This window comes from Thamnophis elegans, chromosome 1, assembly GCF_009769535.1.
Source record: "Thamnophis elegans isolate rThaEle1 chromosome 1, rThaEle1.pri, whole genome shotgun sequence".
NCBI classification, from domain to species: Eukaryota; Metazoa; Chordata; class Lepidosauria; order Squamata; family Colubridae; genus Thamnophis; species Thamnophis elegans.
In genome coordinates, this window is record NC_045541.1 from 166069815 (window position 1) to 166189354 (window position 119540).

Genomic DNA, 119540 nt, shown 5'->3' on the forward strand with positions numbered 1-119540 from the left:
CAGATTTTGGCCCAAAGGCTCATCTTCCGTCTTGATCACACTGCTAGCACTCCAAGTTTCTAGTCCTGACCAAGACAGAGGTGGGGAGAAATCGGGGAGACTCTTCTCCTTTTCTTCCTCCCTTTCTGTGTCACTCCCTAGCTCTGATGCATCCAGACTGAACCTGATGGGGAATAAAATTGAATCACAGCAGAAGAAACATTTCAAGGACACAACAGTCTTAACTCTCAACCAGGCCTAAGACACTTTTATTTAGCATCTTAGTATGATTTATGTTGATTGCTTATTTAGTATCCTATAATTATCACTAAATGTTGCATTTTATGATTTATGATGAATGTTTTTTATGACGACTGTGATCATGATTTATCACTTACAGCTTTTAGGTACACTGAGAGCTTATGCACAAATTCCTTGTGTGTCCAATCACACTTGGCCAATAAAGAATTCTGTTCTGTTCTGTTCTGTTCTATTCTATTGACACTTTTAAGGGGTTTTCTCATTTTTTGTACTGATGCCCTAAAATGCAGAGTTGAGCATTCTAGGAACCCGTTTTAAAACAAGTGGGGAAAATAGATTCTATGTTGCTATGTTTTGATTGGTTCCACCACAAATCCGCGGTAGACTAAAGCGCACTCGACGAAAGCGCGTACGTGACGTCATCACAGCGCGACGAAAACGGCACGCTGTGAGCTGTAAATTTAAAATTAACGCGAAAACCTTACCCTAACCCCCCCAAACCTAACCCTAAACTTAACCCTAAGCCTAACCCTTAACCTAACCCTAAACCTAACCCTTAACCTAACGCTAAACCTAACGCTAACCCTTAACCTAACCCTAAACCTAACCCTAAACCTAACCCTTAACCTAACGCTAAACCTAACGCTAACCTTTAACCTAACCCTAAACCTAACCCTAACGCTTAACGTAACCCTAAACCTAACCCTAACCCTTAACCTTAACCTAACCCTAACCCTAACCCTAACCCTAACCCTTACCTTTATGTGAATCGGCTTGCTTTAATTTTATTTTAATTTTAATTTAATTTATTTTTAATTTTATTTGTCGTGCTGCTGATGACGTCACGTACGCGCTTTGATCGGGTGCGCTTTAGTGGACCGCGGTTTTGACGGGTCACGGTTTTGATTAAGTGCGATTTCTTTGATTTTTTTCCTGCTGTATTTCTTCAATTATTATAGTAATAGTATTCTTATAATAATATCCTGAAGAACTTTGAAAATTCATTAGCTATAAAAAGGAAAGAGAAGAAAACTTTAAAACCTCATGGATATTGCCTGAGAGTTCTGGTGGGTAAGTTAAGTTAAGCAAGCATGCTGTGAATTAGGTGACAGAAAACTATTTTTTAGCTTATTATATTTTTGTTTACAATCTTGACATTTAATGCATTTGCCTCACCCAATATGGCTTAACATACCCATTAAAGTATTCATTCTCAATCATGCATGTCATGATTGTCCCAAAGGTGCATTTCAAAAGGCAACTGGGGGGGGAGGAGGGGGGGTTGGGGGTCGGGGGTTGGGAAGGAGGGATATATATTAGGCTAGACATGATGTGTTAGATCTCAATGCAATGTGACTTCACATGTATACTGTTTTTCTCTAATTTTTCTTTAAAAATAGGATAAGCCAAGTACATTAACATATAGTGGAAATACACCAAGGGGAGGAGGAGTAGGAAAGAAGAAAGATGGGTAGAGAGGGATGGGAGAGAGGGTGGGGGGGAAGGCGAAAAGGAAGGGGGGAGTGGATCTGGAGAGAGGAGTGGCAGAGGGCGAGGGGAAGTAGGGTAGAGGGGGATGATGGAGGGAAGATAGAAAGTTGGAGGGTGGTGGAAGAAAGAGGTGTATGGAGAATGGAAGAGGTATATTGGGCTTTTATTTTCTGGGGCATTGTCGACAAGAGGAATTGATGCAATTATTGTTTAATACTGTATGGTGTATACATGTGAGTGTATGAAAATGAAAATAAAATATAGTAAAACACAAAAGGCAACTGGACATTTGAAGAAGCTTCATGAATGAGAAGCAAACTATTTTGAAGAAGAAAACCAAGAAAGTCCAGTTGCCTTTTGAAAATCACTCTTGGGATATTAATCCTTAGCTGACCCTTCTTGCTTGCAAGTAAAACTCTTGCATGCAGAATTAGTATATAACTGTACATTTCTTCTCGGCTTAAGCTGAGTAAAGATGCCAGGTTCCCTGTTAAATTTATTTAGATTGCTTTTATAGCATATTCACAAGAATAACTCGGGGTCTGTTGGGGCACTGATTGAGAATTGATGTTTTTGGCATGTTCTTCTAACAAGTAATTTAAGATCATGTAGTTTATTTCTATTTGTTTTATTAAAGAACATCTTTTAAGAGTTGATGGAGGAGCTCAAGAGAAAGGGAGTCACAGAGCACAAGCTGCTCTTGATCACAGAAGTGATCTCTGAATCTCTGACGATCCATTGTGAGACTTAGTGGGGAGGTACAACTCCCAAACTTGATCAGCCTCCCCCACTCCCACCCCCATTTTTTATACCTGGCATAAGGTCTGCCTAGCCACAGGAGAAGTCCAGAAAGCCTAAGACAGAAAGCTTTGCCAAGATCCCAAGAGCAGATAATTCCTCAGGAACCTTATAAGGAGGAGCGAGTTTAAAATAGCCCCTCTTCTGGTGCTATAAAATCAATATTGCTTGTTCAGAGTTGGCAGTAAAATAGGGAGACATCCACTCACGAGATTGTTACAGCTGAGTCCTTAAAAAGGAATGCCCAGGGTTAGTTGCACTCCCGAAATTAAACAAATATTCTAATTCAGGGGTGTCGAACTCGATTTCATTGAGGGCCGCATAAGCATTGTGTTTGACCTCAGGAAGCGGGGTGGGGGTGGCCAGCTATACATCACTCATGTCAGGGGTTCCTGTGGTGGCCCAGGAGCTCTGCCAGCGAAAATGGACTGTTTCCAGAGTGGCCCTGTGGGTCAGATCTAAGCACCCCTGGGGCCTTGAGTTTGACACCCCTGTTCTAATTCAACACCTGATAGCTTTTCCTCATTATAAGCATTGATAGCAATTCTTATTTTTAAGACAGTCCCTTTTCCCGTGACCCGTCAAAACCGCGATCCACAAAAGCGCGATCGACAAAAGCGCGCATTTGACGTCATCACAGCGCGACGAAAAAAATTAAAAATTGAAATAAAAATTAAATTAAAGCAAGCCGATTCACATAAAGGTAAGGGTTAGGGTTAGGGTTAGGTTAAAGGTTAGGTTTAGGTTTAGAGCGTTAGGGTTACGTTTAGCGTTAGGTTAAGGGTTAGCGTTAGGTTTAGTGTTACGTTAACGGTTAGGTTTAGGGTTAGATTTAGGGTTAGGTTAAGGGTTAGGTTTAGGGTTAGGTTTAGGGTTAGGTTTGGGGGGGTTAGGGTAAGGTTTTCGCTTTATTTTTACATTTTTCGATCACAGCGCGATGTTTTCGTCGCGCTGTGATGACATCAAATGCGCGCTTTCGTCGACCGCGATTTTGTCATCTGCGGTTTTGTGGTGGAACCCCTTTTCCTTTTGAAATGCATGTTGCAAATATCTGTTAGTGGCATTTTAGCTGATACTAGCCAGAATTTGGGTATTTAGAAAATCAGAATGTAGTTTTGCAAAACCTGAATGGGTGCAAATAAAATGAAACACTTTACAAATTAACTTCATAGGCTAGGTAAATCAAAAGGTAAATTCTTTTGAGATACGAGTTCTTGGGTTAAAAGGAGAATCTTCTGTGAATTCTGTGTGTTTATTAAAGTAAGCTCCGCAAACCCACAGTGTTCATTTCCTCACTAACAACTTACAACATCCTCATAGCCTCATTTAGCTGTTATTGAAGTGATATAAAGCCTGTCCATTGCACTGTTATTTTGGCACTACAGTTGGATAACTTTAAAAAAGATGTTATAAATCGCTTATGCAGAAATTAAGTTGATTTGTGACCACAGAACACATTTGTATCCTTTGTTCGCATCCAACACTCTTGGTTGCATCAACTCTTGGTTGATCCAGGGGAAAAAAGTGAACCCTGCACTTAGGGGAAAACGCTAGGAAGAAAAAAAATGTATTATTTATTATTTTATTATTTTTATATTCTAGGATTAAATTAACAGAAGGGATGGAGTAACTGGATCCCTTGGACTGCATGGCAATCAAACCGGTCAGTCCTAGAGGAGATCAACCCTGACTGCTCTTTAGAAGGCCAGATCCTGAAGATGAAACTCAAATACTCTGGCCACCTAATGAGAAGGAAGGACTCACTGCAGAAGAGCCTAATGCTGGGAAAGATTGAGGACAGAAGAAGAAGAGGACGACAGAGAATGAGGTGGCTGGATGGAGTCACCGAAGCAGTCGGCTTGGGCTTAAATGGACTCCAGGGGATGGTAGAGAAAGGAAGGCCTGGAGGAACGTTGTCCATGGGGTCGCAATGGGTCAGACATGATTTCGCAACTAACAACAACAACAACAAATTGACACAATTATCACCCAATGAGCTACATGACTAGGGGAATGTGAAACCCAGCTTCTCATGTTTATTGTATTCAAAACCAATATTTGCAAGTTATTTGCTCCACATAGGCAACTAAATTCAGATCTCTGTTCAGCAACTGAAGTAAGAGTTATGTAAGACCATATCATTCCAGCAATATAATACATATCACACTTAATATAATCCAGCAGCTTCCAGCAGGAACATGATCATGAAAGCACATTTGGAAAGCACTAGTTGCAGAAACTTGCCATTCTTTAAAATGAACAAGATTTTGTGGTGATTTAAGAACAAGCAGACAATGGGTTCCACAAGATCTTCTTGGGGATTTATTCCAATAGATATAAACTGTGTCTAGTACTAAGCACTCAACCCACTAAAGCACATCCAACCCAGGCTATGAAAAGGATAATACTGCCATATATCAACAATATCTCAGAAACAACCAACAGATTATTACAACCACATGATATCACCAAAGCATACACAAAAACAAAGGTATCATGTACAACGTCCAATGTAAGAATGTAGCAGCTGCTATGTAGAGTAGATAGGCAGAAGACTAACATAGCACATCCATTAACACCAATTAACAGTCAAAAGACACAATGAAAACCCCTTAATCTCATAACATGGACAGATTCAATCATTGGGAAAGTTTTAGCATGCTAGATCAAGCATGCTAGATCCAAAAATGCTAGAGAATTCCTGGAAGCTTAGCACTCAGGCAAATCAGCCATCAATAGAGATATACCACATTCAAACGGGACAGTACAAAAGCTAAGAAGGAAACTGTTGTGGCCCAGCAGGAGCCGTTGGAGCTGTCACCAGACTCCAACAGCGAGGGGCCCTATGAGTCGGCCCTGGAGGATGTGGAGGACCCTGGACAGGGTTCCGACTCCAAGCAGGGCGCAGAGAGACTGGTTGGCCACTAGGTGGCGCCTGAGCCTTGAATCAGTGGGGAGGAGACAAGGGAGAGTGATCCAGAAACCAACTGTGAGTTGTTCCGGGATGCACGCCATCGAAGGGCAACTCGGCGTCAAGAACAACTACGTAATTACAGGAGGTAATTACGCTCAACTGATGGTCATTAGGCTCCTCTCCAGACTATAAAAGAGACTGCTTGTGCCACACGCTTCTTGCAGAAGTCAACGCTTTGACTAAAGAGAAACAAACTTGGCAGGCTGGATTGCTGCCAGAGTTTGTCTGAATTGCTGCCAAAGTTTGTCGGCCTTGCTACCAAGGTCCTTATCTGTTTGTTTACTTGGCTTTCAGCCACCGAGAGTCTGAGCTTGTTATTAAAGGACATTCTCATTTAAGCTTGTCTCGGCATTTGTTACTGGACGGAGGAGGGGGTCGGAACAGAAACAGACTGAAAACAGCCTCTCCAGCAGCCAACACCCAGATATGCAGGGATTAACACCAGACAAAAAAAAATCAAGCAGAAAACAATATCCCAATCAAAGAACTACAAAGGAAATGACACCCACATAAAGACACCCAAACAATGTATAAACAGGGAGCAAACTCCACACTTACTACCATGTTTCCCTGAAAATAAGACCGGGTCTTATTTTCTTTTGACCCCCGAAATAAACATTTGGCCTTATTTTCGGGGAGGTCTTATTATTTTTGAGGTGCAGGAGGCGGTGAGCATGGTCACCTCATAGCTGCTGCTGTGTTGCAATATTTTCGGAGAGGGCTTATTTTCAGGAGAAGGCTTATTCTAGCGCATGCGCTCAAAAGCCCGATTGGGCTTATTATCTGGAGAGGTCTTATTTTCAGGGAAACAGAGTAGCATTGATAATGTTACCTAGTTGGGTAATGAAAAATCTTTAGACAGCCAAGTTCAGAGAGCATCAAGGATAGCACAGAATAAGATAATTTCAGAAAATATATTGCTTTATCACTATGTCCTTAAAAGGATAGTTGGAATATGAAAGCCCTTATTCCAGTCTGAAAAGAGGTTAGAAATACAGCTGGCAGGGAATTCATACAGTACGTACATACATACCAGGGGTGGGTTTCAACCGGTTCGCAGTGGTCCCTGCGAACCGGTTGGTCGCCGAACCCGGAAGTAAGTAACTTCCGGGAACGGCGAAGGGCGCGCCCGCCTGCCCGCGGTCCTTACCCGGTTTTGACGAGTTCTGTGCTTCCACGCATGCGCAGGACGCATACAGCGCCTGCGCGATCATCCAGGAGCAGCTGGAACGTCGCGCAGACACTAGTACGCATGTGTGCACCACGCGCGTGCACGAGGACGCCGCTGGCCCCGTTCCAACCGAACCGGTTGGAACGGGGCGAGAAACCCACCCCGATACATACATACATACATACATACATACATACATACATACATACCAGAGGTGATATTCTACCGGTGTGGATTGGGTCTCCCAAACCATCAGCAGAAGTCACAGGTGGCTCTACCCACCCACCTGTGTGCGGCTCTATGGCATCTCATTTAGACCATTTTTTCACCAAAAGCGTATGTGCACACTCAAATTTGCGAACCGGTAAGGAAGGTAAGTGTATAACACCACTGATACATATATACATGCATACATACATACATACATATATACATACATATTCATTGAAAGTATTTTCTATAATCCATAGAGCCTAAATTGGCTATCTGAAACTCTATTTTACCTGAAAAGTAATAGCATCTTAAGAGGAGCGCAGAAGAAAAATAAGCTTTCCCTAAACAAAGAAACTGCAGAAAATCTTGCTCATTAGAGCAGAGCTCGGGCATCAGTATGAAAATTTTAGTATAAAGCATATTCCTCATACCTGAGTAATTGCCTAAATTGCAGTAGTAGCCACTTTGGTTGAGTGGTTAAAAGATACCAAGCTGTAGCCTGGGGGTCTGTGAGTTCTAGTCCTGCCTTAGGCATGGAAGCCAGCTGGGTGACTTTGGCCCACTCATTCTCTCTCAGTGCAGGTCACCTCCACAGGGTGCTTGTGGTGGGAAAAATAGGAGGAGGAAGGAGTAATAGGTAGGTTGCAACCTTGAACTCTATAAAAATGAAAGAGGGGTATAAACGCCTACATTTGTAGCTGTTGCCTTTTTTAAGTAGTTCGTTCACATTCTTTTGCTTAAATTAGGTATATCGTCTCATTACTGCATGTATTGCAAACAAAGAGAAGTTCAAAGAAAGATGCAATTTAAACGATGGAATGTTTAGTTTTACTCAAGCAACTCCAATATCAATCTTTTCAACTTTCCCATTCCTAGGATAGACTCACCTACGCTGGGCATCTGTTGGCGACTGAAGACCTTCCCAGCTGTGCCGCCGGGAGGTAGACATAGACCTGGTCAAAACTGGAAAGCCTTCCTCGGTGTACAGTGTCCCTTCCTGCTCACCTTTGACAAAACGCCCCTGGTTCTTAGAACTGCATGGACAAGCACAGACCTCCTCCAAGTAGTGATGTGCCATCTCAAAACTGGCTGGGGTATCCAAATTCTGAGTACTGGCAAGTGCCTCCTCACAACCTGTGGAATGTTTTGCTGATGAGCAAAAACCAGGAGTTTCCTGTGATGTCCAATCAAGCTGCAAGAGCATGTTGCTATTCGTCTCTGTAGGCCCAGCAAATCCCAGATCCTTATAATACTCTGATCCCTGGAGAGCAGAGTCTATAGAGAGTAGATCTTCTGTGCTGCTGTCAATAATACATGGAAGTGTGTTCTGCTCTGGAGAAGAAGCGTCTTCCTGCCGATGGGAGGGAGGGAACAAACAAATAGTTAAATATGCCAAGGGAGGCCAGGCATGGATGGAGACATAGATAGACATACAGAGAGTTTAGTAGTTAAGGTGGGCTAGAAATTGGGAGAATGTGAGTTCTAGTTCTCCCTTAGGCATAAACGCTGGCTGGGTGACTTAGGGCCAATCACCAGGAGGCTGTGAGTTCTAGTCCCACCTTAGCCATGAGAGCAGGGTGGGTGATTTGGGGGCAGTCACTCTCTCTCAGCTCAACACACTTCCCTAGCTGTGGTTGTGAGGGGGGGGGCAGACGCATTACCTTGAATTTCACAAAGAAGATTTAATAATAAGCAAGAGTTGTATAAAAGATGAGGTAATTCTTTCTTCTAATGGCATTTTCCCCCCTATTCTGTAATACCTGGCGCAATATAAGTTGTGCTTCAGCCTTTCTGGATCCTATTTGAATATAGCTTATGTTATCATAGGTTGAATTCGGTCGTCATGCTAACCCATAAAGTGATTTGTACACATTTGGTTTACTAAAATCAGACCCTATAGCCGTGATGACAACCCTATGAGACGCCTGCCACAGGTGGCACACGGAGCCATATCTGCCGGCATGTGAGCTGTCAGTTCCAGCATGCATGCGCGCACCAGCCAGCTGAGTTTTGGCCTTCCAGAGGGCCAGAGGAGGCCGTTGTCACCCTTCCCAGGCTTCAGGAAAGCCTCCGGAGCCAGGGGAGAGAGCAAACGGCTTCCCCGGAAGCTGGAAACGGATCGTTTCTGAACTTCCGTTTGGCCCATTGGGTGCCTTTTTTGTCCTCCCCAGACTCCAGAGGTTTTCCTGGAGGATGGCGAGGATGAAAATGGTCTGGAGTTTGGAGTTTGGAGTTTATTCAATTTGTAGGCCACCCTATTCCCCGAAGGGACTCAGGGCGGCTGAACAAAGCCAAGAGAGGGGAAATTACAAAAAGTAAGACAAAGACAATCAGACAATACGAACAATTTAAAAGCACCACAGCAAATTCGAGTAGGGGGGGAACTCAACCCCAGGCTTGCTGGGACAGCCAGGTCTTCACGGCCGTCCGGAAGGCCTGAAGGGTGGAGAGGGTCCGAATCTCCACGGGGAGCTCGTTCCAAAAGGCCGGGGCAGCCACAGAGAAGGCCCTCCTCCGAGTAGTCTGCCCCTGCCCCCTGGAGAAAATTCCAAGCTCAGTTTAGAGGCGAGCAGTGCGGTGTGCGTGGGGGGAGGGTGGGGTGTGTGCGTGCATATGCGCATGTGGGGGGCGCACTTTGTATTATGGGTGCCCACACGCGCGGGCACATTCCCTTGCATTTTTGGCACCCAACCACAAAAAGGTTAGCCACCATCGTCCTATAGTTTTGATTTGGAGGATTTCAGATAAAATTCTTGCCTCATTTGTGAAAATGTCTCCAAACGGAGGTTCTCCAGACCTATTTAGGAAGGTATTTGGACTGATTGAAAGTTGAGTAATTGAGATAAAGGATTCAAGGATGGTTGTGTCAATTTTTTTTAAGAAAGCACATCTGCATAACCTCTGGCAAGTTTTTGGTCTATCTTTTAAATCTCAGCCCTGTTATCTGGGATGAATGCTTGAATCTTCTAATCTCCTTGTTGCATAGTTACATATTAAAAGGTTCCCCAAATACATATAAATGGAAATATCCTTAGGTTGCCTTCCTAAGTACCTACCATAGTTTATAGTCTGGTCAGAGATCAAGGCACATTTAGGTTACTTTCTTCCACCAAACACACAGTTAGGTTGTCCTCTCAGTTAGTAGACTGCAATTAATGTACTCACCCTCTCCTCTGCCATGCTGCCAAAGAAGACCTCATCCTCAGCAATCAAAGATGGAGACAAAGTGTTTGGGCTGTTATACCCTGAGGTGGGAACAGTGCGACTGCTGGGGAAATCTGGTGTGCTTCGCTTGCAGTCTGACCCTGAGTGAAAGAAGCAGAAGGACCCAGTTACGAGGCAGAAAGCTATATGGGCTAAAGGAAGAACCAGCCACTTATCTCTTCACCAGCTGAAGGATACAGAAATAGCTGCAATGGTGTAGGAAAAACACAGCATTTGCCTTCACTCTTCCTATAGTATCCTTCTGATGCCACATTTCATTGTTGAAATGAAACACAGAATCTGCTATTATTATTGTTTTTGTTAGTTGCGAAGTCGTGTCAGACCCATCACGACCCCATGGACAACAGTCCTCCAGGCCTCCCTGTCCTCTACCATCCTCTGGAGTCCATTTAAGCTCACGCCTACTGCTTCAGTGACTCCATCCAGCCACCTCATTCTCTGTAGTCCCTCTTCTTCTTTTGCCCTCCAGCATTAGGCTCTTCTGCAGTGAGAATTATTAGTATTAGCTCTTAGTTGATGATCTAATATTGAGATTAATATTGATTTTATTGGTATGAGGTCTTTTGTTTAGCATACTGTACTAAAGAACTACATACTGTTTCTGAAGTGCCAATTCCTTATCTAGACAGTGGTGGGTTTCAAAAAATTTTGGAACCTACTCCGTGGGTGTGGCCTCCATTGTGGGAGTGGCTTGCCCGCCGTGTGACCTTGTGGGAGTGGCTTGCCGGCCATGTGTTTTGTTTGTTTGTTTGCTTGTTTGTTTCTTTCTCTCTCTCTCTCTCTCTCTTTTCCCTTCCTTTTGTCTCTCTGTCCCTTTTTTCTTTTTTTCTTTCATCTCTCGCTCACTCTTTTTCTTTCTTTTTTCTTTCTTTCTTTCTTTCTTTCTTTCTTTCTTTCTTTCTTCCTTCCTTTCTCTTTCTCTCTCTCTGTGTGTCAGTCTGTGTGTTTGTGTGTGTGTGTGTGTGTGTGTGTGTGTGTGTGGCAGTGGTGGGTTTCAAAAAATTTTGGAACCTCTTCTGTAGGTGTGGCCTGCTTTCCGGGTCCACTGGTGGAACCTCTTCTAACCGGTTCAGTAGATTTGACGAACCGGTTCTACCGAATAGGTGCGAACTGGTAGGAACCCACCTCTGCTAGACACATAGTAGAAATGTAGTTGCTATGTTTTCTTTTGGAATTAACTTCCTTCCCATAGCAAATCTTATTCCAAGTCTGTCCCATTGCTTTGCCACCATGTACATTGGGAACATAGAACAACTCATCTGATACTTGTTGATGTACTCCTACTAAAAACCAGGCCACACTTCCAAACCCATTTTTAAAATCAAGCATTCATTCTGGTGAATATCTGGAATGTACGCTAAAAGATTTATATTATTCTTTACTTTATATATTTAAATCTTTGCAATTTTACAAGTTCAGCCCTATGTACATTCTGCTTTTTTTAAATTAACCTGCCAAGCAACTCGAAAGAGTCACTTTGAATCTTTAGGTCTTGGAAAGCTTCACTGCTTTGCCAGTCTATTTACTTCAAACAGCTATTGACTAAAATTGTTGTGGTCCGCCAGATTCAGACCGCAGGGAGGTTGGGGAGGAACATGGGCCAGTCCTGGAGTCTGGGGAAGGCTCTGATGAGGGCTCTGTGTCGGAGGCAGAGAGGGGGCCACAGCCGTATGCCAGTTATCAACTGCCTTCAGAGTCAGACATCAGTGAGGCAGATGAACTGCTGGAGCCTGTTCCCAGTGTGCGCATGCGCAGAGTTACCAGAGGAAGGGAACAGCTAAGGAACAAGAGTCGACTTGGGAGTAAGGTGACAGGTGGACAATGAATGGCCCCTCCCAGAGGAAATAAAAGAGGAGTGAAATGAGAGGGGAGTTTGCAGGAGACAATTAGTTCGCTTAATTGGTTCGTGATTCTCCAAGATTCCTTGCCAAGTTCTGCAGATATCGACCTGGCAGCTCTCCAATCCAGATAGGGTCTGTGACTGTAAATCCTCCCTTGAAAGATTTTGCTGGATGTGAATGAGCAGAATTCACAGTAAATTAGTAAAAGGGTTTTTTGTCGAGTTTTCTTGATGCTCTTGGGAAGCCTCGATCAGAACAAAAATGCAGTGCACAGTTTTCTCACTTTGTTCCTTTGCACAGGGAACCCTGCTCTTAAATCTGGACAAATGAGTGAAGCCTGCACACACACACACACATTCTAGAAGTCAGGTGGGAACAGCTTAAATTAGATTCAGATCAGGGCTGCTGCTGCTGCTCCAGGCTTCCTCCCTTCCTTGCAAAAGACAAAACCAGCTCACAGTTTCTTGTCATCACTAGTCATGTTTGAAGTGACACTCCAATCTGGGAACAGATCCAGTGGCGTTGTTGCCCAGAGCGTCGTAGGCCCACCCAGAGTTCTCAACGGTTATCCTCGAATCTGACCTTCCTTCCCTCAAACAATTCAGCCTCGATACACGATAAATCAGTCCCCGTAAACTCTGGAACATGTTGTGCACAGAAGAGGTGGCTATGTGAGGGGAGAGCACTGAGGGCCGCGGGGAGACCATTTTAGGCAATATGCAGGCCTGTAGCAATGGGGATGCCAAGCTCTTTCCCCCCAGCCTGTTCCCCTTTGGCTGTCTGGCCCTACTTCAGAGGGGTTGAGTGATTTCCAGGTGGTACCATGGAGAGAGACAAACTCTGCCAAAACACTGCAGAGGGGCAGGGGGAACAGACATCCTCCTGCTTTATTTATGGTGATGAGAAGATAGGAGAGCACGCTCAAAAGGCAAGAGGGTAGAATGGAGCGTTTCACTGTGCTTTGAAAATACTGGTATCTGTATGCTATACAGAGCCACCACATAGATGCAGGAAACAAGGCAAGTTGTCTAATAAGGGTTCTTTTAAAAAGGAGTGAAGAAGATATATACGTGTATGTGTGTGTGTGTGTGTGTGTGTGTGTGTGTGTGTGTGTGTGTGTGTATGTGTGTGTGTGTATATATATATATATATATATATGTTATATTTGTGCTGACAAATAAATAAAGGGAGACTAGTATAGATCTATTTCAAGCTATTTAGCTCTCATCAGCTAGCCATACCCTTACTGGGAATCGAGCCTGTTTATCAGCACAAATATAACAAATGTAACAAAAAGGCAACAGTAAAAAAAAATATTGGGTTCTGTCTGGATGGTCTCTTGTGACGAGCCGAAGGACAGAGAATGGAAGTAGTGATCTTCCTCCCATATTTGGGCATACCGTAAAATCTATCTATCTATCTATCTATCTATCTATCTATCTATCTATCTATCTATCTATCTAACCCACTCTAGTCAGATTCTTTCCCAAGGCAACTGACATGTTGATGGCTGTTTAACCCCTGACGAATTAGATTATCTCATACATGTCCCAAAAGGGCTTTTTTTTCCCCAAGAGGCAATTGGACTTTCTGGTTTTTCTTTGAAGATATTTTGCTTCTCATCCAAGAAGCTTCTTCAGCTCTGACCCCCACCATCAGGGGTGGGTTCCAGCTGCTGCTACTGCCGGTTTGCTCAGAGACGCACTGTGCGCACACTTGATGTGCATTTTGCGCACATGCGCAGTACTTAAAAAATGCTTCTGCGCATGTGTAGAAGCAAAAAACAAGACGACAACGCCGAGAGGACTGGTTTGGGGGCATGGCAGGCTGAGTTACTTCCTACTCGGCCGAACTGGGCCAAACGGGTAGGAACCCACCTGTGCCCACCATCCAGTCAGAGCTGAAGAAGCTTCCTGGATGAGAACCGAAATGTCTTCAAAAAAAAAAAGAGCAAGAAAGTCCAGTTGCCTCTTGAAAAAAGCACCTTCGGGACAACCACAACCTGGATGACTGAGAATCTCCATAGACATTTATCTCATACATGTTTAGTCTATCCTGGGAGCTTCATGTGCCAATCTTAGACATTTGTTTAGATACCTGCAGGCACTTACAGGCTCATTGACGCAAGCAGGACAATATATACGTTTTGGTTTTCTCTAAATACTGGCAGTCCTTGACTTTCAACCATATCTGAGTCTACCTATTATGGTCATTATATATATATACTTTATTTACGGTCACAGACCAAAACACGAGTACTACAAAAGAGACATAGGAGAATTGATCATAGCATCATAGCAATCAGTCACCAAATAAAGCTTAACTAAGGGAAGTTACAGCGTTCTCCTCTAATGGTTACAGCTCTTAAGAAAAATTTGGAAACCTGAGAGGTGATGTATGAGGAGCCATCTCCAAGGTCAGAGGTGGGTTCCTACCAGTTCGCATTTATTCGGTAGAACCAGTTCGTCAAATCTACCGAACCGGTTAGAAGAGGTTCCACCAGTGGGCCCGGAAAGCAGGCCACACCTACAGAAGAGGTTCCAAAATTTTTTGAAACCCAGCACTGGTCCTTGGATATGATTATTCTACACTATCATGCTCATATTTATAAAACTCAGTGCCTCTGTGAAAGGTAAGGATGACTACTGCGTTTGTGGTGCAATCAGAACATTGCGTGTGTTGAAGTTGTTTTAATGCAAACCAAAGATGCCTTTTAAAAAACAAGTTTACATCATATTCTTATGCATGCCAGTGCTGCGTGTGAGGTAATTTAAGGTGGTTCTGACAAGTGTCGTCGGCATCTTCATATCCGGTCACATGGGCGGCAAGCCACTCCCATCCGGTCACATGGGCGGCAAGCCACTCCCACAAAGGAGGCCACACCCACAGAGTAGGTTCAAACAATTTTTGAAACCCACCACTGTCTAAGGTATTATTAGTCATTAAGTCATGGTTGTAAAGCAGGTCACTTACATGACAAACCCAATTTTATGATCTTTTTGGGGGCAATTATCTAATGAACGCCGCAGTCATTAAGCAGACCCCAATGTTCATTATGGGTGGATTTTGCTGAAAGTTGGAAGTAAAGACCAGATTTCAGCAAAAAATTCGTAAATTGCATGTGAGCTCAGGACGCTTCACACAATTGTGAATGTGGGCCAGTAGCCAAGCACCAGAAATGCCACATGTTTGCGGAAGTGGAGGGGCATAGGAACTTCAGAAATGGATCATAAATATATATTTTTGGAGGGGGGTAAGCAAGCTAAGCAACCAGTTGTTTGTCGAGGGCTACCTGTACACACCACATCAGGGGTGTGAACTCGGTTTCATTGAGGGCTGCATCCAATGTTCCCTCTAATTTTTTATCAGTGTGGGCGGAAAAGTATAGTGTTTGAGTGGCACATTTTCATGCCTGAGCACCTGAATCTTTTTCACAGATGTCACCCAAGGCAAAAAAATCAGTGTTATTTAAAACTCAAAAGTTATGTTTATTCTATGAATGTATTATATGCAATTTGCTTTTTTAAATGAGTAAAATGATTAAAATCCCTATGCATAAAGTCTCATTCACATCTAACAGTTTTCTTCTATCTTTAATTTGTAAACTCAAGGATGTATTTGCCTGTATGCTCAACAATGCTTGCTGATTGTTTAAAAATTTGGGGCAATTTGTTCCTCTCTATACAGGAGGTTTCAATAACCTACTACTACTGAACTCTGGGAGGCAATTCTGCATATAACTAATGATAGTAACTAGTGACCCAAAATTGCAAAACATTAAATTTTATTATCCATTTGTAATATGAAAAAATAATTTGACTCATAAAATCTTATTTTTTTTCATGAATGCTCACCCAGAAGTTGCTTGCTATTGGAAAAAGTACATTCTAATAATGAATAGCTAAACAGAATAGGAAATTGCATTATCCAAAACTCTAAAAAAGTGAACAATATTTTAGCCACATTTTTTTCAAATCTTACTCCTCCTACAACCCAGTGAACTGCGTGGGTGACTTTTAAGTACTTATATTGTAGTTAAGGTTTTAATTCTAAAAAATTTCTAAACTCCATACTACTTGCAAATATAAATAGATTGTTAAAATGGCTCTACCATAACAAATAAGAGGGGGAAAAAACACCTTTCTGTAGTTTATAAAATAGTGATTTTAGTTTGCTCTAAATGATTTAACTATGGAAGTCACTAATTTAAACTGACAGATAGGAAGTTTAATTAGATTAAAAGCAAAAATATTCCCAATGAGTTATCAAATATAGGTACTCCTTCATTACAACAATGTGGGGACTGGAATTTTTATCACTCAGCAATGTGGTCACAAAGCGTGATGTCACATGACCGGCTGGAGACTCAAAGGTAGCTGAGATTGCAGCCGGGAGAGGTAGAACAAGAGAGAGATGCACGAGGAAACAGACCCCGCTTCCTGCATTTGGATTCTGTGATGCGCGCACGCTCTAGGTGGGAGATTAGGATCGCTGCCGCGCCACCCTGGATTTGCCAATGCGAGCCTCAGGTGGGTAGCCTCGAGAGAAACAACAGCAGTGAGCCTCCTGCCTTCGCTTTCTACCTCTCCACAACCCACGCTTGGCTTAGTTGGCTCGTTCTTGGTTTGCGACAACCCCCCACCCCCCACCCCTTGTGGGCTTCTATGTGTTAAGCGAGGCACAGATGCTGGAGAGGAAGGGAAGCCGGCTGCATTCATTCACACAATACGTTTATCTTTCTTTCAATAAGTTTCGGCCAACCACTCTCTCCCCGCCCCCACCCAATGAGGCAAATTTAGCCCTCTTAAACTTGTGTGAAGACAGCTGTGGGCAATGTTCCATCTAAGCTGCGCCAAACACCCAGAAAGTCCCAATAACATGGTGTAAAATAGTTGCTCCAGGAAGCCCGAGCCACCTCAACCCAGTTACTTTGCTGCCCTGCACCTCAAGACTCCTGTTTAGATGGAGTGGGTTTTGATCGCGATTCTGCGGCTGCTCTGCAGTCCGTGTCCAGCAAACGACACTGTGCGGCAGTTGGAAACTGCTGCGCGGCGTTTACTTACCACATGCGCGGCCGCGCAGCTGCACAGCTTAGAGGGAACATTGGCTGCATCAGGGTTGTGCTTGACCTTGGGGGCCAGGGTGGGCATGGCCAGGGTGGGTGTGGCCAGCTTGGCGTCACTTGTGTCAGGGGCGCCTGTGGTGACCCAAGCACCCCTGTGGCATGCGGTCTTCCTGTGCTCCATTTTCACTGACAGAGGCCAGCAGGAGGCCATTGCAGCTGAAAATGGAACTTGGGAGGGCTGTACACGGCCTTCCTGAACTCCATTTTCACTGGCAGAGGCATAGCGAGCCAATCCATTGTTGTTTCTAGGGTGGCCCCATGGGCCAGAGCTAAGCACCTCACAGGCCAAATTTGGCCCCCGGGCCTTGACTTTGACACCTCTGCGCTACATTAACGCAACACACTTCACCTGCTTGTTAAACTGACCAATTTTCTTTCTAATCAGAATTCGCTGAACCTACTGTATTTTTTTGGAGTGTAAGACACACCGGAGTATAAGACACACCAAGATATCGAAGAGGCAATTTTTTTAAAAAAAGTTTTTGCACTCTGTAGGCCTCCCCAAAACCGTTTTTTGCAGAAACGAGCCCATTTTTTGTCCAAAAAAAGGGCAGGCATAGCCTTTAGGAGGCTTCTAGAGTGCATCTGGGGGCTGGGGGGCAAAAATGAGCAAAAAGGGCCAATTGTTTGCTCATTTTTGTCCTCCCCAGCCCCCAGAAGCATTCTGAAAGCCTCCTAAAGGCTATGCACAGCCATTTTTGCAAAGGGGATGGGGTTTTGGGAGGCCAAAATGCTGTATTCAGTGTATAAGACACACCCAGATTTTCACCCTCTTTTTTGAGGGAAAAAGATGCATCTTATACTCTGAAAAATATGGTAATCAAATGGCTGCATTTATTCAATACATTAACCTGCCCAGAAGCCTTAAGTCTGCCATGTAGATTCATTTCAGTCTGCCAGAGCAAACTAGGATCAAACTGTCCATATTCAAAGCCTCCCTCAGTCATGGAAAATGTTAGGATAGTGTGTCTCTATCTTTTTCCCCCCTCCAACTGAACAAGGTTACAAGGGGGAGGGAGCGGGAATTAGAAGAAAATTCACAATATCTTGAAAATCAGGTGAGTTCTCATACCATGCTAGAACACATCTTTTACTTATCATAGATACCTTAGCCTTCACTGCAACACAAAATGCCCAGCCAACTAAGTTTAGTTGACAGCCATTTTGACCAATATCAAAGCCATCTTTACAATGACACTTTAAAAGTTTTATTAATTGTGATTGGGATAGAAACCCAATTTATCCCCATATCTGTGTCTGGGGAGGTGTGGAAGTAAGAAGAACACAAGAGATGTGACTGACCTATTATGAGGATATCCTAGCCTTCCATCTCTGTCCAGAGAATGAAAGAGACACTTAATCTCCAATTTTCATCTGGGTTTGATTGACACCAATCAGAATTGGCCTGTCAGCTAAAACCCCAAAGGGTAACCTTCCTCCACAGAGAACATCTATCATGGGAACTCAGCAGAGGTGGGTTCTTACCAGTTCGGACCGGTTCGGATGAGTAGGTAGTAACTCGGCCTGCCACACCCCCAAACCGGTTTTCTTGGCAGAGCTGTAGGCGGCACCCTCTTGTTTTTAAGTATTTTTAAAGTATTTTTAAAGTATTTTTAAAGTATTTTTAAAGTATTTTTAAAGTATTTTTAAAGTATTTTTAAAGTATTTTAAAAGTATTTTTAAAGTATTTTTAAAGTACTGTGCATGCATACATTTCATGCACGGGGCGCATCCCTGAGCAAACCGGCAGTAGCGGCAGCCGGAACCCACCCCTGGAACTCAGGCAGAAATATTATTATTCCTTGACACCCACAGTATATCATGCCAAATAATATAAGACTCGGCGCGCCTCTTGCTCATTGATCTGTGTACAGTTTGACAGGGGAAAAATACAGTCTTAAAAATTACAAAAGGCAGATTGTCCCCAAAGAATACCGTTTGCTCTAAGAGACATTAAACATATTTTGCAATTGCCTATCAGACATCCTGGTAGGAGCCATAAAAGGTTATTATGCTCTTGTACTAAACAAAAGGACAGCCTAGGGAAGAAGCTCCAGTGTGTGTGTGTGTGTGTGTGTGTGTGTGTGTGTGTGTGTGTGTGTGTGTAGGGGGAGAAATTAGAAAGCAGCACCACAGCTGTGGGAAAAATTATATCCTATGCTTGAAACCCATATATGTGGCCAATCCCAGATTCAAATGTCAGAGATACATAGGCATGCCTGACCTAGAGAAAAATAAAGTAAAAACAAGCAGATGGAATCATATTCTAGGTATATACCTGGAGGAGAATATCTCCTTCCCAGACACCCTCAACAGCTGCTGTTACTTTTTTTGGAAAATTTAATTTGGTTCTATCTATAAGTAATATACTTTTGTTCTGTTTATTAGCCAGGCTCTGTTGGAAGGCCACAATCTCCCTCTATGGATAAATCAACTCCAAAGAGCAGTTGATTTATATTATACATAGAGACACGCACATATAAAGGCAAAAGTCCCAAGAGCCATGGGCTGAACCAAACATATCCAAGGTGTAAATCACTTGGGAAGAAGAGCGCAGCCAAATATTTACCTTGGGCCCACTTTCCCCTCATGGCAACCGCTTCTCAGTGGTTGTGGAATCCATAGGCAAGTCAGCCTGTTCTGCCTCACTGCCCCTTAGGCAACAGCCGTCCCCAAAACATGGGCCCTTGCCACCTTACCTCGCTTGAAGGACCATCTCTTCATCCACCTCCTGGAGAAGGATGGCCAAGAATGATTGAGGAGAGAGTCCGCCATGGAGAAGCCCGTCTCCGTCTGGATCGCAGACAAAGGCAACTCCTCTGGAGCTCCGACCCAGAGGGAGTGGAGGAGGCAGCTAGCAAGCAAGGGCTTTGTCAAAGTCATCAGCTGAGAGAAGGCAGCAGGAGCCAAAGAGAGAATAAGCCAGACCTGCTCCAAGACCAATTGACAGCCGCAACAGCTGCCTGCTTTCTGTCCAAGCCAAGCAGTGCCTTTGACGAGGGGGACTGACATATAAAGGAGATCTACTTTACTTGCGGATGATTGTTGTTGCTGTATTTAAAAGCTAACCGTTTTGTTTGATTGGACGTCTTCGGGTATTTTAGAATGAATCAGACATAAGAAGTGGTTCTCTTTTGTGAGACGGTGGTTAATATAGAATAGAATAGCAGAGTTGGAAGGGACCTTGGAGGTCTTCCAGTCCAACCCCCTGCTTAGGCAGAAAACCTATACCATTTCAGACCAAATGGTTAGCCAATATCTTCTTAAAAACCTCCAATGTTGGAACTTTCACAACTTCTGGAGGCAAGCTGTTCCAATGATTAGTTGTTCTAACTGTCAGGAAATTTCTCCTTAGTTCTAAATTGCTTCTCTCCTTGATTAGCTTCCACGCATTGCTTCTTGCCCCGCCCTCAGGTGCTTTGGAGACTAGCAATAGCACTTAGACTTATATACCACTTTATAGTGCTTTACAGTCATCTCTAAAAGGTTTACAGAGTCAGCATATTGCCCCCAACAATCTGGGTCCTCATTTTACTCACCTCGGAAGGATGGAAGGCTGAGTCAACCTTGAGCCTGGTGAGATTTGAACTGCCAGATTGCAGGCAGCTGGCAGTCAGCAGAAGTAGCAGTACTGCACTCTAACCACTGCACCACCGTAGCTCATAGTTTGACTCCCTCATTTTTGTGGCAGCCTCTGAGATACTGGAACACTACTATCATACTCACAACATACTCAATATCGTGAGCTCGACAACCACATTTCAGCCTAGTGTGTGATTCAAATTCAATCTCTGTGGTTAACATATGGCCTACGGTGTTATGTGGACCGAAAGAGGAGAGTTTTGTGGTCAATCAAATGAATCAGGAGACTTTTATGTGTCTGTCTATGTGAGTATCATTCTGTGTTGACCTTGTCTTTCAAGGTAGAATTCCTAAAACAAAACCTAAATGATGACGATGTGAACTTTGAGAGGAAGAGATGTAAACCATTCACAGAATACTTGATTTTCAAGTCAAAAACTTCAGGGTCAATCTCTGCCATTTCCAGACACACAAAAAATGGAAAATATATTCAATATTTTTGAAATTAGAATCGGGGGACTAATGAACGTAAATCAAATATATTACAGTACTTAACGGTTATGTCCAACATGTCAGAGATAAGCAGCTGGAGAAGACGTGTCTTGAACAAGATGGGCCAACTGGTTATTTCCTGAATATCTGAGCACAAGTAAAAAAAAGAAAGAAAGAAAGAAAGAAAGAAAGAAAGAAAGAAAGAAAGAAAGAAAGATAAAGTCTCTTTACTGCGACAAACACTGTTCCAAACAATATGCCACAGGACTGGACTCTGCCTCTTCTAAAATAAATAAAAAGTTGTATTAATGAAGACCAGAGAAGATGGATTACAGGTTTGCTAGATTTACTACATTTCTCACTGAATTTTCAAGGCAAAGCAACTAGTCCTTGCGTTACAAGGACTCATTTAATGAGCATTCAAGGTTATGAAGCTGCTGAAAAAAGGGACAACTGGCTCTCATGCTTCGCAGTGTCCCCACAGTCACATGATCAAAACGCAGGCACTTGGCAACTGGCCTGTGTTTACAATTCCTCCTGGAATCAGACAACAGCCATCTGTGGCCTTTCCAGGGAGCTTCTGGCAAGCAATGCGGGGAGCCAAATTTACACGCCCCCAAATTGGTTCTCCTATATTGCTGCCATTTTGATTTTCGGTTCTGTGCATGCGCAGAATAATTTTCATTGCAAAAATTTAATCTCCCCCCCCTTTGTAGGAAACTTCACCCAGCCTTCTCCCAGAAAAATGAAATATCCTAGGAAATATTGAAAAGGCAGAATATTTATCTGAATGTGGAAAGAAAGAAACATGTTTTAAAAGACAGAATAGCTGCCTGTAGCTTCCTGCCCATCCCCACTTTATTAATGGGCCATTAAGAAGGCCAAGCTAGTCCACTTTACATAATAAAGACTTCTCCACTTCAGCTACAGGAAAGCATGATAATATTGGCCCCAACTGACCACATGGCATCTGAGAATTCAAACAACCCTGGATTCAAAACACAGCCCAGAGAGTTGCTCCTGCATGGCCCCATCGGAGTCTGACAACCAATCAGAATACATTTCTTACACAGGAACAGGAAACAGAAAGGTGGGACTGAACAGGTTATAAAAAGCCTAGCAAGCCCCTCCTTCAGCCCTTCCCTTCTCCTCCACCAACACTGAAGCATGTGATCACCTTTTCTGTTCAGGAGCTGAAGCCTGTCCCCCAATAAACCATCTTTCCAAGCAGCCTCTATGTCTCCAGTGTCTTTTTCCCCACTTGGAGCCAAACCCAGAAGGACATTTCTTTCAACACCTTTTTTTAAACGTTTTGTGCGTGTGCAGACCTTTTTAGGTGCAAAGGTCAGAGCGTGTGTTTGGCGTATGCGCGAGCGAAGCAAGCATCCACTTGCAAAAAATTTTGCGTGCCGAACCGGCAGTAATGCCGGCAGCAACCCACCCCTGGGGTGAACATGTAAAGAATGAGGGTGAGAAGTCAGAACTTAACTTTTATTTTGCACCTGTTTCCTCTCCAAGGCGAAAGGGAGCTCGAGCTGGTTATGATTATATTACTGGTGGAGTGAGGGGGTAAGAGGATTCAAAATAAATCAGGAGAGGGTTAGAGATAATTGAGCTAAGACAAACAAATTCAGCTTCTGGGACCAGATGGATTACATCACAGGGAACTAAAGGAAGTACGTAGCAGGGGTGATTTCAAAACCATTCTTGATCATCTTTGAGAACTGGAGAACTGGTAAGATCCCAGACAACTGGAGAGGGGATGGCCAAAGGTCTTCCCCATTTTCAGAAAGGGAAGGAGGAGGACTTGGGGAAACTACGGATCAATCAACTTGAGTCCTATACAGGGCAAAGTCTTCAAACAGCCAGACATGTTTATGAATAAGCAGGCTATGATTAATAGAAGTTAGATAGATTTACCAGAAAGATATCAGGTTAGACCGGTGTTTCTCAACCTTGGACACTTTAAGACGTGTGGGCTTCAGCTTCCAGAATTCCCCAGGCTTTGATTAATTAATTAATCAGAATAGAGCTGAAAGGGACCTTGGAGGTGTTCTGGTCCAACCCCCTACTTAAGCAAGAGACTTATACCATTCCAGATAGGTGGCTGTCCAGTTTTTTCTTAAAAATCTCCACTGATGAAGCACTTCAGCCACCCGGAGTCCTACGGGATTGGGCGGCATATAAATTTATTAAATTACAATTACAATTAATTACAATTACAATTCTTAGATGCTATCTTAGGATGCATTAACAGGAGTATAATAGAAAGTTGTTTTTCTATTCTGCTCGATCCTGATCTGGACTACGTCTGGTTCCAGGGGCCACAGTTATGCCATCTTCAAACTTGAAATCTCCGTAGATTTCATAAAATCTCCACAGTCAGTCAAACTTGAAAGTGTCCCGTAGTCCCTACTTTGAAATGACTGATAAAAATGTCACAAAGACAGTGACACATTCAGAACACAGCTACCAAAACGAGGAAGGGCCTTTAGATCAAGCCTTATGATGAACAGCTAAAGGATCTTTTTAGATAAGCTCCCCATTGGGAGAGCGAGTGCGTTAAGAGAAGCATTGTGAGAGTGGTGTTGGAGAACACACAAACCAGCATACAGAGACACTACAGTTTAAGTAGGTTTTTACTTTCGTGGAAATAGAGGTATCAGAGTCCATCAAACAGTCCAAGTCATACACAGATAAGACAGTCAGTCATCAACGTCTTTCAGTTAAGGGATAATCCAAATAACATAGTCCATAATCATACAAACAGTCTGGTACACAAAGTTTGCTAGCAGTTGCAAAACTTACAATAGCTCACGCTGATCACTATGCGGCACTTCTAACAACCAGCTTCCAAAACTCAGATCAGATCAGCATCTAACAGTGATTCTGGCTCCATCTTATGGCCGATTGAGGAAACAGCAACCAATCACATTTACAGCATGATTTAAAGAAACAGGTACAGCATTGTTATATGATTTATATATTGCCAACCCAACCGTTAGATTATATTCCTAACAGATCTGCATATGTTTATCCTAAGAAAAGTGGACTGATGTATCAAGTCAAATGTCCAGAGGGCAGCACCAATCATCACACCACTGCAGCGGCTATCTTGAATTTCCTAGCCACTTTAAATTAGCCATCCCAATCGTAAGCAATGGCAATTTGCCACATGAAGTGATGAGTCCTCTTTTCTTAATGATCTTCAAATCAAGGCTGCATGGTCATAGGTCAGCAATACTCTAGCACAGGCCTGTCAAACTGGTGGCCCATGGGCCGGATGCGTCTCGCACAGGCCACGCCCACCCTGGTTCTGCAAAGGCAAAAAACATCGCGGTATGTCACGATACATCACGATACGTCATGTGTTGCGTTTGAGTTTGACACCCATGCTCTAGCAGATCCTGCAATGAACAAGAGGATTGAGTAGAAGACCTCTAAGATCCTTCAAAGTATTTGTATGGATAGCTGAGACTCAACAAGCCACAGAAAGAGACCATCTCTAACTTCTGTTCCTTCAGTTCAACTTTCTATTTAGGAACAAAAGGTGCTGTTCTTATCTTGAAAGGCAAAGGGTATCAATACCTAAGTCAATGCCAAATGTTTATTTTTTTAAAATAATAATAATAACTTACCATTGAAGGCTGGTCTAGGACTATAATGAAAGCAAATTTGATTTGAACTCAAGCATTTTCCTGCTAAAGAAAATGACCGGTGCCTCCTCACAACCATCCATTATCATCCCATCAATAATTCTGGGGCCATTATTTAAATCTGCAACTATATCATGGTACTGTACTTTTGGTTTTGGCCCTGCTCGACTCCGAATGACTCTGGGCAGCTCACAATGTAGGATATGGTATTGACCAGGGGTCTCCATCCTTAGCAACTTTAAGACTTGTGGACTTCAACTCCCAGAGTTCCTCAGCCAGCTTAACTCAACCAGCTTAACATCTCCAACCTTAGCAACTTTAAGACTTGTGGACTTCAACTCCCAGAGTTCCTCAGCCAGCTTAACTCAACCAGCTTAAGGTCTCCATCTTTAGCAACTTTAAGACTTGTGGACTTCAACTCCCAGAGTTCCTCAGCCAGCTTAACTCAACCAGCTTAAGGTCTCCATCTTTAGCAACTTTAAGACTTGTGGACTTCAACTCCCAGAGTTCCTGGCGGAGTTGCTAATAAAGTAGGACGTAAAGTCAGATTTGGACATAAAGTGTGAAACCTACTGGGTCAGGCTGGACAGCCTCTCGGGGGCCCTTTACTTCTATATTAAAAAGCCACATAGGCAGAGTTGCATCTTGCAAAAGAACAGGAAGTAAGTGCCTAACCGCAGAGTTCAATAGTCTCACAAGACCACAAGGCAAGGGTCAGCTAAAGTTCGCTTAGAGACACTTACTCAGTACCTATGACAAAAGGAGAAGTAAGACCCCATCTCCTTATAAGGCTTTCTCCTCAAGGTAACCAATAAGAAATGAGTTAAGTGTTTCCGTGTTACGCTGCCTTTGAGAATGTATAAGAACGTGTGCTTTGGTGATGAAGGTGGTTCAGAATTTGCAATGTTAGCTATTTCGCTAGCTTTCTGAACCTGGCTGCCAAATAAACATTTCCTGTATCCTGAGAAGTCTAAAAGCCTGTCATTTTCTGCAACACTAAGGTTGGAGACCCGAGTAGAGACTCTCCTGTTTCCAAACTGGCATTTTCGGTTTACTTGTTCCTGGAAAATGGCTTAATATTCCAAGGGCCCAAATGGACCAGGCAGATGGCTATAGGCTTCCCCTCCCTTTTCCCTTTTAATTCTGTTTGATTTTGGATGCTATACTGCCACCCAATGGATAGTTTCTGTCTCTCTACACTATCTTTAGCCCAAGCATAAAATACACAAGTGCCATATGTTAAAAAATACATTTACAATGCTTATCACGGGGATTCCCTTGAGGGAAGCAGATCTCCAATTTCTGCCTTCAAGTTTTCAGCTGTCAGTGAAGTTCTGTAATCATTTTTTTTTTCTTAAATGAGCAGGGCTGCCTTAGTCTATTGTGGGAAAAAATTCAGGAACCCCATAGCACTTTTTTGACTACTATGTTTTATTAAAATTCACCAGATTTCATGGACTGCAGCCGCAAACTCATGAAAGCTGGTGCCTTTTAATAACATGTATTAGTTGAAAAGGTGCTACAAATACCTTTGTTCACATTAAAAAAAAGTCCCAGGATTGGGTTCAAATTAAAATAATAGCAAAGCAAGTTGCAGGCTCTTACATACTGCATTAGCAGGTTTGGAACACGGGTTTAGGGAAGTGGTGGCTCAGTGGCTAAGACACTGAGCTTGTTGATCAGAAAGGTCGGCAGTTCAGCAGTTCGGATTCCTAGCACCGTGTAGCGGAGTAAGTTCCCGTTACTTGTCCCAGCTTCTGTCAACATAGTATAACCTAGTCTTCTAGTATAACCCCACGCTTAAGTAGGAGACCCTATGCCATTCCAGATAAGTAGCTGTCCAGTCTTTTCTTAAAAATCTCCACTGATGAAGCACCCACAACATCTGAAGGCAAGCTGTTCCACTGGTTAATTGTTCTACTGTTAGAAAGTTCTTCCTTAATTCCAGACTGCTTCTCTCATTGATTAGTTTCCATCCATTGTTTCTTGCCTTGCCTACTGGTGCTCTGGAAAATAAGTTGATCCCCTCCTCTTTGTGGCAGCCTCTCAAATCCTGGAGTACTGCTATCATGTCCCCCCTAGTCCTTCTTTTCTCTAGACTGGCCAAACCCAAATCTTGCAACTGTTCTTCATATGTTTTAGCCTCCAGGCCTTTAATCATCTTTGTTGCTCTTCTTTGCAACATCTCAACATCTTTTTTGTAGTATGGTGACCAAAACTGGATGCAGTATTCCAGGTGTGGCCTTACTACTTTATACTTCATTAAGTGAACCCCTTGTTCGCTGCGGGCTGCTTTTGCCAGTAACTGGAGTCAAATGCCAGTTTACAGCAAAACCTTCACAATCCAGTCACGTGACTGCTGGCCACTACAAATGGCCATTAACGTGAAGTGCCCAAATTCTGGTCATGGGGCGAGGGGTGTGCGTGACATCGGAACTTTGAAACTGGGTCATAAGTAGCTTTTGGATAATCCATTGTAATTTTGTATGTTCACTAAATGGCCGGTTGTAAGTTGAGGATTTAAGGGATGCAGTGGCTCAGTGGCTGAGCTTGTCGATCAGAAAGGTTGGCGGTTCGAATCCCTAGCGCCGTGTAATGGAATGAGCTCCTGTGACTTGTCCCAGCTTCTGCCAACCTAGCAGTTCGAAAGCACGTAAAAATGCAAATAGAAAAATAGGAACCACCTTTGGTGGAAAACTAACAGCGTTCCGTGGACGTTCGGCATTTAGTCATGCCGGCCACATGACCACAGAGATGTCTTCAGACAGCGCTGTCTCTTTGGCTTTGAAACGAAGATGAGCACCGCCCCCTAGAGTCAGGAACAACTAGCACAAATGTGCGAGGGGAACCTTTACCTTTAAGTTGAGGATTACCTATATTAGATTTATGTTGTGCCTTTTCTCCAGATCAAAGTGGTGTACATCCTCCAGTTTTTCTCTACAACAACCACCTTGTGAAATAGGTTGGGCTGAGACAGAGAATGACAAAGTCGATGGGGTGGATTTGAATCTGGGCCCCTTTGGTCTTAGGCCAATACTTTAATTCAGTGTTTCTCAACCTTGGTGACTTTAAGTCCTATGGACTTCAACTCCCAGAATCCCCCAGCCAGCATAGCTGGCTGGGGAATTCTGGGAGTTGAAGTCCACAGGACTTAAAGTCACCAAGGTTGAGAAACACTGCATTAATTGCTATACCATATTGGCCTACTTAGCAGGTCTCTGCTGCAACAGACCAAGTTAATTAACTTCCATAGGGAGAGCAATTTAAGTAATTTTAAGCAGACTCTTTTTATGTTCCGCCTCTTATGCAACCATTGTAACTCCAAATGCAACATGTTTGGTGAGCATCTCGCATTTACAACTATTAACGCATTTACAACTATAAAGCAAAGAAGAGGCAAGATGAATGGCCTCAGGGTCTCCTCTTCCTGGAAGCCGATCTTTGAAACAGTTCATCAGCCAAGGTATATAATTAATGTAATTTACATTTTAAAAATGCAGATAGCAGTGCCAGTTCATTAGAAATGTAATCAGAACGGCCAGCCCTGTAATGCCTTCATTAGAATGTAGCACAGCGAAGTGAAGAAGCTTCCAAATTTCCAGAATTATTTAAGCAGAAAGAAAGAAAAAAAACACAAGTGCTTGAAGGATGTTATTGCAGAAAAAGCCCTAGATTCAAGTTCTGTTCAAAAGAACAACATTGCTGTTGTTTTGCACTAGCAAAAAATGCCACCATCTCATCTATGGCCCAAGACATGTTTTTGTCTCTTACTTCCTTTTTTTCTTTGCTTAATCTTCCTTTAAGAACAGTTCTGGACTTCAACGTTTGTTTTCTAACAAGTTATGAAATAAAGTTCAAAATCACGTTTATGTGGCACTTACCCAGAATATCTGCCCCATGGCTTCTCCGCCTTGAAAGTCTCCCTGTGCCACTTATTTCTCCTCAGGCATTCCAAATAAACTTGGTGGCAAAAGCCAGTCCACACACTCACTGCAGAACAATAGCTTTAAACACAACACTTCCTTTTTCCTTGGGCAACATCTGAAGTCTTACTCTCCTCCCAAGGTTGATTCATTCACTTCTGACGAGTCATATTTCGCACTAATTTTGTGGCTGGAAGCTATGATGAGTTTGGACACCAGCATTAGTGTAAGTATGGCATCTTAGCCACCTTTATCTTATGCGACACCCATCTAAGGGCAAGGAAGGAAATCACCAACAAAGAAATTGGCATGACATTGAAATGAAAAGCATGGTGTTTTCTTGATCTAAATCAGGGGTAGTCAACCTTTTTTTTAATCTACCGCCCACTTTCTCTATTAATTAGTAGTAAAATTTTCTAACTGCCCACCGGTTCCCCACTAATAGTGATTTATAAACTAGGGAAGTAACTTTATAAAATTTATAAAGCAGAGTTACAGCAAACCCCTACCACCCACCATGAAAGCTGGAACGCCCACTAGTGGGCAGTAGGAACCAGGTTGACTACCAGTGATCTAAATTCACACTCCCCAGATCAGATTTCAAGGGTAAAACAATTGCCAAGGGGTCCCTTTTAACTAAACAAACCAATGTAGCCACATTTCCAGCTCTAGCCAAGAAAACCATGAAGATTGGGACACCAAAATCCTGTGGGAAGTTTTTTAAAATCAAATATAACTAGCCTCAACTTTGCCTCAAGCCATCTTTAAAGAAACACAAAGACAAGGAAATGGGATGAATGGGGGGAATGTGGAGAATGCTGGCCAGCCTTCAAATGAAACATCCTGAAAGCATATTCAAATGTAAAGGAACTTCTTTGAGAATGTCTTTAGGGTTAAAATGCTTTACATCTCCAGCTAGAAATTGCTGTAAATTCCACACAGCTTTTTCTACTCCTAAAGAACAGAAAGCATACTAAAAAGCAGAGACATCACCCTGCCAACAAAAGTGCGTATAGTCATGTCTATGGTTTTCCCAGTTGCATTGTATGGCTGTGAAAGTTAGACCATAAGAAAGGCTGAGCGTCTAAGAATTGAGGCCTTTGAACTATGGTGCTGGAGAAGATTCTTGCAAGTCCTTGGACTGTAAGGCATTCAAACCGGTCAGTCCTAGAGGAGATCAACCTTGACTGGTCTTTAGAAGGCCAGATCCTGAAGAGGAAACTCAAAATACTTTGGCTACCTAATGAGAAGGAAGGACTCACTGGAGAAGAACCTAATGCTGGGAAAGATTGAGGGCAAAAGAAGAAGGGGACGACAGAGAATGAGGTGGCTGGATGGAGTCACTGAAGCAGGTGGTGTGAGATTAAATGAACTCCAGAGGATGGTAGAGGACAGGAGGGCCTGGAGGAGTGTTGTCCATGGGGTCGCGATGGGTTGGACACGACTTTGCAACTAACAAAACAAAAATAATAGATGCCAGTGAACAAAAAGGACAAAAGGAGTCATCTGTTAGATATATCCTTGGATAATTTATTCAGAATTTATTTTTTTAATATAAACAGTTAATTGTTTAATATTTTACACACAGCAAATTTTCACTTTTATATTCAAAGATACTCTCTGTACATATCACTGCTCGGCTCTTATATGAAAGCACTGAAAAAATAAATCAAGTGAGTATATTCTCTATTTTTTTTTTCAAAACCATGGCACATGTTGATCCTTTATTTTAAAACAAGAGGCTTTTTTAATAGATAGATATATATATAAAAACCCAACAATCAAAAACTGTGTTCTGTGATCATATACACACATAAACTGGGAAGAAGTTGACTGGCTTCTAAGGCAACCTTTTTGCTATGCCTACAAGAAGAGCAGAAATCCTCTTGGGGGGGGGGGAGATGGTTGAATCTGCTCGTGGTCTCCTCCCTCAAAGACTCAAAACACTGGCATGGTTCATGTTCTCAATCACAGGGATGCTAGTTCAGACTCCTCCATGTAAGGATAATTCAGTGGGATGATATAAAAAATTTCTAGAAATGCTTGTTTTAGGGTTTTAAGACAACTCACTGTTTTTAATTTCTCATCTCCCCACCCCACCCCGGCCCCCAAAATCAATAAAGCAACTGTGTAGGTGAGACGATCACTCTCAAATGTCGGGAGAACATTGTTTTGCTTCCCCCCCCCCCAAAGAAATATCTAGAAGCACTTCAGGAGGAAAGAGGGAAGTGAAAAGGAGAAAATCCCTGGAGACCATCCTTGTTCTTTCATGCCAACTAATTGGGGAAACAGATGGGACTAAAATATAAGAAGAGCTACATACCATCTCCTCTAGATGATATGGATGCAGAACACTGACAAGTTCAAGAGTTTAAGGTCTTAACATAGATTGAAACCCAAACTCCTAAAATTTGCTTTTTTAAAAATATAATGATAACACATATCCTTTTGGTGTTTTAATTTTTTCATAAAAATTCACATTATAAGGAGGAAAAAAAATTAAAAGCTTATGTAAAACACAGGAAAACTAAAGATAAAGAAAGCTTCTGGTGAGGTCCTTTTACAGCAGACGAACGGATTCATCTTGCACTGAAGAGCACTTGAAATGTGAAGTTGGAACTTCAGAGATATAAATGATTAAGACAGAGCCCACATACTTATGGGGCAGACTGGGGGAAGGCCTGGGCAGGCAACAAAAAGGTTAAAGTGCACTGGAGATTGGGGAGACACCATCCGAAAACTAAATTCAGAAGCTTCTTCTGAACTTCATAACCTAGAGAGAAGTACTTACAAACACATAATCTATACTGGTGGGGACTGAAATACATAATCTTCACTGATGGAGAAACAAACGGAGATAGCATTGCCACACATGTAGAAAGAGTACATCCTTTCTAACCAGTAAACTTTACAAATATGCCATCCTCCTCTGCTTCCCTTTTTAAAATTCATTTTCTAGCAGTCTTTGAGCCTACAGGATTTTAAAAGTGGGCAAGATAAATTCTCAACGGACTACAGTACAGACTCTCCAAGCCCCATATATTCTCCGGAAGTAATTGTTGAGGATCTATTGTTTTGGGACCAACAAGGCTTCCTTTCCTTGGAGGTTACCAACTCGGGCATTGGTTGACTATTGATGGATAAACCTCAGAAAATCTACTTTCTTCCACACAGTTCTTCCGCAGAAGCTTGAGTGCAGATCTGAGGAAGGCGCCTGCGTTGCTTCTGTTCATTTTATGCAAAGGTGTGCAAGTAAATGGGGGACAGACAGTGTGCCACTGGATATTTACTCTCTGGCCCCATCATACACTGTGCTTACTAAGCAGAAACGGCAGGAAAAAGCCAAGGGGAAGAACGCAACCATTGACTCAAAAGGCTGAGTGTGGAGGTTCCAGAGCTCAATTTACATGATCACTTTGCGAGCAGAAGGAGCTGGTTCTGATTCCTTTTTTCCTCCCTTAGCTAGAGCATTTTCTAGTTGAGAGATTATGTAGCTTTTCTCTGGTCCGGCCACATACTGAAACGACCCCCACAAATTGGGAAGAGGAAGATTAACAGAGACCAGTAAAATGTAGGCAGGCTCCACGTAACTTTCAGAGCTAAGAGACCTCCGAGAGAGCTGCTAAGGCTTGATTTTCACCATTGGTGACCAACTGTTTCAGAATTCGTATAACGGTGGGTTTGTGAAATATTTTCAAAAAATTAATATGCACATGCCACTCTATTATTTGAATATTAAAGTACAGGTTTGTGCACTATATCTCCTAGCACTTAACTTGCCAGAATCAGCTTACACACTTAAGGCCCCTTAAAGACCAAACAAGCAAGCTCCTCCTCTTTTCCCCTTGACAGGGCAAAAGCTAAACAAACAAACAAACAAGACCGAGGAAGGTGTCAATAATTTATACGGTGGGTCACTATCTATGATTTAAATATGTCACAACAAACATATACACTTAATGCTAACCAGACAGAGCTCTAGAGTCATGAGGCAGGTTGGTAAGAGGCAGGGGAGAGAATTTGGCTTGGGTTGCCTTGTTTAGTCTTGTCATGTCTCACAAAATCCTAAACAGAATATTGGCTACCACTTTGGCTACCTCGTTTTGCTGAATGGCAGAGGAGATGCAATTCCCCCCACAAAGAGTTCTTCAGTATAAAAATAATGTATTTAAAATTCATTCGTGTCAAGAGGAATTTGGGCCAGGCAGGAAGGACAGGGACACCCTCTCACCTCTGTGGTTAGATAATAAAACTTATTATGTACAAAAGGACTTATCCATTTTCACCTCTACCTCCATACATACGCACACACATATACATTCAGGGCACACATACTAGTTAGTTCATCCATTAAGAAGAAAAGCAGCAGCTGTTGGTCAAATCAAAGGAAAAAAGACAGACCATATTCCACACACATCCTGAAGATCCTTCAGTCTTTTTTTTTTTGTTTTAAAAAAATGCTAAAATCCCAAAAGAGGCTCCCCAGAGAGGCTGGCAGAAGAGAAGAGCTCCAGGTTCTGCTTGGGAAAGATCCAGTCCAAGGCTCCCTTCCCTGCAGTAGTAGAGAGAACCCGCAGTTCCTCTGCTCAGAACAAAGGCAGACAGAAGTTCTCTTTTCTGACGCGTCGTCGTGTGAAATCACTTCCATTCTCAAAATCAAGAGTTGCACGAGGAGATCAGCAGCCACAGAATTGTCCATTTGTTTCACAGATAAAAGTCCGCGGACAGCAAGTGAATTGTTGCACCAAAAAAAAGAAGAGAACAGAACACACACAAGAAGACACCCTCCCCTATTCCCAAATGGTCATTCTGCTTTTTGATGATTAAAAATCTGAATAGAAAGTGAGTCGGTGTGTCTCAAATGCTGTACCAGCAATACTGCAAGTCCTGAGATTTGTTATCATGAGGGAAAGCCAAGGGGACTATTAGGATGGGCTTGAGTGAGGCATGGAGAGGATACGGCCATTCTTCTTGCCACCATTCATGTGAGTGTAAGGGATGTGCTCTTCATAGTTCCCTTTGAACCCTAGAGAGGGCCCATTGTCCCGCCCGAGGATCTCATCCCGCTGAGAGTAAGAGGACGGGTCAAGAGGGATGCTCTCCATGTTTTCAAAGTCCAGTTCATACTCTTCGGTCTCCGGTGGCTTATTCTCCTCACTGTAGAAAAATGAGACTTCTCGGAAAGTCAGGTGGAGATCCTCCTTCAGCATTTCAATGATCTCGATGAAGGAGGGGCGCATCTTGGGATTGTACTGCCAACACATCTGCATGAGGTTGTGGCTGGAATTGCAAACAAACTAGGTTAAGGTTTTGTCCAACAAATTCTTGCTTCCAGCCCCAATTAAAAGATAAAAGGTTTCCACACTGGAGTGGAGGTTTCCTTTTCTCTCTATTGAACATTCGTGATGCAGAGGAGGAATGTGCACATAACCTTTTCTCACTTGGATTGGAAAAATAATCTAAAAGTACATTTCTTCTTCCGTCCCCTTTACAGCTGAAGAAACTAGGGAGGGTTTCTTCTGAGCCACGGCCTTGCTCACATTCCTGCTGTGGGCTAAGTTACCTTTTATCTGTTGGGTTGAGTCCTGTCTCCCAAAATCATTCCTACACACCACTACACAGCCCCCAAAGCTTTCTGCAGCTACGCATTAGACTTGTATTTCCTTAAAACAGGTGGAATACGGTCCACTACGCGTAGTTCCTTAGCCTTTATATTTCTGCAAAAACAGACTTTGACTCCCGATACTTACAGTCTCTCTGCACAGTTTTCTGGCCATTCGAGGCAACCCCCATCCATGACAAACTTGAGGACCTGCTCATTGGAGAGTCCTTGGTAAGGCTGCTCTGCTAAACTGCTGATCTCCCAAAGGACAACGCCAAAAGACCTGCAGGAAATAAGAAGGAAGGAATGAAAGATGCTGAAGAGATTCTTCGTGCCACCCACAGAACAGCTGAAAGGAGGGCAAGTAAACAAGAAGAATGTAGTCCCCTTGTGTCAGCTTGATCACAGGCAGGTATCAATGCCTCTCTTGTTTTTTCTACTCTAGTTAAAGTCAAGCAGCTAGTCCAAAGAGAGAGGATAGCAACAGGATCAGGACTTGCTGACCGACTTGAAGCAACAGGTATCTTCTTACCACACATCTGAACAGGCTGTGAAGACACCATCCTTCAATGACTCTGGAGCCATCCAGCGCACAGGCAGCAAACCCTTTCCTCCTTTGCGGTAATAATCTGTCTCATAGATATCTCTGGTCATGCCAAAGTCTGAAGAAAAAAGAATGTTGCACTCAGATATTAATTTGGAAAACAGCTACAGCTTCAAGCAGTAACATGGGAAAGATGTCGAATTCCTATCAGGAATTTTATCGGAGCCATTAGCTGCAAGTTGCCCTGGAACTGTTATTAATTCACCGATTCACTAATCCTACCAAATCCAATTAACAACCACCCAAAATCGATCCCTTATTTCCATAAGAATCTGAGCATTCTGCAAGGTGACCATACCTCCGATTTTGACTGTGAAATCTTCAGCCACCATACAGTTTCGCGCTGCCAAATCTCTATGGACGAATTTCTTGGCATTCAGATAAGCCATGCCATCAGCAATCTCACCAGCCATTTGAATCATCTCTTGGAGAGTTGGAGGGGGACGGCCAGGGTTATTCTGAAAGTCAAGCCAAAACAATTATTAGCCATTGGGATACAAACACAATCTCCTTTTCATCTTTCCCATTTCCTCATTTCTGTCCACAAATCAGTCACGCCAAAATCTTACCTCTGCATCTGGCCGTAAAGACCTCAAATAGCTTTTCATGTCTCCATGTGCCATCAGCTCCATAACTACTAGTGTTGGTTGCCCTTTTGATACTACACCTAAGAGACGAACCTAATGAAAGAAGTAAGAAGAAAGGCCAATTTTAAGACACACTTAGTGAGTTGCATTAGATTCCAATGGGATTCTAGGACAATTCAATGTGCTGGTATTTACCTATAAATAATTTCATAGCACAGGTCATTTGTGGGACTGCCTATTTCCATTATTATTTCTGCTTATGGCACATTGTCTGACAGGGAGGCAGGCTTCAGATGTCTTGTTTTAAACCATGTCACCTAAAGGGATCCAGAAATGGCTCCTCTGTCATGGTGCCCACCCTATGAAACAGCCTATTTCCAGAAATTTAGGTGGCCCTTACTGGCCACTGATGGCCTTTTGCAACGTGATAAAGATCTGGTTCTTCATCCTGATGCTAGCCCAGGCTGCTAAATAAGCCTCTCTTAGTGCTGTGGCTACATCTATTTTTCTTAGTCACCCATAGGATAATAATTGTTTAGCTGGCCAGAGTCATGTTATGAGTGAGTCATAACAACAGAAGTATGAAGAAGAAGAGGAGGAGGAGGAGGAGATATAATGTTCCAAGAGTAAAAGAGAATCTTGTAATGTTTTTCAAAACCAAAGAGGACTTTTGTTATTGTTGAAGAAAATAAACCCATTGGTCCTTTCTATGTTGGCATTGTTGCAATTCTCCAAAGTTCAAAGCATTCTGGAGTGTTTCCTTCCTTGCTGTGGTTTTAAATAATTTCACCAAGAACCTTCTCAGCACAAAACATAAAGATTTCCCCACCTCAGTTATTTCCAAATCCAGGGGTGGTGCTCATCTTTGTTTCTTAGCTGAAGGAGCCAGCATTGTCTGAAAATATTTCTCTGGGGTTTTTTTTTTGGGGGGGGGGGGTGAGCTGACGTCGCAACGATATGACATGCAATCTTGGAGCTCCAAAATTGCAGTCGATATTTCTGCCACTGAACAGTCCTTTTGGACTTAAACTGTCCCGAAGAGACGGTGATAGAGAAGAGTATGTCCTGCTGATCTCAGGGACACCGCAAAGTCCCTGATTGATCCAGGAGAAGCTCTTTTTCCAATGACGAAACCCAGCCCTGAAGCTGCTGAAGTTGGGACAGCTCCCGAATGGAAAGAAAACGGAAGAGAAAGTGTGTCGGATTGGTGAGGAAATTTTATTATTAGAAAAGAGACTACCCAAAGAAAATTAAAACTAAATTACAATTGAAGACAAAAGAAAACAAGTGGCGAAATTAAGCTACATTAAACTTAGTGTGTTATCCTTTTTAAATTTCTCTTTTTACAAATGGAAGTTCTGCAAATGTTTCCATTTTTTAAATTGGAAGGCTGTTTTTCTTTTTCTACTTTTTATTCTTTATTTTTTCTATATATACTTGTGGATTAAAAATTTCTTTTTTTTACAAAGTTTGATTGGATTTTTTTTTAATTAAGAATTTTTCTCTGTAAGTCTGCTATTTAAAGAGGGCTGTAACAGCAGAGAGAGAAAAAGTAACACTGCCACTTTAAGCTGAAGGCTTGAAAACATTGTTTTTTCTCTCTTCTCTTTGATCATCTGAGTTATACTTCAAAGCCTTTCAGTTTGTTTATTGAGAGCAATAGTGGAAAGAGCATGGATTGTTTACACAGGTGCTCTTTTGGAGTTTCTATTAGTAGCTGGACTGCAGTGAAGACAAAGCCTTGACCTGAAAGACTATAATGAACTTGTTTGGAATACAATAAAAGCCTTAAATGCTATAGTGGCAACGTTTATAAGTTGGAAGGATGGTGCAACATGAAAAAGAAACATTAATATTGTAAATGATTATGTTTAAAATTCATAAAATATTAGTAATAACAGAGAAAATTGAGATGAGAATGGATGATGCAGAACAAAGAACAGCAAAATGGAAAAATTGAGGAAGAAAGGAACAAAGAGATAAGAAAGGGAAGATAGGTGGACTGGAACTCTACCTCAGACCTCAAAGTACGAAGAAGAAAAAAGAGAAAATTTGATGGAACTAAGGAGAAAAATCTTGACTGAAACATCAGTGATAACCAAAGATAAGTTGATGAAAGGAACAGATGGAGGGTTTCGAGTGCTCGTAAGATAGACAATGAGCAACAACGAAAAGAAGTCCATAAAAGACCTACTCAGGAAACAACCAGAATATTAATTCCACAAATGACACGAGATATAAAACTGCACTACTACTGGAAAGATACAGGTTGATGTAGTGAAAGTTTATAATAAAAATTAAGTCAAACTTAGTTAAATTTAGAGTATTATATATAGTCATATAAATGAGTAATAATGATAATAATACATATATACGTACTAGTTTGAGGATATGAAATTTTATATAAACTGCAAATGAGGACTATGAGAGGAGATTTAAAAGTATTTGTTATTAAATATAATCAATTTTTATTTAGAATATGTTAGAAAGATGAAATGTTATTGGATGATTTTAGGAGAATTTAATGGAATGCTATTATATAGTTTTACTTCAAACTTAGGATATTTCATACAAAAGGATGTTAAAGCAATTTATAGTCAAATGAATGTTTAATAATTATAATATTTTTATATAATATATTGGATTGATGATATGAGAATTTGTTTGAAATGAGTTGATAATTTGTGATCTTACATACATTTGAAAGTGAGGACTATGGAAGTGATGCACAAAAACTTTACAACCAAACGACATGCTGTACGTGATTGAAAAAGGTTCTATGTGTTATGTGTTGTTTGTCTTTGTCTGACCAAAAAAGAAAAATATTCTTTTTTTAAAAAACAAGAACTGATGTATAAAGATTTTTGGGTTTGCGGAAACACTATCCCAAGAAAATAGAAGTTAAGAACTGGAAGAGACACTTGCAGCAATAAAAAAAGAAAGGAAGAGAAGAAATGAGAGGTAAAGGAGGGAAGGAAGAGAGAAGGTGAGGAGAGGAAGATGGAAGGGAGAAGGTGAGAAGGAGAGAGGGTAAGAACAGGAAGAGGTAGAGTGGTAAGGGAAGAATGAAGGGAAAGGAGAGGAGAAAAGAAGAAAGGAGAGAAAGGAGAGAGGGAGAGAAAGGAAGAGAGGAGAGGAGATGAGAAGAAAAGGAGGGAAGGAAGATAGAGAGGAGGAGAGGAAGATGGAAGGGAGAAGGAGAGAGGAGAGGAAGGGGAAGAGGAAGAGAGGAGGAGGGGGGAGAGGTAAGGGAAGAAGGAAGGGAAAGGAGGAAGGAAGGAAGAGAAGGGTGGGAGGGAGAAAAAGAAAGAAGAAGAAGGTGGTGTCAAAATAAGCGAGGGATGGTAAACAAAACAATCCAAATGGAATATTACAATTCTATAAATGGAATGACAAATGTATAAGAACCATGAATGTAAAAAAAAAGAATTATGTGAATGTATATATAGAGAACAAAAAGTAAAAAACTTTATTTAAAAAAAGATATTTCTGTGGTTATGTGACCAGCATGACTGTACGCCAAGGCACATGGAAGGTAGTTACCTTCCCACCAAAGGGGAACATATTTATCTACTTGCATTTGCATGCTTTCAAACTTCTAGGCCAGCAGGAGCTGGGGCAGGAACAGGAGCTCACCCCCTTGCACACGAGTTGTCAGGCTCAGCGTGACATGCCCTCTCAACACAAAGTATATGCTTTATCCTATAACTACAGCAGTTCCAAAGACATTTCTTATTCTAACCAAAACCTCATTGCATCATCTATGTCTTCATAGTTCATATTGAGAAACCCCCCCCCCAAATTAAGAAGTTATGATAAAGATGCAAAGACTTATTCTCAATGCAAACTGAATAGGACAGGCCTCCCTCCCCCAAACCATAAACATGTGCCAGCAAGTAGCAGCAGCCTTCCCCTCTTACCACGTGGTGGCAGCTGAAACCTTTCATCACAGAAGCTTCGTTGAGGAACTCAATACGCTCACGCAGGCTGGCGGATTCGTTTACGGTCTTGACTGCTACTCGTGTCTCCCCCTCGCCTTTCACAATGTCTTTGGCAATTCCCTCATACACCATGCCAAAGGAGCCTTGTCCCAACTCTTGCAGGAGGGCAATTTTCTCCCGTGGGACCTCCCATTCATCAGGGATGTAAACTGTAGTTTACGAGTAGAGGGAGAAGCGGAGAAAGAATCAATATACACAAAACTGGCTGATCTCAAACCCAGATAACCCAGATAGGAATCCCACAATTGGGCTAGGCCCAAACCTCTTCCAAACTAAAACAAGTTTTCCCTTAGGGCAAGAATTTCCCATGATAAGTTACAATTATTTTTCTCACATTGCTGTATCCTAAAGAAGGTTGAACAACCAGAAACAACTATTATCGTCCTGTAAAACTGTCTCCATTACAACTAAGACTTCCAGACAGGTAAATTTTACAGGAACTGAAGGCTATTAATTTTTCCTTCCTTTCTCCTATATTTTAATTAGTTTTCATTTATATATCTATTTTGTTTTTATCCCTTTATTATTATTTTTGTTAAATAGCTCAAAGCAGCTAACATACCTAATATTCATTTTTCCTCCTTTCCCCCCCCCACAACAACAATCACCTTGAGAGGTGAGCTGGGCTGAGAGAATGACTTACTCAAAGTCACCCAACTGTTTTTCACATCTAAGTTGAGATTAGAATTCAAAAATTTCTTGGTTTCTGGTCACTTTTTCGGTACAAAAAAAGTAAAGATTTTCCTTTACACAGCAACTTCCATTTACTTAGAAGACTGTATGTGCTTCCTAGCCAAATTTCCTTCTGCGGTGACTTTATAAGCCCTTCTCTGACCCTTCAATCATTTTTTCACAAGGCAGAATCAAGAGTTGGAAAGGACTTGTAGGCTATCGAGTCCTTTCCAACCAATCAAGTCCCTCCCCCTTCACGTAAGCTTTTACCAAGCCAAGAATCCCCCAGTCTTACAATTGGGGATTAGATTTCTGTTTTCTAGATACAATAAAGAATTTTGCATGTGCCCCTCTTAATTTTCACTGTCACTTTTAGCACATTTCTTCAACCAATCCAGGGTTTTGGAATTTTGTTGCTGCTTGTACTGAAAAAAAATATATCCCAGTAGTTTTACTCCATATGTAAATTTTGATGAGAAATTTTCAGCTCTTCATCCAAACCATTAAGGAAATGTCAGAAACTACCAGTCTTAGGACCGAATCTGTGGGACTCCACGGGACGCCTCACTTTCTATTCTTTAAAGTAAATAGTGAAGAACATCAAGTGCTATCACAAATTATCTTAGGCTCCCACTTATAAGTAAATCTTTATTGTCATTGTACTTAAATACGAAATACAACTTATGGGGAACCACTTTTTCAAAATGTTGAAACATTTGGTCACAACCTCTGGGGGGAAAAAAGTCAACAGTCAAAACGAAGCTGCCTCTCACCATCACTGGCACTGAGATACTCTGGATTAGAAGATGCATAGAGTGGTCCCGTTGGTCCTTCTGTTTGCCTGAAAAGAGGAGGGAAGTAAGACCATTTAACATAAAACATTTGCTACTGGCAAAGCAGCTGTTCACAGTAATTTAGGGATTAGGAGAAAAAAACAACCAATAATTATATTTAAAACAGAAGGCTACCATGCCAGTCATAGGAAACATTCCAAAACCCATAGATTAATAATTTTTAGAATCCAGATGAAATTTAGCAGTTTGGAATCATAGGCCCAACACCAGAAGGGAGGTAGAGTTTTCTACATAATAACGAAGAATGTACAACCAATATGTTTAAAAAACAAGAAATCAAACATACCAACAAAATTATTACTGATGAGAGGGAAGAAGCTATCCACGCATGCATATTTTCCTGTCAGCAGCAACTAAGTACAGGTTAAATTTAACTAAGTCTGTTATGGATAGTCAGTTGATTTGTATCTCAATGCATTGTTAAAGGACAATATTTTTTCTGAAAAGACAGCCAAGACACACTTACCTTTTTTTAACAAAGGCGTAACCTCCTCCAATAAACATGATTAAAAAGACAGCGAAAATGATTGGAACAATGATGGCTACAAGATTGGTGGGAGCATTCACTAGAGTTAAAAAAGAAATAAAGTGTATAGTACAATGTAAGACAGGATCTTGGACTTTCCTCCCACTCCGTGTTTCATAACCTCCAGTACAACTATTTCTGAAGATTAGTCTGATGTCAGAGCTAATCTTTTCTGGTGGCCACGTTCTCTCATAGGATAGGAGACATGAGAAGGCACAACGCACTGGAGGCAGGGATGAGGCCCAGCCATTTCTTCATGCTCCTGCTATCTCCCCCCACCCAACCAGTAATTAGAAACTCAGCGCGCCAAGAAATCTTGATCTTACAATAATCAGAAATGTAAAAGTAGATGGGTTCTGTCCATGACCCATTTCCAGCCAAGGAAGTCGCTCGGATGCGCACACTGTAATTGCCAGGTTGCAGCCCTCGCAGCTTGAAGCCCTGGTCATTGGAAAACTGTCGACGAGACACACAAGAGCGTTGTTCCTAAAGGGTAGAAGAGAGATAATTGGGTGTTCTGTTGCCCAAGAGAGGTGCCACATGAACTAAAGAAGAGCTACATATGTAAAATGTATTCTGTGCATCCCAACAAAGAAACTGTGGACAGTCGTGTAATGCAGGATGAATAAGTAATGATGTGCACAGTACAACTCATCCCACAACAGAGTTCTAATTTCTCAGGGCTGGGGTCAGATACAGTTAGAACTAAGAGATAAGTATGCTCTTTCTCTCTTATACACATACACACAGAGAAAGAGAGCTGTTTCACGAGGAAAAGTCCATTAGACCTCAATCCCCCTTCTTCCTAAAATGTTATACAAAAGCATGAGGGGGTAGGGAAGCAGACAGCACCCAAGGAAAGAAGAGTAAAGGGTTGAAGGTTCACCTCTGAGTCTCCAAGGCGTCCGTAGCTTACTTCATAGAGGATGATCAGGCCATTTGGCTCCTTTGGCTCCTGCCACTTTAAGTGGACTATGTTTTTGTCTATTAACACATGAGTCACAGGTCCAACAATGTCATCCGCTTTCACTAATAGATAAAGAACAGAAGGAGAGGGGAAAAGCCAATCAGTGCAAATTAGCAAGCCTGCTCCGTGCTTTGTCTTGTAAACATGCTGATTAGATAGGACCCAGTTGGGAAATGCTTTCTCACCTTCTGGCATAGTCCTGGCACTGACGTAGGCTGCAACGCTGCATACTGATAGAGCTTCACGGTTACAGGCTTGGATCTCAATCCGGTACCCTGTGAAGTGTTGCAAGTTGGAGATGACTACTGACTCCTTGAAAACCGACATCTTCAAAGGCTTCGGTTCCTCTGGGACCTCCGGTGTTGTCGTGGACATGTTTAGCAAGCCCAGCGTGGTTGGAGCCACCATGGTGCTATTAGCAACTCTCCCAAGATCTCGTCGCCTCCTTGATCCTTCTGCAGGCCTACAGAATGTATGACATTTGAAAAGTTAACGGAAGTTCAATGATACAGGGCAGGATTTTTGTTCAGAAGATCCCAGGGTTAAATCTTAGTGTGTATTCTTGGAGCAGTGATGGAGACGGATATAAGGAAAGATGGCTTGGGTCAACTTCCCCAGTTATTATTCTTTGCAAAAAGTTGCATCTACATTCAATTCTTTAAAGAGCCATGGTGTCACAGTGGTCAAGAATGCAGTATTGCAGGCGAGCTCTGCTCACTGCCAGAGTTTGATTCTGATGGGCTCAAGGTTGACTCAGCCTTCCATCCTTCCGAGGTCAGTAAAATGAGGACCCAGATTGTTGGGGCAATAGGCTGGCTCTGTAAACTGTTTAGAGAGGCTGTAAAAGCACTATGAAGCGGTATATATGTCCAAGTGCAGAGGTGGGTATACAGCCAGTTCTGAAAGGTTCTGGAGAACAGGTAGCAAAAGTTTTGAGAGTGGGGTGGGAATAGGGATTTTGCAGTATCCTTCCCCCTCCTTGCACACAAAACCCCGCCCACAGAACTGGTGGTAATGTTTTTTGAATCCCAGCACTGTCTAAGTGCTATTTCTAGTGCTAGATGCATGTGTATCTTTTATGCTATTCGTTTTTGGGATAAACAATGTTATGCAAAGGAAGAAAGAGAGTCAGAAATAATAGTCATATAACCTAATGGCATGAAATAGGAAAACATACAGCTAAACCTAGTTTCTGTTAACATTATTCAGTGTATCTTTCCATACTATTCTATCTTGCAAGTTATCCTTGTTTCTACCATAGTCATACATTATTAAGTGAACCTGACTTCTCCTTTGACTTTGTCAGAAGGTCGCAAAAGGTCATCCAGTGACCCCAGGAAACTGCAACCATCATAAATATGAATCAGTTCCTAAGCGTCTGAATTTTAATCACGTCATCATGGGAATGCAGTAAGGGTCGTAAGTGTGAAAAATGGTCATAAGTCGCTTTTTCAATGCTGTTGTAACTTTGAATGGTCACTAAATGAACTGTTATGTCAAGGATTACCCATACACTGAAGCTGTTTTGATGTTTTTCTGACACAATTCTCACTTCCATATAACAAATAAGCAGAAAGCCACCTTTAGACACAGCCAGTTTTCAACATTCATGTTTCACAATGGACCACACATTATGCATTATTTTTTCTACCAGTATTTGCACATCTTCATAGCTTTTTTATCCAATTCCTCATCTTTAGCAAGTGTATCAAGGTATACAAAGTGATCTGTGTGCTCCAGTTTTGGGCCATTTATGCATAATGTGCAATTATTCAATGCATATTTCTCATCAAACGTAACTACCTTGATCTTTGATACATAACTTTTCAGAGCCATGCTTCTTATTGGATTGTACAATCTGTCTAATATTCAACATAAAGCATTTGAACTACAGAGCACTTCACCTGCATACAAAGTACACTACCATCGCTACATGCATTCCTTACACCTTATTATATTGAGCAATTCTCATCTTGTTCCCTGCTCAATGTTGAGCTTTGCATGGTGCATTCTGTTTCTTTCCATGCATGCTGGACTTCCAAGATACACCACTCTTATTATTCAGCAACCAACCTTCATATTGCACAAAGCATTTCTTAATTCAATCATATTTGTTTTGTCACACACTTCTCTAAAGCAACAAACTTACATTTTGCCTTGTGTTAAACCTTCAAACATTCCTGAATGATCTACTAACAAGCAAAGATCTGTGTTGTACTCCTCCTGCCTGGCATAAAGCCACACCACATTTTCCAAATGTTGTTCGTCATCACCTCTCATTCCCTTTCAGTCAGAAATCTGTCAAAATACTTTTCCACACAATAAATTAACTTTCCTTGTAGTTACTGTATTCATTCTTGCTAACCTTTTCCTTTGGGCAGGGGAACAGTATCAACTTTCTTCCAACTGTTAAGACACAAATGCAGGCCTCACACACACATTGGACAAATGAATAGTCAATCTATAAGCAAATCAAATTCATGTCTTCACATTTCTCCTATTACCACTGTTCTATATACTTGCAGATAAGCTAAGAATTTTGGGTACCAAAAGGCACCCCAAAATTGGGTTCAGCTTATCTGCATATGGGATAATCTGCAAGTATATACAATGGCACCTTGGTATTCAACTGCTTTGAAACTCAACAAATTTGGTACTCAACGCATTTTGACACAAACATATTTGTTCCGGTACTTGTTTGTTTGGTACTCAACAAACAAGCTAGAACTTGTTAGTGTCAGCTGCCTTGTGACTCACTACATTATTCCTTATGGGGAAAATGTGCTGCATTTCCATTTCATCTGAAATAATTTTATCGCTATTATTTTTTAATTTCATTGATTCTGCTGGAGGAAACTTGCTTAGCTTCTTTGTCTATTTCCAAAACAGCTTATTTCCATGAAAATTGCTCTGTGGTTTCTCTTCCTGTTTCATCCTTAACAATTCTCGCTTTGATTATGTTATTTGCAACTGTCTCTCTATGCACATGATGTGGTATTATTTCTTCCTTATTTTTGTAGCACATTCCTTATTTTATATGCACATTTTTCTCATTCACAGTCTCTTTCACTTCTTCATTTTGTTAATCATCCCTCGTGAAATACTAACAGTGAAGCAGTATGGTGTAATAACATTATATTTTAACTGTTAACTGTTCCAAGTAACTTCCATATCTTCTGTATGACCATTTTTAATTCATTGTAATAATTTAGAACAATGCACAACTTCTCCAAAAACTCATATCTAGTTTTTTAATTATCATTATTGAAACATAACATGCAACATCATTGACCTCTGGGCTCCTATTTTCATGTACACCCACAGCAACCTATATGATACCAAGCTATATATTCTAATAGCAATAGCAATAGCAGTTAGACTTATATATCGCTTCATAGGGCTTTCAGCTCTCTCTAAGCGGTTTACAGAGTCGGCATATTGCCCCCAACAACAATCCGGGTCCTCATTTTACCCACCTCGGAAGGATGGAAGGCTGAGTCAACCCTGAGCCGGTGAGATTTGAACAGCCGAACTGCAGTCAGCTGAAGTAGCCTGCAGTGCTGCATTTAACCACTGTGCCACCTCGGCTCTTTTAGCCCTTTCACTTTTAATTAAATCTATCCCTTCATTTCATGACATGCAATCTGGTCACCTTCTGGAAGCTTCCCAAAGAGAGCATTTGGAGCGTGATGTCTTTTGCGGTGTAGATTTGTCTATTTTATTCTATCAGTTTTATTTCATAAATTTTTCTTGGTTATTTTTCTTTCAAGTTGCAAGCTACTAAAAGTCTGTGTACACTTGTGTTGGGATCTAAATGAGACATATTCAATAAATAAACAATTAAATATTAATTAGCCACACTTGACAAGATTACACCAGTTTTTAATTAGACTGACTATAGTGTATTCTTAACCTTTCCATTAATATCGCAGACACATAACATTTATTTTTGTTTCTTTTATTTTTATTGTTAACTTATGCTTTTTACCCTTTATTCTCACATTGCAATTTGCAATCTTCCATATGCCTTGATCAACCCTAAATGGACCCAATTGCTACTGACTTCTAGTTTCTTCATGACTTAATAAAGATTTTTATATAATGGGTTTTAATAAGGTAGAGAAGATGCAGACCAAACTAATCAGCCTTAATGTACTCGTGCCACTGGTTAGATTTAGATTTAGATTTAGTTTATTTGTATGCCGCCCTTCTCCGGGAGGGACTCAGGGCGGCAAACAACTCAAAAGGGGAAAAGGGGATACAAACACAATACACGTAATTAAAATACACAAGAGTCATACAGCCATACAAGTCGAGAGGGGAGGGGAACTCATCAACCCCAGGCCTGCCGGCACAGCCAGGTTTTGACGGCTTTCCGGAAGGCCTGGAGAGAGGTGAGGGTCCGAATCTCCGTGGGGAGTTCATTCCAAAGGGCCGGAGCTGCTACAGAGAAGGCCCTCCCCTGGGTGGTAGCCAGATGGCATTGGCTGGTAGATGGAACCCGGAGGAGGCCGACCCTGTGCGATCTAACGGGTCTATGGGAGGTAATTGGCAGCAGGCGGTCTCTCAAGTAGTTTATGGCCAACATACTGTAAGCATAACCAAAAGCCTAGTTCATGCAATTCTAGATTCATCACTGGAGGCTTTCAAGAAGAGATTGAACTGCCATTTGTCAGAAATTGTGCAGGGTCTCCTGCTTGGGCAGGGGGTTGGACCGTATGACCTACATGGTCCCTTCCAACTTTGTTAATCTGTTAACATACATCCCAAGGCCTGCTGATTATCTCTAATCATTCATCTTCCTACTTTATATATAGATAAGGTTATGTTGAAAGTTGGTGTCTAATCCAGAAACCACTCTCAGGCACAAGCAACCAGAACCACTTGTGAATAGCCTTGGGCTGTAACTTTGTTTCCCTTTCTAGATTACAAGAATCTTACCAGATGGCTTGCCTTTCCCCTGGGAATAACCAGATACGGCTTCATAGATTTGGGGGGAGGTCATGATTATGCAGTTTGTAGCTGTGCAACAATTCCAAGCTAAACCCTTTCTTGACCTCTTTCCCCAGTCTAGCCGGCAATTCCCCAATGTGTACCTTGCAAATCAACACACTGTTGTCAACCTCTCTAATTCAGAGATGTATGCAAGGTAATTAATCCACTCATATGCCCCCATTAGCTTCAGGTGCATTAGATGAATATATAAACTCCTGTATATTTATATTCAGGATACTGTGATGATAAGTTTATTTTCAATCCTTTTCCTAATGACAAAAAAACAGGCCAAATTCTCTGTTCTGGCTCATGGAGATAAAATTATAGAGGATTTCAATTTATTAAAACAGATAATTTTCTTAGATCAAGCATTTCCCAAGACATACTTGTTGAATTCTCTTGAGTATATTTCCTTTTAGTCTACTGTATAGAATTCTAGACCATGGATATGTTATACGAATGATGCTGTGTTTATGAATCCTGTTATGTTCTTTCCTGACGAGCAAACGATGCAAAGAGATTGCTGCAAATCTTCCATATCAAATGGCTGCTCTGTTGAGAACATTCGACTCGCTTAATATGGTTACCAGTCAGCATCAGCAATACTGGACTGCACAGATCAAAGATTTGACTCATGATATGACATCTTTCTGTGCTGGGAGGTACAACTGTTCCCTGAGGATCTGGGATAATTTTTTTCCTGATAAAAGTGGTGAATGATGCTCTTTCTTTTCCTCTTGCTAGTCCTTCTCCCCCAACCCCTTTATTTCTTCTCTTGCCTCTGACTTTATCCCTGTCTTGGGAGGCTAAATCAGGCAGGGCTTCTTTTATCATACTCTTTTAACCCATTTTTCTGTCTTGTATCACATTCCAGGTGAACTGTTCATTAACTACTGGTAGTTTTCCATTCAACTGAGATGGCATTTTCTTGAATTTTGAACAACACTTTTCTGGCAAGGACCCAGCATCTTGCATCAATGTCTATTTTTTTGAATCTGATGGCAGCATCTGACACACTTGACCACCTGACACTGTTGTTTAAGTTACACAAGGTTACAGTCTTTGGCATTATTGGTGATGATTGCGTTGAACCTTTTCTGTCTCGTTTTGCAATGTTGCACTATAGATTTAAATCTTGGGAATTTCCCCTTACAGGGAATGCCTTTCAGGAATCAATCTTGAGTACTATTTTATCGTCTCCACTCATCCTTTGGGTGTCCTGATCTACAATTAGGGTTTCCGGTATCATTATTATGCTAATGTTCAATTTATTGGTCTTTTGTAGAACTTGATGACAATGCGTGTTCAACTGCAACAGGCCGTCATAAAGGCATTTCTCTCTTGGATGTCCATCTAGTACTTCAAGTAGAATATGGAAATTGTCGTGTTTCAATCTGATCATCCTTCCCTTTCTCTATTAAGTCTTCCCTCTTATTTGTCTCCTCTGTTCACTGTCTTCTGACTGCACTAATGTATTTATTCTACCAGCAGATTGCTAATGTTCACATGTTGTATATTTGTAGGATACAGTGAGCAATTTTAGAGCAGTATTATTGATATGTCTTTAGTTGTCCCACTTCCAGAGTATTGTAATAGATTCCTGGCAGTTGATCACAATTTCTCTTTATTGCCAGATCTTAGTTCAGAATAGTGCCATTTAGGTTGTTCCTTTTTTAAAAATTACTTATTCATATATATATTAAGGATTTTACATAAAGTAAAAAAGAAAATCTAAAGAAAAGGAAATGCAAGAAAAGAGAGAAAGGAAAAACTAGTTATGAAATGTAATAACTTCCAACCTTCTTTTCAACAGATATTAACAAACCTATAATCTCCCTTCCCTGTTCCAAAAATCCCTTCAACCTCTTATTTAATTCTCATCTGTTTCAATCTTTTAAACCCATAAATCATCATTTCATTCTTTTTTTTTCTTTTAGGAAGACGTCCATAAAAATTTTCCAATCTTTAAAAAAAGCACTTGTTGTTTTCTCCTTGATCAGATTTGCCATTTCCGCTAGTTCTGACATTTTTATGATCCATTTCTCCATTGTGGGAATTTCATCTTTGTGCATATAATAATGTTGCTGCCGTTATCATATACACAACTAATATTCCACTAGTCTTTTCCAGTTGACTATTCTTAACTCCCAATAAAAAGGTTATGGCTGTTTTTGTTTTGGCATATTAATCTTTAACATTCTTTGTATCATTGTATGTATTTGTATCAACAATTTCTTGGCTTTTTTACAAGTGGTAAATGAAATCTATCCCTCTGTGTTTTTCACATTTCCAACAGTGACTTAAAGTATCTTTGTACATTTTTGATAATTTCTTAGGTGTCCTACACCCATGATATATCATTTTATTTTTTAAAAAAATATCTTAAATTATAATACCATGGTCATTCAGGTTGGTCTACGTTTATACAGCAGCGGGGTGTTCACTGGCTATCTAACTGAGCCAGAGACCAGAGCTTTCAAATGACAAATTCCCCAATACCTGCCTGCCCTTATTTCTTCCAACAATTGTGTGTTTTTATAAGAAGGACTAGGGGAGACATGATAGCAGTGTTCCAATTTCTCAGGGGCTGCCACAAAGAAGGGGGAGTCAAGCTATTCTCCAAGGCACCTAAGTGTAGAACAAGAAGCAATGGGTGGAAACTAAGCAAGGAGAGAAGCAACTTTGAACTAAGGAGAAATTTTCTGACAGTTAGAACAATTAATCAGTGGAACAGCTTGTCTCCAGACGTTGTGAATGCTGCAACACTGGACGTCTTTAAGAAGATGTTGGATAGCCATTTGTCTGAAAAGGTATAGGGTTTCCTGCCTAGGCAGGGGGTTGGGCTAGAAGACCTCCAAGGTCCCTTCCAACTCTGCTATTATATTGTTTATGATCGCTTCAGCAGGGTCTTTTTTCAGGTTCTTATTCCACAATTGTAGTCCTGAGTCTTCCGGGAGTAGGGCAGCATACAAGCTAAATAAATTCAATTCAATTCAATTCCAGGTTTCAGACGTTGAAGGGCCCAATAATCTGTTCCTTTCCTTCTTTTGCTTCTGTGGAAATTTGACAGGCTTTAAGATTATAAGCTCTTTACTTGATTACTAGGTTAGTGAAGGATTTGACAGTTTGACTCTTATTTAGCCGGCCCTTCCAGATAAGCATCAGCTTGAGAAGATTGAAGCTGTATATACATCCGATACTATCTCAGAACACTGTTTTAAATACCAGTATACTGTTCTGTTGATAACATTTTTATTAGGCTCTGTGCAAATCTCATTGCATTGAATTGCAATTATTGTGAAAGTTTTTGATACTATTTCTTGGTACTATTACAATAGTAACACATATATAAAATAACAGCAACAATAACATCTCAACCTTTTCCATAAAAGTGAGCAATCCAGCTGTAAATGTGCTCTCTTTCTAAATCTAACCCACCCAAGCCTGACAGTAACTGGAGAGAGCACAATTTGAGAGTAGACTGACTTCTACATTAGGGCTTATCTAAAGGACTGTTTCCTTTTTCATATGAATCTGCATATCTCTTGTGTTTTATGGTCTTGCTCAGAAATAGGTCCTTTGCTAGAGCTATTGTTTGCTTCCTCATTGATTTCTGCACGTTGAAGTTCCAGGAAAGGCTTGTTTATTTCAATTTAGCTCTAATTTGCTCAGAACTGTTAAACCTATTGTGACATGATTATAACATTTTGCAACGATGCAATCTTTTGGTGTTGTTTCAATGTTTTTATGCATTTCATTTGTACTGTATTGCTTATGGTGTCCATTTAAAATGCCACCTCCTATAGATATGCAGTTCTATAATAAAATAAAATAAATATTGCAGGAAAAAATGCATGGACCAAAAAGTAGAATTATTATTGATCTCCTGTTCCATTTTCCAATGAGTCTTCTTTTGTTTTATCACTGACATTTCAGATTGGTATCCATTTATTCTTTTCCATACATATTGGCTAGTTTGTTCAGTGAAAATAAATTGGATATTGCTAACAAATGGTAGTACATGCAGTAATTTTCCTTGATGTTGTGGGTGACGCTCTCTATATCTGATGAAGTGGACCATGAATAAATATAATTAATTATGATTAATTATAATAAATTTCATAATCCTTAAGGTACCATAAAACTCAACTTTCTTAAAGCTACACATACCATGCGCTCTTTCCTTCTCCTCAGTACACATAAAGATCATTTCCACCTGCCTGTCATTTTTATAAAAAATAGGATGTGGTGACCACTTTAAGGATTAGTAATGTAGTAAAATGGGGTGGGAAATTCTAGTCTTCTTTAAGTGAAAATAATTTCTACATCTGCCACAAGAAGCAGACTGAAGTACTGCTTACTACCTAAGGTAATTAGTTCAGATTTTAATTTGCTGAAAAACATTTTAAAATGTAATTCAGCTGGATTTCAGGTATTGTAATACTGAATTACAAATACTGAAGTAGGTATTTGTAAAATGTCCATAAGACTTCACATATAGTTCCAAGCAGTGGTGGTTCCGGATCCTGTTGCAACTGGCGTGCTGTGCACAGGGCCGGGCATCGTAGTTGGGTACATGTGCTGCGCACGCATGCGCATGCCACCGCCCTGAGACACCCAGCTGCTCAGCGGAGGTCACAGATGTGCAGCACACTGTGCATGCATGCACAATTGGCCCGTTTGCTTCAAAAAACAGTAAGGAACGCAAGCGGGCTGGCCAAAGGAGCCACCGTTCCGGTAAGGTGGCCATTGCTCCCAGCTACTGCCGGTACAGCCATACCGGGCCGTACCTCCCAGAACCCACCACTGGTTCCAAGCATAAAAACAGTTCTTGTTTTTTCTGGAAGTCAGAGATTCTTACATTCTGGCTCCATTTCCATCCAATTTACTTATTAACCATGTAAAAGCAGTTATCTTGAACACACGCACTGTCCTAAGCTGTATCCCCAACACGATAGGCCAGAGTTCATAGATATATTATACCAGAGAGCAAACCTACATAAACATCTGTAATATAACAACTAATGATATTAAAAATGAGATCTACTTTGTTAGCTATTAAAGAACATTTCAAGAGGAAATGGGAGATTGTTATCTCAAACCAGAAGGCGTCCTGATTTGAATTATTATTTGCCCTAGTAATTATTGTCCATTGCTCAGCTTTAAATCTCACATTTGACTGAAAAGTCAGTGAGATATCCCAATCTCAGGAAAAAGAAGTAATTACTTTCCCAATAGAGTTTCCAAAGAAAATTAGATTGATGAAAATCTTTACTATTGCACCTAGTACTTAGTCACTGTTTTGGACTGTAATTCTTCCTTATTTGAGGTCTTTACCACTCTATAGTCATCAAACAAAGACTGTCTTCTTTCACGATGGTTAGATACAGGTGGTCCAAGACTTATAACAGTTTGTTTAGTGACCAAAGTTACAGTGACACTGAAAAAGTGACGCATGACCGTTTTTCAACCTTACGACCCCATCAGCATCCCCATCGTCACAGGATCAAAATTTGGACACTTGGCAACTGGTTCATATTTATGACAGTTGCAGCATCCTGGGATCATGTGACCATATTATGCAACCTTCTGACAAGCAAAGTCAATGCAGAAGCCACATTCACTTAACCGTGTTACTAATTTAACATCTGCGGTGATTCACAACTGTGGCAAGAAAGGTCATAAAATGGGGCAAAATGCACTTAACGACTGTCTCTCTTAACAACAAAAATTTTGGAATCAATTGTGGTTGAAAGTCAAGGACCACTTGTATGCAAACGTGACCCGACAAAAGGGCGAACGGCAAAAGCGCGCCAACTAAACCGCGTCGCTAAAACCACGATGTCATCAACGCGCCGACAACAGCGCGCCGACAACAGTGTGCCGACAGAAGCGCGATTTAAGTTAAGGTAAGGGTTAGGTTTAGGTTTAGGTTTAGGTTTAGGGTTACAGCGCGCTTCTGTCGGCGCGCTGTTGTCGGCGCGCTTCAGCGCTCATTCGTCGGCGTGCTTTAGAACTCGCGGTTTTGTCACCGCGGTTTAGTCAGGCGCGCTTTTGTCGTTCGCCCTTTTGTGGGTGAACCGTATGCAAAAATCCAATTCCAGCTTCTGCCCAAGAAATCTCAACAGGCAAGTAATGCAAGAACTTCCATAAACTTCATTATCTTTTGCAAGCGTCACTAAGGGTCTGACTTAGTTGAATCATTACGCTTGGAGATCCTTGATTCAGCTTGCTTGCTAGAAAGCTTGGACCAAAGTTCCCCTATCTCATAAAGGACCAGCAACTATGTTAGATAAAGCCTCAGAAACCATTGGAACAGCATGGCTAAAATTGCATCAATTATTTGAGACACTTTAGAATGGAACGAACGATTCCTTCTACAATGAATCAATGACACTATTATGCTAATATCAATCATGTTTCCAGGGCATTCTAGCCAGAACCTACCAAAAACAGAAGATATGGCACTACAAGCTGTTTACAGGCTGATATAGTCCTCAACTTATTGGGACCAGAGTCTCACTCGTGCAATGTGATCAGTAAGCAAGATATCATGTGACTGCTTTGCTCAATGACCATAATCCTGGCATTCCTGATTGAGGTTGTTACGCGATCTTGTGGGTCCTGAGCAGGAATGGTGTTGCAATGTTTTACAACAGCCAGAAATGCTTTCAAGCCATAAGGCACACTTTCCAAGGCTACTGCAACTTCAAATAATCATGAAATGGTTGGGGACCCAAAGACTACTCATAGTCCTCGACTTACAACTATAAATGGGACTGGCACTTCCCTCATGAAGCAATGCGGTTGTAAAGAGCAATGTCATGTGACCACTCATTTAGCAATAACAATTCCAGCACTCCTGTTGTCAACCCCTGTGACTCAGGGGTTTCTTGGCGCACTGTAAAAGCTCTCAAGGAAACAGCTGTGTTTTCCAACAGAAATAGCTTCAGTACTACAAACTAAGTACTCTTAACAAAGTGGTCCCAACCTTTTCAGCTCTGTGGACCGGCAGCGTCAGGGGAGGAGAGGTGTACTTATCTGCTGCTTGCACAGCCCAATTAGCAACAGACCACGAAACAGTACCGGACCGTGGACTGAGGGTTGGGAACCCCTGCTCTAATACTTCCACCTCTTGCTTGATAGCAAAGAAAGGAAGTCTGTCCTCACTAAAGCCAGAACAAAGTCATACTCAGGGACTTACCTCTGAACAAAGACTTCATTGTGGAGGTAATTCTCAAAAGTCTTCCTGAAGGCAGATTCCTCCAAGTCCCTCTGGATCTGAGAATCTGTTTTAGGGCAGTCACAACAATTGTCATCCCTTTTTTCACCCTCAGTCCCGTTGTGCTTGAAGTGGTCTTCTACTAGCGGGGGAGACCATGTCCAAGAGGGTAGCTTCAAGCCTGCAGGACAGATGGATAATAAAGCTTTTATGTCTCGCGATCCTAAAAGATTAATGGTCAGTAAGGGAATTACAGCCTCAAGGTCATCATGTTTTTTTTTTAAATATGTAATGCTAATTCCTACTGGAAAGAACTGCAATTCAAGCAAGATCCTCTCTAATTGAATACGTCTGAGGGTTGAATATAGTACCTGACTACAACTTGTTAAAGTCATCACTCCTCCTCCCTGGATCATATAGTTGTTCTCAAAAGATTGTTGTATAATCCCAGAAAAATATATACTTGGTTTAAGGATTTGCAGATAGATGTTATTTGTTTCTGCATGCTCCATGACACTTTTCTTAAGCCAAATCAAAGGGTTACATAGCCTATTGATCTTGTTGGTTAGGAGAGTATGGGAACATTGGCCCAGCATGTATAGAAGATGCCAGTTAGGTTCAGACATTTTAGCTAATTGCTGTTGGGTTAGTATAGGGTTGCTCAAATCAAGGAAGCTTAATTAAGGTTAAATCCATTGTGCTGCACAGCCAAAGTTACTATTGATTGTTGATTGTGTGTTTATAGAAATAGCTGTAAATGGGAAACCCCAGGTTTGAGATAGATGGCTTTGTGAAAACATAAAGAAAAGGTATGATATGTCTGAATACAATAAAAAAAATTGGACACTTTGGCAAATAATAGCTGGGTATTCACATGTTCTAAGCTGTGAAGTGGTTGGTTTGGTTTACTATATTAAATTGATGTAGCCAGAGTTAGCTTAATAGATTTTTACCCCATTGCAATTCATCAAACTCTTGGTGTTTATAGATACAATTAGTCAAATATTTAAGCATGACTAGACCCACAAATCACAATATCAACAAAGAGGTGTGGTAATCCAAATGCCTTTTGGTACAGCTCAGTTGTCAATATCTTCTGAAAGGTGGCCAACCGAATGTAATCTCAAGCAAGAGGCCAACTCAAAGGGCTGGTGCCACCCAAAAGTAACAATTTTTCTGAACATCAACTTCCTGACTTATCAAAAGTGGGGAACAATCTGCTGCTACTCCTGGCATAATCATAAGGTTGCACAGAATTCTGTAAGAAAATACAGACTTGTATCAATCCATAAAAGCTCTTTATAGGTTAACACCAGAACTTCAAACTACATCTGAAGTTTCACCAGGAACTAATGCAGGGATACAATACAGGTGTCACATGGTCCAAGTGATAACTGCAGGTAAATATCTGGGCTGCTACATCCTCTATCAATTAAAATCATTAAATGTTTTTTAAAGGCAATCCCATATGGAATAGAGAATTCTAATGGGCTAAACAGTGGACTAAATAGGTGCACCAACCCACTTGCTCTGAAAATATCAGAAGTTTAAATCTGGAAACAGGGGGACACAGCTAGCCTGCCTTACCCTTCAGGCAATAATCTAGTTCATAGAGTTCGTTGTCTTCACTTTGTTGTTCCCAGGATACCATATAATGTGTAATATTCCCATTGGGATGAGAAGGTGGCTTCCACTTCAGGATGATCTGTGATGAAGAGTTGGAAACAGAAATTGGATCCTGGGGGACACTTGGCACTGGAGAGAAGAGAAAAAATATCTATATATGACCATCAAAAAATAGGAACAAGGTGAACAAAAACCTTGCCAAGCCACACAGAGTGTCTCAATAGAAGAGAATATTTGTAGCTGAGAATTCACCTTGGTGCTCTCTGAACTTGGCTGTTTTCTTGTAGATGTTTCATTACAAGCCTGGTAACATTATCAGTGCTAGTAGGGAATGGGATTTGCTCTCATTTTATATACTAGTGGCTTGCCCTGTCATTGTTGGTGGGAGTGGTCTTCATGGTTCCTTGACTGGACTGTTGTTTATTGTTAGCTTCTCTGTCTGAGTTGGTAGTTGGGAATATTACTTGCTTACTACTTGATTGTTGGTTTAATATTAATCTTGATACTAATCTCTGTTCATCTGAATGCTGATGAGGAGTGTTTTGGTGTTTTTGCTTCCTTTTTGTCTGTTTGATTGTCTCTATTTTATTCTGGGCTAGTTTGATGGCTCTTTGAATGCTATTGCCACTTCCGAATAATGAACTTTAAATGGTAAATAGAGAAGCCAGAGAGATTCAGAAGAGAACTAACCAAGGTGATAAGGGGTCTGGAAACTAAGCTCTATAAGGAGAAGTTAATGGATCTGGGTATGTTTGGCTTGCATGAGAAAACTTAGGGGAGATATCACAATGGTCAATTATAAATTATTACAATCATAAATAGGTATTTATAAATATCTAAAAGGGTGCAACATAACAGTAGCGGACCTATTTTGCTAAAACTAAGAATGGGGCAAGGACCAATTAAATTGAATTAAAAAGGAAAGGAGACTCAGATGAATACTTTGAGGAATTTCCTGGTGTTAAGAATTGAAAAAGATTTTCAAGTGGGAGCTGGAGCCAGCTAGGGGAGATGGTTTGCTGGATTTCTGCTATGAAAAGAGATCACATTAGATGAACTACAAGCCTTTTCCAACAAACTCTGCAGCAATACATTAAAATAATTATGTAGTATATAATTATTAAGTCAGGGAATCAGTTACAACAATTCTTCCCCAAAAACTGTTTTGACAGGCAGTTCCTAAACATTGCAAGACAGTAGTACTGCTCACCAGAAGCATTAGTTCGAATGTATATGATCTCGCTCTTTGCCCCATAGATTTTCTGCTCATCTATATGAGTGACCAGCGTCTTCACAAAAATGGCATACTGAGTCCAGGCTTTCAGGTTCCGCATCAGATATCCTGGTTCTTTGCTTTTGGAATCAGCCGCCCGGGAAGGAGGTTCAATATCCACCACTGTCCAGCTGTTAGAGCCACAAACATCCTGGCCATCAAATTCCGTCACGTTCCGGAAAGGACTAGCCCAAAAAGGAAGGGAAAGGACACTAGCTGCTATTTCAGAAAAGCAATACATACATGTAGGAAGAAATGTGCTATTCGTTTTAAATGGGGCACAATGGATACAAGTTCAGAATTATGGAGAGGAGAAAGAACTCTTCTGTCTAACTAGGCTGGCCAATGATAGTGAGTGCTAGACGTGTAGAAAATCATGTCAGCCTAAAATGGCCAAATAACCCAAGCGAACAAAGAATGCCAATATTGGTATAGTACAATGGTAAAGCCAAGCACTCAAGAGCAAGTGCATGAATACATGAATACATTCCTCCAAACGACTTGATAGCCTTCACTGGGTTACAAATACAAGCAGAGGCCATAATGTTTTCTTGCCTACTGAACATAACTGACATTTTGACATTTCTTTTAATGTGAAGCATTTTCAAAGCTAAGTATAAGATTAGGAATTTTAAAATGGCTAAGGTCAATAGTTTTAATGTATTTCGAGTAACTACAAAGCTAATTTTGTTTTTCCTACTGGTTAATCAATTTATTTTATACTTAATATAGGATCAAATATATTGAATATCACCATATTTTTGTAATATTTACAAAGCCTCTTAGTTACACATTGCTTGGTTCTAATCCAAAAAGACCAGTACTTCTATCTACATTCAGTCTGCAAGAATATTCAATGAAAGAAATAAAGCTGGAGGCAACTCTGGTACTTTGTGGATCACTGACCATTAACTTTTCTCAGCCTTACTCTTCTGCACTGCACAATACAGACTCGATATCTGGGAACCAAACTTTAACGAGGATTGTTTACTCACGCTTCCTTATAGAACACCATGAAGCCCAAAAGGTCACGGAAGTCCAGTGGCCAGTATGGCTGCCATTTCAGTACGATTTTGTCACTGGACGTTTTTATCTTAACAAACTTCAGCACTTCATTCTCACCTGCAGAGAATGACATCACATTTGTATTACCAAGGATTTGTGGGTAGAAAAAACAATGGTATGATCATACCAAATTGAGCATTTCGTGTTGTATCCAGAAAAGTAAATCCCATACTCTGTGAAACCACAGATAGGATGTTAGTTCAACAGGAAAGTAATGGCGAATTAGAAGAGAGAGTCAAGAGCATGGAATTTCCCCCCATTTATTTATTTATTTATTTATTTAAATACCGCCCATCTCATTTTTTGAACCCAGCGATTTGCACCCGCCTATTTGGGTTGTTACTATCAAATGAAATATCATGGGAAACCAGGACTTGAAGTCAAGAGACCAAAGTAGGTGTTAATGAAAAAGCCATCATGGGGAATTGATGCCATAAGAGCCAAGGTGGCGCAGTGGTTAAATGCAGCACTGCAGGCTACTGCTAGATCAGCAGTTCAGCGGTTCAAATCTCACCGGCTCAGGGTTGACTCAGCCTTCCATCCTTCCGAGGTGGGTAAAATGAGGACCCAGATTGTTGGGGGCAATATGCTGACTCTCTGTAAACCGCTTAGAGAGGCCTGAAAGGCCTATGAAGCGGTATATAAGTCTACTGCTATTGCTATTGCTTGTTTGTTTATATCCTGCTTTTATTATTTTTATAAATAACGGCAAACATACTTATTATTCCTTTCTATTTCCCCCACAACAACAAACTTCAAGGTGAGTTGGGCTGAGAGAGAGAGAGAGAGAGAGAGAGTAACTGACCCAAAGTCTCACAGCAGCTCTTATGCCTAAGGCGGGAATAGAACTCACAATCTCCTAGCTTCTAGCCTGGTGCCTTAACCAGTAGACCAAACTAGCTTGATCAGAGGAACATGAAGAACACATTGGAGTATCAGAAATAAGGGAGTGAATCAACACAATGAAGGCAGCTGTGGCTATAGAAATCAAGCCCCTCTGTTCTATAGAGAGAAGGTAGAGAGCCTCTCGCACACATATGTGCTATTGCTAAGGGAGGCTGTGGGGACAAATTGTCCTGTCGCTGCCAGCCTGGCAGAAATTCATAAACGAGGGCTGGATTTGCTCTGCAACTCAGTCGGAAAATATATAGCATACATAAACAGGATGTTACTAATTTGGAAGCTACATCTTTGAATGCAGAAACATTTCCAGAAGGAAACAAAGCCAAAACACAACAAATGTATGTTCTGGACCAATGCCCACTTCCTCTCCTTGTTGCTTTGAGATTAAAATAAAGTTTCAACCACACTAGTGGGCAATTACTGACCCTGAAGTCAAAGTGAGAGTGGTAGCAGGATTCCTAAAGCTACTGAGAAAATACGCCTTTGCGCCTTTGCCTAATCCAAAAGTCTTAATGCAAAATAACAATTTTATAATTAACTGCAAACACTATATATATAGAGGCTGTGAAGTAATAATCAATAAACGTTACTTAAGATGTACATAGGTGCAGATACCCTAAAAGAGTGTCTATGTGCATCCTAACCAGTAAGACCATGTTCATCCTCCACTCATCCATAATTAAGAAAAGACATATCATCTCATTTTAGAATTATTCATTTCCTTGGATAGCAGCAACTCATCCTTACAAGAAGCTTGGTCGCCATTGGTCTTCAGAGCAATATCATTCTTCTCCTGGCGCCCTTTTGTTCCTGAGATCTCTTCCATCTTATGGATTTCTGCCAGGCACAATTTGGGGTTGTAATGGAAGAACAGCTTCCCTCGGGCAATAGTGAGATTGTGTTTGCTCCAGTCCCAAAGCTGGCGGAGATTCTGGTTGTCCAGGGCATAAAACGAATAATTTCTGGATAAGAAAGAAAAGGACATGAAGAAAACCAATGCAAAAGAAAAAAGAAAGAGGAGATTGTCAAGCTGCTTCTTTTGTAATCAGCTCTCGTTTCTAAATTCTCCCTCAAAACCTCCCTTGAGAGTAGGGACCAAGGAACAGGGGATCAAAACCTGCTAGTTTTCCTACCCCCTCTGCCTTTAATAGCAGACTGACTTGTTTGTGATGCTTTATAATAATGCAACAGTGGGGAAAGATATCATTGCTCTCAATAGTATTTCCAAGGGTTCAAGATAACCCTGAAGAACTGAACTCACCCTGCTTCCAGAGTCTGTCCTCTGATCAGGTGCAGCTTGCGGAAAAAAGAGAGGGAGACCAGGGCATAGGAGCGACGGATTTTCAAAAAACCTGAGATTTCTTCAACCAAACCAAGGTTGGCTTCCAACTCAGCAGCAATGTTAGCTAAAGGAAGATGAAACATCAGCCATTCAAGCCACAAAATTATGAACAAAGAGTAGATTGTCATTCATACTGGATCCTAACCAATGTGAAGACGCACCCAAAGTCACTATTACAACCACCAAAAATGATCGTCATCATTATCGTAGCTTCCATGGCCCAAAACAGAGATATATGATATGACCAAAGGCAACTATAGTCTTTCCTAGGCATTACTCCTTTGTGCTCTACCAGTATGCTTGCTTATCTTATTAAGCTTGGGTTGGACTATCCAGGACAGGAATACAGAACTTCCATTGATTCAAGTGCCAATCAAGCCTTTGAGAATGGCATTTGGGAAGTGAATAAGATCTGCAACAGGTTTTGGGGGAAGAGGGCATGTATTGGAAATGTTAAGAGATGAAACAGATTCCTTATGTTTTTGCAAGATTTAAATCTGCCAGTTTCCTCCTTAACTTTCCCTCAAAAAGAGATGTCAGCAGGCCACATTGGACCCTTAGGCTACACTTTTGCACCCCTGAGCTTTGTAAATTTGCATTATTGAAAATAGACTGGGAAAATTTTGACTTTCTGGTAAACTAAAATTTGAGAATATCCTCCAAGCCTAACTTGAGATACTCTATCATCTCTCCCCTAAAACTAAAACTCAAAAAAAAAAAAGTGCAAATTTCATGTGGATAAGGCATGGTCACTGAACAGGAAAAAAAATGTTTTACACTTTATCTTGATTGGCACAAAGTAAAACCGGATGCAGACACTCACTTCCTCCACGAATGCTGATAATCAAACTTCCATTTACAACGGTGCAGCCTCGGAGCGTCTGTGCAGCAGTAACCGAATCAATTACCTTTTCTTCACCTATATCACATGTTTTTGGACAAAGACCTGCACAGGGTGTGCAGCGTAAGCTGAAAAAGAAAATGCCAGAGGGGATCATTCAGGCTGTCCAATGCTTAATATAAGGGATAATGGTGCAATAAAACACTAACTTTTCTAATCTAGGAAAAGATTTTAGAATTCATAGCCAGTATTACAAGAACCTACAATCTGTAAACTGGTGATGCCTTAATAATTAGCTAATCTCTTCAGGCCCTTTTTTCTAGCCTCAACCAGGATGAAGGCTTTGACAACACAGCTACCATCTTGCGCCCATGGTTATGTTCCTGGTTCCTTAATAATTCACATTTCAAACATGACTTTTCCACAGGATTCAATCATCTGATAGAATTTTAAATCTCTCTCTCTCTCTCTCTCTCTCTCTCTCTCCTCTCTCTCTCTCTCTCTCTCTCTCTCCCTCCCTCCCTCCCTCCCTCCCTCCCTCCGTATGTGTGTGTGTGTGTGTGTGTGTGTGTGTGTATTAATGAAATAAGTAGGTAGGCAGGTATGTTGCCAGCAAAATGCTATCATGAGCCACGGTGGTGCAGCAGTTAGAGTGCAGTACTGCAGGCTACTTCTGCTGACTGCCCACTAACTGCAATTTGGCAGTTCAAATCTCACTAGGCTCAAGATTGACTCATCCTTCCAAGGTGGGTAAAATGAGGGCTCAGATTGTTGGGGGCAATAGGCTGATTATGTAATCCACTTAGAGGGGGCTGTAAAGCACTGTGAAGTGGTATATAAGTCTAAGTGCTATTGCTATACATTATTTTCAGAAGACCAAAGAAAACTGCCACCAGCGTAAAAACCCCATATTCGTTCAAAGTTCTTGGAATGAACTGAACTGAATATAATACAATTAATACTAATATTCAGAAAAAATATCTGTACTCTTAGTTTATTTTATAGGCTACACACTCTTCATAGGAGTCTGAGCAGTTTAAAACTAAGAAACAAAATAGAAATAAAATAGAAATAGAAACAAGCTTTCCTGTGATAAACAACTGAATATCAATTACAGTATCTTTTTTTTATATACCAAGAATGCCTCCAAATTGTCCATTTCCTCTCCCCTGTGGACATCTTGCTCTTCATTTTCCTCTCTTTACAACGTAAGAGGTACTAGCAAGGAATCAGAAAATCCAGTTGTCTTGTTGCAAAATTATGATCAGCTGGAAGGAGGCAAATTCCAAGTACTGAAAACCAAGGAATGTTTTCCAAGTATTTGGAAGGCAGCACAATATGTCTTTTTATATATATTTATCATTTCATCCAATTCCGTAAACTGCAGAAGTACTAAGTTGCTTTAAATAATATATGCATACCTTAAGTATATTTCCACTTAGTGTTGTCTAAATGTTTAAAATGATTGGCACAGTCTGCAGAATATATCTTAGAATATTATTTAGAAAGTAAGTATTCATGATTTAGATCTACTCGACTTGAATGTTACGAGGAGAAAACAAGCATTTCTACTCTTACTGAGAATTATGACAGCACTACAAATCCAAAAGCTTCTCAATATTTTAGATTGCAAGTTTCTTTATTATCACTTGGCACAAAATGCTATTCTCCCCCTTCTTCATTTCTCATTTGCAATGTATTTGCTACTAATCCTGATATACCTCTCAAAACCTACGCTCACAATAGAGACAATAAAAAAGGAAGAACTCACTTGGTAGAGTTTAAGGTGTAACCGGAAGGGCAATCAGGGATGCATTCGCCATTGTGGATCACATGGCATTCAGACTTGCGTGCCATCTTGCATTTATTGTGCAGCTCCTGACAGAAGTCGAAAGTCACACACCGCCAGCCTTTGTAGCGATAGTAATTAGGTGGGCATGTTTCTATACACCTGCCATCCAAAACGAAATTCCGGCAGGCCACACATTTCTCTGGATCGTTGGGCTCAAAGCAGTTGCCAAGGCACTCTGTATGGCAGCACTTGCCAGTTTTGGTACAGCCCTGAGACTTGCATGTGGCATGACACACTGGAGAAGAGAAATAAAGAGAGATGGTTACTAGGCAGTTTTAGAAGAAGGTGCTCCTCACCTCAAGGAAAACTTTATTGCTTCATCCAGGTATACTAGGCACACTAGAGTCCCACATATATGAGCGCTTTATGGCTATTTACCAGAATGTCAATTGCCACTCCCACAATCCAGCAGATTGATTTGATTACTTCTGCCCTTCTTACCTTTGCCCTTTTTCTAAATAGTAAAGTGCATTTCCAGTTGAACACAGTGAGGTGCATTACTTGCCATTTTTATTTTCTAAGAAATCTTAGGAATCCTATCTAAAACCAAGAGGCATTTTTTAAAATAATGATGATACAAAAGGCTGGTTCTTCATGGCAAGGTGGATTCCAGTTTTTTAAGTATAACATAATATTTAAAATATAAAAAGGTCAAATGGCCATGATATTGGGCAAACAGTAATTGATGCCATAGGCCACATGGTAGATCTCAAGTTCCCAAGTCTAAACATCTAGTTTTATTTAAAGTTTTGCAATGCAGCATCTTATCGTCACAAGACCAAATTCCATATGTTTCAATTCAGTCCAAATGCAAACATGAACTTTTAATTTTTGACCCCATACCCTTCACCATCCATTCTTAATTTATAATAGCTTCTATTTTGCTTCTCTCAAAAATTTACCTTCATTCCACCATCCTCTTCCCATAAACCCTCCTTCTTTGTGATACTTGTGATACTTTTATTGTGAGTCTACTCAACCATACTAATATCAGTTATGGAACTGCTTTTAAAATGCCTTTTAATATCTAGACTGGCAAGATCTTAATTTTGTTTACTCAACTTTAATTCTTTCAGCACGGAAAAACTGGTGATACAGGGATGGAGGGGATGGAATAATGGAAATGTACATAATGGTATGCCTCTCTTCTGTTTACCCATTATTTTATAATCAACATACTACCAAGGAGGATATGGTTAAAAATCAGAACAAAACAAGCAAAAATGTAGACATCAGAGGAAGGACAGAATCCCTTAATAGAAAAATTAGCATCTGCCTCTTTGCTAAATGGCTATGGAGCCACCACCACCTCATGCTAGAAAGGAATCACATGCTATCCTAACATCATTCACCACTTCAGTTCTCTATGCCAGTCCGAAGTGAGAAGGCTCTACTGTACAGAATATTACTAATAGCAAGTCCCACAGGAAAGGCTTGTATACAGTATACAGACAAAATAAGGAACTGAAACAGCTAAGTAATATCTAGCTCTGAAATGTCCTCAGTTGATAATCAGGAAGAAAGCTTTTTTTCCCCTTAAGTTGGTGGGGTATAACCATTAGGAAATATCAAAACTACTCCTTTTACCTTATAGTTGTTGCTCTCCAGAAGCTGAGGGCCACAAGAGACCTGCTTTAGAACAAAAACTACTGGGTATCTAAAGCCAATAGGCAGATTTTGGTCAAAATATGTATCTTAAAGCCACAAGCTTCTGGATCCACAGCCTCACATGGCTTAAAAATAGGCCTTCTGAAACCACGATGGGGCTTTTCAAGAATAGAAAAGCTTTTGAGAACAGGAAGGGCACTGAGTTTCTCACTTCTTCCATGATACTGTCAATTATAATGCAGAAGCAAATTAACATATGTATACTGATTAAAATGTTTGTTTTCTAGCACCTTCTGTTGTGGTTTTTTATTTTATTTTAATGTTGATAGGATCATATAGTCTGAAATGTATTTGTGGTAGTTCAAACCACTAACAGAGTTAACTAATAAATAGTGGAATACAGTTTTCATTCCAATATTCTGTTCTTACAGTCCCAAGAAAGACTCGTGAAAAGTTAGAGCAGATATGACTGCAAATGACTCAGCCTGGAAAGTGACAGTCGTCTATAAACAACAAGAGCTTAATTGATTATTTTCCAGCCCTGTGAGAGTAATAGGCAATTTCCTTGTACTTTCTTATTATGTTTGTTGCAACTGCTGGTCTGGAAGTAGAAGAGAGTGAGAGAGAAACCACATATAAGAATATTTCCAGAGCAATGCAAAATACCATCTTTGAGGTTTCAAGACGCACACCAATAGCATTCTTCTCTGGATATTCAAATAGAGCTATAAAGCTCAGTTGGATGTTTATGGTTAGAAGGGGCTAGCAGATACCCATATTCAGCAAAGGTACCAGATATACTTCCAAAATCTAGGCAAATGATACCTACTGAGAAAGATAGAATTTATCTAGAAGAAGTCTATCCTTGATTATTCATGGAGACAAATAGGAAATAGATGGTTCCTGCATGTCTTCCTTCTCTAAATTCTTTCAAAGAATACGAGCTGACTGCTATTAGTAATGCATGCAAGTTAATTGAACTTAATTTTTTTTAAGTTTTTTTTTAATTTTCAAAACACATAACACATAAACACATAAGATCTTCCTTTTTTACATACTGTTGAAAGTGTATCAGTTGGTTACAAAAGACTTTCGTGCATCTCTTCCACAGTCATCAAGCATAATTCACATTAACTCAAGTATTTTAACTCAGATTTTTATACATGTTACCGTCATCATACCTCCATTTTCATTTGACTAGTTAGTTTAAACGTCCTTCATCATAAAATATACCAAGATTTAATACATAACCACATACTGGCATTTCATTTAATATTTCTAAAATCCTCCAATGACACTAAATCCTTATGTCCTATTCTAGCTAAACATCCATAATATTTAATAACAAAGTTTTCTATACTTCTTTCCAAATCACTGTTTAAAATTTACATCTCATTTCCTTATATTGTACACACACACACACACACACACACAATGTTATTATCATTATCCCTCCTTTATTTGATTATATCCTGCATCATATCATTTTCCCCCTAGTAATCAAGACTTAACTGAATCTAACTTAATTCTTTTTTTAATTATTATTAACCTTATATATAATCCAAAGGGTTTCTAATCTTCCTTTCATGGATACCATTCAATATTCATATCTAATTATTACTTATCATAACACTACACATTGTGTACATTATTATCATTATCAATTATTTATTTAACTATATCTAGTATCACTAAATTTCGCTCAGTTTATCTAGTTTTAAATTATACTCTTCCATCTAGCAACCTGTACCTTTCCAGTAACAAAACAGTGTCATATCTTCTGCCATTTGTGGCATCAGTCCTCTAATCATCTCCTTAATCAGCTTTGTATGGACTCCTCTTAGCAATTCTTTGTTTATAAGCTCTCTCATGTAATTTCGATGCTCTTCTTCCATTTCCTTAATCAGCTTATCTTTGATTGTTGGTGGTGTTATCAAAACTATTGCTAATAAGATTTCTCGCTTTAAATCCATAAATTCTTTTATTTTTTCCTATTCTGTATCTTCCCATCTGGGGTAGGTTTTCCCTCCATTTAATTCCTCTTTCAGTATTCTACTCTTTCCGTTTTCAGAAACAAACCAATCACCATAAATATCAGCAATTTTAATTTCTTTATATTCATTTTCCTCTTTGATTTTTTGGATTTTAACCGCCACTTTTTCCATTTGATGAACATCTTCAACTTCTCCGTCATATTTTATTGTTAGATGCACTAAGTAATCCAACTTCTTCTCTATCCTCTCACTTGTATTTGATAATTTCTGTATTTCTGAGAATATCTTTTGCAGATTTAAAACTTCTTTCTGGTGTTGAAATTGTGCCATGTTTTCCAGCTGACAAACACTGCTACTCTAGCTTAGAAGGTTTTAGCAGAATTAAGCATCACAATAACATTTCACCCTTCTCTGGTTAAAAATCTACTTCAAAAGAACATCTATGTGCTTTTCTTCTTCTTCTTAGCACTCTCTTTAAACAAGCTGTGAGTCCTTGAAGTGCCAAGCCAGGATAATCAGTGAAAAAAGTATTTTGTTTCCAATACACAAACCTCTAGCCTCCGAGTAGCAGCGTTACAATGTTACCATTTCTTTGTATCTTTTTGTATTTCAAGTTTAAAAAAAGATCCTATTCTTAAATGAGTTAGAAAAACACCCACAGTAATGAAAGAGGAGAATTTTAGTCCATAGATTACAGACAATAGTCAAAGAAAAAAAAATAGAAGGAAACTTAAACTCCGTTTGTTTTAAAAGGCTTGCATAAATTCCATCCGTAAAAATAGCATTTAAAAAGTAAGATAACCCACTGTTCAAAACCAGTCCAAATTTAATTCCGCTGCTTATTTCTTCTGTTCTCCAATTTAAATTAATTTTAAGTTTTTTTTTATAGGCAGTCACTTTTAAAACAGTAAAAATTCCTCACCAGCTGAAAACACTTTCTCTTTCCATATCCTTCCGTTTTGAAGCTGCCCTGACTTCATCAGCCATTTGGCTGGATTTTTTTGTCACTGGCTTGAAGAGCTTCTCTTGGATCAATCAGAAACTTTGCGATGTCCCTGTAATCAGCGAGATGTATTCTTCCTGTTCACCATTTCTACGGGACGGTTTAGGTCCATTTGGACCACCCAGAGGCAAAAAGTGTCAACTGCGATCTCAGAGCATTGAGATCTCATGTTGTGTTGTCGCGACTTTGGATCCTCCCTTCGTTAATTGAACTTATTGACCCAGCACAAACGCCTTAATGTTCTTTATTCAGCAGCAAAGATTCAAAACAACAATTAAACAGCATATACCACTTTTCAACTTTTTAACACTTTTTATCTTGCTTTGAAACAGCCATCAAAATGTATTGTGCCCTTCCCAGAATTTCCAGCCAGTTCTCTGGCCATCTTAGTTGAGAATTGGGGAAGTTGCAATTCCAGCATATCCAAATAATCCCTGGACAGGCAAAAATTATTTAAGGTAATCCTGAGTCTTGGAAACTGGGCAGTACCTAACACTTAACATAAATAAATAAGAAGACAGAAAGTAAGAGTTTGTGCCAATAGTCAGAGAAAGAGATTATTTTTTAGTCATCCCTGTCTAGTCCACCAAACACAATTCAGTTTTAACTTTAACTTAAGTAGAGACGGCTTTAAAATGGAGGATATAGAGATTGCATGGTGCAGCAAAATGTAGTCAAATAACTTTGGGAAAGATTTAAGAAGGCAAGACATTAGCCATCCACCATCCCAAAGGTATGTAAAGACATTTACCGCACAGTCTTGGAAATCAAGTTTGCCAAGATATATAATAAAACCAAGAAGAGTTAAACACTAAAAAGGCCTTCTGTTTTACTTGTGCAACATGGAACATTTAATGAAGTCTGGTTTGCTATCTCCACTGCCTTGTGTGAAGAAGGGCAATGCTAGGCAAGCATCAATTTCTTAGTATTCCAGAACAGGAACACTGCAGACAAATTCATGGAATTGTAAACAGGTACAGTGCACCTGAAGGCTGTTCATGGAAACAATATAGTTCCAATGGCTAGAATTGGAATTAGAATTCACTGTTAGCTTTGATGTCCATTTTATAGAGATCCCACCCGCAAGTAAGGACAATTTTTCTGCAGTCTGCCTGAAATCAGAAGAGAGACTGGAACAGCCAGCTGAACAGGATTTTTTTATGCCTTTCAGTTAATGTGAAGAATTCTTCCAGCTACTACTAAAAAATATTTAAGTGATACTAGGAGAATACTCTATGGAAGCAAAAGCTGGAGTTTAAAGAAGCAGGATAGGGAGAATAGTGAAGCTTTGGACTTTGGTATCGGAGAAGACTTCTGAGAATTTCATGGCGAGCCAGGAAAACAAATGGATCCTAGAGCAAATCAATGCAGAGGTTTTTGTTTTCAAACACCAGGCTTAAACTATTTTATTTTGGATACATTATGCAAAGACCTGGGGGAAGGTACTAATGCAGGGAAGGGTTCAAGGAAAAAGAAGAAGATGACCAGCAACAAGGTAGTTGAACTCAGTTATCGTGGCAGTGGGGGCACCCATGGAAGATGTGAAAGACAGAAAAAAAAGTCAGAATTTGATGGCACATAATCAATCACTTGGAGAACATAGAACTGCCAAAATGAGTTCACAAATATTCAGTACACGAAAGCAACTCCAAGTGCTTGACAACACTCCCATATTCAGATGTGAGGACACATGGTCTCATTTTCTTGGAAGACAGTGTGTTATCTTCCATTGTACCCATATCAGTGGATAAAGTGTAGTTTTGGGGAAACTTACTTCAAATTCAAAATGCCAGATACCTAGAACCAGCGTCCTGAGGAGTGCCTGTGCAGTCCTACTTTAGAATCTGGATTTGCACAGAGACAAATCTCTCCTTGTTAAAGTACACAGAAATCACAAAGATGACCAGAGACCTATCAGCAGAACAATGCATTCCTCCATCCACACAGCTATATCTATCTATATGTCAGGTCTTTCACATATGCTTGAAACGATCATGCGTCTATGAAGGTAAAGTGAAGCTCTAATGATAAATCTATGGTTGCTCAAGCGACCACATCTTCCTCAAATTAGAGAGAAATATAGATCAAAGAGACAAAGTTTAAATAAGCATATGAAGGATTCCTAAGCTGCAAAGCATTTCCACATTTTAGAACTTTATACTGCAGTTTTCCCTAGCTCCACCCCATGCTGCTATAGAACATCTGACTGGAATGAAGACAAAATAAGAGAGCTCAGAAGCAATATCCCGATGCCCTGCAAAGTGCTACAGTAAGAACAATAATTTAGAAAGCGCCCGCGTGCAACATGGGAGCACTTAGCCAAAATCATTCAGCCCTTTACTCTCAGCAGCATTACTTTTTGGTAACCTCTAAACTAGGTTAATTTTGGCCCATGCTGATGGGACTTTATTTATTTAATGTTTCAAGCATTATGCCACTTGGTCAAAGATTCAAGGGTCCTGTTCAGGGGGGAAAAAGCCTTTCGGGAATTTTCTTAACAGTACAATTACTCAATTTAAGGCTATTTTTGTTTAATACCATGATTCCGAAAAAAGGAAAGAGAGAGTGACAAAGTCAGAGAAGCAGATAAACCATAACCAGCCTGGACAAGAGAGTAACTAGAGCGACTGGACTGCAAACAAGAAAACAGAACATTTTAAAGCTCCAGATCCTCAGAAATCCAGGTCAGGAAATGCTTCTGACAACAGAACCGCCCTCACCCTTAGCCAATACATTGGCTGCTTGGGGTAGGAAGCCATTCAACACATTTTTCTATCTTTGCACAAAGCAAACAGATACTTAACCCCTTCGGAACACAAGAGAAGGGGAAAGCAGCCCTGTCTGCAGGCTTTACACTAATACAAACTGGGGAAAAAGAGATTCTTACTTTAAATCTGAGTGCATGTGTGTGGAGAGGGGGAGAAATGTTAGTTAAAGCCACGTCGCATTGTGACAATAATACATAAGGTCTGACAGGGGTGGTAGAGCATAATGGCAAAAAAATAATAATATTGAAAGTTTGAAAGTTTTCAATTGAAACAGCTTGTTTTGGACAGAATCCACAGGCAGAAGGATGAATCTGTACGTACTGTTCTAATCAAGCACTGCTGTGGTAGGAACTCTCTGAAGACTTTATCTATAAGGGAGAAATTCCCTTTGTTCCCCCCCCCCTCTTGCTTTATTGTATATGGAAACAATGTCTGGGCCATCCTTCCTCAACCTCCCCCTTCTAGTTGCTGTGGAAACCTTTTCCTAAATTATCTAAGTTGTGGACATAATTTCTTGGCCTTTTAGCCCTGTGGGAAGTTATTATCCAGCCCTCTCCCAGAAAAATGAAATATCCTAGGAAATATTGAAAAGGCAGAATATTTCTCTGGATGTGAAAAGAAACATGTTTCAAAAGACAGAATAGTTGCCTATAGCTTTCTGCCCATCCCCAGCTAATGGGCCATTAAGATGGCCCGGCTAGCCCACTTTACATAATAAAGACTTCTCCTCACTGCAGCTGTAGGGGGAAGGGATATTACTCAACTGACCACAAGGCAACTGAGAACTCATCACAGGCCCTAGAGCAGTGATGGCGAACCTATGACACGCGTGTCAGTGCTGACACGCGTAGCCATTTGGGGTGACACGCACAGGATTTCATGCGATTCATCCTCGGCTCCTGCACGGCCGCCGAGGATGAAAGAATCTGTGCTGGAGGAACGGGGGGGGCGGGACGTGTGATCTCCCCCGCCCACACTCACTTACTGTATCGCCGCCGCCCCTTTCTGAGCGCAGGGGCTGCTGGTAAGGCGTGCGTGCCATGCGCACACACGTCATCAGCGCGGCGAGGGAGGACCTGCAGGAGAGGAGCGCGGGAACAGTGTGCGCCTCTCTCCAGTCAGGCCAGCACAGAGAGTCTACTCCTGGGACTGTCGGTTATGACCGCACCACAGCAGGGAACAGCGGAGTGCCAACGGGAACTGTGAGCGCCATTAGCAGCAACTATAAATTGTGCAAAATTATGTTTTTGTCGAAGTGACACACAACGCGAGTTATGCTCGATTTTTTGCCGATTTTTGACACACCACGCCAAAAAGGTTGCCCATCACTGCCCTAGAGAGTAGCCCCCTGCATGGCACCATGGGAGTCTGACAACCAGTCAGAATACATTTCTTACACAGGAACAGGAAACAGAGAGGTGGGACTGAACAGGGTATAAAAGCCTAGCAAGCCCCTTCCTCAGCCCTTCTCTCTTCTTCTCCATCAACATTGAAACATGTGATCACCTTTTCTGGTCAGGGCTCAAGCCATGTGGCCCTGTCCAACAATAAACCATCTTTCCAAGCAGCCTCCATGTCTCCAGTGTCTTCTTCCCCACTTGGAGCTGAACCCAGAAGGACATTTCTTTCAACAGCCCCATTCTGAGTCTCCATTCAATTATATATTTATAAAGATAAAAATACAGACAGCTTGTTTGGTTGGTTGGGTTTTGTATGAGAGGTGAAGAAGACCAAGGGAGATTTGCCTGGGATTCCTGGAAAGCAAGTAAAACCACACAAAAACATGTGTGGAGAGGAAGAAACAGGATTGGTACAATAGCTCCATTAAAGTGTTCAGCATAAGGAGAGAACTAATGCAGCTGGTTGTGTAATACTGATTGATATAAGGGTGGGGCAGTTCCAGATTATGCCATACTGACTCTTGGTATTGGAAAGTATGTTCAAGAACTATACTTATATCTTCCATAGAAGTTATTCATGGCTCTTAGACCTCTTTTTGAGCAACAACTCACAAATTCTGTTTACTGTGTCCAATATTTGATTCCTTAGCCACAACTAGAAGTTTCATATTTTCATGAAACTTAACGTCTACTTCATTTTCTTATGACTTAACTTTTAAATGCACCAACGGGCACATTTTCTAAAGTCAATAATTTTTCTGAAAAAAAATGCCGCAGAAGATGAACTAGGGATTCCTGTTATTCTCTAATATATACAGGTAGTCCTTGACTTACAACAGTTTGCTTAGTGACTGTTTATAGTGACAACAGCACTGAAAAAAAGTGAATTATGACTATTTTTCACACTTACAATCGTTGCAAGATTCCCACATGAATTACATTCAGATACTTGACAACTGACTTACATTTATGACAGCTGCAGTTTCCCAGGGATCATGTGATTACCTTTTGCAACCTTCTGACAAGCCACATCCATGGGGAAACCAGATTCACTTCACAACCATGTTACTAAATTAATAACTGAAGTGATTCACTTAACAAATAGTGCAAAACTCACTTAACAAATTTCTCACTTAACAACATAAATTGTGGTTGTTAGTCGAGTACTACCTGTATATGTGTACGTACATACACACACACACACACACACACACCAGCTTTGCAATTCAAATTCCCCTGGCAGGAAAGCTGAGCATATTTTTAAGAGAAAACTTAGTACGAGTCCACAGGCAATAAAACTAGCGTAATTGTGAATAAAAAGAAATGTTTTTTCAATATTATATAGCCTTCCCAAGCAAGGAGGTTTTTTCTGTTGTTACATACACAAAAGAGCTGTCCATAGATCTTAAAAGGCTGACCAATGCATTATTTCAGTTAATTTGTTGAACTGGCACTGGAGACATCAGATTCAAATCCACCCTCCACAATGGAAATTCAATGGATAACTTTGATAACATTCTCCCCCAGCACAACCTATCTCATAAGATTGCCATGACAAAGAGAAATGAAAGGAAGGAATTATATATATACCTGCTTGACCCAGTGAACAAAGCTTGGGATATAAATCTAATCTAAACTAAACGAATCACCTAATCTAAATAAATAAATATTATTGCAAAAATAAGTTATACAACTGATATCCCCATTTCTCAGAGACACAAAGTATGTACTCAGAAAGTCACACATACCAAAGAATGTAGTACATGAAGTTGCCTCCAATTCACAACATTTTCTGTTACAATAAATCTGGCCCTCTTGTGAGGTTTTTCTTGTTTATTAAACACTAGTCTTTTTGGATTACATATTGCTCTATTATTGGAAGAAAGTGAATCCACTGTTCTATAGTACAAAACTATTGAACTGCTATCATCCTATACTTTAAGATAAAGAGACTCTAATTTCCGATTTTAAAAAAGCCCTTTAAAAAAAAAAGCAGGTGATTTGTCCTCAATGTTTCTTAAGTGGGAACAACAGTGGAATGAATTGCCACATGTTTACAGTACACAGTGCTCCGAAAACATGAAATAGATCAAGATCTGGATTAGGCTGCATGTAGAGCAAGGAAGAGGCAATTCCTTGTACATGCCAGTTTATGAAAGTGCTGTTCGGGTTTGCTCTGAGTAACAATTTTCTGCATGTAGCTATATTGTTTAATCCAATTAAACTACCTAACATTTCCCTGCTCCAGCTGTTAAAAGTGGTGGATTCTGGGGTTTCAACATCCAAGCATAAACTTCACTTACTCACTTCTTTGATCCTTTTTGTTGGCTCCAATAAAAATATTACCGTACTGTGGTTATAACATTAATTTTCCTGTTCTGAAATGCTTGCAGCAACAGCAGGTGGCCAGAAGAAATGCATGCTTTGCCATGTTTGCCTCTAACAGACAGAGCCTGGAGACAAGCAGCCCTCATTCCTATCCTGGCTAGCAAATGACACCATCACAATGTTTTTAAAGGTTAATTGCTGCCGTGGAATATAAAAAAATATTTGGCTCTGGGTCAGCAAAAGCAGCATTTATATCTCTAGATGTGTTTTGAAAAAATAGCACCAAGTCAACAAGCACAACTCTTTCCATAAACTATTTGCTCTAATAAATTACTAAACTTCTGTCACTGCCTTGTTTCAAGAATGCAAGATATTACCCACAAGTCTAACAGATACATAGACCTGATAAGACACACACAAAAGACCCCACAAGACAGTGAGGTGAGATTATAAGAAATATTTCAAGTTTTTCAAGCAAGTACTTTTATTATCCATTACCATATAATAAAAATGAGCCAATCTTTCAATTCCCTAGAACTGTTTTGTCAGACTGAATGTGTGAGTTATAATGCTGTAGCCACAAAGTTTACTTTAGTCAGTTCTAAGATTAACACAAAGTCTCTCCTCATAATAGTTTGTTGGAGAATGATAAATACACATACACAAAAAGTTCAAAAGTTTTTTGAAGTCAAAATTTTATACAGAAGTGTAAGAAGTAACTCTTTAAAAGTAATCCTCCATAAATCTCATAGATTTCACTGCACAAGTGATATCTTCAAACACAACATTGATGTAGCGAAGAACAATGTGATTTACGAAATACATTTCTTTTATTTGTTAAAAAGACAGAACGGTTTTGACTATTGAAGAAGGATACTGACCTCATCTGTCCACGTGAAAGCTCTGGACCCATCATACCAAAAGCCATTTTTAGAGGATGGGTTTCCCCAATGGTTATAGCACTTTTGCTTGTAATCCAGAAAAAAATATACATGCTAGATGCCATTTTGACTGCCACTAGTCTTAAAAGTATTAGCAGGAGAATTAAGAGAGAGGAAACAGGGAAACCAAAATTTTGATGACAGATGATAGCTTTACTTTTGAGGGAAAGAAAGAAAGACACAGACAGACAGACAGACAGACAGACAGAGAGGGAGGGAGGGAGGGAGGGAAGGAAACTACGTGCTGCAGTTTTCAAAATATTGAATGGATTTTCAAAACAAAATGAAGCGAGAATACTGCCTTTATATATGTGGGTTATGTCTGGAATTTCTGGGGGTTTGTAAGGATTAAGAAGCAACCTAGAATATGAGGGAAGGTTTATAGACTTCAGAGAAATTTCAAATATATATCACAAGAAAACTAGTGTATACAACTGAAGAACTCAAGTTGGGGGGAAATGAGTTTGTAAGAAACCTAGATGGTTGCTATGAAGGATAGCAGTTGTGCTGTTGGGACCACAACCTGTTTCAGCTGAGCCAAAATTGGATCTATACTAACTTTACAAAAGAAACAAGCTGACAAATGGCGAGAAGGGAAAGAGGGATATTATGTGATTCAGAAATTCAGCTGTAAAACTAGAGAACCATCCAGTAAAACAAAGTTTCTTGAGCAAAAAACAAAGAATGGGATCCAGATTCATTAACCACAGCTTTCTGTCATGTTTGAGAGTTCACATAAAGATTACAACTGATTAAAAGGACTTTGAAACCAGAGTAATGCAAAAAATAGCTCAAACAAGCATCTCTCTGGATTTGTTAGGTATTCCTTAATGAAGCTGCATCATCCCTCTGTCCAGTTTCAGCTTTCCTACCTGCATGCTTACTTCAAAACTTTCTGCACATTTTCCAAAATGTCAAAATGCTCTGTAGACTTTAGTAAAACAAAAACACCCCTCAGTAACCTTTCTTTTAATTCTCAGCGAGTATTTTTTATTTAGAAATGTTAAGGACGCAACACTACAATCCTTTTGAATTATGTGCAAAAAAAAATTCATGTTTACTCAGGAAACAAGAAGATTAACCCAGCAGGTGTCTCTTTCCCAGACGTGACCACTTATAAGTGAAATAAACACCACCACCCTCCTCTCTAAGAGAAGAGTTTTGATCTTTGATTGCAGCTTTCAGTTCTCCAAGTGGTTTTGCTTACATTAGGGGTGTCAAACTCAGATGTGTCACATGCTGGCCCTGGCCCTGCCCGGTATAGCGAAGGGGGGGGGAGTCCAAATATGTCATGTGATGATGCGAATTTGACACTTGTGGCTTGCAATTGTAGCACCTACAGTACTGGCGAGCAATCTTGGGAATTGCTAGCTCCCCCTCTCCCCAAAAAACATACTGAGGAAAAAGAATGTAAAAAGAGGACCCCCAAAACTAGTTTCAGAAAACTGGGTATACTTTTGGTCAACTGGCTATTGGCAGAAAGCCCAAAAAGTGGGATAGAAAATTAAATTGTATGTTATGAAGAAAGCCACAGCTGGATAAAAAAGCACCTTATGCAGTGCATTGTAAACATATTTTGCAGTACTCCCTAGTTGTTTTCAATTGTTCTTAATCCAGCATCCCTACTGGACAGGACTGAGTTTTTTTTTTTTTTTAAAAACATCAAGATCCTGTTTCCAGGGTGTCGTATCATACATGCAATGGAAAAATATTTCTGCCAAAGAGTCTACAATCCAGAGGCCTGCTTTGTAACATTTGGAGTAGAGGAGTACAATTTACTAAATGTTCAGGTCACTCTACCCTACTTCCTGCCATTATTCTTTCCTTCAGTTTCTCTGGCAAGTTCATATGACTGTGTGGAACTCCAATGCTAGATCAAAATTTCCTTGGTAACTACTGAAAATGCCAACACTGAAAGAAAATAATCATAATAATGGCACTCCAAGCTTGATTTCCCAGTACTCTGATCCTTACTTAGAATTTTCCTTGAGGAAACAAGCAATCACCAACCATAGGGAAGAGTCTCAAAAATAAAGGAACACAAAAATAATTAAAATAGGATGGGACAGCCTGCTGCCTTAATTAGCCCAGTGTTGTATCTGCACCTCTTGCAAATTCTTGGGCTTTCCCCACTGCTGAGTTGCAGTACTTTCCACCCATCCTTGAGTCAGAAAAACAAAACAAAACTCTACTACACTATACCAGCATAACATTTTCTCCAAAGCCAATCCGTATTCTGACTGTATTGCCTTCCATTCACTGCACTCACTTGGTTTCCCTCCAAAGTGACACCACTACAGGACAATTTAAGGGCAACTTAAACCTGACTCATTCAATGGCTGGGGACAAGCCAAAGACTGTATCATGGGGACATGTAGAAAAAAATAAATTGCAAGGGCACATTTGTACCACGGTTAGGTGCAAATAGAAAACAGTTCCTCTGTGTCATTCTATCCTATGTAAGATACTACGGTATGTGTTCCCATTATGCAGCTGTTTTTCCATCGTGCCTATTCTGCTGACTCCTGAACTGCAGGAGAACTAAAATTCTTAAGTTTAAAAGACAGCTACCAATTAGATCCAGCTATTGCAGGTGATTTTGGAAATGAGAAATAATAAAAGACTGTGAAACAGCAAAAGCTAACCAATACTACCTATTGTTCCCATGTAAAAGCAGGTACTTTCTGATAGGTTCTAAATAGAGTAGCACATGATGGCTTTGTGTGTGTGTGTGTGTGTGTGTGTGTGTGTGTGTGTGTGTGTGTGTGTCATTCTTGAAGCAGCCTACTATATTCAGCATTCAGCCATCTACTGCCGGGCTGCTGCTGAGGTTTTATTCTGATCTCAACCTTTTTATTCCATTTATCACTGGAATATCCTCAGCATCTTGGCATGCATATTTGTGTGTCATTCTGCATTGTTATCTGCCTAAAAGTAGGCAACATAAAAAATTACCAAAATGTGGTAGAATTCATAAGATACTTGAGCAACATCTAACAAGGAACGCGTATCTTTCATGAAATATACCACAACAGTGGAGGCAAGAGAATACACAGATTGAGCATATTGGTCTCCTGGTTTAAGAGCAGAGGGGAAAGTTTCAGAGACACATTATTTATGCTAGCAGTGGAACACAATAAAACAGTGACTATATAAAGCTCTGGTCATTATTTTTTAATTTGAATATATGGTTTTAAATCACAATTACTTACTGAGAGCTTATACGCTGCTCAGAATCAGCAGTTTTTAATAGTTAGCTCTGCAAACAATCATAACAAAATATTATTTTTCTTTCTCCCTCATGATTCAGCCAGTGACGTTTTAAAATTCACAGAACAGCACACGTATCTGCAGTTCTTGGACTAATTGAGAGTTGGAAAGATATTGGCTCTGGAAGATCTAAGCAGGTGTGGGGAACTCATAGCTTCCGGATGTTGCTCAACTGCAGCTCCCAGCAGCTTCAGCACAGCAGTGTCAATTGCAAAGCATACTGTGCGGAAATTATCCTTTAGCAGTTTCTAAGGGCTTTATAATCCTCCAACACTGCCTTGTGGGTTTATGTGTGTCCGTGTCCATGAAGGTCTATGTATACATGTAGTTTTTGGGGGGGAAAGAGAGAAAGCCAGGCAGTCTTTCTTGATTTATTGAAAACTTTGTAAGTCAGGCTGTCAAATTTGCGTCATCACAGCAGAGTCATGTGACGGATTGTGATTTTTCCCCCCCTTCACTAAACCGGGCATGGGCGTGGCCAGAGCATGATGCATCCAGCCCGCGGGCCACAAGTTTGACAGCCCTGTTGTAAGTGAAATATTGTGGTGTTATTTAAAGTGCCCAGATTTATTTTTCTCATACTTTACATTCAGTTGAAATTTTATTGAGACAGTACATCAGGATTAATTTTATGTTTCAACTGCCATCAGAAAATTTCCTCTAACGTACTTCTTCTCTATGGCAATGAGGAAAAAAGACAATCCAGTAGGGTGGTCATTTTCCGCAAATTGATTTCTCAGAGCTTAAAATAATTTCTAAACAAAGAAGCAGCTAGCAATCATTCAGATGTAACTAGTTGGACGAATGTCCTTTGATGCTGCCTGATCCCTAATCTACTATTATTCAGTCTCTAGATACTAGCCTGAATGGAATTGATATACATCCTATGACCGAGATGGCGAACCTATGGCAAGCGTGCCACAAGTGTGCAAGTGCTGGCCAGCTGACTTTAGCCTTTTTTGAGGCCATTTTTGAGGCCCTACGAGCAAACCGGAAGTGACTTACGGTTTGCTCGTAGGATCGTTTTTCGTCCTCCGGAGCCTTCAGGGAAGCCTCTGGAAGGCCCCTGAAGGCTTGAGGGCTTAAACCAGTCCTACGAGCAAGCCGGAAGTCCATTCCTGAACTTCCAGTTTGCCTGTAGGGCTGTTTTTTGTGCTCCGAGCCTCCGGAGGGTCTCTGGGGTGGGGGAGGATGTTTTCACCCTCTCCAGGCCCCTATAAAACCTCTGGAGCCTGGGGAGGGCAAAAAAGCATGCAAAAAATGGGGGGGGGAGTGCCTGTTATGCGCACATGTGCGCTGAGGGTTGCACATTGCATTATGGGTGCAGCACGTCTGCCCACAACCCCCCTGCGCTCCCCCCACTTTCGGCACGTTCGCCATCGCTTACCTATGATCTACTTTTTAAAAAATGTACAAGGGGTAGACTCACATTTTAGATTAAGCTAAACATGCTAAATGACAAAATATACAAAAGACACTTTCGTTTTTATTAGATATATCCTACAATAAATTCCCACCCACGATTACATAACAATTTTGATTAGTGTAATTGTATTAAATTGTTCTTTGATCTGAATGACTGATCATAGGCTATCAAGTCAGTGTTAACTTTGCTGAGGACGAAGACAGATAATTCCAGAACCATATCAGGGTTCTTCAGGGTTTCCAAAGGGGCACTTATCGTGCTCTTGTTGAGTCCATCCACCTTTCTGCTGATCATACTCTTCTCTTTACTTTCATGTTTCCCCTTCCAGACTTCTCAAGAAAGCTAGGTCTTCGTGCAATACTTACTTATTATACTTCATATTACTTAATCATCTATCTCACTCAGAGAGGGGCTCTGGGTAGTGTGCAATATCAGCAATAAAATTAAACATTTAAATCAGAATAATTTAGGATTAAATGTTTTAAAATTATAAAAATAACATTTAAAATGATAAACACAATTTCAGAAAGCGAAGAATTCCAAGGTGGGAGATGTAAATACAGGCAGTGGGGAGGTTCTCATGGGGCCAGCCCACCCCGTGGGCCTCTGTGTCTTCCTTGCAAGCTACACAACCAAATTTTGATACAGCATTTGATAAAGTTGACCAGTCTCTTTGATCATGGGAATCTTGTGGGATGGGTGGTCCTGCTACGAGATGAATTTGCAGTTTATTTAAAACTAATGTGTGGTCAGTAATAGATCTATTATACCTGAAAATAGGTATGTAGTGCCTCGTAATTTGGTCCTGGGACCAATGCTGTTCAATATGTTTACAAATGATTCAGATGTTGACATTTCTACTGTATAGAATTCTAGTACACTCCTTCCACCATTATTTGATTTTCTTTGTTTGGTTATTATTGGTCCACTGATCGTTTAACATACAAATTCAAGGTTGGCACCTCCTTCTGAGTTCAGAGATCTTTTTGAAGATTTGCCTTGTTTTTCTGTATGTATTTCCTTTTCAGTACCTTCAACGAATGTCACTGTAATTTTGCTTCTTGTCTCTAACAATTCTCTGAAATTCTTTTTTGAGTTCCTTCCTCAGATCTTAAGTGTCTCTTGGCTTTGGCTTCTCTTCTTTTCTTGGCAATTTCCACCACCTGATATTCTGTGTGCTCCTTTTGAGGGTTGGGGGGGGTGTTGTCAGTCTATTTTCACTTTCATCTTTAATAATTATTTGATTTAATTCCACAGTTCTTCTGGTTCCCTAACAATGATGGTCAGGACTTCAAAGCAATTCCTTGTGCCCTTTTTGCATTTTAATTGCTTGAAGAATGTGTTAGCAATGAAGAAATCAATGCATCTGCAGAAACTAAATCATTCTTCTGCCTTGCTCTGGTTTCTGATTATGTTCCATGTATTTTATACTATATTTTCTTCTTCACTATTTCCAACTTTAGCATTCCAGACTGCAACCACTAGCAGTACTCTTGCCTGCATGTTGTCAATTTCTGATGGAACTTGATCATTAAACTCATATATCATTTATTCTGTATCACTGGTTGTAGCAAAAACCTGAATAATTATATTAAATGGCCTTATGCAAAATCATATATTCATTGACTGTATTGTACTCAAGTACTATCTTTATTACATCATTCCTGACAATGAAAGCAATTCCATTCTTGCTTTGTTTTTCATATCCAGAGTATGTTTCTTTTTACTGAAAGCGTCCAATTCCAGTCCACTTTAATTTGCTGATGCCTCATATGTCAATATGTAATTGATTCATTTCATCTTTCGCTGTATTAAGGTGCTCCATGTTGGTGCCTCTCGCATTCCATGTTTCCATTGTAATTCATGGTAATTCTGCCTCTGGTTCAGATTTTCTTCCCCTGCATGATAACATCAGCAAAGAGATGCCCCAAAGGCTTTAAACTAGCCACATAATAAATACCATTCTCTGAAAAAACCTCTTCCTCAATAGCACACTGAATGCCATCTGACTTGAGAGGCCCTTCATCCAGCTCTGTATTGTCAGTCACTTCATTTGCCTCTCTATGTGGTTTGCTTGATAAATTGTAAGATTAGTTTACCATTGTCTCTCACACACAATATTAAATGCCTTTGTTGTTGTTAAACAAGAGATTATCCACCTCCAGCATCTTTTAAATAAAAGTTTATTAAATTCCAGAAAAATTATTGCTGTGTTTGATATAGGTGCCTGCTTGCTTAACTGGACAGCCAGAATGACCTTCATGCTTAAATGACCCTGGAGGGAGTACAGAACATACTCTTGGTGTATATTCACAGTATTGTTTTCTGATCCTTCCCAGGAATACCTCCACCACCATGATGAGGCAGAATAGCAAGGCTTGAAGTGGGGGAGGGGTGTTATCTATCTATGAGCAGTGGTGGGTTCTACATTTTTTTACTACCGGTGCTGTGGGCATGGCTAGGTGGGGCACGTGACTGAGTGGGCGTGGCTAACTTGCCATTACTCACGCCCACTCAGTCACATGACCCCACCACCATACCAAGCCACGCCCACCAAAACAGCAAAACGGGACTACTACGGAAGGAAAGGAGGGGGTGAAGAGAGGGGAGAAAACTCCCCAAAATAGACCACCAAAAGATTTAGGGTATGGAAAAGCCATAGGTTTCTTAGAAGGAATCGAAGCATTCAATTTTGCAGCCCAGAGGCCATGCCTGTGTTTATAAATCTGGCAGGCGAGGGGGGGGGGGAAGAGAACAACGGAAAGGTAAGGATGGGAGATAGGAAAAAATGGAGGCGGAGGCGCTGGACTGTGCAAGCAGGGCAGGAGGGAGGTAGGAAAGTTCACCCGATCCTGGCTTGGGACAAGGGGAGGGGGAGGAAGAACCGGCTGCAACTCCACAAAACACCCCCAAGAGCGATGGGGGCCGTGGGAAATCACAGAGCCTGATTTGCACATGCGTGCTTGTGCCCTGAAGTCACACATGGAGCCCCCACCCCACCTCAGATTCCTTCTTTTGCATTCCATTTTCATGCCTTCGGATGGAGCAGAGGAGCCACTCGGCTTCATCAAATTCCTGCAATGGGTAAGTTGAGTGGTGGCGACCGGAGGCATCCAGCCAAGCAGGGCCCAGGTGGGCTGTGGAACGCAGAGACAGGATGCCGTGCAGGGCCTGCTTCGCTCCACCCAAAGGCACAAAAACGGAACACAAAAGGAGGAACCTGGGGTGGGGGCACCACACATGACTGCAGGGCTGTGCGATTTCCCATGGCCCCCTGGGGGTGTTTGGGGGGGGTTGCACCCGGTTCCTCCTCCCCAAACTTGTCCCGAGCTAGGATCAGGTGAACTTTCTTCCCTCCCTCTTGCTCTGCTTGCACACTCCAGCACCTCCACCTGCATTTTTTCCTATCTCCCACCCTTTCCTTCCCGTTGTTCTCTCCCCTCCCTACCCCACTCGCCCGCCTGATTTATAAACACAGGCGTGGCCTCCAGGCTGCAAAGTTGAATGCTTCGATTCCTTCTAGGAAACTTATGGCTTTTCCACATTCTAAATCCTCTGGCAGTGTTTTTGGGGGAGTTTTTCCCCTCTCTTCCCCCCCTTTCCTCCGTAGGCGTCCCAATTTGTTTTGCAGTTTCGGTGGGTGTGACTTGATGGGGGGGGGGGTATCATGTGACTGTGTGTGTGAGTGATGGCAAGTTGGCCACGCCCACTCAGTCACATGTCCCTACCTGGCTGGTTTCTCGCTCTGGGACTTGGGATGCTGCCCTCTCTTCCCACCACCGCCCTCTCCTCCTGCCACCACTGCCCTCTCCTGCTGCCGTCCCCTCCAGCATGCTGCCCCTATCCCCGCCACAGCTGCAACAGCAGTGGCTTCAGGAGATGTTGACTGGTGGGGAGGGGGGGATAGGTTAGCACAAACGCTTACCTGTGTGTAGGTAGGAGGAGGCAGTTCTGTGGATGCACGTGGTGAAGATAAGGCACGACAAGCATTGGAGTGGGCCGGTTCAGGAGCGTGGCCAGCAAGCCATCACTACCGGTTTGGTGACCCAGGCCCAATTACCACTACCAGTTCACCCGAACCGGGAGCAACCCACCTCTGCCTATGATCTATTAAAATTATTTGAAAATATGAATTCTACATATATTGGCAAAGCTGATAAACATCTAAGTATGCACATATAGACCCAAAAACATAATCATATTTGTCTGATGACCAGTTTGTCAAGAAGTGGAATAGTAAGGAGAAAATTCTAAACATTTCAAATCAAGCAATCAACATAACAAGATGCTCTGATGCAAATACTAACAACACCCATCGCAATTCTATAGCAATGTTATAGATTATAACAGTGTATACAACAATATTGCAGTGTAGCAGCAAAATATTAATCCAGGTCTCTACTAAGCCCTGGCAAGGAAGATAGAATGTTATTATTTTTCCATGGATTGAAAAAGACAGAGAAAGAAAATAGTCTGAAGCTTTTAAAAATGCAAAAGTAAACAACATGCAATGGGTTACAGCAGAATTAATTTTAGAAACCATAGCTTTTAAACCAAGCCATACTATTACACACTACAGTGTATTAAATTGCCCTTATTCTTAAAAGAATGTCTAAGTGAGATTTCTTTACAATTCTTCATGGCTACTGAGTTAGGAGAGAGAGAGCGAACAGTTGTCTACACCATACTGATGTTGAGAAAACAAAATACTAGAAATGATAAAGGTGAAATATTTTTCTTTTAAAATGAGTGTAATTTCAGTTTTATTTCTAATAAATCCCCTTTGGTATGTGGCAGCCTTTTTGGGTTTTTTTTTAACACACTTTTGTTCTTATCAATCCAATAAGTAATTGCAAACCCACTGCAAACTATATAGATTTATACAATCATAATAAGTGGGGAGAATTATATGTCTGTTTTCTCTTGCCTTTCTTTTTCTATTGTCTAAATCAGTGGTGGGTTCTTACCAGTTTGGACTGGTTTGGCCGAACCCGTAGCTTGGTGGCCTGGGTCGCTAAAACTGGCAGTGACCCAGGCCTGCAACTTCCCCAAACCAGTTCTCCTGGCAATGACATAGGTGCCGCCATCTTTTTTTTTGCTTCTGCACATGCGCAGAGCAATTTTCCTGTATTGCACGTGAGCGTGCAGCACAAATCAACCACACGTGCACAGCGCATCCCTGGGCGAACTGGCGGTTGCCGGAACCCACCACTGGTCTAAATGTAGACAATATTATTCCCTCAAAGCAATTGTGCAGGGAGAACACACATACCCTACAGCAAACAATAAAAGAGAATTGCAAAAACATGCACTCTTTGAAGAGCTGAATAAAAATGTTAAATTGACAAGATTGTTTGTAAAAAAACAAAAGACCCTGGAGGAAAACCCAATAGTTTTCTTCTCACATATGTCCATCACCCAGTCATCAAAAGAAGAGGTTTAATGTTAATGGAGCCTCTTCACAAGAATGTAATCTTGTATCAGGCAAAGGGAAAAAAAACATCTGCCTAATCTTCTGTCACGACCTAATTAAGCAATGTTTGAAGCCTGGCTTCTTTAGAGTTCCCCTGCTAAAAATAAAGGCAAGGAAAAGCCAGCACTGTGGAACTGATATTCAAAACAAACTGACCCACAGTAGCCGAGGTGGCCTTTGAACCTACTTGGCATCACTGTCCTCAACACATCTGACAGCCAAAGAAAATCCATAGTTAGGGTGTAACATTTATTTCTCAAGACAAGAATATAAGAATCAGCTGGTGGAGAATAAGATGACAGGATGTAAAGACATGGCATCCAATCTGACCATGTCAAAACATGAAATTGAGAATAAAAAAGAATCATACGGCTATTCAGCAGCATCTCTCTTATAATCAGATTCATAGGCAGTGGCTCCTTGTTCGCACTTGCTACTCACGTTCTAGGAAGCATCATAGGATGGGCTGAAGGCTAAAATGTACCTAGCAATTATAGCACTTAAAAGAAGTTAGAGGGTATCCTTAGAATATATAGAAGTTAAGCTGGTGAACTGAGCTCTGCTATTACTATCCACAAACCTTTTTGAATAGGTGACCACTTACTCAACTCATAAAGAAGTTCGTTGTAGTGGATAAAGACTGCAGATAGGACATCCCTGACAAACTGCCTTCAGTCAAATTGCTCAAAAGCATTCAATGAAGTAGAGGATTACAAAGTAAGCTGTACACTGTTCAATATTCATACTATTAAGAGGGTCTTCATAAAGTTAAGGTAAGCATTCCTTTTCTTCTAGTTTGAAGGCCATTGAGTCAAAACTTACCATATGAAGTAACAGAGGTAAATTTGTTCACTTAAGTTAAGTGAGCTTAAATAACTGAAGCAAGCTATCACATCACATTCTTTGCTGCCACCTTGGCCTTTCCTCGCTGAAGTTTTATTTACAGACCCTGAGTTCTTATACTGTGAAATACTGTGCAACTCCTTCCATGCACAGTCCAGCTGACGGATAGCCTTCTTAAATTGTGATGATCAGATCTGAGTACACAACTGTGGGTGAACTTTTCCTAAAACCTAGTTTCGTATTTGTTATTAAGTGGCTAATGGCTAAATCAATTCAGGAAACAGGAAAATTCTTGCCGCTTCTGACAGTAAAAAGTAACTACAGGTAGTCCTTGACTTACAACGTTTCATTTAGTGACTGTTCAAAGTTACAATGGCACTGAAAAAAGTGACATGACCATTTTTCACACTTATGATGATTGCGCATCCCCATGGTCACATGATTTACATTCAGATGTTTGGAAACTGACTCACATTTATGACCTTCTGACAAGCAAAGTCAATGGGGAAACCAGTTTGACTTAACAACAGTGTTACTAATTGAACAACTGCAGTGATTCACTTAACAAATGTGGCAAGAAAATGGGGCAAAACCCATTTAACAAATTTTTCACTTAGCAACGTAAATTTTAGGCTCAATTGTGGTTGTAAGTTGAGGACTACCTGTATTACAGAAAAACGAAACATAAAATCTCAATACATAAAAACAAATGAGTATTCCAATAACAATTAAAATATTCTAGGAAGTATTAAAAATGATCACATTTGAGCAAATTTTAAACTATAAAGAGAAGAGGGTTTAAATGGGACTTTGTTCTGAACATTTTCCAATAAAAATAGTGTTTTAAATAACTCTTCCATACTGTTTTGAAACTTCTTAAATTATAATCAAATAATGTAGTAAGGTTAGATTATGAAGTCTTAGGTTGAAATCTAGTCTTAGATACAGAAGTTCATTGACTGATTTAAGCTTCTCCATTATCCTAATGCTATTGCTGTTATGGGGGGAAACTAAAGACATAGATATTATATGTACAAATTTGAGTTCTTAAAGTTCTTAAAGGAATGGTAGAATATAATCCTAGAACATTATATAATATAATAACATACTGTGAACATTCTGTGCTTAGCATTATCCTGAAGCTTAATAGGCATATTGTTATTCCACAGTCTCAGCAAAGTTTTCTCACTTTTCAAGTGTAAGATACATAACTGACAATTCAAACTTCTATTAAAAGGCACTTAATTCAGAATTAAACCCCTAATTGTGATGAATAGGAAGCTGTAAAATGGCTTGAACACTTAAACAAATGTTTGTTTAAAATACACACAGTCCTTAAAGAGATTCACAGAATTTTGCCCATCTGTTCAGGACACAAAGACAATAATTGCATTTTAAGATTGAATTCTGTCACAAGACAAAGCTGAAAACAGGACAACACAGAGCACAGTGGAATGAAATAATTTAGCAATGTCATCTTCTTGATTGCTCAACAGACTAGGGACAGCAAAGCAGGAATAAACCTTGGATTTTAAAAAAATCTCTTCTCATTTCAAGAGAAGGAAAAAGCAAAAGTAGAATAGATGAACTTGTCTTGGCTCCAAAAGACAAAGAAGTAAATCAAGAATTTGCCAAAGACTCAGTTTCTATGCAACACTGGACTGCTTTAAGTGGTTTGATTATTAAAGGGCAAAATAATCTGCAACTCCCTGCCAGCAACTTTCCCAAACCTTTCATTATATCTCAAAAAGAGATGCCAATTCTTTAGACATGGTAGTTCCCCAAACTAATATGTTTATTCCACACAGGTGCGTTTGCTCCAGGACTGGGTCTGCTTAATGGCCATGCAGGATGCTTAGAACACTGTTTTTCGAAACACAAAATAAGAGGCTTTCTTCTATTTATGGATTGATGTTAAAGACTGAGGTGAACTGCATAAGGACAATTTACTGTGGCCTTCCTCAATCTGATATTTTCAGGTGCTTTGGAATTACAACTCTCTTAGCCAGCAGCCCAAAATATGAATAACTAAAAAGTCCCAAGCTGGGGAAGATTTGCATACTATGATCAACTATGTTCTATCAGTATTGTTGACTTTTACATGTCTCAAAGACACGGGTGCCAAACTCGCCGTTTCACGTTGCCATCATGTGAGTATTGTGACATTTTTCCCTTTAAGGAGTTGGGATGGGCGTGGCCTGCATGCAACACATCCAGCCTGCAGGCCGCCAGTTTGACACCCTTGTTCTTACACAAAATATGAGTTCTGCAGTCTGTATTGCCTTCAGTGAAGTGTTTAGACAGTACAGGTAGCCCTTGATTTATAACCATTCATTTAATGACTGTTCAAAGTTACAATACCACTAAAAAAAGTTATATATGGCTGATTCTATATGTTCCTCTTATTGTTCTGCACCAAGTGAAATTTCTATCCTTTTGAAAAAGAAATGGAGAAATTTCCTAATTGTATTCTTCCAGTTTGCACAAATTTTTCCTCAACTCATTCTGAAAAATTCATTAAGCAAAGTTTATCCTTAAAGAGCTGCATTTATATTTTGGATTTGACTGAGTTTAGAAAGTGTTCCAGAAAAACATCTGCTCTGTTCTGCTTGAACTGGACCTGTTGGAATCCTGCTGCCAAAAGAATCAACTGCACATAGAAGGAAGCAACAGAAAGCCACAAGAATCAGAAGCCAAAACTACTTCAGCATCCCCCTCAAGGATTTTATTAATGCAACTGAACAACTGACCTAAGGCCAAGCAGTCAGGGAACATATTTTCTAAAATTGGAGGCATTTTAGAATGAATTTCCTGGAAATCTTAATACTTTGGCTGAGAAGATCCATGTCTCAAGCAAGGGTGCATCAAAAAATTATAAGCATCAACAATTATTTTTATTAATCTCCACCAATAATCTACCATACATCGTATAACTAATTGAAAATACCTCTAGATCTACTAAATGCCAATCACACTTCTTTTCAATGACATTATTGGAAGCATTATCACTTGCTTACATTCTAGAGCTCAGGCGTCTAATTTTCTTCATTTAAGGAGGCCTCAGTGGCAGAATCCATGTTTTGCCTGCACAGAGCCTTCAGTTCAATACCAATATTTCCAGTTATGGCAAATTTGGATTGCAGGTGATGAAAAAGAGCTATCTGTGCCTGAAATCTTGGGAGAATGGTTACCACCAGTGGTTCAATGTTAGACACGTAGTAAGCTTACCTTGAAATTAATGGGTTCCTGGCAGTTAGTGCGAGATAGAAAGCAAAGTGTGTGATGAGTGGACTTTATACGTAGAAATGTGCTCAGATTGAGCCGACCTTGGTTTTAAAAAAATGTTTGTTACGTGCCTGCAAAACATGAAACAACCTAGGGTTCCTCTCTGACTATTATTGTTGTATATAAGACAAGAACAGTTCCAACTCATTTGTTTAAAATAACACTTCTGCCACTCTGAGAGCTTTCCTGCTCCCCCAACCAAATAATGGGGATGGCTACAATTATAATTTACATCCCAAGACTTAGCATTGGAGACGACTTTTAGAGCTCAATTCAGACACCTAAATCAAATTTGTCTGATTTGTTCTGGCTATATGTTAAGGAACTGGATGCCAAATCATTTCAGAACTTCCCCTTCACAGGTTTAAGAAGAAAAAGCCATAGTTTTTCTCATAGCTGACAATTACATAGCCTCACATTATGGCTGAGTGATTCCAGCATGACCACATGACCAAAATTCCACAAGAATTACAGAATAGCAGGCTGTAATACAAGCAAGAGCAATTTAGAGTGGTAAAATATATGTTCTGGGAAGTAGAAAAGTATGTGATGGGCACTATTCTGCAGAAGCTGCAAAGAAAACCAGAATAAAGAATGCTCCAAACCACCAGCAGAGAATTGCACATCACTCATAATATTAATCTCTCTATTGTTAATTTGCATTGTTGACCAGATACAGTACATAATACAGAATGAGGGAGGAAAGGAGCTGAAAGGCCTTACACAAACTACGGTACTTCTCTGAGAAATTACTTGGCTTCAGAGCCCAGTTTTTCAGGAACTGATGCTAGAGCTTATGTTACTGAGGTAAATGATTAATTAAATGGATAAAATGGTCCTTCAAGCCCTGGGTGGTTATCCCAAACATGAACCAAATTATCATAAATAAAAATATATGTACTTGAGGATTGCATAAAATTTGGTACATTATTAATAAATTTACCAAATTTTATGCAGATTCTGTAATTTATCATTACAGAATCCTCTCCTCCAATGTGAATATATATTCATCATACATATATTGCTTACCATTTTTATACTCCTCTCCAATATTTCTAAAAAAGTTCATAATAAGTTAAAATCAGTAGACAGTATATAAGTAGTGACAATACACCACAAATCAACAAATAATCCAAATAAACATACAACAAACATACAAGTATCCCTTTTCCACAAAAAGCATGATGATCAATAAGTTGATCCCAAAAAGATCAGACCAATGTGAACTTTGAAAATTAGGCAGACAGACACAAAGATGATTAATGACTTTTGGTACTACTTAAGGGAAGAAGGTGCTCATGTAGAAAGGACAATCTGTACATCCCGAGATCTTGACTAGATGGCCATTTATTAAAGGCCAGCCTCTTAAGATCTGCTCAAGAATTCATGACTAACATAACTAACCTGTCCTGTCACAGTTGATATCTGTGATATTAAGTGGTGCACATCTGACTTCCTGCATCATGATTAACACTCCACAGATGGAGAAACTAGAATTGAATCCTTTGTCATGGGCTGCTCACCATTTTAATTAAAGTACACTTAATGGCTCCATCCCACCTTTGTGCAGAGGATGATTTTGAGGTTCTATCTACTAGAAATTTGTTGGGGGATCTGTCCCCTGCAGCATCAAAAGTTTGGGTGGAGGCCTTGGTAGCAGATTTAAACCTCCAGCTCTCAGTCTAGACCGAAGACTATTTGGCTCCTAAGCAATTTATACCTTCCCACCAAACTGTAACTCTTCTTTGCTTGAGGAGTTATAGACTACTGTATGAAGCAGGCAGGCAGATGGCTACAGCAAAAGTGATAAAAATCCAAAGTAACTATGATCACATAGTTGGATTAGTTTACAATCTGGCATAGGGGGTGAAAAAAAGAGCTTCTTCTCATTTGTCACTGCATCTGCAGAAAATCACCAGATGAAGCTATTCTGGGTAGTTTGGATGCTGATAGAGACTATAAAAATTGTAGAATCCTTCTTGAGTCCTTGGAGGGTGATCTGTGAAGGTTCTGTAAAATGTTTTGCAGATAAAGCCAGCCATATCAACAATCAGATGGAAGATATCATTATGACAACATGGAGATAGTCAATATACTTGCTTGTCAATTTGTTTTCTGCCCTTGAGTATTTGGAAAAGATGCTTGGACAAGGTTGAGCTATTACTCAACTAAACTGAGTTCTGGGTAGTTCAGATTGGGAGGTATTCATTGAGGGAAGTGATATATTCTCTTATTAACACTTTCTTCTGTCAGGTGTTATACCATCTTCATTAAAGACAGCAGCATAGTGGACTCCACTGAAGAAAAAAATGTGTTTAGATCCTTCCCTATTTGTTAACTATAAAGAATGATGTTACTGAGCAACTCTTAATGTTCCTGATTATCTAGAACTCTCTCAATCTGCTTTTAAACCAGGGAGTGACATGGAAATACTTTTGGTCACTCTGATGGTCAGTATGTTGGGAGTGTATGGGCTTGTGTTCCTCAATCACTTGGCCTATGATACCACTAATAGTATTTTACAAAATTGCCTAAAGCATTTGAAAATCAAAGGCATGCCTTTCTTGTAGTTCCACTCCTACTTTGAAAGGTCTAGGTACAAATGGTAATTTTGGCTACCCTGCAGCCTTATCAGCTGCAAATTTCCATATTTCCATATTCATACTCATCAATATCCATATGAAGCAACTGGAGAATATCTATTTTATTTTATTCTTTTATTTATTACATTTATTAGCCATTCATCTTACCACAGGGTAACTCATCATCAGAGAATATGGAACTGAGTAGAATTTTTGATCTAGATAAAGCCAAGATCTTTTTTTAATTTTCATCATCCTCCAGTGTGCCAGTCTTCATAATAATGATCCTGCTTGGACTACGTAGCGGTCTGATGAGAGGCAACAAACTAAAACAATACCCATACAGCTTTGAGTGACTTCTTAAATCCAGCCTTTCTTCTATCAACCACCACCTTGTGAGGTGCGTTGGACTGAGAGAGACTGGCCCAAGGTCACCCAGCTGACTTTCATGCCTAAGGTGGGACAAGTACTCATGATTTCTAGCCATGCACCTTAACCGCTACATTGAGTAGAGCAGTCTCCCCAAAGATGGCATTCTTCAAATAAAGACTACACATCTTCAAAGTTCTCCTGCAAGATAGGATAGGATTGATTAGTAAGGTGATGGGTCATTGATGCTCTCTGAGTTTGGTTGTGGGTTTTTTTGCAGATATTTCATTACCCAAACTAGGTAACATGATGAAGTAACCTAATCTGCATAATGAAACATCTGCAAGAAAACAACGTAACTTCAAGAGCACAAAAGACCCCTCATTTCAACAAACATTCTCCTCCATTGATTAGTAAGCTGTTGGAGATGTTAGTGGCTTTTCAGCAGGAATGGGAAGTTTCAACCAAAGGCTTGATTATCTCCTGAAATATATATTTTAGTGGTATATGACATCTGTGGGAAAGGCATCCTTCTTTTATATATCCAAATTCAGGAGCATAAGTACACAGAGAAATGAGCTGCTTCCCATTTCTTTATACACAGAGGTGAATACCGAAGTACTGGTCTGGAAAAAGCCATTGAGACTTCTCTATCATCAAATCAGTGTTTGCTTGAGAACTCTTAGAAAGTATTTCATCTGACTTTGGTGATGAAAGTAAATGTGCTTTTTTCTCCTGTGATACCAGTAACAGGAAACATTTGCGTATGCTTCAAAGAGATTAATAAATATCACATCCACGAGAATGTGATATTTCTAGTGCTATCTAGTGCTATCATTAGGTTTGGTTTCTCATACTGTGAGTGGAGGGGGCTGGGTTGGAGAAGGAAGTACGTAGTATATGCAATAAAACTTGGCCTATGATTACAGAAATTCCCAGGACATTTAGAAAAAGAACAAGAAGTCATTGGAAACAGTTGCTAAGTAATATTTCTACCTAAGTAAACAATACAAAGCACTGTTTCTCACATACACACACCTCTGAACTTTGTTACTTTCTAAAGACAAGTCAGTAGAAAAAGCAGTTCCCCCCCTCCCAAAGTTATGAACCCACCAAAGAAGAACTTTCCAGAGTTATAAACTTACCAAAGAAAGCCTATTTAAGATCATATGGGCTAGAAGCTCTTTTTGTGCTAGAAGGCAAAAGCTTTCTCAACAGATGTAGACTTCAAAAATTCTATTCAGCTCCCTGAATAGAGTGAATATTCTCATTCACTTTATTGAGCTAGGGTTGTGTTTTTTTAGAACATTTCCTTTTCATGTTCCATGAATTCAGCATATGGCTATCTTTAAACTAGTGCAGGGGTCTCCAAACTTGGCAACTTTAAGACGTGTGGGCATCAACTCCCAGAATTGGCTGGCTGAGGAATTCTGGGAGTTGAAGTCCTTAAGTTTTAAAGTAGCCAAATTTGGAGACCCCTGCACTAGAGAAAATGAAACAAAATACATAGGATAATATCTCAAAAACATAGAGTAAACAAATGAGGCTGAATGTCCATTCTTTCAGAATAGACAGGGTTTCTCCCCCAGTGGATATATGCAGGGATAAAACTGGGGGAAAGGACACTGTGGCATGGTAACAAAAATGAAAAATACAAATTTGCTTGGGGAAAAAACATTTTCCTTGGCAAAATTCAATTTCAAAGCAAATAACAGGACTTTGATATTTTGTCCACTGAATTAAACAAAGGGGACTTGAATAGAATTTGGTGAACAATACATAGGGTCTAAAAACATAATGCTTGTACATTGTATGGAAACATATAGTCCAATCTATATCATCAGAGGTTTTTTCAGACTATGTCCTGAAAAAACATTTACCAAGCATACCACATACTAAGCTTCTGGCAAATAGGTACATACTGAGATAGACAAGGAAGCGACAGCTTTTCCAATAGGCTTCTACCACATGTCTAGAAGTCAAGGTAGAAGGAGCTATGGTACAACTACAACTACAACATCTGGGTAATCATTCTGAACAAAAACGTTCTATTAGGGCAATAAACTATTTGCAACAAATGCCTTTAAAAGTTGGCAAATATACCCAGAAAAAGTTCAGCAAATCATGATAGTTTGTCAAGTTAACATTTTTATAAGTTGTTTATCCACAAGTACTGCTATTCAAAATGTTTTGGCCTTGTAAAACAAATGAATAAATGGACAACAGAACCTGGAAGATAAGCTTGAGATTATAAATAATGAGTTTAGTACTCAATAAAAAACGGTTTTCATTTTTTCTTCCCTTCTAGTAAGCCCTAAACACTGACAAGTATTGTACTTTTTGGAGTACAAGATGCACTAATATTTTGAAGAGGCAAATTAAAAAAAAAAAGTTTTTGCACTCTGTAAACTTCCCAAAAACGGGGCCTTTTTGTCAAAAAAAGGAGCAGGCATAGCCTTTAGGAGGCTTGCAGAGTGTTCCTGGGGGCTGGGTAGGCAAAACCAAGAAACAAATGGCCTGCTTTTCACTCATTTTTGCCCTCCCCAGCCCCCAGGAGCACTCTGGAAGCCTCCTAAATGTTATGCAAGGTCATTTTTGCAAAGGGGCAGGTTTTCGGGAGGCCAAAAATGCTGTATTCAGTGTATAAGATGCACCCAGATTTTCACCCTCTTTTTTGAGGGAAAAAGGTGTGTCTTATACTCCAAAAAATACAGTAATTTCAAATAGGCATGATAAAGTTTTCAAGAAAGGCACATAGATGCAACCAATTAGTACAGTAAGCAGTTTTCTGCACTAAAACCAACATTTTAGAAAATCATCCAGCTGGCAAATTAAGCTGCCTTTGGACTCAACACTAGCTCAAGGTACACACACACACACACACACACACACACACAAACGAAAAGTAAATCCTCAAGCAAAACAATACAATCAGTCCACCGACGCACATGCGAAGAATTATCCTAACAGTTATTTTTATTTTGCACTTAGGAATATTAAGAAAATCTTACACCCAATCATAATATTTGTTCATCATCCCAAGCATTTAAGCTATTTAATTTATTACAACTCTTCAACAGCTCAGATGAGGGTGTTTCCAAGGGTTTGTTAGATGATCCTTCCAGCTAAAGATAGAAAACTACAGAATTTGCTTATTTATCCTGTATTACCTATGCAGGATACAATTATTTCTTCTTCAAAGTCAGATGAAGAACATGCATTTGCTGTAGGATGGAAAGGGTTCAGAGATTTACAGAGCAATAAATACGCAACCTACAGCATTCCAGAAATTGTTGGAATTATAACTTGCAGCAGCCTCCAGCTAGTATGGTCAATGATGAAGGGTAAGGGGAACTGTAGATGAGCAGCATCTGGTAGTAAGACACTTGATTAAACTAGAATTGTGCGAAAGAGAGCTGGAATGGGAGATCAATAAGAGAACATTTTACAAAAAAAGTTGTTTTCAGGACAAGCAAAGAAATTACATTTAGCAATAGCCTAAATTCATCAACTTACCTCTCTGGCAATGGGAATGACTCCAACAACGCTCAGTGAAATCACCATTGACCACAGTCTGAGGACAGTTGCTTTTCCCTTGCATTATTCCTGGGCATACATCTCCACACTCATTATTATCTTTGTTTTGAACAATATAATTATCTTCTACGGAGTCCAAAATCCGAGACCAATCAATGGTTGACAAAAAGCAGAGCTCAGGATTCTTCTCAATCCGCACGGACCCTCGGGTAATGTTCATCAGGCTGTAAAGGCCAATCTCTTTCAAGTGTACCATCTCAAAGATGACCAAAGCATAGTTGAAAAAGAGATGAGTCCCACGAATCACTGTCAGATTGGGGAAAAGCTTCCTGAAGCTCTCCACACCATAGACCCGGAATAGCAAGATGTATTCGGTTACCATCGTCAGCATAGGAAAGCTGAGATCTCGAAAATCCTCAGCCTTAGTTCTGAACAAAAGCAAGATCTGCAGATGTCCCTCAATCACAGTACAATTCTCAAGCATGCTGAAATTGGTCATGTTATTCCGGATGTCTATACTTGGACAAACTGGAAGAAAGAAAAGAAAAGTGTTATTTTCAAACTGATAAAACATTCCACTGATTTGTCTATTTTCAATGTTACAGTCATCTTTATAACTAACCACCCATCCAAACGTACTCATTTAAAGTCTTCTTTGTAAGACAAGGTACAGGTAGTCCTCATCTTATGACTACAATTGGGACCTGAATTTCAGTCGTAAGTCATGACAGTCGTAAGTTGAGGCACCTACATGATTGGATCCGATCTTACAATCATTTTTACGGTAGTTGCTAAGCAAATCATGTTATCGTAAGTCCGAATCCATTCTCCTGGATGGATATTTTTTACTGGAAATTGACAAAAAGATGGAAACCAGCGTAAAAAAACATTGCAAATTACACATAGGATAACAGGATGCTGCAACTAAGTAAAAATGTGAGCCAGTTTCCAAGTGCTTGAAATGCAATTATGTGACCACAGGGGTGGAGGAGGTGAACAGCACCTTATGACGCCTGGAAGTGCTTTACAAACCATAAATCATCCCCTCTGCAGTTGTTGTAACTACAGGTAGTCATTACATAAGCAGTCGTAAGTGAAAGACTATCTGTACTTCAAATACAATTTTTCTTGCAAAAACAGGTAATAAAACTAAGTTGTTACTAAATTCATTACACTCTGCTAACTCTGTGATAGACAACATCGAAAGTAATACAACAGCCAACATTTCAGGGAGTTAATGTTTCAATATAGTAACATGCCACTCCCAATATTGTAAATAAAACCAGCTAACTATAATCATGCAAAAATACATAATATTTGTTTTGTTTTATTTATGTTCAGTAGCTGTGCTATGATTCACTGTTTAAAAAGAAATGAACATTTTGGCTTCATTCTCATTGTAGAAGCTAGTCTACGGCAGCTTATATTTTTAAATTTCATATGGTGACTACACACAATAGAAAGTTCCCCTAAGAGAGTGAGCCACCCTACAAACTCTCTGAGGAAGACACCTTAGCACCATTTCCAGTTTATCACAATCTTCAGTTTCAAATCACTTGGATGATCTAATATAATAAATCCAACATACATTCAGATCCCCTACACCTTTTAAGATCTCTTGCCTTTAAAAAATTTTAAACACTGTTTTTACATTTTTAATATTTTATTGTACACTATCCAGAGTCCCTCTGTTGGGTGAGATGGGATAGATGGATGGATGGATGATCAGGATCCAGATTACAATGACAATAACTTTTTCCAATCTAAATGTACAATTTTTCAAATTTGACTGTTCAAATTTAAATATGGCTTTCACATAGGTTTGTATAGTGCGTCAGTCATATGAGTCCCTACATCAGGGGGCTCTGCTAACTGGCACTCATTCCCTTGTTGCCTCTCATTTGAATTTCTGTAATGCTGTGATTCTCCACCCTTTTACAATATAATACAATAGCAGAGTTGGAAGGGACCTTGGAGGTCTTCTAGTCCAACCCCCTGCCTAGGCAGGAAACCCTATACCGTTTCAGACAAATGGCTTTCCAGCATCTTCTTAAAGACTTCCAGTGTTGGGGCATTCACAACTTCTGGAGACAAGCTGTTCCGCTGATTGTTCTAACTGTCAGGAAATTTCTCCTCAGTTCTAAGTTGCTTCTCTCCTTGATTAGTTTCCACCCGATTATATTGATGTATTCTACTCACTTAGATATAAACGTTTTTGTGAATCTATGTTTATTTTTTTTTAATCTTCCAAGCTAGAGCAGCTGTGTTTGTTAGCTGGAGAGGGTGGCACAATTTCTTGAGCTTGCAAAAGATATTTTCAGAAATACAGAAATTATCAAATATATGAGAGAAGATAGAGAAGAAACTGGAAGACTTAGAGCACATAACAGCAAAATATGATGAAGAAGTTGAAGATGTTTATCAAATGCAAAATGTTTTGGTTAAAACTCAAAAAATCAAAGTGGAAATGAATATAAAGAGATTAAACTTGCTGATATTTATAGTGATTGGCTGGTGTCTGAAAATGGAAAGAGTGGAATACTGAAAGAGGAATTAAAGGGAGGGGAAATTTATCCCAGAGGGCAAGATACAGAAGAAGAAAAAAACAAAGAGTCTATGGATTTAAAGAGAGAAAATTTATTAGCAATAGTATGGATAACACTACTGACAATCAAAGATAAGCTGATTAAGGAAACAGAAGAAGGGCATCAAGATTACATGAGAGATCTTATAAGCAAGGAGTTGCTAAGAGGAGTCCATACAAAGTTGATCACGGAGATGATTAGAGGACTGACACCACAAATGGCAGAAGATATGAGACTGTTTTGCTATTGGAAAGATATAGGTTGATAGATGGAAGAATATAATTTAAAACTAATTAAACTTGGTGAAATTTATTGACAATAGATATAGCTTAAATAAATAATTAATAATGTTACTAATGTATATAATGTGTAGTGTTATGATGAATATAATTGGATATGAATATGGAATAGTACCCATCTAAGGAAGATTAGAAATCCCTTTGGATTATACATAAAGGTTAATTAAAAGGGGGGGGGACCAACTTAGATACAGTTAAAGTTTTGATTATTAGGGGGAAAATGTTATGATACAGGATATAGTCAAATAAAGGAGGGATAAGAATAACAACGTATATATAGATATGGGTATAATATAGAAACTGGGTGTAAATTTTAAACAGTGATTTAGAAAGGAGGATTAGAAAACTTTGTTATTAAATATTATGGATGTTTAGCTAGAATAGGACATAAGGATTTAGTGTTAGTGGAGGATTTTAGAAATAGTAATTGAAAGGCCAGTATATGGTTATGTATTAAACTTTGGTATATTTTATGATAAAGGACGCTTAAACAATTATAGTCAAATGAAAACGGAGATATGATGATGGTGACATGTTTAAATATTTGAGTTAAAATGCTTAAGCTAATATGAATTATGTTGTTGACTGTGGAAGTGATGCACGAAAATCTTTCTGTAACCCAGTGGTTCCCAAACTTGGCAACTTTAAGACTTGTGGGCTTCAACTCCCAAAATTCTCCAGCCAGCTCTGGGAGTTGAAGTCCACAAGTCTTAAAGTTGCCAAGTTTGGGAACCACTGTTGTAACCAACTGATACACTTTCTACAGCATGTAAAGAAGGATTGTGTTTGTTTTAAATTAAAAATACATTTTAAAAAAAAAGAATATTTGGAAGCTTCATTTGGTGCAAAATGCAGCGGCATGAGCAGCTATGTCGGCCTGCCTCTAAGATGGCACATGTTACATTTCTGCTTTGTGAGTGGCACTGGTCGCCAATTTGTTTCTGGACTCAATTCAAGGTGCTGCTTTTGATCTTTAAAGCCCTTCAAAGCATGGGATTGAGGGACTTCCTTTCCCCAATTACATCTGCCTGCTCCATCTGGTCTGCCAAGAAAGGTATACTGCGGGTCCCGTCTGCCAGGGAATTACATCTGGTGTATTCCAGGAAGTGGGTCTTCTCTGCCATGGCACTCACCTTCAGGAATCTTTCCCCGCCCCCACCTCCCAAGAAGTGAGATGAGCCCAATTTCTTGCAATATTCCACAAATCCCTCAAGACATGGCTATGTCATCAGGCCAGAGGGTCCCAGAGGACCAGGGAGATTTTGCAATAGCTATGATTACTGTGCTTAATATAATCCTCTCCTGTGTTGTGTGCTTTTATATTTATTTCTAAATTGTGACAATACTGATTGAATTTTTTTAATTAAGTGCTGCATGCTGTCCAGAGTCATTTTCATGTAAGGTGAACAGCTATATAAATATGATAAATACGTAGACAACATGAAACTTCCATGTGTGCTTACTAACTTGGATTTCTTCCTTAGAACTTGTGTGAAGATGGCCACAGAGAGCTAACTTTTCAAGAGATGGGGTCACACTGGAACCTTTTTCCTGACAAAAAATAACTCTAACCCGTGTACTATATTTGGATGCAATGCAATTCTGAGTCTTCATCAATTTCCGAATATAAAAACTATATTCAAACTTACAAAGGCATTTAATCTCCAACTCCACTTACAAGCAACTTAATTCAATAAATCAACACATTTCTGGTTCTCCACAAATGTCTCAGATAACGTGGAATGAAAGAGCATAGTGCATCTATTTGTTCTAATGTACTGCCCTAACTGAAATAGCTTGGTATATCCAGGCAATTTGCACTAACATGAAATATTTATTACCTTACATATTTTAATAGGCAATGTTATTAATATTGATTACTGAATGTGATTCTGGCAATCAGAAATCTAAAAAATCAATTTTCCTTGGTTTGAATAAATGGATTCAAATATTATGCTAAGATTTAATTTGATTTGTTTGGTTTTGTCTTAGCATTAGTGTAGCTTTAACACTGTGGTTTAGAAACCATTGCTTATGGCTAAGTTTGCTGTAGGGCCTTTAAATACCTATTTGGAACCTATTTGTGCTTCATAAGGCTGTTTTCGTTGTCTCATAAAATAAGAAAAAAATCTTATTATCTGTTTATAATTGTATTCTAAGTTTTATTTATCCTTCTGTAGATTCATGTCTAATTCTGAGAGACTATTTGAACAAATTCCTGCAGGTTTCTTGGCAATTTTTTTCAAAAGTGATTTGCCATTACTTCTTCCTAGGTTTAAGAGAAAGTGATTGGCTGAAGGTCACTCAGTTGGCTTTGGGCCCAAGACAGGATTGGAACTCATGGTCTCAGTTTCTAGCTTGAGGACTTTAACCACTACAGCAAAATACATCTAGACCGAGCGCTTTATTACCTTCTTGTTTTAACTGCTACTCACAAATACAGGAAGCATTTCAGATTTATCTCTATAGCCTTATCCATTTTTCAATTTAAAATACATACATACTGCAATGCCATAATAAGCAACTCCAGGATACCTGGTGTAGGAAGCCCACCCACCTCCTAGAGAATGAAATATTCTGGGGAATATTAAAAGAGGCAGAATATTATATTTATCCAAAGGAGAAATGGAAAATAATCTTAACAAAGGCAGAAAGCTGATCCAGTCTTCCTGTCGTAGCTTCAAGCAGAAGCCTCAAGTTTTTAGAGATGGATATTCTGTACCTATTAAGAAAGACTGGGCAAATCTATTCATAAATGAAATGCCTTCAGCCACAGCTCCCACAGAAGACTGGAGCTGATGGGATTCAGAATTTACATTCTCCCCACCCAAATTCTATGGACAGGACATGACCTTTAGGACATAATAGGATTTACCCACCATCATTAGAATGGCAAAAGACACAAGGCTCACTATATTGCACAATCCCCTGGAGCATCTCAATCACCAAACTCCAGAACCCTATAAAAGTCCAACCACTCACTTAACCATGTCAGCCATCCCAGAAGCATGCTGCTGTCACTGAGGTTTCTGGAAACCAAATAGACAGAAACCTTCTTTCATTGTAGCCAGCCTCCATTTTATTTCCAGCGTTTTTCTCCTGGCTTAGAACCAGATTAAATTTTTCCTCCAACACTGGTATCTATGCAAAAGCTATAGATGGCTTTCTGAGCCTGGGACACTGCAACTATCATAAATATGTGCTGGTTACCAAGCACCCAAATTTTGATCACACGACTTGGGGATGGTGCAACAGTTGTAAGTATAAGTCCTCATACTTTGTAAGTGTGAGTCACTTTTTAAAGTGATGTTGTAATTTCAAATGAATTGTTGTAATTCGAAGACTACTTGTATAATGACGACAGTGATTCCCAGCCTTGACAAGGATAACAGGGAATGACTGGGTTTGCAGGATTTTGCTGGCGAAAGCCACCAAACAATCTTTTGTACTAGCAAAACATATTAGAACATGCAGAAAACATTTAGATGTCCAGCATACCTCATTTGCTATCTTGTGGACAATTTGTCTATCTGAATAGAGAAGCCAGATTATCACACAGACTTTGATTTCAATTAATATTCTACACAAACATACCAGATTTGGGAAATGCAGTTTGGAAAAGCAACATGTAAATAATTAAAATGCTGTTTATGATTAGGGTAAAGGTTATTTAATGATTTACAAAGAAATAACATAATTAATAACTCATTGGCTTTAAAAAAATAGGAAAATAGAAGAGATTTTAATAGGGCTTATTTTTTGCGGTATTATTTTAAGGAAGTAATGAATTTGTTGATTTGATATATATTATCGCTTCATATTTTTTTTACTGCGGTAATAAAATAAATAAAAAAGAAAAGGGCCCAAGCCTTACATGTTCTCTCAGTAGCTAAGTCCAAAGGACAAATCATGGAATGCAAAAAAACAATTTGACTGCTTTGAGCTTCTCCTTTCCGCTTCACTTACAGGGGTGGGGAATGGAAATCACCAGTTTTGTGTCCCCATTCTTATTGTGATCATCAGAATGCCAAACATCAGCCCAAGGTACAAAAGATTCAGGGAAGCTCTTGTCTTTCTTAGAAATGCACGTGCTTTTGTTAATCAGGATGATCAACTAATCCTCTTTCTTAAAATACCTAATAACCCTAAGAAACATATTGTCATATTTCAAAGTATGGGGCTTACTTCACTCACATGCGGACACCCATGAAAACTTCTGATCCAATGCCCTGTTTTTGCTTTTCTATGTGGCACATTGTAATTCAATTTAGGCACATTCATCTGTAGGAGATAGAGGCATTTTTAATCAGAGACTAAGATTATGGTGTCTTGCAGGCCTATGGCAAGTAGCATGTTTAATCACACGTGGCATTTTTTTCTTAAGTTCTAAGAAAAAGCTCTTAATGCCTGCTTCCACAATATTTGTGTCCAGAGGGGATAGAAGAATGTGGTTATTTGTGCTATAAAAGCCAGCTCAATTAGTGACAATTTCACAAATAAACATACATCCCTTACTTGCCTCATCACAAGAATGAAGCATTCATAAACAATTATTTTACAACTCTGGGATTACTGGACTTGTCATGTTCACTTGTCAAAATAATCTCCACTATTACAATTACTTGGATTGTGCATGTATTCATTGTAGGTGAGGTAAAGTATATAGGTCAAACCATGATTCTGCGGTATTGCTTGAGGTTATAATCTTTCAGTAACAAAACCACAGACTTTTGTACCATTCAATTCATGAAGCAGCAAGATCTACACTAAGCAAACAGAACAGATTTGATGTGAATTTTATTTCATCACATGCAATCAAACAAATGAGAGGGATTAGTATTTCCACAACATTCATTTTAATGCCTAACAAAGCAATGTCCATAATTGTTCTTCTGTAAATTAATATCTCAGTTAACAACTCTGTATGCAACTAAGATGTATCTAGCTCTATGGTCCATCTAAATGAATTCAAAAAGCCTCAGCACTTTGAACACACTTTTCCATGTATGTGTATCTGTAATATGGCAGCCAATCAAAGGCAGCTATGCAACAATTGTTCAGTCTCTGGTGCTATCCATTCTATCACAAAGTGCCCTGCAGCCATTTGTCTGAAATGGGAGATCGCTGCAGGGCATTTCTTAAGCAGCAAAAGTAGGATTTGAATATCTACATTACTATGAGCAACACATCCATTTGTCATATTAGCCTCCTGTCATCTTAGGGAACAGAAAGCACTGCAGTTGCTTGCCTAAGAGCAGTCTGGAGCAAAGGAACAGCCATTCCAATGACTAAAAAAGAGAAATGCCATAGTTAAGTTTCAAAGCTAGAATTATATGTACCAGCAGAGAATGTTAAATTACATCTAACACTCTGGGTCTCTTTTTAATGTATATCAGCCCTAATACAAATCTCATATCAGGGACTAGCAAAACATATTAAACACTCAGTTCACATGTTCTTTTACTTAGAAGTGAGTCCTACTTAACAGAACACCAGAGGTGGCATTCAGCAGGTTCTGACCAGTTCTGGAGAACTGGTAGAGGAAATTTTGAGTAGTTCACAGAACCAGTAAATACCGCCTCTGACTGGGCCCGCCCCCATCTCTGCCTCTCAGCTGATCGGGAGGAAACGGGGATTTTGCAGTAACCTTCCCCTGGAGTGAATGGAGATTTTACAGTATCCTTGTCCTGCCACTCCCAACAAGCCATACCCACCAAGCCACGCCCACAGGACCGGTAGTAAAAATTTTTTGAATCCCATCAATGCAGAACACACTATTGATTAAACACATATAAGATAAATGTGCACACTCTTTTGACTCCAAAACCAACTTCTAATGCTATACAAGTTAAATTAGAAAGGGAAATAAAGGCAACCAAATACCCTAATATCCACAAAAGCCATTTACACTTAGTCCTGACAAATGCCACCATAGTGATCAATGCCAACAGGATCTAACAAGCTGGACTACTGTCCTAGGAGCCCTTTTCACAAAAGAAAGCCACATTAAAAAAAACAATACTTTCCTAGCAGAAATTGTCCCATAAATTCAATCACTGCAAAACATTTAGCAACCTGGTTTCTTCAGTGCTGAGTCTGCAACTTGGGCCAGATTTAGACTTCGTTCCACCACAGGAGCCCTACTGGCACAAGACAGAATGTACAATCTTCTTATCAATAGTCTTAAGTACGTGTTTCTGAAGACTGCAAAGCTAGCTTCATAGATGCATTCTAGTGTAATTAAATTACGAATGCCACTTTGTGAGTAATCATTTAAGACCCATTAATTAAAAAAAATATTAACTTGGCAACATTACTGTGAAATCTGGAACAATATGGTTGCTCAACGGGATTCTTTTGGCATTATAGCTAAGTTGTCTCATAAATCATCAATGGAATTTTTTACTCTGTTTTAAAGCAACACTGCATACTTCTGGTGCCTTAAAAGGTAATACAGGAAGGGTCTCAGGACAAATAACTATCTCTGCATTAACATTTGTGAAGATCAACATAGAGAGGACAAAATAGTAGCTATTTTATGGATTTCCTACACTACAAATAATGTATTAAGATAAAAACTGAGTAATATCCCTGTATTTAAATAATAAAACATTTTAAGTCTTAATGTGATCGAATTCTAAAGCCACCGAACAAATTCAAGTCCCTTACACACAAAGGTGGTATGCAGCCGGTTCGCACCGGTTAAGGGGAACCAGTAGTGGCGGCGGTGTGAGGCTCCGCCCAACCAGCCTGACATCATCATGGACCTTCTGCACATGCCCAGAAGCTCCCACTACCAAACCGGTAGTGAAGAGAATAGGATATCATTACTGATTACACAGCATTAAAAATAATTTAAAAATAAAAATTAGAAAGCACCAATAACAAGCAATTGTACTGGAGAAGAAATAACCACTCTAGCACCACAGTTACAATACAGTTAACAAGAGCTCCTTCCATCCTCTATCCAAGCTTATCTAAGCCTGTGAGAAACAGCCCTGTTCTCATTAAAGAGCCTCCAAAGCCCTTTTAGAGGTCAGCATTGTATTGCCTTTTTGACCAGTTGGATGCTTCTGAAGTTCACAAGTAGTCACTGCAGCTGGCACTCACAGTCATTATGCCCACTGGATATTATTAACCTTGCCAAATCCTGTTTTAAAGTCATCTATATTTTCTTAATAGACAACCTTAAGGAAGATATTTTAACAAACCTATAACAAACCACCTATACTTGTCAATTTCATCCATAGTATTTGCTAAAGTACCTAAAAGCAAGACTAGGTATTTCCCTCTAAGAATTTATTTATAAAACAGGAAAGTTAGTACAGAATTGCTGATAGGCAATGGAAACAGATGTGGTTTTCTTTTCTAGCATCCTTTGGCAGCACCATCTATGATTTATAGTTCTCTCTAAAAGAGGTTGGGACAACCAAGATTGTACTAATCACTTTTACTACAGAATATTCCCAGTGAATACTAAAGATTACACTGGAGATAAAAGGGGGGGGGGGATCCCTGATGAACTACTGTATGTGATATAACTTAAATACACCCTTCCAGATGTACTAAAGCTTCCATAATATGACTTGGAGAAAAGAAATACACAATTCAGCAGTCCACTTGGCCTGACAAGAAAAGAAGGCATTAGAAAATGTAATACATTGTCAGTTTTGCTGGTCTCATCCTTCGCAATGCTTTTCTTACAATCAAGAAGATGGTAAAGAATTAAGACATCAGAACAGCTAAACTTTCAACTAAAGGAATTTTAAATAATTAGGGAGAGATGTTGTTGGCATCTATTCCACTAGCAGAACAAAATATCTTGTTAGATAAAAGGAGTGTGCTTTCTTCAAGGATTTGTTCAAGACAGTTCTGCTCAGCTTTCAAGGATAATGAATAAGTTCAATGTTTTACTTTCTTTTTAAAGTTTATAAAGGCAACTAGTAGAAGGCCATAAACAAGTCTGATACTGGATTAGGAAGCATGAAAGAAAAGAAAACATGATTTTTAAGAAAGTGATTATCATTAATTAAGTAATCCTTATGAGAACATGCAATTCTGATAAACTCTGCCTTGACATAAAGGCGTAAGCTATCATCCATTTCATTCTTCATTCTTTGGGTCTCTCCATACAGGTACCCCCATAAAATCATGATTTGTTTGTTTCTCTTTCAGGTTTCATATCCAACTCAGCACAATTTGTTTTATGTGTCTACAGAAGTACAACTGAAAGCTAAATTATATAGAAGAGGTGCTTGGTTGAATGCTATATGACAAGATTACCTTTATATTAAGTTAATCTTTTAAGTTAAGTGCTGCTGAGTCTGTAATAGTTTATATATTTGTACTAGAATCCTGAAAACCTGATTCCAAGGGGTGAGTTTTATTTTTAAAATGTTTTAACTTTAATCTACATAACTTTTTACCTATGACTGTAATACCTTTTTAGATTCCGTTGTAATTATTTTAATGTGGTAATACTATTTTTACATACTTGAACTTTGTTATGTGTACATATTAGAAATGCATACATGATCAATAAATAATATAAGTACTTTGGATCAATGGTACATAATGTTTTCACACTGTATATATAGCTACAAAATTAAATTAGTCCCATAATAGTCCTCTAATTTGAAAAAAAAAACTTCCTAGTGTTGTCTTCATTGTCTTTGCTAATACTAATGTGAATACTATCCTTTAAAATATATTTCTAGAATTACTTAGCAACACAGATTTCTCTTAGTGTGCTCATAATTCCCTGATCAATCCCAATACTTGCTTGTTAAGAAAAATAAACCAACCAGCAAACAAAGTCATTTGGCTAGGGTGCTTTATATCAAAACCAAACTATTGCAGTTCAAAATGAGGTTTAACTTACATTTCCTATCTGAAAAAATAGATGGATGAAAATCCCTGTTATCTGTAATGTATGAATTTCTTATTAAAATAATTTATTATTGAATTTATACCCAATCTATTTGCGTAAACTCTTTGAATTAGGTATACAGACCAATTTCATGAGTCTTCCAGATTTACAAAAGTTTAAGTGAGCAAAAATCTAATTCACATATTGAAGGAACCAAAGGATATCAATACTGGCTTCCTGTCCTAGTGCAAGGAACAAGATAGCCACACAACAAAACCCCAACAATTCCAAAATGCCAATCCAATTCAAATAGCAGAAATAACAATATGCTTGCAAAACAGCTCTGGTTAACTCATCTAATGCAAAGTTCAGCTCAGCTCACTTTCTAAACCTTGAGCAAAACCTATTTAATTTATTTACAAGTTTGCCTCTCTGCTGTATAGAAATGTTGAACTATAAGAACCAAATGAAGCAGAATCAGCCGCACAACATCTCTGCAGCAAAGATAACAGCAATTACCAATATTCCAGTCTTGGGTATAAAATGAAATCCAGTTCAAAGTCTGCCAATACAGCTCAACTATAAGAAGTAAATAGCCCCAGAAAGTCATGGAATGAAACCAGGAAAGGAGGAGGGACACAAATTATTATATAAGCTAATTTAATAGTATACCCTTCAGCTATCAAAGAATAAAGTCAAAATAGCACTTTGCTGGGGCAATTCTGGAATGTAAGTGTATGTTTACAGTAAATAATCTGAATAAGAATCCTTCATGACTCACATGAAGGTTTGGCTTTTTTATGGGGAGCACTGGAGAACAGAACAGAAGACCTCAGGGCCATGAACAGAAGAAAAACGTTGATATGGTGAGCATAAAGTTGCAATACGTCTCAAAGCATACCTTTTATTTATTTTTTAAATATTCTGGGAGAAAGATATTTATAATTTCATCTGCCAGCAAATACCATCAGGTTAAGCTGCATATCCTTCATTTAATTCAAATAAAAATCAGGGCAAGTTCACTGGCAACCCAAAATGCTTAAAATAATAAGGAATTATTTTAAGAAAGCAAGTTGCTTATCTGATCATTTATACTTTCCTTCTGTAACCTGAAAATAATATCTTCCTACTAAACTATACTATAGCTACAAACAAATACCCTAGTCAATAAAACCTTTGGAGAAGCATATTGCCTGACTGTTATCATTTTTTTCCATTAACATATTTCAAAGCCTTAATAATTAAAACCCTAATATTGGAAGAAGTATAATTCAGCTGAATTCAAATTTAAGCCTAGATCTATCAAGACTTTTCTCCATACACAAGGTTTTTTTTGAAGTTGGAAAACATCTTATTATCTAATTTTTTATTTAAAGAATTACATTTATGATATTATTGTAGAAACTAGAGAAAGGCTGTTGACTAGTTTAGGCTTTGAGTTTTAGAAAGAAATTTAATGTTTGCTTGGGGAAAAATACCAAACTCCAACATAGAACAGATAAATCTAATTCAGTTAATAAACTGCCATCAAATGCTACAGTAGTACTACTATTATTTTCTGCAGGAACTTGTTTAGGTTTCTTTCATTTACCTCATTTTGCTTAAATGCCAATGCCTACCCACAAACATATTTTGTTTATTTAAAGTTAATACTTACTACATTAAAAAGAAGTTACTTTGTACCAGCTAGCAAATGCTGTAAAATATTTGGTTTTGTGTATGTATTCACAGAGAGATAGACAACCCTCAAGATGGAACTGTGTGTTTTCTTGGCACAACTCAAAAACCCAGAATGCCAACCAGCACTTTGCATAAAAGAATACTAACATAACCTCTCTGGCAAAGTGTCATTTTGACTCCCTATTTTATATATAGCCAGTTCTGAATATATAGACAGGGATTGTACAATTATACCTCTGCATGTTCCCAATGCCACATTTGAGAGAAACCCTTTTAGAACCTGATGCAGAAGGCAAATTAAAAACACTGGGAAGGAGAAACTAGGACCCATTTCAAAATATTTGTGGCAAAACATTAAAAGTGGTAGATCCAAAAAGCCTGGTTAAGCACAGAAATTATTGTAGTTAACCTTAAGTGAAATGTAATGTAATGTCTGTCTGTCTGTCTGTCTGTCTGTCTGTCTCTCTCTCTCTCTCTCTCTCTCTCTCTCTCTGTCTCTCTGTGTGTGTGTGTGTGTATGTGTATACATACACATACAAATTTGGATTTAATATTTTCTTTACATTGGGGACAAAGTGGTTCCCTTACTGAAATACAGCAAAGTGCCAAAAGAACTACAGCCATATCATATTCAAACGCCCTTGGGACCTTGAACTTTCTCTCCATAACTCACAAAGTTTTTTTTCTTTAGGAAAAAATAAATTCATCTTGAAATAGTAGGCCTCTCCATGCAAAAGGCCATGTTTTATTTTTTACCCAATGCGATTCACAGCATGCAAAAATTCTCTAAGTTAAATTCGTAGAAGAAATAGCTTTAGTCCCATCTAACATTGCCAAATAAATTTCTCATAGAAAAAATGGTTCATTTTTCTAAACACAACGCAAACCAAGGAAACCAGAAAATGGACGCAATTTTTACCGGTAGAGAAATAAAAGCCCCATAACACGTATTTCTTACATCAGTGGTTTAGGTTTACAGTAGTTGATATTATAAAGGTAAAGGTTTCCCCTGTCCAGATGTGTCGGATTCTAGGGTACAATGCTCATCTCCGTTTCTTAGCTGAGGGAGCCAGCATTGTCCAAAGATATTTCAATCATCATGGGGCCAGCATGACAATATGCCGAGGTGCATGGAATGCAATTACCTTCCCATTGAAGTGGTGCCTATTTATCTACTCACATTTGTATGTTTTCAAATTGCTAGGAGGGCAGGAGGTGGAGCATGTAATGTGAGCTCACCCTGTCAAGCAGCGCTCAGCTCTCTAACCTGGGCTGTCAGGTTTCCAGCTGACAAGCTCAGTGTCTTTAACTGCTGAGCCACCACACCCCCTTCCTTTATTTGGGGGACACAATTTGCTGCTCCATTGTGACAAGCAAATCTACCTTTTCCTTCCTTACAGTAGAACATTTATAATCATTATAACAGGCAAGGAAGCTAACTGAGACAAAAAGAGGATTGCAGACCCATAAAAGAACAAGTTTTCAATGGAATAATTCCATGGCTTTATGGGCGTAATCCATTTCAATACTATTTACTTTTACTAATCCTTGAAATATTTATTAGAAAAATAGCTGGAAAATAGTCAATAAAACTGCAAAAGGCTTTAATTTCATTCACAGGCACAGTACATGTACAGACATCATAATAATCACAGCTATTAAAATAAATTTAATAATTTCACTACTTCACAGAAAACATTACTGAACTCTTAACCAGTACTGCAACTTCACACAAATGTAATTTTCTACTTCTGAGCCACCTTATGTCCAAGCTGCAAAATGGGGACCTCAGCTTTTGTTTAATATATATCTGTGCATTCACACAATTTAAAATAAAATTCACACAACCTAAAGAGCTATAGATGTATCTTATATTCTTGCTTCCTGGTGTTCAGAGGAAAGAAGAAGAAAAGCAAGATGTGATTTTGCTACTGCTATAATTTAATTCTGGTTTATGCTTACCAAGTGGACACAAAGGTGCTTTCTTTCATAAGGCAACTTGTTTGGCTGGAAGAAAGTCCAGTTGCCTTTTGAAAGAAAGCACCTTTGTGACAACCATAACCCAACAACTGAGAATCTCCATAGACATTCACCAAGTGGATCATCAACTATGTTCTTCAGCAGCAGAAAAAGATATAGAGAGATGCATGCCTCACCCCTGTAGCCAGTTTTACCCAGAAAATGCAAGAGCCTGGAAACAGAGAATGCTCCTTTACCATAAAATGTCATAAATATTAATGTCACCAAGTCACTATCAACAATAGTATTAACAGTACAGTTGTTAGCATCCTTGAATGACAAATATATTGCCTGCCCCAAGTGAGCTACTCTGGACTATAATGTAACATTTTTAAAATTATTTCATTTAAGCCAGAAAATTACTTGAAAAAAAAGGTGATGCTTGAACTAGATACCACTGAAAGTCCCAAATATGAATCCTAAGAAAACACTTAAGAATACAAATGTGATTAAATAAGAGTAATATTAATAATGTTGTGTGAAATATACAATAGTATATATACCATATAGCATATCTATGGACAAAAATATTCAGAATAAAATGTTACATGCAATTTTATTTAGTTTGTCTAACTGAGGATTTAAATGATCCTTTATGTGTGTAAGACTAATGTTTACAATAGTTAATACTTAATAGTTTTATGGAGGGTAAGCAGAATATAAACATATTGAAATAAATAAGTATACTTACACATCCAGGGTGTTATCCAATAAACACTTTTAAGAGTTCTGCTTATTTTAGTGTAGCAAAAATACAAAAGGAATTCTTTTACAGAATTCAATCACAATTTACACAGTAAATTTTATTTGATAGAAAAAAGATAGAAGAATATACTTTTGTCTATCTTGAAAAAGCTTGAAGGGGATTCACACTAAATAATTCTTAGTAAAAGACACTAAATTATAAAATATAAAATATTATTATTCAGATTAAGACACCTTGAGTTGTTTGAAATCTCTATAAACTGCATTGAATAGAACTACTATAAAGTACAATAAATAAGTTGTCAAACTGTCATAAGATTTTTTACCATAAAACTCACAAATTGAGAATATGATATCCATATTACTATCACATTCTACTTAGGAAGCCAAAAGAGGCACACATAGGACTCATCCAGTCACTTTGGTAAGTAATACTAAATTGCCAATACAATTGTTACAGTTAAAATGATCAAAATAATAATAATAATATAAAAGATCCTCAGAAGCCTCAGAGCAAATACTTCTGGGGAAAAAACAGACCAGAAAACCCAGCCTTAGCCTCTCATTCAATAGGTCCTTGGACTTTTGTAACTATTTGTACCATTGCACTGACAAAACACTTCACTGGAAAACTTCAAAGCACGCTCCCATTAAGGAAATTGTCTACTATATTCACACATGTGCCTAGTTTTTAACTTAACTTGACTCAGCCTTCCATCCTTCCGTAAAATGAGGACCTAGACTGTTGGGGGCAATATGCTGACTCTGTAAACTGCTTAGAGAGGATTTTAAAAGCACTATGAAGTGGTATATAAGTCTAAGTGCTATATTGCTATTGCTAAATCTGACTGTAAGGCAAAACTCCAAAGCATCCCTCTGTCTATACCTCCCAAAGTTAGGTAAGATGGGAGAGGTAAATATGTGTTAGGATGGGCTAGATGATAGACAGACAGACAGATAAGAGATATATAGGTTAGATGATAGATAGATAGATAGATAGATAGATAGATAGATAGATAGATAGATAGATAAGATTAGATGAGTGAGACAGACAGACAAGACATCCCTCAGACACAGCTGAGATCACTTGTTCTTGCACCGACAAACAAGTTATTGACCAAGAGACATACCTTTGGCAGCCCTAGGTAAGCGCTTTCAAATAACCTCACCTCAAGTAAGTGATATGAAGGCTGCCCCACAGCAACGCAACCAACAAGACATGCATGCATATTACTGCCTCCTCTCTAGCGCTCTTTCTACTATTCAAACCACGGCTTTAAAAAGAAAAAGAAAAAAGCATCACCCCGAATCCCCACGACCCCCGTTCCTCTTCCTCGGCACTCACCCTTGGCCAGGCTCCAGGTGCCCATCCCAGCCAGAGCCACGGCCAAGGCCAAAGCCAGGGCCGGCCCCGACCACCACCGCGAGGGACGCATGGCGAGGTGGCGGCGGCGGCGGCGGCGGCGCCCGTGGGCTGCGCTGTCAGGAGCAGTCGAGGCTCCGGGCCCGCTTCTGCGTCAGGCTCTGCAGGACCGCCGTTTGTGCTGCTGCTGCTGCTGCCGTTCGGCGGGGCCTTCTCATACCCGCCAACGAGGGCAAGAAGGAGCCCGCCTCCTACCCGCGCCCGCCAGCGACTGACAGGAGCGCTGAACGGCGTTGCTTGAGTCGGTCAGTCGGTCGGTGGGTCCGTCGGCGGTGAACAAAACAGCCCCGCCGCCGCGCCTCCTCCAGCCGCCGAGCGCGCCCAGCCGTGCGTGCCCTTTCCCCCCGCCTTCCTTTCCCTCGCGGTTCGCGGGGGACAAAAACAACAACAACCCACGAAGCCGCCCGCTAGAGCCAAGACCACCCCCGCTAAACAAGCAGCAGCCGCAGCGGCGGCGGCGGTGGCGGAGCGTAGGGCGGAGAAGCGAAGAGCAACGAGGCGCGGCGAAGGGCCGGGCCTGATGGGTCCTGGTCCTCCTCCTCCTCCTCCTCCCCTTTCTCAGCTATGAGCCGGGCAGCCCTGGAGACGGGAGGGAAAAAGCGGATCCCGGAGTCCTGGACGGGAAGGCGGGCGACGGTGACAGTCCCAGGCAGGGAGAACACCCGCGCGCTCTGTGAGGGGCTTCAACCTCTGACTGGGAAACGAGGCTGGGTGGGTTTATATAGTAACGCATTTAATCGCAAGAGAGGCAGGTTAATTAGAGACGCATTTAGAGACCAGTCAACGCATTGATAGGGCAGCAATTAATGAAGGGGGGGGTGTGTTAAATTGGTAATTACAGAGAGGGAATAGCAAAGGGTGTGAAAACATGTATTAAATGGGTTTGAGAGGATGGCCAAAAAGGGTGGTTAAACTAGAACAGATTAAAAACAAGTATAAGAGATTATTAATTAAAATGGGAAGGGAAACATTATTTTTAACAAGAATAGCATGGATAATATTACAAGTTAATTTGTATGGGAAAGTTGCAGTTCTGAATCCACAGAACATAAAGAAAGATGCTATCAATTTGTTTAGGGATGTTCATGATACTAATTGTGCTTCCCCTTAGAAAGAAAAGCAACAGAATAAGGATTTTTGTTTGGTTGGTTTTTATCTTTTTCCGTATTTGCCACTATCCTGCAGTCTCTCCCTTAATTTAATGCTACATTTTGTAAATTCAAACGGAATGGAAATAATAGGAAGTTCCTCCCCATATTGCAAACTTATATCTCAAAAAAAATCCCTTGACATTTATCTTTCGCATTCCTAGTTGTTCAGATTAAATTCCCATTAACTGAGATTAATAAATGAGATTATTCCCATTGTTAAAGTGCTATTATATTTCATCCACTTTGCCCTAATAATTGGTTTGTTGAGCAACTGTCCTCATGAATCTTGAGTGTTAAGGCTAGATGCCCAGATACTGATATTTGGGGAAGTTAGTACCCCAATATTTCCTCTAATTTAAGTAAGGATATTCACTAAACTTTTGATTTAAAGCTGTTAGAAACTCTCATGCTCATATCTAGGACAACATTTTGAACTTAACTAAGAATTTACAGCTGAAATTTCATAATTTCTTTATTCAAAGAAACCCAATCTGACCATTTGATTGTAAGCTTTTAAGCCCTAGCATGCCTTTCCAACTCATCAACCGTTTTGACCATATTGATTTGCTTCTCTCTATGTTCATTTTATGGCAGGCTATTATTGGCTCTTCTTTCCTCTCAACTGACTTCATCTGATGTTGAATCTCCTGAGGGGCTGACAATGGCTTTTAATTTGGCCACTTGAGCCATGTTGATCTTTTGATTCCACCCTTTGAAAAATCAACTTGAAAAAATAATTCTCATCCATGGCTGATACCGAACTTATAAAATTTTCAAACTCATCTTGATAAACTAGAGCAGAAAAATAGAAAATACTTATTTGCTGTCAATAGTCATTCCTTTCATAAAGCTGCTACTCATTTTTTGCCATATGGGAATAAGCCAAAATTTCATATGTGTTCAAGCCAAGTCCCCCGGACATTTTTTACGATGTCTTGTATTTATTACGTACTGCTATTTAAAGTTCCTCTATGTTTAATGCAATTTAAAATTCCTCTATGTTTAATGCAATGATTTCCGAAGAAATTAAGCACTCTAGGCTTCTGTTCCTTTGCAAGGCTTACTGGTACTTGCTGTTTCTATTACCCCAGATTTTTCGAGGTTTTTTTTTCTAGTTACTGGTAACCCGGTAAGTTTGAGAAGTTATTTGAAACTTTTTCCTTCTTTCCCTTTAATAACTTTTTCCCTTTCTACAATTCTTAACTAGACTTGTTCTTTTATGACAGTCATTTTTCTAAATTCTTTGAAATGTACCTCTGAAAGATACCTAAATCTTCACTTTCTTTTAAAATCCCTTCATGAGATGCTTTGATTTGTTCTAGTTCTTATCTAGTATCATCTGTTTTATTTTGTGCTAGGTTATTGGGTGAGTTGTCCTTTCTCAGTTCTTATTTACCTAGCAGTAAAGAATCTCACTGGTCCATTTCAAGCAGGATTTTGTGCAGGTCATACTACTGAGTCAGCACCGGTTTAGGCTGTCAAGTGATTAGTGGTGACTGTTATAACAAAAGCAATACTTTAAAATAAAATTAAAAAATAGAAGCAAAGTTAATTTTTTTAATAACAGGAAAAAACCAATTTCATTGTATTTAAGTACAATGACAATAAAGATTATACTTAAAAAAGAAATAAAAGACAGACTTGTAAATAATCTGGTCTTGGGAGTACAGGTAGTCCTCGACTTACGACCCCAACTGAGCCCAAAATTTCTGTTGTTAAATGAGACATTTGCTAAGTGAGTTTTGTCCCATTTTACGACCTTTCTTGCCACTGAAATGGCAAGTGGTAAGTGAATCACTGCAGTTGATAAGTTAGTAACTCAGTTAAGTGAATCTAACTTTCCCATTAACTTTGCTTGTCAAAAGCTTGCAAAAGGTGATCACATGACCTTGAGACAGCAACGTCATAAGTATGAATCAATTGCCAAACATCTGAATTTTGATCACATGATCATAGGGACACTACAAAGGTTGCAACTATGAAAAATGGTCAAAAGTCACTTTTTCAGTGCCATTGTAACTTTGAACGATCACTAAATGAACTATTGTAAGTCAAGGACTATCTGTATTTGTTGTCCACTTACAGAACTTGTTAAGTACCTGGTGCAAAAATGTTCTCATTTGTTTTCCAAAAGTGGACAGCTGAACTTCTCTTTGGAGAGACATGCATAATTGTCACAGTGGACAACTGAGCCCAACATTTCCAGTGTTAAGCAAGGCAGTTGTTAAGTGAGTTATGCTCCATTTTATGATATATATTTTTGCCACAGTTGCTAAGTGAATCACAACCAGGGGTGATTCACCTGAACCAGTAGTAACAAAGCTATAAGTTCACCCAAACCAGTAGTAAAAAAATGTTACCCGTTCAGGCAAACCGGTATTTGCGATGATCAGCTGTGAAACATGATTTATATTAGCTAGAAAGCAGGATTTCCTGCTTTCTAGCTAACCTAAATCACGTGGCACAGCGGATTCCCCCCCCCCTTGCTGTTCTCCTTACCTTTGCAGGCACTCGGTAGCAGGCTCCAGCCACCTGCCCAGATGTCATCTTGTCCTTTTTTTAATGCTCTGCGCACACGCAGAAGGTCCTGCACATGCACAGGGGTGGTGTGCACTCACATTTGCAAACCGGTAGCGGTAAGTAGATTTCACCCCTGATCACAACAGTTAAGTGATTCATGCAGTCATTAAGCTAATCTGGCTCCCCCACCCCCATTGACTTGTTAGGAGATGGCTGGGAAGGTTGCAAATGGTGATCACATAACCCAGAAACCGTACAGCTGTCATAAATACATGTCAGTTACCAGGCATCCAAATTTTGATTATGTGATCATGGGAGATGCTGTATAGTCATGTGAGAACTAGTCAGAAGTCACTTTTTCAGTGCCGTTGTAACTTCAGTCATTAAAGAAATGGTTGTAAGTTGAGGACTCTCTGGAGTTCGTCTAGATCAGGAGTGTTAAGCTAGCGGCCCATGGGCTGCATCACACTCAGGCCATGCCCACCCCTGCTCTGCAAAGGCAAGATCTGACATAATACGTCACATGATTTGTTCAAGTTTGACACCTGTGGTCTAGGTCCTTTAGACTTTACAGACTAATATCCACATCTTGATTGTGCCTGGTAGCCCATGGGCAACTAGTGCAGTACTCTCAGAATTAGTGTTAAAGAGAAAACTTTAACTTTAAACTGTAACAATAGTGGTGGTGAACTCCAGAGTTAGTACATCTGTTTTAGGATTTAAAAAACTCTCCATGTGTTTTAAAAAGAACTGAAAATTCCAAATACCCCTTGATCAATGTATCTCCTGCAATCCTTGAAGGTCGTTTTTTTAAAAGGGAGAGGATATCTATATTCCACCCAGAAAAAGTTGGACATTTGGTAGCGATTTATAAACCAAGATTTACAAACTACAGTGGCAATAGTTACACTCAGGGGTGGGTTTCAGGCGGTTCGCGGCGGTCCCCGCGAACCGGTTGGTCGGCGAACTCGGAAGTAAGTAACTTCCGGGAACGCCGAAGGGTCCACCCACCTGCCCGCGTTTCTTACCCGATTTTGACAAGTTCTGCGCTTCCACGCATGCGCAGGACGCATACAGCGCCTGCGCAATCCTCCAGGAGCAGCTGGAGCATCGCACAGATGCTAGTACGCATGCGTGCACTGCGCGCGTGCACGAGGATGCTGCCGGCCCCGTTCCAACCAAACCGGTTGGAACGGGGTGAGAAACCCACCCCTGGTTACACTGTTCATTTGACATACTAGATCAAAAACAAACCAGCTCCCTATTATTGTATTTAACAGAATCCTTAGACATTTATGCTGTATTTGGTATGTTATAATTTATTTTCTGGCAACTAATGGAAACAGTTGCCATATCTTTATTCTCCTAATTCTGTATTCACATTTGTAGGCCATAACAGGATGATTTGTTAAGTAACGTGTTTTGTTCAAATTCTTAAGAGTATCGGTTTGAATAGTATGCTGTCAGCCAAGAACAGGGGTGTGGGAGAACAACTCCCAAGGTTTAGCTGATCCAAATGGTATTGAAGCACGTAAGAAAGAACATCTATAACTATCACTATAACCTTTACTGACCTAGACAGGAAGTCTATGGCATTCTCATCTATCATTCCAGTCATTGGAACAAGAAACAATGTTGCAAATTGATGGCTAACTTTATTGTATCAATGGGAGAGATCATTGAGGAAACTACAGACCAATCAGCCTGTTGGAAAATCCTGAAAAAGGCAATCAAGCAGCAGGTTTGAGCACCTAGAAACGAACAAGGTAATTACTAGAAGCCAGCATGGGTTTAAGAAT

The 119540-nt window shown here is 39.8% G+C and overlaps 1 protein-coding gene across 1 annotated transcript; it reads right to left on the reverse strand.

Annotated features, from left to right (window-relative positions):
* Nucleotides 1-30240: 30240 nt before the first annotated feature.
* On the reverse strand, nucleotides 30241-114574 carry INSR (insulin receptor). The gene is made up of 21 exons (XM_032238397.1): nucleotides 113993-114574; nucleotides 96470-97018; nucleotides 63583-63898; nucleotides 61794-61939; nucleotides 60890-61034; nucleotides 60376-60590; nucleotides 58656-58782; nucleotides 57598-57845; nucleotides 56349-56516; nucleotides 54744-54942; nucleotides 42730-43007; nucleotides 42464-42606; nucleotides 41904-42063; nucleotides 41518-41617; nucleotides 40971-41038; nucleotides 39445-39674; nucleotides 35507-35617; nucleotides 35236-35395; nucleotides 34866-34995; nucleotides 34482-34616; nucleotides 30241-34011 (listed from the first exon to the last, which is right to left on the reverse strand). The coding sequence occupies exons 1-21, from the start codon at nucleotides 114081-114083 to the stop codon at nucleotides 33657-33659; spliced, it is 4074 nt and encodes a 1357-aa protein (XP_032094288.1). The 5' UTR covers nucleotides 114084-114574; the 3' UTR covers nucleotides 30241-33656.
* Nucleotides 114575-119540: the final 4966 nt, after the last annotated feature.

What these genes read in the sequence shown, in the direction of transcription:
- INSR (XM_032238397.1), bottom strand. Translation starts at nt 114,083, where the DNA reads ATGCGTCCCTCGCGGTGGTGGTCGGGGCCGGCCCTGGCTTTGGCCTTG. An exon ending in TACACCTTAAACTCTACCAA is followed by an intron (nt 61,940 to 63,582) that starts GTGAGTTCTTCC and finishes TTTCTTTTTCAG; the next exon opens with CTTACGCTGCACACCCTGTG. An exon ending in TGCCAGGACTATGCCAGAAG is followed by an intron (nt 42,607 to 42,729) that starts GTGAGAAAGCAT and finishes TTTATCTATTAG; the next exon opens with TGAAAGCGGATGACATTGTT.